Source organism: Oncorhynchus tshawytscha, linkage group LG16 (assembly GCF_018296145.1).
Source record: "Oncorhynchus tshawytscha isolate Ot180627B linkage group LG16, Otsh_v2.0, whole genome shotgun sequence".
In the NCBI taxonomy this organism is placed as follows: domain Eukaryota; kingdom Metazoa; phylum Chordata; class Actinopteri; order Salmoniformes; family Salmonidae; genus Oncorhynchus; species Oncorhynchus tshawytscha.
In genome coordinates, this window is record NC_056444.1 from 11,206,844 (window position 1) to 11,351,022 (window position 144,179).

The window sequence follows — 144,179 nt, forward strand, 5'->3', positions numbered from 1 at the left end:
CATAGAAATATAGATCATAGAACAGACATAACAATTTAAGTTGATATTCGATGGTGGGTGGACCAGCAGTCTTCTTTGTGGTAGTAATTAGAAGTAAAAATGTCAATTCAATAAAAAATGTAAATGGTATAGCAGCTAAATTGTAGTGGTCTGAAGAAATAAGTCCATTCTATGAATTATATTTCTATGATTGAAATGACACCCACCCTGTTTTCAAAAGTATGTTGTGTCAACTGATGGCAGACACAACACAAAAACCTCAGATGTAAAGTAAGGTCTAAGCCAAAGGCAAAATTGTGGTGTAGATATTGGGGTGGATGAACAGTAAATGCAGGGTCCGCCATCGCACATTTCTTTTACATTTTAAAACCTATTTCATGCAATTCCACACAGTCTGACATTACTTATCATACCCATGAGGGGTATATGAAGGGTCGTTTTGACATATTTTTGGAAATTAGCTTACTTCCTGCATTTCAACACAACACAGAAGAGAAAAATGTGCCGTTTTATAATGCTATTTTACACATTTAGTCATAAGTCAGAGAACATTTAGCAGATTTAAAGCTCATTTCTTGCTATTCTTCACATTTTGCCATGAGGATGAGAGAAAATGTTGCAATTTTAAAGTAATGGTACAGTGAAAATCGGACTTTTAAAAGTTAGTATTCTATTAACTGATACCAAATAATGCTGTTGACACATCCTATACTCGTATTTGTGGCAAAAGCATACATTTTAGGCGAAAAAACGGTATGGGTAACTGCATACTTGGAGTGTGTCTGAAAGTGGGCGTTGTAAAAGAGGTAGGTGGATCAACAGCGATAGGTGTAACATCAGTGGGTGGATCAACAGCGATAGGTGTAACATCAGTGGGTGGATCAACAGCGATAGGTGTAACATCAGTGGGTGGATCAACAGCGATAGGTGTAACATCAGTGGGTGGATCAACAGCAATAGGTGTAACATCAGTGGGTGGATCCACAGCGATGGCTGCAACATCAACAAATCTGCCCAATAGGCCTGCTGTGTCCCTCGGGCACTGCATCGTAGTGCTTGAGGCGTCACTACACACCCGGGTTCGATCCCAGGCTGTGACACAGCTAGCCGTGACATCCATGAGGCGGCACACAATTGGCCCAGCGTTGTCCGTGTTAGGGGAGGGTTTGGCCGGCCAGGATTTCCTTGTCCCATCGCACTCTAGCGACTCCTTGTGGCGTGCCTGCAAGCTGACTTCGGATGCCAGCTGGACAGTGCTTCCTCCTACACATTGGTGCAGCTGGCTTCCAGGTTAAGCGAGCAGTGTATCAAGAAGCAGTGCGGCTTGGCAGGGTCGTGTTTCGGAGGACGTATGGCTCACTCACTTAGCTGATTGGCTTTCCATACACCCACTTCTGTTGATCCTCACACCTTTTTTGGCACGGCTACTTTCAGATACACTCCATGTATGCATGCAGTTACCCATGACAAAAAAACAACTGAAAAACACTTAAAAAACACCACCTCAAACTTGTATTTTAGTTTCAAAAATGCTTTTTATTACCTCATAGAGGATGATGTCATCCTCCTAAGGAGGATGTGCTAGCCAATCAGCAGTCTACTCGTGTGAATATTTTTATGACAGGTGTAAGACCACAGCATTCCAACACTGCTTTTTAACATACCCTTAAAAATATATATATATACATTTCTGACACACTTAGTGACGTAGCAAGATTTCTCATTATTTATGTTTTCAGAAATCCAAGATGTTAGAGATTGTGTAGGCCTATTACTTATATGTTATTTAATGTCTTTTCATTTTGGAAATGCCAAGACCATTATGTCATCTCCAGCACAAACCCATCTGTATCGTCTCAGATCCAGTGAAACCAGTTATGCACTGGGTGCACAATGGAAGGATCAGTCGATTGAGACTCACCACCTCAAAAGTATCTGGTAGAATGCATTTCAATAGAGTTAACCCAGCTACATGTGTTTTCACCTAATTCTAACCCTAGGGGGGATATCTAGCCTATCATGTCTGATATCACTCTCTAAATCTCTCTCTCTTTACCACACATTGTAATCATCCAGTCCTTTCTTAAATCTTTATTACTAGCCAGCCATATATTTTTATTTATTTAGTTATTTCACCATTATTTAACCTTGTAAGCCAGTTGAAAACAAGTTCTCATTTACAACTGCAACCTGGCCAACATAAAGCAAAGCAGTGTGACACAAACAACACAGAGTTACACATGGAATAAACATACAGTCAATAACACAATAGAAAAAGTCTATATACAGTGTGTGACAAAACAGATGGCACTGTGATAGACTGCATCCAATTTGCTGAGTAGAGTGTTTGAGGCTATTTTGTAAATGACATCACCGAAGTCAAGGATCAGTAGGATAGTCAGTTTTACGAGGGTATGTTTGGCATGATGAGTGAAGGATGCTTTGTTGCGAAATAGGAAGCCAATTCTAGATTTAATTTTGGATTGGAGACACTTAATATGAGTCTGTCCACATATTCTAAGTCAGAACCGCCCAGGGTAGTGAGGCTAGACGGGCGGGCAGGTGCGGGCAGAAATCTGTTGAAGAGCATGCATTTAGTTGTACTTGCATTTAAGAGCAGTTGGAAGCCACGGAAGGAGAGTTGTATGGCATTGAAGCTCGTCTGGAGGTTTGTTAACACAGTGTCCAAAGAAGGGCCAGAAGTATACAGAATGGAGTCGTCTCCGTAGAGGTGGATCAGAGAATCACCAGCAGCAAGACTGACATCATTGACATATACAGAGAAAAGAGTCGGCCAGAGAATTGAACCCTGTGGTACCCCATAGAGGCTGCCAGAGGTCCGGACAGCAGGCCCTCCGATTTGACACACTGAACTCTGCCCCGACAGTCATTTGAGAAACCAAGGCTGTTGAGTCTGCCGATAAGAATGCAGTGATTGACAGAGTCGCATGCCTTGGCCAGGTCGTTGAAGATGGCTGGACAGTATTGTCTTTTATTGATGGCGGTTATGATATCGTTTAGGACCTTGAGTGTGGCTGAGGTGCACCCATGAACAGCTCGGAAACCTGATTGCATAGCGGAGAAGGTACGGTGGGATTCGAAATGGTCGGTTTGTTAACTTGGCTTTCGAAGACCTTAGAAAGGCAGGGTAGAATAGATATAGGTCTGTCACAGTTTGGGTCTAGAGTGTCTTCCCCTTTGAAGAAGGGGATGACCAAGGCAGCTTTCCAATCTTTGGGGATCTCAGACGATATGAAAGAGAGGTTGAACAGGCTAGTAATCGGGGTTTCAACAATTGCAGCGGATAATTTTAGAAAGAGAGGGTCCAGATTGTCTAGCCCAGCTGATTTGTCTGTGTCCAGATTATGCAGCTCTTTCAGAACATCGGCTATCTGGATTTGGGTGAAGGAGAAATGGGGGAGACTTGGGCAAGTTGCTGTGGGGGGTGCAGAGCTGTTGACCAGGGTAGGGTAGCCAGGTGGAAAGCATGGTCAGCCATAGAAAAATTGTAATTCTCGATTATCGTAGATTTATCGGTGGTGACAGTATTTCCTAGCCTCAGTGCAGTGGACAGCTGGGAGGAGGTGCTCTTATTCTCCATGGACTTTACAGTGTCCCAGAACTTTTTGGAGTTTGTGCTACAGGATGATTAGGATTATGGAGAGAAGAGTTTACAAGGGAGCTCTTTGAGAGACTTCACTTTGATCTTCAAGCATAGATTTAATGCAGTCTACATTTCGACACATTCGTGGTCGTGGATACAATTTTATCCATCGGGGATGGCGGTGACAGCACGTCTAGCAGTGGCTAGAGAGTCGTTTTGCGACTATCAATGTCATTCCAATCTGAAATAGAATCGTACATATCGAAGTTCAGTCAATAGCAAGGCAGTAGCCGCCTGCAGCACCGAGGTGGACAGTGGACACCGGGGTAACGGGACCGTACCAGAGAACTACACCTCACCAAAGCCATATAATAGGTTCTAATTTGCTGTCTCTTGGATGCCTGGCTCCTCGTTATAAACTGACAACCTCGGACAGTGACAAGTGCTGGCGGGAATGCATGGATGTTGCTGTAGAAGTTGCATGTAGAGCTGGTAAGGTAAGTCAAGTGTGACGTCCATCAATTCCACGTGGCCCTAAAACCAAGTATTTGTGGTAACCTACTCTAGTTGTAAATGTACATATGTAATTACAGTGAGTATTGTAATTGTAAGTATTGTAACACATTGTTACATATGACTCATAGCTGTGATACCTCTTGTAAAAAATGGGGACCAGTAAAGCTTGTTACATAGATTACAATCTTCAAAATAGGCCTATTAAAAAATATTGATACCTTAGAAACCAGGATTACCTCCTAATAACACACATGGAAAGCCCATGGATCAATGGCACAGACAGTCTTTCCTGATCCCCAGTCATGAATATTGGTGGCCTTGTGTTTTATCCTCCAGGGGTGTGCTATGTCACTTGGTCCCGCCCCCTCCAGGTAGTGCAGGAGGCGGTGGAACACGAGAAGAACGTGAGTACCAAGAGCACACCAATCTACCTGGTAAAGGAGGCCGACCAGTAGGTGGAGGACCTTATCTCCACCCTCAGGGACAAGTTCCTCTCGCACAGGTACGCAATGGTATCTTCCAAAGGTATCTCCTCAACACAGGAGTGGTTACATTTTAGCCCCCAGCTATCCCCTGCCCTATGCCACAGGTGTCAGTCATTCCACAGAGGGCCAACTGTCTGCAGGTTTTCACTCCTCCCTTGTACTTGCCTGATTAATTAAGGTCACTAATTAGTAAGGAACTCCTCCCACTTGGTTGTCTAGGGCTTAATTGAAAGGAAAAAACTAAAACCTGCAGACATTATGCCAGTGTTTCCCAACTCTGGCCTGTGTACCCCAAGGGGTTCATGTTTTGGTTAGGGCAAAAACCAAAACGTGCACCAGCTGGGGTCCCATGGATAGAGCATGGGAAACCCTGCACTAGACCTTCCATATAATGAGGTTGACACCTCTGCGCTAGGCCCTCTGTGTTTACATGTCTAAAAGAGCTCTTTAGGAATCTCATCATGACACTGCTGAGTGTTAGGGAATAGTGCATGCAAGGCACTCATACACTGTATGTTGTGAACTTGTGACAGGTTCATTGGAGAGGAGTCGTCTACAGCCGGGGAGAAATGCATCCTCACAGACAGCCCCTCCTGGTTCATTGGAGAGGAGTCGTCTACAGGGAGAAATGCATCCTCACAGACAGCCCCTCCTGGTTCATTGGAGAGGAGTCGTCTACAGGGAGAAATGCATCCTCACAGACAGCCCCTCCTGGTTCATTGGAGAGGAGTCGTCTACAGGGAGAAATGCATCCTCACAGACAGCCCCTCCTGGTTCATAGACCATATCGATGGCACCTGTAACTTTGTTCACAGGTACAATGACAAGTTTCCAACAGCAATATCTACAACAGCCATTTCGTCAGATTAGGGATTTGGAACTATACATGTTGAAATAAAGATGATACTACAACACATCTAATAAAGCAAGTAGTTATACTCTGTCATTGATGGAATAGTATCACCAAATATTTAGGCTATTGATGATGTACTTGATTTTTCTCAGTTTCTACATGGTTGCAGTTAGCATTGGTTTCGCTCTGAAGAAAGACTTAAGCATGAGAAGTATGGGGGAACAGAATATACCAAGTTAAAAAAACATTATAATTAAAAGGTTATCCATTTGTATTCTAATGTAGTTTGGAGGGATCTACCATTGCTTCGATGGAATGTTTTACACAGCAACAAAAGGCCAGGGGGGCATTTTGCATTGGTGTAAGGATCAACGTTTCAAAGGAAAAAAGGTAAGTCCACTTCTTACCGCTTTATGTGATGCACCCACATTTTCATAGTGGATTGTAATGCCATATGTTAAACCAGGGGTTAGCAAGCCTGTTATTGTAATGCCATATGTTAAACCAGGGGTTAGCAAGCCTGTTATTGTAATGCCATATGTTAAACCAGGGGTTAGCAAGCCTGTTATTGTAATGCCATATGTTAAACCAGGGGTTAGCAAGCCTGTTATTGTAATGCCATATGTTAAACCAGGGGTTAGCAAGCCTGTTATTGTAATGCCATATGTTAAACCAGGGGTTAGCAAGCCTGTTATTGTAATGCCATATGTTAAACCAGGGGTTAGCAAGCCTGTTATTGTAATGCCATATGTTAAACCAGGGGTTATTGTAATGCCAAGTTAAACCTGTTATTGTAATGCCATATGTTAAACCAGGGGTTAGCAAGCCTGTTATTGTAATGCCATATGTTAAACCAGGGGTTAGCAAGCCTGTTATTGTAATGCCATATGTTAAACCAGGGGTTAGCAAGCCTGTTATTGTAATGCCATATGTTAAACCAGGGGTTAGCAAGCCTGTTATTGTAATGCCATATGTTAAACCAGGGGTTAGCAAGCCTGTTATTGTAATGCCATATGTTAAACCAGGGGTTAGCAAGTCTGTTATTGTAATGCCATATGTTAAACCAGGGGTTAGCAAGCCTGTTATTGTAATGCCATATGTTAAACCAGGGGTTAGCAAGCCTGTTATTGTAATGCCATATGTTAAACCAGGGGTTAGCAAGCCTGTTATTGTAATGCCATATGTTAAACCAGGGGTTAGCAAGCCTGTTATTGTAATGCCATATGTTAAACCAGGGGTTAGCAAGCCTGTTATTGTAATGCCATATGTTAAACCAGGGGTTAGCAAGCCTGTTATTGTAATGCCATATGTTAAACCAGGGGTTAGCAAGCCTGTTATTGTAATGCCATATGTTAAACCAGGGGTTAGCCTGTTATTGTAATGCCATGTTAAACCAGGGGTTAGTTATTGTAATGCCAAAACCAGGGGTGCCCTGTTATTGTAATGTTAAACCAGGGGTTAGCAAGCCTGTTATTGTAATGCCATATGTTAAACCAGGGGTTAGCAAGCCTGTTATTGTAATGCCATATGTTAAACCAGGGGTTAGCAAGCCTGTTATTGTAATGCCATATGTTAAACCAGGGGTTAGCAAGCCTGTTATTGTAATGCCATAAACCAGGGGTGTTAAACCAGGGGGGGTTAGCAAGCCTGTTATTGTAATGCCATATGTTAAACCAGGGGTTAGCAAGCCTGTTATTGTAATGCCATATGTTAAACCAGGGGTTAGCAAGCCTGTTATTGTAATGCCATATGTTAAACCAGGGGTTAGCAAGCCTGTTATTGTAATGCCATATGTTAAACCAGGGGTTAGCAAGCCTGTTATTGTAATGCCATATGTTAAACCAGGGGTTAGCAAGCCTGTTATTGTAATGCCATATGTTAAACCAGGGGTTAGCAAGCCTGTAATGCCATATGTTAAACCAGGGGTTAGCAAGCCTGCCAGGGGTTATGTTAAATTGTAATGCCATATGTTAAACCAGGGGTTAGCAAGCCTGTTATTGTAATGCCATATGTTAAACCAGGGGTTAGCAAGCCTGTTATTGTAATGCCATATGTTAAACCAGGGGTTAAACCAGGGGTTAGCAAGCCTGTTATTGTAATGCCATATGTTAAACCAGGGGTTAGCAAGCCTGTTATTGTAATGCCATATGTTAAACCAGGGGTTAGCAAGCCTGTTATTGTAATGCCATATGTTAAACCAGGGGTTAGCAAGCCTGTTATTGTAATGCCATATGTTAAACCAGGGGTTAGTTAAACCAGGGGTTAGCAAGCCTGTTATTGTAATGCCATATGTTAAACCAGGGGTTAGCAAGCCTGTTATTGTAATGCCATATGTTAAACCAGGGGTTAGCAAGCCTGTTATTGTAATGCCATATGTTAAACCAGGGGTTAGCAAGCCTGTTATTGTAATGCCATATGTTAAACCAGGGGTTAGCAAGCAAGCCTGTTATTGTAATGCCATATGTTAAACCAGGGGTTAGCAAGCCTGTTATTGTAATGCCATATGTTAAACCAGGGGTTAGCAAGTCTGTTATTGTAATGCCATATGTTAAACCAGGGGTTTGTAATGCCAAGGGGTTAGCCTGTTATTGTAATGCCATATGTTAAACCAGGGGTTAGCAAGCCTGTTATTGTAATGCCATATGTTAAACCAGGGGTTAGCAAGCCTGTTATTGTAATGCCATATGTTAAACCAGGGGTTAGCAAGCCTGTTATTGTAATGCCATATGTTAAACCAGGGGTTAGCAAGCCTGTTATTGTAATGCCATATGTTAAACCAGGGGTTAGCAAGCCTGTTATTGTAATGCCATATGTTAAACCAGGGGTTAGCCTGTTATTGTAAGCCCAGGGGTTAGCAAGTGTTAACCAGGGGTTAGCAAGCCTGTTATTGTAATGCCATATGTTAAACCAGGGGTTAGCAAGCCTGTTATTGTAATGCCATATGTTAAACCAGGGGTTAGCAAGCCTGTTATTGTAATGCCATATGTTAAACCAGGGGTTAGCAAGCCTGTTATTGTAATGCCATATGTTAAACCAGGGGTTAGCAAGCCTGTTATTGTAATGCCATATGTTAAACCAGGGGTTAGCAAGCCTGTTAAGCCTGTTAAACCAGTAATGCCATATGTTAAACCAGGGGTTAGCAAGCCTGTTATTGTAATGCCATATGTTAAACCAGGGGTTAGCAAGCCTGTTATTGTAATGCCATATGTTAAACCAGGGGTTAGCAAGCCTGTTATTGTAATGCCATATGTTAAACCAGGGGTTAGCAAGCCTGTTATTGTAATGCCATATGTTAAACCAGGGGTTAGCAAGCCTGTTATTGTAATGCCTGTTATTGTAATGCCATATGTTAAACCAGGGGTTAGCAAGCCTGTTATTGTAATGCCATATGTTAAACCAGGGGTTAGCAAGCCTGTTATTGTAATGCCATATGTTAAACCAGGGGTTGTTATTGTAATGCCATATGTTAAACCAGGGGTTAGCAGCCTGTTATTGTAATGCCATATGTTAAACCAGGGGTTAGCAAGCCTGTTATTGTAATGCCATATGTTAAACCAGGGGTTAGCAAGCCTGTTATTGTAATGCCATATGTTAAACCAGGGGTTAGCAAGCCTGTTATTGTAATGCCATATGTTAAACCAGGGGTTAGCAAGCCTGTTATTGTAATGCCATATGTTAAACCAGGGGTTGTAATGCCATATGTTAAACCAGGGGTTAGCAAGCCTGTTATTGTAATGCCATATGTTAAACCAGGGGTTAGTAATGCCAAGTTAAACCTTAGTTATTGTAATGCCATATGTTAAACCAGGGGTTAGCAAGCCTGTTATTGTAATGCCATATGTTAAACCAGGGGTTAGCAAGCCTGTTATTGTAATGCCATATGTTAAACCAGGGGTTAGCAAGCCTGTTATTGTAATGCCATATGTTAAACCAGGGGTTAAGCAAGCCTGTTATTGTAATGCCATATGTTAAACCAGGGGTTAGCAAGCCTGTTATTGTAATGCCATATGTTAAACCAGGCCATATGTTAAACCAGGGGTTAGCAAGCCTGTTATTGTAATGCCATATGTTAAACCAGGGGTTAGCAAGCCTGTTATTGTAATGCCATATGTTAAACCAGGGGTTAGCAAGCCTGTTATTGTAATGCCATATGTTAAACCAGGGGTTAGCAAGCCTGTTATTGTAATGCCATATGTTAAACCAGGGGTTAGCAAGCCTGTTATTGTAATGCCATATGTTAAACCAGGGGTTAGCAAGCCTGTTAGCAAGCCTGTTATTGTAATGCCATATGTTAAACCAGGGGTTAGCAAGCCTGTTATTGTAATGCCATATGTTAAACCAGGGGTTAGCAAGCCTGTTATTGTAATGCCATATGTTAAACCAGGGGTTAGCAAGCCTGTTATTGTAATGCCATATGTTAAACCAGGGGTTAGCAAGCCTGTTATTGTAATGCCATATGTTAAACCAGGGGTTAGCAAGCCTGTTAAACCAGGGGTTGTAAATGCCATATGTTAAACCAGGGGTTAGCAAGCCTGTTATTGTAATGCCATATGTTAAACCAGGGGTTATGTTAAACCAAGCCTGTTATTGTAATGCCATATGTTAAACCAGGGGTTAGCAAGCCTGTTATTGTAATGCCATATGTTAAACCAGGGGTTAGCAAGCCTGTTATTGTAATGCCATATGTTAAACCAGGGGTTAGCAAGCCTGTTATTGTAATGCCATATGTTAAACCAGGGGTTAGCAAGCCTGTTATTGTAATGCCATATGTTAAACCAGGGGTTAGTGTTATTGTAATGCCATAGCCAGGGGTTATTGTAATGCCATATGTTAAACCAGGGGCCTGTTATTGTAATGCCAAGCCCTGTTATTGTAATGCCATATGTTAAACCAGGGGTTAGCAAGCCTGTTATTGTAATGCCATATGTTAAACCAGGGGTTAGCAAGCCTGTTATTGTAATGCCATATGTTAAACCAGGGGTTAGCAAGCCTGTTATTGTAATGCCATATGTTAAACCAGGGGTTAGCAAGCCTGTTATTGTAATGCCATATGTTAAACCAGGGGTTAGCAAGCCTGTTATTGTAATGCCATATGTTAAACCAGGGGTTAGCAAGCCTGTTATTGTAATGCCATATGTTAAACCAGGGGTTAGCAAGCCTGTTATTGTAATGCCATATGTTAAACCAGGGGTTAGCAAGCCTGTTATTGTAATGCCATATGTTAAACCAGGGGTTAGCAAGCCTGTTATTGTAATGCCATATGTTAAACCAGGGGTTAGCAAGCCTGTTATTGTAATGCCAAAACCAGGGGTTAGCCTGTTATTGTAATGCCATATGTTAAACCAGGGGTTAGCAAGCCTGTTATTGTAATGCCATGCCATATGTTAAACCAGGGGTTAGCAAGCCTGTTATTGTAATGCCATATGTTAAACCAGGGGTTAGCAAGCCTGTTATTGTAATGCCATATGTTAAACCAGGGGTTAGCAAGCCTGTTATTGTAATGCCATATGTTAAACCAGGGGTTAGCAAGCCTGTTATTGTAATGCCATATGTTAAACCAGGGGTTAGCAAGCCTGTTATTGTAATGCCATATGTTAAACCAGGGGTTAGCAAGCCTGTTATTGTAATGCCATATGTTAAACCAGGGGTTAGCAAGCCTGTTATTGTAATGCCATATGTTAAACCAGGGGTTAAGCAAGCCTGTTAAACCAGGGGTTGTAATGCCATATGTTAAACCAGGGGTTAGCAAGCCTGTTATTGTAATGCCATATGTTAAACCAGGGGTTAGCAAGCCTGTTATTGTAATGCCATATGTTAAACCAGGGGTTAGGCAAGCCTGTTATTGTAATGCCATATGTTAAACCAGGGGTTAGCAAGCCTGTTATTGTAATGCCATATGTTAAACCAGGGGTTGGCAAGCCTGTTATTGTAATGCCATATGTTAAACCAGGGGTTAGCAAGCCTGTTATTGTAATGCCATATGTTAAACCAGGGGTTAGCAAGCCTGTTATTGTAATGCCATATGTTAAACCAGGGGTTAGCAAGCCTGTTATTGTAATGCCATATGTTAAACCAGGGGTTAGCAAGCCTGTTATTGTAATGCCATATGTTAAACCAGGGGTTAGCAAGCCTGTTATTGTAATGCCATATGTTAAACCAGGGGTTAGCAAGCCTGTTATTGTAATGCCATATGTTAAACCAGGGGTTAGCAAGCCTGTTATTGTAATGCCATATGTTAAACCAGGGGTTAGCAAGCCTGTTATTGTAATGCCATATGTTAAACCAGGGGTTAGCAAGCCTGTTATTGTAATGCCATATGTTAAACCAGGGGTTAGTTAGCAAGCCTGTTATTGTAATGCCATATGTTAAACCAGGGGTTAGCAAGCCTGTTATTGTAATGCCATATGTTAAACCAGGGGTTAGCAAGCCTGTTATTGTAATGCCATATGTTAAACCAGGGGTTAGCAAGCCTGTTATTGTAATGCCATATGTTAAACCAGGGGTTAGCAAGCCTGTTATTGTAATGCCATATGTTAAACCAGGGTTAGCAAGCCTGTTATTGTAATGCCATATGTTAAACCAGGGGTTAGCAAGCCTGTTATTGTAATGCCATATGTTAAACCAGGGGTTAGCAAGCCTGTTATTGTAATGCCATATGTTAAACCAGGGGTTGGCAAGCCTGTTATTGTAATGCCATATGTTAAACCAGGGGTTAGTTAGCAAGCCTGTTATTGTAATGCCATATGTTAAACCAGGGGTTAGCAAGCCTGTTATTGTAATGTCATATGTTAAACCAGGGGTTAGCAAGCCTGTTATTGTAATGCCATATGTTAAACCAGGGGTTAGCAAGCCTGTTATTGTAATGCCATATGTTAAACCAGGGGTTAGCAAGCCTGTTATTGGAATGCCATATGTTAAACCAATTACATGGACATGGGGGGGGGGCAGGGCCTCCCGGGTGGCGCAGTGGTTAATGGCGCTGTACTGCTGTGCCACCAGAGACTCTGGGTTCGCGCCCAGGCTCTGTCGTAACCGGCCGCGACCAGGAGGTCTGTGGGGCGACGCACAATTGTCCTAGCGTCGTCCGGTTTAGGGAGGGTTTGGCCGGTAGGGAAATCCTTGTCTCATTGCGCACCAGCGACTCCAGTGGCGGGCCGGGCGCAGTGCGCGCTAACCAAGGTTGCCAGGTGCACTGTGTTTCCTCCGACACATTGGTGCGGATGGCTTCCGGGTTGGATGGCGCTGTGTTAAGAAGCAATGCAGCTTGGTTGGGTTGTGTATCGGAGGACGCATGACTTTCAACCTTCGTCTCTCCCGAGCCCGTACGGGAGTTGTAGCGATGAGACAAGATGGTAGCTATTAAACAATTGGATACCATGAAATTGGGGAGAAAAAGTGGTAATAAAATAAAAAACATGGACAAGGGGGACCTGACCCTAGATCAGTACTTACTCTGAGACAACGCTTGATACACACGGCTCTAGGCTACTCCTTGTGTTCCAGGGTGAGGATAATCGGCAGCTCAACCCTGGCCAACCCTGGCTCAACCCTGGCTCAACCCTGGCCAACCCCAACCCTGTGACTGATAGCCACGGGGGCGGCTGAGGCCTACTACCAGTATGGGCTGCACTGCTGGGACATCGCCGCCGCTACTGTTGTCATCCGAGAGGCCGGGGGAGTTGTAGAACCCCCACAGGTGGGGGTTCTAGAATAGAATACAATAGATTATTTGACTCCCTGTCAATGATGGGTGATAGGGATCGGTTTTTACAAACAGTTCATGTTTATTTCAATCAGGCTTATAATTTGTACTGTATGTCCCTGTATTCTGGTCTCAAACTGAGCTCTCATCTGAACGGTTGTCCTGGACGAGGCAGCAATGAGATGGGTATATTAGCTAGAGCTTTCACGTGAGCAAATAACTAATGAGGTCCCACAGAATGCAAAGAACTCATGCTGTTATTATGGAAAAGTCCCTAGGGTTTCATTAAATCAGTTCTTATTGGCTTTCACTTTTTTTGTGATAGACATGGTAACTTTTAAAAAGAGAATGTACAATTTGTTTTTTGATAGTATAGTTGCTATCTCTTGAGTGATGACGTATGGACTGTGCCCTTCCAAGCCTTTGTGAGGTTGAGCTTGATATCTGTCTGAAGAAGTGGCTGGCTGCCCGCGTTGTTCATCTCTTCTTCCCCAGGCCTGGGGTGTTGCACAAAAGGACCACTGTTGAGAGACGGAGGGACTGGGCGCGAGGTCGGGATCATGTGGTCAGCTGCCGTTCAGTCTCTGGCAGTCCAGAAGCTCAGCTATCAGCTCCTTCCCTGAAATGTAGGAGAAGACTCTATTCAACCTTTCAACCAGTTCCAAAAGTCTCTGGTAGTGGGCCGCAGTGGTGCCTGAATGGAAATTTGATTTAGATTTGTTTTGTTAGTGGGGAGGCTTTTGGTGGTGAGGTTTAGAACTGATTCATGTGTTTATTTATAGTTTCTTTATAGAATATGTGGTTATAAGTGTGTTTTGATGGATGTGGGAGTTATATAAAATGTGTGCTTATGTTCCAGGGGGTCTTCTCGACCTCATGTCCTGAAGTGGTTGCTGCAGGAACCCACAACATGGCCAGTTACATCGTCCAGCAACTGCTGCCAATCGGCTACGAGTGGGATGACAGTGACCCTGGTTTGCAAAAGTAAAAGTCGACCTCCATCTATCCAGTGGATTCTCCTCCGCCTTTCACCTCAAATCATGAAATACTGCTGCAGAGTATGCAAGCCTGCTCTTTTTTTAAAGGAGATTTAGCTCAAACGTAATGTTCCTCCTTTTACAGTTTTTTTCCAACTGCTTACACACGTTTTCAAAACACTGCACACATCAAATGTAAAATGCCTCACATCTCCTTCAAAGTGCCATAAACACATGTCAGAATGAAGCATTTGCATCAAATGGCAAACACTGCTTTCATAATAGTATATTTTTAGATATACCATATAAACACTGTTGTTGTAAATCTAAAGCTCTTTGGTCTTTCATAGGCTAAAATCTACATTTCAATACAATGTTCTACAGTGAAAGTAATCTGCTGAGAGGGGTAACAAGTACACTGTAAACACCAATGTAATGTAGAAACAGAAAATATTTATTAGGCCAAACATTACTGTTCTATACAGTAGCATACAACAAAACCATAAACATATGTAAACCAAAAGTATATTCTTTAGAATAGAGTAAAGAACACAATTGTGTGTGTGGGGTCCCGGGGGGTCAGTCCAGGAATTGGTGGGGGGGGGCAGTCACCAGTGCTAAGCTACGCTTCATCTCTTCTCCAGCCTGGGTCTGGCCACAATACTTCGTCCACATCACAAGATACGTTTTCTCTTGCCAAACATCGAGGGAAGTATCTCCTAGCATGGCGTATCCAACCTCTCTGTCCCCACATGGAGGGAAGTATCTCCTAGCATGGTGTATCCAACCTCTCTGTCCCCACATGGAGGGAAGTATCTCCTAGCATGGCGTATCCAACCTCTCTGTCCCCACATGGAGGGAAGTATCTCCTAGCATGGCGTATCCAACCTCTCTGTCCCCACATGGAGGGAAGTATCTCCTAGCATGGCGTATCCAACCTCTCTGTCCCCACATGGAGGGAAGTATCTCCTAGCATGGCGTATCCAACCTCTCTGTCCCCACATGGAGGGAAGTATCTCCTAGCATGGTGTATCCAACCTCTCTGTCCCCACATGAAGGGAAGTATCTCCTAGCATGGCGTATCCAACCTCTCTGTCCCCACATGGAGGGAAGTATCTCCTAGCATGGCGTATCCAACCTCTCTGTCCCCACATCGAGGGAAGTATCTCCTAGCATGGTGTATCCAACCTCTCTGTCCCCACATGGAGGGAAGTATCTCCTAGCATGGCGTATCCAACCTCTGTCCCCACATGGAGGGAAGTATCTCCTAGCATGGCGTGTCCAACCTCTCTGTCCCCACATGGAGGGAAGTATCTCCTAGCATGGCGTATCCAACCTCTCTGTCCCCACATGGAGGGAAGTATCTCCTAGCATGGCGTATCCAACCTCTCTGTCCCCACATGGAGGGAAGTATCTCCTAGCATGGCGTATCCAACCTCTCTGTCCCCACATGGAGGGAAGTATCTCCTAGCATGGCGTATCCAACCTCTCTGTCCCCACATGGAGGGAAGTATCTCCTAGCATGGCGTATCCAACCTCTCTGTCCCCACATGGAGGGAAGTATCTCCTAGCATGGCGTATCCAACCTTGGACAGAGGCAACCTCTATGTCCCCACATGGAGGGAAGTATCTCCTAGCATGGCGTATCCAACCCTGGACAGAGGCAACCTCTATGTCCCCACATGGAGGGAAGTATCTCCTAGCATGGTGTATCCAACCTTGGACAGAGGCAACCTCTATGTCCCCACATGGAGGGAAGTATCTCCTAGCATGGCGTATCCAACCTTGGACAGAGGCAACCTCTATGTCCCCACATGGAGGGAAGTATCTCCTAGCATGGCGTATCCAACCTTGGACAGAGGCAACCTCTATGTCCCCACATGGAGGGAAGTATCTCCTAGCATGGTGTATCCAACCTTGGACAGAGGCAACCTCTATGTCCCCACATGCGTCCTCCATTGCCTGGAGAAGCAGCATGCGGGCATAAGTTTGGCGATCACACACTTTCCAGCGCCAGGCTGAGAAGAATTCCTCTATGGGATTTAGAAAAGGTGAATATGGGGGTAGGTACAAAACTACAAATTGTGGATGGTTGGCAAACCAGTTTTGGACCAGAACAGCCCGGTGAAAACTAACATTGTCCCATAAAACCACAAATCTATCAGGCTCCTGATCTGGATCAGGGACAAGCATTGTGTAAATTGCATCCAGAAAAGTGAGCATATGGCCGGTGTTGTACGGACCCAGTGTGGCATTGTGATGGAGGACCCCGTTTTGAGTGATGGCAGCACACATAGTTATATTACCCCCACGCTGTCCAGGGACATTGGTAATTGCCCTCTGTCCTATTACATTTCTTCCGCGGCGCCTGGTTTTGGTGAGGTTGAAGCCAACCTCATCCACATAAATAAATTAATGGTGAATTACATGGGCATCCAGCTCCAATAATCTCTGTAACAGACAAAAGGATATACAGGTGAGTAAATATGGTATGTCTGAAGTACTGGAAGTAGTGTTGCATACATACCTCTACAAAGTCATGTCGCATATTCTTGACTGTCAGAGTTTCTCTCAAATGGCACCTTGTAAAGTTGTTTCATCGTCACTCGGTGCCGTTGGAGGATGCGTTGTATGGTCGACAGGCTTACAGCATTGATGTTGTTAAATATGGTGTCATTATTCAAGATATGCTCTCTTATCTCTCCAATCCTTATTGCATTGTTGGCCAAAACCATATTGATAATGGCAGTCTCTTGTTCATCTGTAAACAAGCGTCCTCGTCCTCCATGATGTCTTTGCCTTTCCACTCTGTACAGAATTCAAACACAGTATGTGTTCAGCATAGGAACTATAAACAATGTACAAAAAAATGTAGTACAGCATGATAACCAACCTCATTCGTTCAATGCAGTGCAGTAAATGGATGGCTTAAAGTTAAATGTTTATGCAATACTATGCAGTCATACGTATTTTACAGTACATTACTGTAATGCTAAAATTGTCATTAGATAGTTGCATACCTGTTCATTTCTGAAGGTTTGAATTATGGATGCCACTGTAAATCGACTCAAGTTGGGCTGGACTCTCAGTCCAGCCTCTCTCATGGTCAAACAGTGGTTGATCACATGATCAACAAGTGTTGCCCTAATCTCATCAGAGATGGCTCTCCTTCCTTCTCTTCTTTGCCCTCGTCCTCTTCTTCCTCTCCCTCCTACTCCTCTTGCTCTCTGTCCATTGTTGGTATCCATTGTTCAAAACAGGTAATGTGACCTTTGACCTATTTATAGGCCTATACTACAGTAAAGCAGTGATTGGTTAGTGATCAGTTAAGCTATTTGTGTTTGCGCACGTGAGGAGTGTGTGTGACCTGGTGAATAAGTGTAGCATTTTGATTGGTTGTGTTTGGAAAAGGAAAGCAAGTCACTTCCTGTTAGATTTTTTTGTTTTAGGTAGAGAATTGTGTGTAGTGTTTTGAAAAAAAGTGTTTAATGCAATTGACAACTGAGTCAAAGGCTGAGAAATAGCTTATGGTTTTGGATATTTGGTGTGTAGTTTTGCACTTTGAGTGAGAGGTTTCAAAAATCGTGTGACATGAAAAGATTTTGTGTGTAAGCAGTTGGAAAAAAACTGTAATATGGAAATCTTTTTACAGTTTATTGTAAGTATGCAATAATATACATGGCCAGATAATCATTTGTGACTACATTGACAGTAGTAATCACATAGACACTCCTTATCTCTTACAGTTGAAACACTGACTGAAGTTTGTCACCTTTAACTTGTTTTTTAAAACTTTTCTAAATAATGGATCCTCATACCAACAAAGGAAAATTGAATGTAGATGTGTTTTCAATGACGTAATGAAAATAGTTGGACTAGGTTTGTATGGTGCTAGAAGTTTGGTTTGTATTGATGGTTGTGGATGCTAAGACTTAAATCACTGCCAAAAATTATTTTCAGCACTGTTATTCACTATATTATATGAAAGAAATAAAACAATCCCAGTAAAATCTTATTTTCTTGTTGTTCTTGCCAGCTGTATCCCCCTGTTGTTGTTGGACTATACCTTTTCATTTGTTAGTGGTTTTTCCAGAAGTATTTTATGGCTATACAGGTAACAGCCAAAATAAAGGAACCAGAACTATAAAGTGTGTTAATAGGCCGTTGTGCCAGATTCTACAAGTATCTGAAACTCTATTGGAGGGACCTACCAGGTACAACCATAAATCTGTAACCATGGGCACCCTCTTAGATATCATCCTGACCAACTTGCCCTCTAAATACACTTGCTATCTTCAACCAGGATCTCAGCGATCACTCCCTCATTGCCTGTGTCCGTAATGGGTCAGCAGTCAAAAGACCACCCCTCATCACTGTCAAACGCTCTCTAAAACACTTCAGCGAGCAGGCCTTTCTAATCGACCTGGCCCCGGTATCTTGGAAGGATATTGACCTCATCCCGTCAGTATAGGATGCCTGGTTGCGCTTTAAAAGTGCTTTCCTCACCATCTTAAATAAGCATGCCCCATTCAAAAGATGTAGAACTGGTTCACCCCAGACTTAACTGCCTGTCACGCCCTGGTCTTAGTTATCTTTGATTTCTTTATTATTTTGGTTAGGTCAGGATGTGACATGGGGGATTTATGTGTCTTGTCTGGTCTAGGGTTTTTTGTATGTTTATGGGGCTGTTTCCTTTCTTGGTAGTTTGTAGGTCTATGGTTGCCTAGATTGGTTCTCAATTAGAGGCAGCTGTCTATCGTTGTCTCTGATTGGGAACCATATTTAGGCAGCCATATTCTGTGGGTATTTTGTGGATAATTGTCTTCTGCCTTTGTGTCATTGCACTAGATAGGACTGTTTTGGTTTTCACTTTTGTTGTTTTGTATTTTGTAGTGTTCTCATGTATGGTCTTGATTAAACATGTTGAACACTAACCACGCTGCATTTTGGTCCTCATCTCCTTCAGCAGAAAACTGTTACACTGCCCTTGACCAGCACAAAAACATCCTGTGGAATTCAGCATTAGTGTCGACTAGACCCTGCGATATGCAACTTTTCAGGGAAGTCGGGAACCAATACACACTACGTACAACTGGATTATCCTATATAGGCCTGCTGAAAAGATGGTATTCAATAAGTTGATGGTTTATATTTAGGTTAAAGTTTTTAGCTTTGGCATTCTATTAATTTAAAAATCATATTGTTTAATTATTTCATATTTTTCATGTGATAAGGCCACACAGAGGGACTATATGTCTTGTGAAAGATTACACAAACTCTGGTAGTTTACTGGTAAACTTTTCCAGTATATACCTTCTCTTTGCAACCCTATTCAACCAAGCCTTTCATGTTGCCCCACTCAAAGGCCGACAGATGTCGCTGTTGTATACATAATATTCATTGTATCCTATTCTGCTATAAAAGCAACTCGGGCCTGCTGCTGCACTAGTTGGTTTAGTTTGTGTAACAACAAAGCTAATGCGTTATAACAACCTATATCCACACTCTCCCTCAAACAAATCGTTGCACGAACTGTTTTGTAGCCTATGAATATGTCATAGGTTTCTGGTGCTAAGCAGCATTACGTTATGATGATGTATTGCTTGTAGGTGTAGCCTACACACGGCCTACATGTTTTATGTATTTGTGTACAATAAATCAAGGAGCCTACAAAATCATAACCATATTCATATAAGTTATTCATAATATAATCCTCAACTATTTTTACACAATTAGTGTAGGCTTAACAGTTAATTCACGAGAAAATACAATTGCTATGTTACAACCATATATAATATAACATGGTCTATCTCTATGGTTTTAACTATTATATGAGATGTAGCTCATAAACAAATAATAGAACAATAGCGAACTAGCCTACTCGTCCATAACCTGTCCCTGTGCAAGGCCCAAACCTTATTCCCCTTTTCCCGTTAGTCGCGTAAAATCGTCCCAGCTTGGAATCTGCAAGGGTTGGAGTTACCTGACCCAGAGGAGGGATTGGAATGCGGCCGCCACGCCTGCGGCTCTCACAGCTCTCAGGGGAGGAGCAACATAGACTAGGCTACACGCTCACAACCCTGCCCTGCGCCTAACTCCCGCTCCTCATTCGGGACCAGGCATCGTTCCCTAATTCTTGCCTGACTTCTCAATGGTGGAGTCATTTGTCAGTTACAGGGTGGTCTTGTGAAGTTTTCATTGAAGGATGAGAAAAGTATAATCATACGAGAGAGTAAAACATTCATGCTGTACGGGAGCTGGGGCGTGAGCGAAGACTGTTATGTAGGCTTTTCCATAGGAAAGCATAGTCACGCTTTTACGCACTTCCAGGTGTCTTCTCTTACCAAACTAAAAGTGAATAAAGAAACCTGACGCTTGACAAACTGTGCTCACTATCCAAGGCCGGGATTATGAATTTGCAACTTGTTGATTGTTTTTCATAATTGTTTTCTATCTTAAGCGCGGTGCTGGAGTTATTTATTTACTATTAGGCCTATGCGCGATCCATAATCAAGACAACCGTTATCAGCAGGTAGTCTAATGTGGATCAATTGCAATGTTGTTGATTTGCTGTTACAACCACACTTTTTTTCTGCAAGAAATTGTAGGCTGCTCCGCGTGACGAGTGTTATCCTACTGGTCCAGATGTTTGGGATATTGGATGTGGGGTGTTGAAACTAGGATAGAGGACGCTGCCGTGCCTAAACTTTACTCGGCTGTTGGCTATGGTTTATCAAAAGCGCTGTTTTGGACTTGGACTTCTAAAAATAATGTCGGAGACACCAACGGGACAATGCCCTCTCACCTGGACGTTGGAGAGAGCTGGACGGGTGCATTGAGATTCCCTTATGCCAGATAGCAGCGTATCATCATTAAATAGCTTTTCTGTTTATATTTCATAAATCCTAAGGAATGGTTTCCCAGGTGGTGTGCGGACTGGTCTTCAGGCTGCTGCTGCCAGTTTGTCTCGCTGCAGGTAAGTTCAAAGGGTTGCGCAATGCACATTTTATAGCCTGTAAACTGTTGCTAAAAATTGCAGCTGCATTGATATTCAACAACAACAAAAAATAGTAAATATCAAAACGTTTTTGGTTTGTTTATTTGGAATTGACTAGGCCTATCGAATTGTAAAGTTAATCAGTACAGACATAGTAGGCTATGTTTGATAATAGCATAACCACTTACAAAATAATATAATACCTATGATAATTATTATTGTTATTATTATTATTACTGATTTAACACGTTGTCCTTCATCAGATACTGTTATGCAATGTTGCTAAAACTAACAAACCACTTACAAAATAATAACCTACAATTTATGCAAGTCATAAAACAAAATCGTAACTTTGGATTACTCTGACCAATAAAACGTGCCAATACCAAACCGATTTGAAGTAATAAAAGTACATACATTGATGCGGATAAACCTGTGTAATTGTTAAGATTAACGTCATCGTTCAAATTAATTAAATATACTTTTTTTGCATTTTGAAATAACATGTTGGAAGCTGAATAGGGTGTTAAGAAGCCTAACGAAGAGCTAAAAAGCCATTGTAACAGAGATGTTCGAATCACTTCAGAGATAGAAAAGCTCTTATTGTCGTACATAATATGTATATAATATGTCATTTCTGAGCACCTGAGCGTTAAACAGTTTTTTCCAGTTTATTAGAACAGGTTTTATTTGCAGTTTATTAGAACAGGTTTTATGCTCAGACAATGAAAGATTTGTGTTAAAAAATTAAAATATATATTTTTTTTAAGGGATGTTGACTGACAAAGTTAGTTTGGTATAAGTTAGTTTGGTATAAGAATTTGTTCTTAACTGACTTGCCTAGTTAAATTAAGGTTAAAAAAATAAGTCGTTTTTTCAAAATAACTCCTAACTGTTTTTCAAAATATTTTATTTGACTAGGCAAGTCAGTTAAGAACCAATTCTTATTTACAATGACAGCCTAGGAGCAATGAGCAACTGCCTTGTTTAGGGGAAGAACAACAGATTTTTACCTTGTCAGCTCAGGGAGTCGATCTAGCAACTTTTCGGTTACTGATCCAATGCTCTAACCACTAGGCCACCCCTTTGACTGATTAAAACTTGGAAGGTTCTCTTGGCAGCTGTGGATGGGTTGGGTTTAGGGTTCGATGTTACTGTGAATGGTGTGCCCAGTAGTAGCAGGATACCGTTGTCCTGGTCTGTGTTCCACTTCCTACGGTCGCCACTGTCGATATCAGAATCAGAAACTCCCCAATTACACAACACAAAAATTACTCCTGTTCTTGAAGTATGAGGAATCATCTGGCTTTACAAACAAACCACAGGGAGCAAGCAAATGCCTGTTTTCATGCCTCAAATCACTAGTCAAATTCTATGTATGTTTTATAACACAATGTGATGTTAAGGATGTGTGGTGAAAATTCATATATACAAAATAAATCAATTTCTAAGGATCAGATTGGTGAGATATTGGACCATACACCCTTTACTGTAAATGATTGGTCACATTGTTTGGATCAACCTTACCGCACACTGCCTAGGGAATCAGTCTCAGAGTTGTGTTTGATATCATTCAACATACTTATTCAGCATCAACATCTTGTATTTATGTACTAAAGACTGTAATGGTATTCCTCCTTTATATAAGGCTCCTGAGTGGTGCAGCGGTTTAAGGCACTGCATTTCAGTGCTAGAGGTGTCACTACAGACACCCTGCTTCGAATCCAGGCTGTATCACAAACAGCAGTGATTGGGAATCCCATTGGGCGGTGCACAATTGGCCCAGCATTGTCCGGGTTTGGCTGGTGTAGGCCGTCATTGTAAATAATAATTTGTTCTTAACTGACTTGCCAAGTTAAATGAAAGTGTAAAAAAATAAAGACTGTATGGTTGGTTGGTATTCCTCCTTTATAAAGACTATATGGTTGGTTGGTTGGTATTCCTCCTTTATAAAGACTATATGGTTGGTTGGTATTCCTCCTTTATAAAGACTATATGGTTGGTATTCCTCCTTTATAAAACTATATGGTTGGTTGGTATTCCTCCTTTATAAAACTATATGGTTGGTATTCCTCCTTTATAAAGACTATATGGTTGGTTGGTATTCCTCCTTTATAAAGACTATATGGTTGGTTGGTATTCCTCCTTTATAAAGACTATATGGTTGGTATTCCTCCTTTATGAAGACAATATGGTTGGTATTCCTCCTTTATAAAGACTATATGGTTGGTATTCCTCCTTTATAAAGACTATATGTTTGGTTGGTATTCCTCCTTTATAAAGACTATATGGTTGGTTGGTATTCCTCCTTTATAAAGACTATATGGTTGGTTGTTATTCCTCCTTTATAAAGACTATATGGTTGGTTGGTATTCCTCCTTTATAAAGACTATATGGTTGGTTGGTATTCCTCCTTTATAAAACTATATGGTTGGTATTCCTCCTTTATAAAGACTATATGGTTGGTTGGTATTCCTCCTTTATAAAGACTATATGGTTGGTTGGTATTCCTCCTTTATAAAGACTATATGGTTGGTTGGTATTCCTCCTTTATAAAGACTGTATGGTTGGTTTGGTATTCCTCCTTTATAAAGACTATATGGTTGGTTGGTATTCCTCCTTTATAAAGACTATATGGTTGGTTGGTATTCCTCCTTTATAAAGACTATATGGTTGATATTCCTCCTTTCCATGACAGACTGACCAGGTGAATCCAGGTGAAAGCTATGATCCCTTATTGATGTTGCCTGTTAAATCCACTTCAATCAGTGTAGATGAAGGGGAGGAGACAGGCTAACAAAGGATTTTTAAGCCTTGAGACAATTGAGACATGGATTGTGTAGGTGTGTCATTCAGAGGGTGAATGGCACAATATTTAAGTGCCGTTGAACGGGATAAGATAGTAGGTTGCCAGGCGCACCAGTTTGAGTCAAGAACTGCAACTCTGCTGGGTTTTTCACAGTCAACGGTTTTCCATGTGTATCAAGAATGGTCCACCACTCAAAGGACTTCCAGCCAGCTTGACACAACTGTGGGAAGCATTGGAGTCAACATGAGCCAGCATCCCTGTGGAACGCTTTCGACACCTTGTAGAGTCCATGCCCCGACGAATTGAGGCTGTTTTGAGGGCAAAAGGGGGTGCAACTCAATATTAGGAAGGTGTTCTTAATGTTTTATCCAATGAGTGTATACGTTCTACTGTTTATTGAATGGCTAAATGGCTTCACCTCAAAGGAGAATGAGTGTATTGGTTCATGCTATGCCACCAACTCATTCCTTAAACTGTGGTTAGTATGGCAGTGGTGTAGTTCATTTGGCAGTGGTGTAGTCAGTTTAGCAGTGGTGTAATTCATTTGGCAGTGGTGTAGTTCATTTGGCCAGTGGTGTAGTTAATTGGGCAGTGGTGTAGTTAATTTGGCAGTGGTGTAGTCAGTTTGGCAGTGGTGTAGTCAGTTTAGCAGTGGTGTAGTTAATTTGGCAGTGGTGTAGTTAATTTGGCAGTGGTGTAGTTAGTTTGGCAGTCATGTTTCAGCACCTCCCAAACCAGATGAAAGATGTTATATCACTAGTCCTCCCTCTTCCTGAAAGATTATATATCACTAGTCCTTCCTCTTCCTGAAAGATGTTATATCACTAGTCCTCCCTCTTCCTGAAAGATTATATATCACTAGTCCTCCCTCTTCATGCTTGTTTCCCATCCTTTTTCAGTCCTGAGATACAGTGGCCTTTTATTTGACTCTGTGCAGTCTGTTTCATGAGACGCCCACAAGACGAGCAGGCATATAGAGTTTCAGAGTCCCCTGGTAATGTGATTGTCCAGCGACATGTCTATTCCATGACTTGTGGTTTATCTGAAAGACTTGTTTACACAGACCTATCAAATTTGGGCGACCAATGCCAATGCTGATTGAGATCTCTTGTTTTGGAGGAGTTCAGTCGTTTTGAAACTCCCCATGCCCATTACTCTCCATTGGCCAGATGATGAACATGTAGATGTCTATATTTCTGCAAGTGTCACCATGTGTGCTTTAAGTTTTCTGTCACAAATGATGTTGTATCAGTTATTCTCAAAGATGGGCTTTTGTGAAGTTGTGAGACTTCCATGGTAAATTAAATCCTCTTAACTAAATCACACACAAGAGCCCCATTTGGCATGGTGAGAGAAATTCAGCTGCATTGGCATTCACTGAAAGAGGAAATTGGGTCGGAAACCTACAAGAGGTTAACCAAACTATTTAGTTAATTCTGTTGATGTAGAGTATGATTACATTGGATTACTCATTTTGAAGGGTGTTTTTCAAAGTGCAGTTTGAGGAAGAGGGAGAGAGAAACAGAGAGAGAGAGCAGGAGATAGCAGGAGGGCGAGGGAGAGAGAAACAGAGAGAGAGAGCAGGAGATAGCAGGAGGGCGAGGGAGAGAGAAACAGAGAGAGAGAGCAGGAGATAGCAGGAAGGGCGAGGGAGAGAGAAACAGAGAGAGAGAGCAGGAGATAGCAGGAGGGCGAGGGAGAGAGAAACAGAGAGAGAGAGCAGGAGATAGCAGGAGGGCGAGGGAGAGAGAAACAGAGAGAGAGAGCAGGAGATAGCAGGAGGGCGAGGGAGAGAGAAACAGAGAGAGAGAGCAGGAGATAGCAGGAGGGCGAGGGAGAGAGAAACAGAGAGAGAGAGCAGGAGATAGCAGGAGGGCGAGGGAGAGAGAAACAGAGAGAGAGAGCAGGAGATAGCAGGAGGGCGAGGGAGAGAGAAACAGACAGAGAGAGCAGGAGATAGCAGGAGGGCGAGGGAGAGAGCGGATGGGAGCGGGAGAGAGTGGGAGGGAGAAGGACAGAGCTGGAAAGAGAGGAAGAGAGCTGGAGGGGGAGGGAGAGGGAGAGAGGGAGATGGAGAGAGCCGCAGTCTCTCTGTCTTCTGATGAAATAGCTTCTTGAAGGGTAGTTTGGATCATATCTGTCTCACTTGAAATGAGAGCGACTGTATCTGCCTCTCTTAACAAATGATAAGATATTAAACCTGTTAACATTCAGACCAACTAGAGTGATGACTGTTTCTAACTATGAATCTCAACCAGGGAGAGTTACAGTATGTGGAACAAAAGAAGCCATTCTACCTGATGGCTATTTGATGTCCCAGCCTACTGCCCCCCTCAGTGTCCCCTCACAGTGCACTGGTGACCCACAACCATTTATGTTGAGCTTTTACCTAGGCGTTACTTTATTTCTGTTTTATTATCGGAGAAACACGTTTTGTTTGTATGGGTCCCCAGGATGTATACAGAGACAGTAGAGTTTATACAGAGCCGGGCCAGTAAATGGGCTAAATGAAGCCGTGCATGGCTGGAAAGAAGGGGACCAGTGTTTGTAAATGTTTTTTATTATCTATTTAACCTTTATTTAACTAGGCAAGTCAGTTAAGAACAAATTCTTATTTACAATGAAGGCCTACCCAGGCCAAACCCTAACCCGGTCCACGCTCGGCCAATTGTGCGCCGCCCTATGGGACTGCCAATCACAGCTGGTTGTAATACAGCCTGGAATCATAACAGGGTCTGTGGCCTCTAGCACTGAGATGCAGTGTCTTAGAGAGCTGCTCCACTCGAGAGCCCTACATGTGGTGCCTCAAAGCTTTCAACTGGGAGTCTTCAAGTGGACAGGCCACCACTTAAACTGCCTATGAGCACTGAGTCTTAAAGTGGAAAGGCCATCACTTAAACTGCCTATGAGCACTGAGTCTTGAAGTGGAAAGGCCACCACTTAAACTGCCTATGAGCACTGAGTCTTGAAGTGGAAAGGCCACCACTTAAACTGCCTATGAGCATTGAGTCTTGAAGTGGAAAGGCCACCACTTAAACTGCCTATGAGCACTGAGTCTTGAAGTGGAAAGGCCACCACTTAAACTGCCTATGAGCACTGAGTCTTGAAGTGGAAAGGCCACCACTTAAACTGCCTATGAGCACTGAGTCTTGAAGTGGAAAGGCCACCACTTAAACTGCCTATGAGCACTGAGTCTTGAAGTGGAAAGGCCATCACTTAAACTGCCTAGGAGCACTGAGTCTTAAAGTGGAAAGGCCACCACTTAAACTGCCTATGAGCACTGAGTCTTGAAGTGGAAAGGCCACCACTTAAACTGCCTATGAGTTTCTCTCTCTCTCTTTCTCTTTCAGTCTCTCTCTCTCTTTCTCTCTATCTTTCTCTTTCAGTCTCTCTCTCCCTCTTTCAGTCTCTCTCTCTCTCTCTCTCTTCTTTCTCTCTCTCTTTCTCTCTCTTTTTCTCTCTCTCTCTTTCTCTTTCAGTCTCCCCCCTCTCTCTCTCTCTCTCTCTCTCTCTCTCTCTCTCTCTCTCTCTCCTTCAATCTCAATCTCTCTCTCTTTCTCTCTCTCTCTCTCTATTTCAGTCTCAATCTCTACTCTCTCTCTGTCTTTATTTCAGTCTCTCTCTCTCTCTCTCTCTCTCTCTCTCTCTCTCTCTCTCTATTTCAGTCTCAATCTCTCTCTCTCTCTCTCTCTCTCTCCCCCTCTCTCTCTCTCTCTTTCTTTCAGTCTCTCTCTCTCTCTCTCACTCTTTCTCTTTATCTCTCTCTCTCTCTCTTTGTCTCAATCTCTCTCTACTCTCTCTCTCTCTCTCCCTCTCTCTCTCTCTTTCTTTCAGTCTCTCTCTCTCAATTCAATTCAATTCAAGGGCTTTATTGGCATGGGAAACATGTGTTAACATTGCCAAAGCAAGTGAGGTAGATAATATATAAAGTGAATATATAAAGTGAAATAAACAATAAAAATTAACAGTAAACATTACACATACAGAAGTTTCAAAACAATAAAGACATTACAAATGTCATATTATATATATATATACAGTGTTTTAACAATGTACAAATGGTAAAGGACACAAGATAAAATAAATAAGCATAAATATGGGTTGTATTTACAATGGTGTGTGTTCTTCACTGGTTGCCCTTTTCTCGTGGCAACAGGTCACAAATCTTGCTGCTGTGATGGCACACTGTGGAATTTCACCCAGTAGATATGGGAGTTTTTCAAAATTGGATTTGTTTTCGAATTCTTTGTGGATCTGTGTAATCTGAGGGAAATATGTCTCTCTAATATGGTCATACATTGGGCAGGAGGTTAGGAAGTGCAGCTCAGTTTCCACCTCATTTTGTGGGCAGTGAGCACATAGCCTGTCTTCTCTTGAGAGCCATGTCTGCCTACGGCGGCTCTCTCTCTCTCTCTCTCTCTCTCTCTCTCCCCTTTGGCTTTATAGTCAGACTATTCATACAGTTTTATCTGAACGGTTTCCTTTCTATAATCTGACAACAGTGCCACTGAACTATACTGAGCCACCTGAAAGGACCTTTTGTGCGGACTCTCCCAACCACACAGAACTCAGAGCTCAGGGAGACTACTAGAAACAAGACAGTTGTATATCACAACTCAAAGTGTCTGGTTTTGAGAACATGTGTAAAATAATTGGCTAAAAGTAAAATAGACACATTCATAGGTGTCCACTGCCCAGGTTAGAAGGTTTGGTAATCTTACAGTGATAGTTGAATTAGATAGCCTTTGGTGTAAACCAATCATTGATTAAAGTTACTGAAATACAGGCAGCTTGTTTTGTTTGTCCGACCAACATGCAAATTGATGAGCTAGCAGACACCGACGCTTGACAATACAGACCTGTGTTAGCAACGGTCACACTGAAAGATGTGCTTAACAATACAGACCTGTGGGGTCTCCTGAGTGGCGCAGCGGTCTAAGGCACTGCACCGCAGTGCTAGCTGCGTTACTACAGATCCTGGATCGATACCGGGCGGTGTCACAGCCAGCCGTGACCGGGAGACCCATGAGGCGGCGCACAATTGGCCCAGCATCGTTAGGGTAGGGTTTGGCTGGCCGGTATGCCCTTGTCCCATTGCGCTCTAGTGACTCCTGTGGTGGGCCGGGCGCATGCACGCTGACACGCTCGCCAGGTGTACAGTGTTTCCTCCGACACATTGGTGCACCTGGCTTCCGGGTTAAGCGTGCATTGTGTAAAGAAGCAGTGCGGCTTGGCAGGGTTGTGTTTTGGAGGATGCACGGCTCTCAACTTTTGTCTCTCTCGAGTTTGTATGGGAGTTGCAGCGATTGGACAAGACTGTAACTACCAATTGGATATGATGAAATTGGAGAGGAGAAGGGGGTAAAAAAAAATAGCAATGGTAGCACTGAACAATGTGCTAGTCCTTTAGTCCAAAAGCTCCTACTTGCAGACAAACATTTGTGTTTGCTTTCTATCTTTTACCTCAGTTCTGCCTATGATAGAAATGAACACAATTGAATATTCTGGTAACACAACTTGTTGTCGTCAAAGTATCTGATGTCTCTGTAGTAGAGGGGGATTTAATTATTTTTGAACTGTCGCATTGGTGATGTACTCATGAGATTTAACCTTATGCAACAATGACTATGGATTTTCCCACTAATAACCCCATAATTAGCCTCCCATCTCTCTCATTCTGGTCTCTCATCATTACAATGTTGAGTCATTTCTGTTTAAATGGCCATTTAAATAGCTTCAACTAGGAGACAGCCGATGTAAAAACACAATGTGACATTTTTCACGTGATTTGTTCACGTGAAAAATGTACATATGAAAAATCCATGTGAAACTTCACACGTGTACAACAAACGTGTTTCTGACTTGTGAAAATCAATCATTTAATATTTTTTTTAATCTCCCTGTTCATACCATACATTGTGTCCGAAAACCATTATTTTTGTATGTGTTTTTTTGTTGTTGTAAGGGACAATCTAATATAGAAGTAAATCTCTCATGTTGATTCTTGCAAGGCATCTGTCCCCCTATATGGTTCTTAGAGATTAACTTGCTGGTGGAGGGTTGATTTGGGCTGGTAGTTTGTGAATTGACTCACCTTTGGGTTATGAGCAAGTATTCTCAACGTACATTGTATATCTGCATTTTACGTGCGAGCTTGCTTTGAAAAAGAGTGCAAAATGCATATTAATGTCTCATCTGTACTGAAAACTGTCATGTGCAGTTGTACCATCTGATTACCTGTCAGTAGTTTCATAACGGTACATTCCTGAGGACAAGCGGTGGTGGAACCTGCAGTGTGGTGGTATGGTAGCAGTGGTGCAGGATGGGGTATATGAAGTTACAAGCAGGGTATAGCTAGTTTTAGTCGTTTTTTGAGCAACGAGGCACACCAGAGTTAGTTCAGGCTCATTCATGAGGTTCAGCCATCTTCAGGTTTGGAAGTTCTAGTGTAAACAGAACCCAGTGAAATAACATATTGAGTTACCTGTGAAAACGGAAACATTTGGGATGGGGCCGGTGGCAGAATGGATCTTGGGTGACTCTTCCCGCCTACGGTCTCTGTCTTCTAAACCTCCCATAAATTCCAGCAGCATCAATGAACTGACATATTTACGCTTAATATTAATATTTAGCTCTGATATTTAAAAAAATAGACAATTTTGGGGGTATTTTTTTATATGTTTTGGATATATATTCGTCAACACTTGCTATTATTTTTTATGTCAACATCAATATTATTCAGTGTAGACAATGACTGTGCCAGGGACCTGGAGATTGTTCTTAGCCAAAACACTCGAACAGAAAATACTCACACTGAATAAACAAAACCGTCAGAAATGAACAGTCAATATTAAAACAACAACTATTCATAAATCTTTTGGCCAGATCTGATTATTAATCCTGAAAAACACAGAAAGTGGATTGGCATCAATGCACGATTTACTGTGAAAGTCTAAATTCCTCACCTATATCAACGAATTAGCAGCTGCTACTCTCTGTTTATTATCTATTATATAACCTCAATTGCCTTGACTAACTGGTGCCCCCCACACATTGATTCTGTACCGGTACCCCCTGTATATAGCCTTGTTACTGTTATTTTATTGTTGTTCTTGAATTATTTGCATTTTTTATTAATTTTTTTACTTCAGTTAACTTTAGTAAATACTTTCTGAACACTTATTTTTCTTCAAATGTATTATTGGTTAAAGGCTTGTAAGTCAGCCTTTCAATGTAAGGTCTAAACCTGTTGTATTAGGCGAATGTGACAAATAAAATGTCATTTGATACTGAATATCATCTATACTGAACAAAAATATAAAACGCAACATGTAAAGTGTTGGTCCCATGTTTCATGAGCTGAAATAAAAGATCACAGAAATATTCCATGCCCACAAAAATCTTATTTTGCTCAAACTTTTTGGGCACAAATTTGTTTACATCCCTCTTAGTGAGCATTTCTCCTTTGCCAAGATAATCCATCCACCTGACAGGTGTGGCATAGTTTTGAGGGAGCATGCAATAGGCATGCTGACTGCAGGAATGTCCACCAGAGCTGTTGCCAGAGATTTTAATGTTAATTTCTTTACCATAAGCTGCCTCCAACTTCGTTTTAGAGAATTTGGCAGTACTCACAGCCGGCCTCACAACCGCAGGCCACGTGTAACGACGCCAGTCCAGGACCTCCACATCCGGCTTCATCACCTGTGGGATCATCTGAGACCAGCTAATGAAACTGTGGGTTTGCACAACTGAAGAATTTCTGCACAAACTGTCAGAAACCTCAGGGAAGCTCATATGCGTGCTTGTCGTCCTCACCAGGGTCTTGACCTGACTGGAGTTTCGTAACCGACTTCAGTGGGCAAATACTCACCTTCAATGGCCACTGGCACGCTGGAGAAGTGTGCCGGTTTCAAGTGTACCGGGCAGATGGCAGACAGCGTGTGTGGCGAGCGGTTTGCTAATGCCAATGTTGTGAGTGCCCCATGGTGGCGGTGGGGTAGTTCCCACCAATACCCAACACCTTCGCACAGCCATTGATCAGGAGTGGGACAACATTCCACAGGCCACAATCAACAGCCTGATCAACTCTATGCAAAGGAGATGTGTCACGCTGCTATAGACAAATGGTGGTCACACCAGATGCTGACTGGTTTTCTGATCCACGCCTCTACATCTTTTGTAAGGTATCTGTGACCAACTGTATTCCCCAGTCATGTGAAATGCATAAATTAGGGCCTAATCTATTTATTTAAATTGACCGATGTCCTTATATGAACTGTAACTCAGTCAAATCTTTGTTGCATGTTGCGTTTATATTTTTTGTTCAGTGTATATTAAAGATATGTGATAAGCATACAAGTGATAGACAACAATACAGATAAAAACAAAATAAAGCAACAACAAAATGTTTACAGGTGTGTTTGGAAGCCAATGGGCTTATATGAAAACCCCACCGCAAAACAACAATATACAATACATACAGGAAGTACACAAATAAAATATGAAAACCACACCGCAAAACAACAATATACAATACATACAGTAAGTACACAAATAAAATATGAAAACCACACCGCAAAACAACAATATACAATACATACAGGAAGTACACAAATAAAATATGAAAACCACACCGCAAAACAACAATATACAATACATACAGTAAGTACACAAATAAAATATGAAAACCACACCGCAAAACAACAATATACAATACATACAGTAAGTACACAAATAAAATATGAAAACCACACCGCAAAACAACAATATACAATACATACAGTAAGTACACAAATAAAATATGAAAATCACACCGCAAAACAACAATATACAATACATACAGGAAGTACACAAATAAAAACGGTTTGTTAAAACAGAAAACAAAACCATAACATGTCTTGTATTTAATATGTGCAATATATCCTTGACGACCCATCCCTCACCCCCTGACTCCCCATCCCTCACCCCTGACTCCCCATCCCTCACCCCTGACTCCCCATCCCTCACCCCCTGACTCCCCATCCCTCACCCCTTGACTCCCCATCCCTCACCCCCTGACTGACTACCCATCCCTCACCCCCTGACTACCCATCCCTCACCCCTGACTCCCATCCCTCACCCCCTGACTCCCTATCCCTCACCCCTGACTCCCCATCCCTCACCCCTGACTCCCCATCCCTCACCCCCTGACTCCCCATCCCTCACCCCTTGACTCCCCATCCCTCACCCCCTGACTCCCCATCCCTCACCCCTTGACTCCCCATCCCTCACCCCTTGACTCCCCATCCCTCACCACCTGACTCCCCATCCCTCACCACTTGACTCCCCATCCCTCACCCCCTGACTCCCCATCCCTCACCACCTGACTCCCCATCCCTCACCACTTGACTCCCCATCCCTCACCCCCTGACTCCCCATCCCTCACCCCCTGACTCCCCATCCCTCACCACCTGACTCCCCATCCCTCACCACTTGACTCCCCATCCCTCACCCCCTGACTCCCCATCCCTCACCACCTGACTCCCCATCCCTCACCACTTGACTCCCCATCCCTCACCCCCTGACTCCCCATCCCTCACCCCCTGACTCCCCATCCCTCACCACCTGATTCCCCATCCCGCACCCCTTGACTCCCCATCCCTCACCCCTTGACTCCCCATCCCTCACCACCTGACTCCCCATCCCTCACCACTTGACTCCCCATCCCTCACCCCCTGACTCCCCATCCCACCACTCACCACCTGACTCCCCATCCCTCACCACTTGACTCCCCATCCCTCACCCCCTGACTCCCCATCCCTCACCCCCTGACTCCCCATCCCTCACCCCTCCCTGACTCCCCATCCCTCACCACTTGACTCCCCATCCCTCACCCCCTGACTCCCCCATCCCTCACCACCTGACTCCTCATCCCTCACCACTTGACTCCCCATCCCTCACCCCCTGACTCCCCATCCCTCACCCCCTGACTCCCCTTCCCTCACCACCTGACTCCCCATCCCTCACCCCCCCATCCCTCACCCCTGACTCCCCATCCCTCACCCCTTGACTCCCCCCTCCCCCTTGCACCCCCTGACTCCCCATCCCTCACCACTTGACTCCCCATCCCTCACCACTTGACTCCCCATCCCTCACCCCTTGACTCCCCATCCCTCACCCCTTGACTCCCCATCCCTCACCCCTTGACTCCCCATCCCTCACCACTTGACTCCCCATCCCTCACCCCCTGACTCCCCATCCCTCACCACTTGACTCCCCATACCTCACCCCTTTAATTTGGGTAGCCTTGTTCTCAAATTAGCTTTGTTAAAACCCCCAGCTACAATAAATGCAGCCTCAGGACACTTCTGCGAGTAGGCCTTTCTTATCGACCTGGCACGGGTATCCTGGAAGGATATTGACCTCATCCCGTCAGTCAAGGATGCCTGGTCATTCTTTAAAAGTAATTTCCTCACCATCTTAAATAGGCATGCCCCTTTCAAAAAATGTAGAACTAAGAACAGATATAGCCCTTGGTCCACTCCAGACCTGACTGCCCTTGACCAGCACAAAAACTTCCTGTGGCTGACTGCAATTGTATTGAATAGTCTCTGCGATATGCAACTGTTCAGGGAAGTCAGGAACCAATAAACGCAGTCAGTCAGGAAAGGAAAGGCTAGCTTTTTCAAACAAAGAATTCAAAAAGTTTTGGGACACTGTAAAGTCCATGGAGAACAAGAGCACCTCCCAGCTGCCCACTGCACTGAGGCTAGGTAACACGGTCACCACCGATAAATCCATGATAATTGAACATTTCAATAAGCATTTATTTACGGCTGGCCATGCTTTCCTCCTGGCTACCCAACCCCGGCCAACAGCTCCGCCATCCCACAGCTACTTTCCCGAGTCTCCCCAGCTTCTCCTTTACCCAAATCCAGATAGCAGATGTTCTGAAAGAGCTGCAAAACCTGGACCCGTACAAATCAGCTGGGCTAGACCAACTGGACCCTCTCTTTCTAAAACTATCCGCCGCCATTGTTGCAACCCCTATTGCCAGTCTGTTCAACCTCTCTTTCGTATCATCCGAGATCCCTAAAGATTGGAAAGCTGCCACGGGCATCCCCCTCTTCAAAAGGGGTGACATTCTAAACCCAAACTGTTATAGACCTATATCCATCCTGCCCTGCCTCTATAAAGTCTTCGAAAGCCAAGTTAATAAACAGATCACTGACCATTTCGAATCCCACCGTACCTTCTCCGCTCTGCAATCTGGTTTCCGAGCTGGTCACGGGTGCACCTCAACCACGCTCAAGGTCCTAAACGATATCATAACTGCCATATATCCATAATCACCATATCCTTATCGGCAGACTCAATAGCCTTGGTTTCTCAAATGACTGCCTCGCCTGTTTCACCAACTACTTCGCAGACAGAGTTCAGTAAGTCAAATCGGAGGGCCTGTTGTCCGGACTTCTGACAGTCTCTATGGGGGTGCCACAGGCCACGATAACAACACCCACCCGTAGCACGTGCTCCAGCAGATATATCTCACTGGTCATCCCCAAAGCCAACTCCTCCTTTGGCCGCCTTTCCTTCCAGTTCTCCACTGACAGGGCCTGGAACGAATTGCAAAAATCGCTGGAGCTGGAGACTTATGTTTCCCCCGCTAACTTTAAACATCAGCTATCTGAGCAGCTTACCGATCGCTGCATCTGTACATAGTCCATCTGTAAATAGCCCACCCAATATACCTACCTCATCCCCATATCGTTTTTATTTATTTTTCTGCTCTTTTTTCACACCAGTATCTCTACTTGCACATCATCATCTGCTCATTTATCACTCCAGTGTTAATCTGCTAAATTGTAATTACTTCGCTACTATGGCCTATTTATTGCCTACCTCCTCATGCCATTTGCACACACTGTGTATAGACTGTCTTTTTTCTATTGTGTTATTGACTGTACACTTGTTTATTCCATGTGTAACTCTGCGTTGTTTATTTGTGTCGCACTGCTTTGCTTTATCTTGGCCACATCGCAGTTGTAAATGAGAACTTGTTCTCAAATAGCCTACCTGGTTAAATAAAGGTGAAATAAAATATATATATATGGTTTCCAGTTTGAATAAAGTCCACTGAAGTTCCTTGACGGCTGGCTTGTTATCCGCTTGTAGGGGGATATACACGGCTGTGACGATAACTGAGGAGAGTTCTCTTGGGGGATAATACGGTGGGCATTTGATTGTTAGGAATTCTAGGTCAGGTGAACAAAAGGGCTTGAGTTCTTGTATGTTGTTCCAATTACACCATGAGTCGTTAATCATGAAACATACACCCCTTTCTTCTTACCAGACATACTCTGTTTCATGGAGACATGGCTAGCTGGGGACATGCTGTCGGAGTCCGTACAGCCAACCGGATTTTCCGTGCATCGCGCTGACAGGAATAAACATAACGTAATACAATACATTCATCAGATATGTTACATATTCATCTCATAATATTGAAGGCAGTGTGATGTCACAGCTGCTTATCTTTAGACATATAGCCAGTAGGCACCCAAACTAGGCCTATCTGAAGTATGAATATGACCAATCAAATCGTCAGGTAGCCTATTGTTCTGGCAGACATGAGTCAGTAGTAGATTGCTAAACTGTATTTTATATGGATGATAAATGTTGGATAAACGTTGCCAGGCAAGACTGGAAGAAAGGAATCTTCTGGTCACTAATCTGGATATGCGCGTCCACCTTTGCGCCCTAAACACATTTATACCAAAACATTAAAAACATTCTGGGGGAAGTTATACCACCACCGAATGGGCACTTTGGAGACTGGAAGGACAAAAAAAGGCATGTGTTCTGCACAGGTAGAGCCCTATCTGTGCACGTGCCTGCCACCCTGTGTGATTTAAAAGTACATTTTGCTATGATCCTTCATGATTTGCAAAACTTTCATTATATGCAGAAGATTCTGTAAATCTAGATTAATTTAACCCTGATGCCGATTTTGAAATAAGTAATTGAACAACTAAAATTCAAAGCTTAGTGTATAATTTTGGGAACTCTAGTGGTTCAGTTGGCCAGAAGTGGGAAGGTTGAGTTATGGAAGGATTAAAATATTTATTGTTCCTAAATTCTTTGTGGAGCAGTAATTGATATTTTTGATGTGCTTTAAAAAAAAAAAATCCACTGGGTTGCATAATTCAACTCCCGTAATTAACATTTTATGTTTACTAAAATTCTATATCTGTGCCCTACAGCTGCTAGAAAGGAAAATAGCTGAGTTCATCTGATTTAAGGACAAGACCACACGCTGTTTTGTGTCACAAGTCATTTTTATCAATGTGTTATTTTAACCCACACAGTTGTTTGTATCATTCAACTTTAGTATTCCTCGACGACTCCATGTTAATTAATGATGCTGGCATGCCGAATTTGCAACACTTTACTGTCTGTCTCCTTTTCTTTCTGTTAAGGGCTAGCAAGACGCTAGAGAGCAATACCACACCCTGACTGTGGTATACTATAACATCAGATAGAATTATCATACCAAAGCAAAGCCAAACTCTACGTCCTTCTCCATGACTGTCAGTTTAACTTAAGTCCTTTCTTTACTTGTTAAGCCTCAGTGTTCTCAAAAGCCAACGACTTATGATACATAAGCACACTTGGATGTTTGTTCACAATAAGCCATCAAATCAAATCAAATTTATTTATATAGCCCTTCGTACATCAGCTGATGTCTCAAAGTGCTGTACAGAAACCCAGCCTAAAACCCCAAACAGCAAGCAATGCAGTTGTAGAAGCACGGTGGCTAGGAAAAACTCCCTAGAAAGGCCAAAACCTAGGAAGAAACCTAGAGAGGAACCAGGCTATGTTCAAAATGTTCATAAATGACCAGCATGGTCGAATAATAATAAGGCAGAACAGTTGAAACTGGAGCAGCAGCATGGTCAGGTGGACTGGGGACAGCAAGGAGTGATCATGTCAGGTAGTCCTGGGGCATGGTCCTAGGGCTCAGGTCCTCCGAGAGAGAGAAAGAAAGAGAGAATTAGAGAGAGCATATGTGGGGTGGCCAGTCCTCTTCTGGCTGTGCCGGGTGGAGATTATAACAGAACATGGCCAAGATGTTCAAATGTTCATAAATGACCAGCATTGTCGAATAATAATAAGGCAGAACAGTTGAAACTGGAGCAGCAGCACGGCCAGGTGGACTGGGGACAGCAAGGAGTCATCATGTCAGGTAGTCCTGGGGCATGGTCCTAGGGCTCAGGTCCTCCGAGAGAGAGAGAGAGAGAGAGAGAGAGAGAAAGAGAGAATTAGAGAACGCACACTTAGATTCACACAGGACACCGAATAGGACAGGAGAGGTACTCCAGATATAACAAACTGACCCTAGCCCCCCGACACATTAACTACTGCAGCATAAATACTGGAGGCTGAGACAGGAGGGGTCAGGAGACACTGTGGCCCCATCCGAGGACACCCCCAGACAGGGCCAAACAGGAAGGATATAACCCCACCCACTTTGCCAAAGCACAGCCCCCACACCACTAGAGGGATATCTTCAACCACCAACTTACCATCCTGAGACAAGGCTGAGTATAGCCCACAAAGATCTCCGCCATGGCACAACCCAAGGGGGGGGCGCCAACCCAGACAGGATGACCACATCAGTGAATCAACCCACTCAGGTGACGCACCCCTTCCAGGGACGGCATGAGAGAGCCCCAGTAAGCCAGTGACTCAGCCCCTGTAATAGGGTTAGAGGCAGAGAATCCCAGTGGGAAGAGGGGAACCGGCCAGGCAGAGACAGCAAGGGCGGTTCGTTGCTCCAGAGCCTTTCCGTTCACCTTCCCACTCCTGGGCCAGACTACACTCAATCATATGACCCACTGAAGAGATAAGTCTTCAGTAAGGACTTAAAGGTTGAGACCGAGCTTGCGTCTCTGACATGGGCAGGCAGACAGTTCCATAAAAATGGAGCTCTATAGGAGAAAGCCCTGCCTCCAGCTGTTCGCTTAGAAATTCTAGGGACAATTAGGAGGCCTGCGTCTTGTGACCGTAGCGTACGTGTAGGTATGTACGGCAGGACCAAATCAGAGAGATAGGTAGGAGCAAGCCCATGTAATGCTTTGTAGGTTAGCAGTAAAACCTTGAAATCAGCCCTTGCTTTAACAGGAAGCCAGTGTAGAGAGGCTAGCACTGGAGTAATATGATCACATTTTTTGGTTCTAGTCAGGATTCTAGCAGCCGTATTTAGCACCAACTGAAGTTTATTTAGTGCTTTATCCGGGTAGCCGGAAAGTAGAGCATTGCAGTAGTCTAACCTAGAAGTGACAAAAGCATGGATGAATTTTTCTGCATCATTTTTGGACAGAAAGTTTCTGATTTTTGCAATGTTACGTAGATGGAAAAAAGCTGTCCTTGAAATGGTCTTGATACGTTCTTCAAAAGAGAGATCAGGGTCCAGAGTAACGCCGAGGTCCTTCACAGTTTTATTTGAGACGACTGTACAACCATTAAGATTAATTGTCAGATTCAACAGAAGATCTCTTTGTTTCTTGGGACCTAGAACAAGCATCTCTGTTTTGTCCGAGTTTAAAAGTAGAAAGTTTGCAGCCATCCACTTCCTTATGTCTGAAACACATGCTTCTAGCAAGGGCAATTTTGGGGCTTCACCATGTTTCATTGAAATGTACAGCTGTGTGTCATCCGCATAGCAGTGAAAGTTAACATTATGTTTTCGAATAACATCCCCAAGAGGTAAAATATATAGTGAAAACAATAGTGGTCCCAAAACGGAACCTTGAGGAACACCGAAATTTACAGTTGATTTGTCAGAGGACAAACCATTCACAGAGACAAACTGATATCTTTCCGACAGATAAGATCTAAACCAGGCCAGAACTTGTCCGTGTAGACCAATTTGGGTTTCCAATCTCTCCAAAAGAATGTGGTGATCGATGGTATCAAAAGCAGCACTAAGGTCTAGGAGCACGAGGACATATGCAGAGCCTCGGTCCGATGCCATTAAAATGTCATTTACCACCTTCACAAGTGCCGTCTCAGTGCTATGATGGGGTCTAAAACCAGACTGAAGCATTTCGTATACATTGTTTGTCTTCAGGAAGGCAGTAATTTGCTGCGCAACAGCCTTTTCTAAAATTTTTGAGAGGAATGGAAGATTCGATATAGGCCTATAGTTTTTTATATTTTCTGGGTCAAGGTTTGGCTTTTTCAAGAGAGGCTTTATTACTGCCACTTTTAGTGAGTTTGGTACACATCCGGTGGATAGAGAGCTGTTTATTATGTTCAACATAGGAGGGCCAAGCACAGGAAGCAGCTCTTTCAGTAGTTTAGTTGGAATAGGGTCCAGTATGCAGCTTGAAGGTTTAGAGGCCATGATTATTTTCATCATTGTGTCAAGAGATATAGTACTAAAACACTTGAGCGTCTCTCTTGATCCTAGGTCCTGGGAGAGTTGTGCAGACTCAGGACAACTGAGCTTTGAAGGAATACGCAGATTTAAAGAGGAGTCCGTAATTTGCTTTCTAATAATCATAATCTTTTCCTCAAAGAAGTTCATGAATTTATCACTGCTAAAGTGAAAGTCATCCTCTCTTGGGGAATGCTGCTTTTTAGTTAGCTTTGCGACAGTATCAAAAAGGAATTTCGGATTGTTCTTATTTTCCTCAATTAAGTTAGAAAACTAGGATGATCGAGCAGCAGTAAGGGCTCTACGGTACTGCACGGTACTGTCTTTCCAAGCTAGTCGGAAGACTTCCAGTTTGGTGTGGCGCCATTTCCGTTCCAATTTTCTGGAAGCTTGCTTCAGAGCTCGGGTATTTTCTGTGTACCAGGGAGCTAGTTTCTCATGACAAATGTTTTTAGTTTTAGGGGTGCAACTGCATCTAGGGTATTGCGCAAGGTTAAATTGAGTTCCTCAGTTAGGTGGTTAACTGATTGTTGTCCTCTGGCGTCCTTGGATAGGCAGAGGGAGTCTGGAAGGGCATCAAGGAATCTTTGTGTTGTCTGTGAATTTATAGCTCGACTTTTGATGTTCCTTGGTTGGGGTCTGAGCAGATTATTTGTTGCAATTGCAAACGTAATAAAATAGTGGTCCGATAGTCCAGGATTATGAGGAAAAACATTAAGATCCACAACATTTATTCCATGGGACAAAACTAGGTCCAGCGTATGACTGTGACAGTGAGTGGGTCCAGAGACATGTTGGATAAAACCCACTGAGTCGATGATGGCTCCGAAAGCCTTTTGGAGTGGGTCTGTGGACTTTTCCATGTGAATATTAAAGTTACCAAAGATTAGAATATTATCTGCTATGACTACAAGGTCCGATAGGAATTCAGGGAACTCAGTGAGGAACGCTGTATATGGCCCAGGAGGCCTGTAAACAGTAGCTATAAAACGTGATTGAGTAGGCTGCATAGATTTCATGACTAGAAGCTCAAAAGACGAAAACGTCATTTTTTTGTTTGTAAATTGAAATTTGCTATCGTAAATGTCAGCAACACCTCCGCCTTTGCGGGATGCACGGGGGATATGGTCACTAGTGTAGCCAGGAGGTGAGGCCTCATTTAACACAGTAAATTCATCAGGCTTAAGCCATGTTTCAGTCAGGCCAATCACATCAAGATTATGGTCAGTGATTAGTTCATTGACTATAATTGCCTTTGAAGTAAGGGATCTAACATTAAGTAGCCCTATTTTGAGATGTGAGGTATCATGATCTCTTTCAATAATGACAGGAATGGAGGTGGTCTTTATCCTAGTGAGATTGCTAAGGCGAACACCGCCATGTTTAGTTTTGCCCAACCTAGGTCGAGGCACAGACACGGTTTCAATGGTGATAGCTGAGCTGACTACACTGACTGTGCTAGTGGCAGACTCCACTATGCTGGCAGGCTGGCTAACAGCCTGCTGCCTGGCCTGCACCCTATTTCATTGTGGAGCTAGAGGAGTTAGAGCCCTGTCTATGTTGGTAGATAAGATGAGAGCACCCCTCCAGCTAGGATGGAGTCCGTCACTCCTCAGCAGGTCAGGCTTGGTCCTGTTTGTGGGTGAGTCCAAGAAAGAGGGCCAATTATCTACAAATTCTAACTTTTGGGAGGGGCAGAAAACAGTTTTCAACCAGCGATTGAGTTGTGAGACTCTGCTGTAGAGCTCATCACTCCCCCTAACTGGGAGGGGGCCAGAGACAATTACTCGATGCCGACACATCTTTCTAGCTGATTTACACGCAGAAGCTATGTTGCGCTTGGTGATCTCTGACTGTTTCATCCTAACATCGTTGGTGCCGACGTGGATAACAATATCTCTATACTCTCTACACTCGCCAGTTTTAGCTTTAGCCAGCACCATCTTCAGATTAGCCTTAACGTCGGTAGCCCTGCCCCCTGGTAAACAGTGTATGATCGCTGGATGATTCGTTTTAAGTCTAATACTGCGGGTAATGGAGTCGCCAATGACTAGAGTTTTCAATTTGTCAGAGCTAATGGTGGGAAGCTTCGGCGTCTCAGACCCCGTAACGAGAGGAGTAGAGACCAGAGAAGACTCGGCCTCTGACTCCAACTCGCTGCTTAATGGGGAAAACCGGTTGAAAGTTTCTGTCGGCTGAATGAGCGACACCGGTTGAGCGTTCCTACAGCATTTCCTTCCAGAAACCGTGAGAAAGTTGTCCGGCTGCGGGGACTGTGCCAGGGGATTTATACTACTATCTGTACTTACTGGTGGCACAGACGCTGTTCCATCCTTTCCTACACTGAAATTACCCTTGCCTAACGATTGCGTCTGAAGCTGGGCTTGTAGCACAGCTATCCTCACCGTAAGGCGAGTACAGCGACTGCAATTAGAAGGCATCATGTTAATGTTACTACTTAGCTTCGGCTGTTGGAGGTCCTGACGAATCGTGTCCAGATAAAGCGTCCGGAGTGAAAAAGTTGAGGAAAAAAAAATATATGTATATATATAAACGGTAATTAAAAAGTAAAAACCGTAAAGTTGTCAGGTAGCAAAATAGGTTGGCAACAAAACGCACAGCAACTCAAAAACAAGTCTGCAAGTTGTGTTACTATATGCCTGTAGTCACATTCCACAACATGCTATATACTTTGGACCGATTTCTGTCTCTGACAAGATATTCAAGCAGGCTTTCCAGCATTCTCTCACTGCAGAATAGAGACGTTTTGATTTGACCAAAGCAAACTAAGATTAGCCCCAAAGAACATTAAGTGCTGTTCATTTCTTGATTGTTTCAGCTTCTAGATGTAACTCAAACCCTGTCTTGTGTATATCCCCACTATATGTATTTCAGTTCAAGGAGTAATAGTTAATGGGGTGTCTACATCGTAGGTGGTGAAGTGCAAACTCTGCCTGACTTGGAGCTTGACGAGGAAGCAATGGAGCGTGGAAGTGTGCTGCTCTGCACCCACAAACACAGACATGGCCTCCCTTCCTCTCTCTGCCCGTATCCTACCCAACTACAATCATTATGGTCACTTAAACCCACAGCAGATATTATGAGAGTAATCATTTGCAGTGTTTGCAGCTCAGTAAGGAAAATAAACGGGGTGTGGACGTTTTGGGGCAGCACGGGGTGTCGTGTGTTGGCAGTGGCTCCGGTCACGACTCCTACTCCAAACAGTCAGGCTTGTCCTGAAGACCCAGCTGATTGAATCTGCTGCCTCAGTTGAGCCGTGTGCTGGCTGCCAATAGGAGGTCACCCGCTGGGGGGAAGTGTTAATGTACACCTAATCCCAATAACACTGCCAGAGACAGGGCTCACCAACCACACAGATCCAGAACCCTAACACACACGTGTAGCCGGTGTAAAATGGTTAGCTAAAATAGTTAGCTAGTTAGAGGTACACACTAGTAGCATTTCAACTGGTGACGTCACTCGTCTGAGACCTTGAAGTAGTTGTTTCCCTTGTCCCGCAAGGGCAGTGGCTTTTGTGGAGCGATAGGAAACGATGCTTCGAGGGAGGCCGTTGTTGATGTGTTCAGAGGGCCTCTGGTTGAAGCCCAGGTTGGAGCGAGGGGAGCAACGAATGCAACACTGTTACACACGCGCACACAGACACACACACAAATTAAGTGTACAGAGCACACTTCTGACAAAACAGAATTCAAGTTTTCTTCAATTTTCTTCAATGTTGGAAACTAGCATACGGAACAACTCTCTGCAAAATGTGTCCTTCCCGTTCGGAAAACAGTGACGAACATAACATGCAGCACCAATGGGCACGTGGGGGGAGGGTTCTTGAATTGCAACATCCAATCAAAATTCTCCAGACCTCCAAGGGAGGCGTGAAAGCGACGTGATTTTGGAGGCATACCTGTACATAAACGCCTCCGGTGTTAAATCACTGTTGAAAACGCCTAAATATTCTGCTCTCAGCAACGCAAATCAGAACCTTGTTGCTTCAAGTGATATTAATGAATTGACTTTGTTATTGTAATGGTGTACACTAACTTGAAACAAGTCTGCCTGCAACCCATGCACTGGGCCAACCTTTTAAGAGGCAGGCAGGCAGGCAGGCAGGCGTACACAGCTGCTTCTGTTGGACTATAATTCCAGACATTTTCAGTCCTCTGCCGATGAGGATCATGTTTGAAGAAGTGTCATAACACCTTTGATTGTCACACAGGGGAAAGGATGCAGATGTGGGTCACGGGTCCTCTTTATTTAGTGTACCAGTATAAATGTATAGCTGCGTATATATTGTTCATACTGAAATACAGTAGAAACAGGTGTGCAGTTACTATATGTTACAGTATTTAATCCATGACTCACTTAATAATGCCACGTAGTGTAAACTGGGATATCTCTCTACTCTCGCTGAATTTCCCTCCATATATTTTGTCATTTGCATATGTTTACCTCCATATATTCTGTAGTATTGGCCAATGTTGTGTGCTGAATTACTGTGTTAAGGTAGTGGACCTGGCAGGGTATTTAGTTGGTGTGGAACAGATGTTTAGAATACATTGGAGTGGGGGGGGCTTATATTCCTACTTATATTTCCTACTTTCCTACTTATATTCATACTTAATGGAAATGTGTTGTTTGCGTATCCTAACTCCTCCTGAGACACCCACAGGGAATGGGTTCACGGCTCGGGTCACCATTGTCCAGCACCCCTGGAGCAATTGGGGTTACCTGCCTTGCTCAAGGGCAAAGCAACAGAGTTTTCACCTTGTAGGCTCTGGGATTCAAACCAGCAACCTTTCGGTAACTGGCCCAATGCTCTAACCTCGAGGCTCTTTACATTCCGGAGGTTGTATTTACAAACATGTTAGAGAAAAATGCTGAAAATAATTTACAAAAATGAATTGTAAATTGTACTTGGCGGAGGAGTATTTCTGTCTGTAATAAAGCCCTTTTGTGGGGAAAAACTCATTCTGATTGGCTGGACCTGGCTCCCCAGTGGGTGTCCTCCCAGGTCCACCCATGGCTGCTCCCCTGCCCAGTCTTGTCTTGGTGCCTGTGCTCTAGCCAACAGCTTGCAGCTAAGTAGGCTAGTCTACATGATGACATTATAATGGATAAAGGCAAGAATAATTGCATTTGTCAAACGGCAGCCAAGCATCGATCATCATGTCATTCAGAATCATACCATCTATATTTATTGGAAAAGAGCATCAAGCTCATCACTGTGCAGTTTTACCACCCTGTGAAGTTCATCAGAAGTTATTTCATCTGTAGCCTAATAAACTGCATGGTTTCCCAAATCGTAGGTGGGAGGACCACACACCATATCATCACGTGACTCCAAGTTTACTTCGATATGATGGTTATTATGTCAATATTTGCACTTAAACACATTTCCACCACCATTATTTTGCATAATACATTTTACAGACACAAAAATTAACAAAAAATGATCTGTTGGTATTTATAAAATTGTACCGAATCTTCCTGTTTCTGTCATGCCCTGATCTGTTTCACCTGTTCCTGTGATTGTCTCCACCCCTACAGGTGTCGCTTATTTCCCCCAGTGTATTTATCCCTGTGTTTCCTGTCTTTCTGTGCCAGTTCGTCTTGTATGTTTAAGTCAAGTCAACCAGTGTGTTTTTCCCATACGCTATTCTAGTCTTCTTTTTCTAGTCCTCCCGGTTTTGACCCTTGCCTGTTTTCTGGACTCTGTATCCACCTGCCTGACCATTCTGCCTGCCCTGACCACGAGTCTGTCTGCCACTCTGTACCCGCCTGCCTGACCATTCTGCCTGCCTTGACCACGAGCCTGTCTGCCACTCTGTACCCGCCTGGACTCTGATCTGGTTTGGACCTTTTTGCCTGTCCACGACCATTCTCTTGCCTATCCCTTTGGATTAATAAACACTCCAACCATCTGCATCTGGGTCTCTCTCGCCTTGTGTCATGATAGTTTCCATCACAGCTGTCGTGATTTTTTTATTTATAAGGTATGACATAAAAACTGTGGATGGAAACAGGGAGTGGTTTGTGATGTAAAGTCTTTAAAAAAGCAGTGGAAAAGGTGGAAAAGTCTAAATGCTGAATAAAATTATATTTGAACTTGCTCTACTGGTTGTCTGTGAGGTTGGTCTTTCAGTGGGTCGAAATTTGAGACAAAATATCCACAGGAAATTATTATTTCCCCAACTTATTAGAAATATCTGTTTCTAACACCTGCCACATGCACAAAACCAGAAACACCTGCAAGACTTGGGTCAGTATGCATGCATTGAGTGCATGTACTTCCTTCTTGTGCATGTGCCTTTGTGCACGAGAAAACAAATCTTGTTTTCCACACAGAGTTGGGTTTAATAATACTTTCCTATGGATATTTTGTCTCAAAATTCGACCCACTGAATTTTATTCAACATTCGTGACAGACAAGCGAAGTTATGTGGGGTTTTTTCTATGTAAATGTGTGGGGTTATGCTGACGTCATCGCCACTATTGGAACTAGGCCTCCCTGTGAGTCACGGTCTCTTGTAGCGTCTGAACCTTTCAACCTGCAGTGTAAGCATTTTCAAATAGAATAAAGTGTAATTGTACTGGTTTGGTATTTGGGCTATTAACATGTTGGTGTTAGTCATATGATGGTCATTTGAATAATTCTGTAAATACTACTTGACATGACTTAATTCTGAAGTAAGTGCAGGCAATGTTTAATAAAGGCCCAATCCTTAATTTGAAAAACAACTTGGTGGTAAATGTCACAGGGGTTTCCACTTTAAACTGATGCGTCCCACTGGACTGAATTGGATCAATGGGGAGTGTTCCACTCAGGAAAAGCAAACAATGCTGTTCTAATGGCAAACAAAGGAATGAAGCAGAAGAGAGAAGAGATGAGTACAAGTACATTTCGAAACCTTAAAACTGTGAAATATAACCTATTCAAAATAGGAACAAATGCCACTGTGCTGTATCCAGGGAAATACACAAAGGAAAAAAGTGTGTCCATTGTTGTGCATAAAAATATAATAGTAATTTTGAATCTATGCTTTGTGTGTATTTCTAGGTTGTGAGCGATGGAGTCTTTATTTTACCATTAAGCAGGCTACCAACCTCTGTTACATGCAATAATAATTCATAGAGCTCCTTAGAAAACGACTCAAGTCCATCATTGTTCAGAGGAGTGGTCCATTTTGTTTGAAAGTCTGAAGAAATATGCTGCAAACATAATTAGTTTTGGCTGAATGCGCCGACGGACTCACAGGACTATTTAACACAAGCGCCATACATGACATTTTTCATAAACTTTGCGCCGGGTGAAAATTGAGCTGCATGTATGTTTTCCCAGATAGACTAATGGACAGATTGATACTCAGGCTAAAATGCTTGACTTAAATGGCATCAGCAACGGTTTATCTTTATGCAATCTGGACGTTTTTTGGCACGGTGTAGCCGTGGTAGATGTCGTTTTGCTCAGTTTTGGCATTCCGACAGAGATCTACCAAGTTTTCTCCAGTGCCAAACGCCTGTTGTCAAACACTGTTGGAATGTCGAGTGCAGTGCAGGCATCTATCAAACATTGTATGTCAAAAACGTTGAGGTTTATACATAGCCGCAGGAAGTAGGGGTGCTGAGGGTGCTGCAGCACCCCCTGACAAAATCGGAATCTAAAAAAATATATGAATAAAATATCAAATAAAAGTAATGCATGGGCATTTACAACTCCTGTATTGGTGAACCGATATAGCCGTCGCAGCACCCCCACCCCAACCATCTTCCTGCTGCTATGGCCTTACAGAGCTATCCCTTCCGTTCCCTGCACTCCCATCCACACTGTTCTTTACAGAGCTATCCCTTCCCTCCACTCCTATCGACACTGTTCTTTACAGAGCTATCCCTTCCCTCCACTCCCATTGACACTGTTCTTTACAGAGCTATCCCTTCCCTTCCCTCCACTCCCATTGACACTGTTCTTTACAGAGCTATCCCTTCCCTTCCCTCCACTCCCATCCACACTGTTCTTTACAGAGCTATCCCTTCCCTCCACTCCCATCCACACTGTTCTTTACAGAGTTATCCCTTCCCTCCCCTCCCATCGACACTGTTCTTTACAGAGCTATCCCTTCCCTCCACTCCCATCCACACTGTTCTTTACAGAGCTCCCTTCCCTCCATCCCATCCACTGTTCTTTACAGAGCTATCCCTTCCCTTCCCTCCACTCCCATCCACACTGTTCTTTACAGAGCTATCCCTTCCCTCCACTCCCATCCACACTGTTCTTTACAGAGCTATCCCTTCCCTCCACTCCCATCCACACTGTTCTTTACAGAGCTATCCCTTCCCTTCCCTCCACTCCCATCGACACTGTTCTTTACAGAGCTATCCCTTCCCTCCACTCCCATCCACACTGTTCTTTACAGAGCTATCCCTTCCCTTCCCTCCACTCCCATCCACACTGTTCTTTACAGAGCTATCCCTTCCCTCCACTCCCATCGACACTGTTCTTTACAGAGCTATCCCTTCCCTTCCCTTCCCTCCACCCACACTGTTCTTTACAGAGCTATCCCTTCCCTCCACTCCCATCGACACTGTTCTTTACAGAGCTATCCCTTCCCTCCACTCCCATCCAACTGCTTTACAGAGCTATCCCTTCCTTCCCTCCACTCCCATCCACACTGTTCTTTACAGAGCTATCCCTTCCCTTCCCTCCACTCCCATCCACACTTTGAGCTATCCCTTCCCTCCACTCCCATCGACACTGTTCTTTACAGAGCTTCCCTTCCCTTCCCTCCACTCCCATCCACACTGTTCTTTACAGAGCTATCCCTTCCCTCCACTCCCATCCACACTGTTCTTTACAGAGCTATCCCTTCCCTTCCCTCCACTCCCATCCACACTGTTCTTTACAGAGCTATCCCTTCCCTCCATCCCATCGACACTGTTCTTTCAGAGCTATCCTTTCCCTTCCCTCCACTCCCATCCACACTGTTCTTTACAGAGCTATCCCTTCCCTTCCCTCCACTCCCATCGATGGGTTTTACAGAGCTATCCCTTCCCTCCACTCCCATCCACACTGTTCTTTACAGAGCTATCCCTTCTCCACTCCCATCCACACTGTTCTTTACAGAGCTATCCCTTCCCTTCCCTCCCATCCACACTGTTCTTTACAGAGCTATCCCTTCCCTTCCCTCCACTCCCATCGACACTGTTCTTTACAGAGCTATCCCTTCCCTCCAGATGACACTGTTCTTTACAGAGCTATCCCTTCCCTCCACTCCCATCCACACTGTTCTTTCACAGAGCTTCCCTTCCCTTTCCATCCATCGACACTGTTATTTCAGAGCTATCCCTTCCCTCCATTATCGACACTGTTCACACCACTCTCCAAAGCTGCAATCATAACTGTTAGAGACACAGAACTTCTTCGTCCCTTTAATTTGAACCGTTGGTGCTGCTGCTCTGTTTTATTTTGGTTCCTTCTAATTAAGGTTACTAACTTCTGGGGGGGAGGGTTATCCATGGTGTTACGTCACAGATGGGTTCTGATTAATCCATGGAGTTATGTCACAGATGGGTTCTGATTTATCCACGGTGTTATGTCACAGATGGGTTCTGATTAATCCATGGTGTTACATCACAGATGGGTTCTGATTTATCCACGGTGTTATGTCACTGATGGGTTCTGATTAATCCATGGTGTTACATCACAGATGGGTTCTGATTTATCCACGGTGTTATGTCACTGATGGGTTCTGATTAATCCATGGTGTTATGTCACAGATGGGTTCTGATTTATCCACGATGTTATGTCACAGATGGGTTCTGATCTATCCATGGTATTATGTCACAGATGGGTTCTGATCCGATGTGTTACTTGCTGCCTTGTTGTTTTGCAGCTTGTCTGTTCCGGTACAATGGGTTCTCTTTTGTCTACCTCATCTACCTCCTGCTCATCCCACTGTTCCCAGAACCCACCAAAACGACAATGCAAGGTAAGAAACGTTTCCTCCATGATGAATTCCAGTGAACTTATTTAGTCAGGGTTGTTTCTTTCAGTGGATGTGTTCTTACTGTACAGCTCTCTTCCATCAGTGTAGGGGCCACATATGTTTTGGTATGAGGATGTGGCGATAACAGTTATCTGTCTGAGCGTCAACTGACACATACAGCACTTTTAGAGACTCTTAACTGGTAATTCCTTGAGCAAACAAATCAAATCAAACCAAACAATCCATTTTAATGAGCCAGAGGTTAAATAGCCTACATTATCAGGGTTTATGGATGGCTTCGGCCTAAACCTAGGATTTACAGCACTCAGTGAGAGAATGATTTCAGACTCCTCGGCGTCTGTGTCGGAGGAGACAGGGATGAGAAATGATGGTGCTGTGATTTGAAATTGCAATACACACACACACACGCACGCACACACACACACACACACACACACACACACACACACACACACACACCATATATGTCCTTAAAATACAGAGGAAACATTTTCCTGTACGGTTTTCCTTCATGTGCACCTCAATCTTTACCATCTGAGTTTGAATATGGCTTTCATTGTACACTGTAAGCCTTCCGTTAAATATAAGATACATCTCCTCTTAACACTACCTCCCAAAATGTGTGACAGCCAGGCAGGGATAACACCACTCAGGAAAAGGGAGGGAGGACAGAGTGAGATGAAAGAATGCAGCTTCTGCCTGTCTACACAGAGACACATGCACTCCTACTTCACTTTCCCCCTTGAGTGTCAGCTGGCCACAAGTTCAACCCAGCCGTTATCTGGTGAGAAATACGTTTTAGTCACTCCATCTGGTATTCTGGATTTACTACATACTTTTTGAAAATGTATATAAATTAATGATATATATAGCCATTGATTCTTGATTAATATAACTTATAAATGCCTCATGAGCTTAGTTCAACTGTCATACCTAATCATAACCCAAAATATAAACTTGTTTTAATCCAATATTTGTCAACAAAAGTAAATATTGAAAAAACACTATATAGCCTCAAAACATGATTAAAACTATTATTTTGATGTCATTGATGGTCAGTCCTTGCATCCATAGCTCTCTCTATGAATTTGAGAGTAGTTACATTCCTCCAGCCCCATCCCTTAGCTTTTTACCAAAACAGGGGTGGGTAGAATTCCAGACGTGTCAGAGCATGCAACACGTGCCTGTCAGTCATGTGTCTCTTGTTTCAGGAGATTCTCTTGCCTTGGGGTGACAAGGCTTGGCACTAAAATCTAAAGTTATCCCCCAAATAAAGTAGTCCACCAAAACGTTGAGGGGGTTGGTGACAGTGGGGGGGATCTCAGCCGGAAAATCTTGACCCAATATCTGCCCAATGACGCCGGTACATCACAAAGACAGGTTCTTGCTCAATATTTACTCACCAAAAACAATTTTATGACATCTATTGAGGTGAAGACATGACACTCATTCCACCTCGACACCTCCAGGGAAATTAAATGACCATTTGAATGGCGTTACAGTTTTGTGGTTCCCATGTTTTTTTTTTTGATGATGATGATGAAGCAGCTGAGGCAGCCGAATGGACAGAGACAAAAAACTGTGATAGAACAAGATCATATGCCGGTGATGGACAATCAAGAAGGGATAGTGGTCAGGGTTCAAAAGTAAAGACTTCTCTGGTCTTCTAGCAGCTGGCTGTAGAGTGGTGGACAGATTGAGACATCTTTCCTCTCCTTGTTATTCTCCTCCAGCTGTTTCCCTCCATCACAACTCCAGTGTAAGGCTTCAGTCTCATCTCCACTCTCCTGGAAAAAAATTGACATCAATTAGTTATTTTCCTCAAGTCATTTATAAACCAAAATGTTCTCTGATTTTACCCAGCTTTTCTAATAAAGCTTGAGTGACCGTCCATATGTCATCCTCTGCGACACCTGTTGAGGCCTTTGTGGTCAAGCAGCTAATTAAAGGTCATGTTTAGTCAAATTCAATAGGGCTCGATCCAATCATACCCGCATTCCGGCATTCACGCAGTTGGTGTTATTCCCACAGTCAAATCCAAACTGTGAGGAAGACAGCAAACATTACTATTGAAGACACACAAACAGTAAGTCCAACTTGTGCAGTGGTATAACTGTTTGGAGAAGCCAGTCAGAGTGTCATGGGCTGATGCACTTTATCAACCAACCAAAACCTTGATGTAAACAACCCAGGCCTCGCTAATTGACACAAAAGCCGTTTCCCCTGATGACTTGGGTTCTATATAAGTTTCCTCCGAGAAATCTCTGTAATACAATACAACACCACAATCCCAGCAAACTCCAGTACCCCACTACTCCGAGCCATCCTGAAAGGACGGTATACAAACAGACGTAATCTGTCCTTGGAGAGGGGGACGCAGGAGACAAGAGGGCTTCCTGAGGAAACAGAGCTCAATGGAGAAGTCGTCACCAGGGCACCCCAGGCCCACGCCTCCCTTAAACCCTCTGTCTCTTTTCCCCAGGAAGCCGATGAGTCACCAGCACCGTTCACAATGAGCTGCCTATCTGCCTGCCATCCCACCTTCCCCCTCTCTCTCTTTGAATCCTGCCTCAATGCAACCTGTCAACCAGGACCCTCTGGGTCCCCCTGTTAAGGCAAACTGACAGTGAGGCTTTGACTCATTGGATATTATATCATGTGGATTGTATTTGAACTTTTATTGATGTTTCATAACGTTTGATGGCCCAGTGCAGTCAAAATGTGATTTTCCTGTGTTTTATATATATTTCCACTCTATGAGGTTGTGAAATTGTAAAAATTATGATAATTCCCTTTTAGTGTAAGAGCTGTTTGAAAAGAACACCTGAAATCTCAGCTTGTTGTTGTGGCATGGCCTTTTGGCCTGCCTGGTGACATTAGTTAATATACCAATAAGAAAGAGAGTTCCAAACCTCTCTGTCAATAACAGCAGGTTTTCAGTTTTCCCCCCTCTACTCAGGCTACTCCCAGACAGTCCTAGCAAAGTTTTTGCTTGAAATTGCTCTTTGCTAAGAAGCTATTTTTGTACATTTTTGACCGTTTTAATTGAAAACAATCACAGTAAGGTACTTAATTGTTACTCAGAAATGTTTTGATATTGAGATAAAAATGGCTGCATTCAACCTTAACATTTTTGGACTGGTTGTTTGGAATAGAAATTGGATCAGTTGCTTGTTCAGCACTGAATTTAATAACAATAGTGCAAAATGTTAAGGGAGGCTGAAGAATGCAAGTTTCTGCATCACTGTCTGTTGACCAGTCAACTAGCTCTTTCTTTTGAGGTTGCATTCCAAGTGTAATACTGAATGCTGGCTTGAGCCGGCTCCTTGAACACTTCTTTGTTCATTGACAATATTCTTTGGCAGCCGATGAGGTCATGTCCCACACACAAACACACACACACACACACACACACACACACACACACACACACACACACACACACACACACACACACACACACACACACACACACACACACACACACACACACACACACACACACACACACACACACACACACACACACACACACTTACGAGCGCACGCACACACATGTACACACACACACGCGCGCACGAGCATGCACACACGCCTCTGACACATCAGAAAGTATAATTGGAGACTGGTTCACAATTTGTTTCCTTGATGGATTAAACATTTGTTAGCTTTTTTGTTAGCTGTAGCATTTGCTACATTTGCTACAGCTAACTCAAATTAAATCAAACTTTGTCATATGCGCCGAATTACAACCATGAAATGCAAGCCCTTAACCAAATGCAGTTCAAGAAGAATTAAGAAAATATTTACTAAATAAACTTAAGTAAAACATTACAAAAAGTAACACAATAAAATAACAATAACGAGGCTATATACAGGGGGTACCAATACCGAGTCAATGTGTGGGGGTACAGGTTAGTTGAGGGAATTTGTACATGTAGGTAGGGGTAAAGTGACTATGCATAGATAATATACAGCGATTAGCAGCAGTGGGGGGTTTCAATGTAAATAGTCCGGGTGGCCATGTGATTAATTGTTCAGTCTTATGGGTTGGGGATAGAAGCTGATAAGGAGCATTTTGGTCCAAGACTTGGCGCTCCGGTACCGCTTGCCGTGCGGGAGCAGAGAGAACAGTCTATGACTTGAGTGGCTGGAGTTTTTGACCATTTTTGGGGCTTTCCTCTGACACAGCCTACTATATAGGTGCTGGATGGCAGGAAGCTTGGCCCCAGTGATGTACTAGGCTGTATGCACTACCCTCTGTAGCGCCTTTCGGTCAGATGCCGAGCATTTGCCATACCAGGTGGTAATGCAAACGGTCAGAATGCCCTCGATCGTGCAGCTGTATAACTTTTTTAGGATCTGGGAACCCATGCCAAATCTTTTCAGTCTCCTGAGGGGGGAAAGGTGTTGTCATGCCCTCTTCACGTCTGTCTTTGTGTGTTTGGACCATGATAGTTTGTTGGTGATGTGTACACCAAGGAACTTGAAACTCTTGACCAGCTTCAATACGGACCACGTAGTCATGAGTGAACAGGGAGTACATGAGAGGACTAAGCACGCACCCCTGATGGGCCCCAGTGTTGAGGATCAGCATGGCAGACATGCTGTTGTCTACCCTTACCACCTGGTGGCAGCCCATCAGGAAGTCCAGGATCCAGTTGCAGAGGGAGGTGTTTAGTCCCAGGGTCCTTAGCTTAGTAATGTGCCTTTTGGGGACTATGGTGTTTGTCGTGACGTTGTATTAGTTAATGTGATGACTGTTGTTCATCGAATGATTAAAAGTTTCTAATTGCGTGATTAACTGAATCAAGCAATTATTAACTCATTAACCTGGGGCACCATGGGAAAACTAGTTTTTATTGAGTTTCTATTTCCCAAATTAACTCAAAGAATATCAGAATATCGATTTTACAACAGCCTCTAATTAACCAGTTACCTCTACAATCTCGTTCTGAACGTCGTATAGTCCGTAAATCTGCACGGACCTGGGTCTCACCAATGAGTTTGTACCACACCAATCTTAGTTGAATATTTATTTAATAGAAAGCTAAAATGATGACAAGAGATACACATAGAAAAAAAACACATTATAGGCTATTGATTAGAACTTAGTATAACGGGCCAACACACTATAGGGCGTTACCCAAAATGGGGATTTCAAAGAGAGAGGAAAAAGAAAGTACACGAGAGAAATATACATTTGGGTGAATTTGTCAGCTATGCTATTCTAACCCTAGCCTTGCCCCAAACTGCCGCTCTTATGGGTCAGAATATAATGATGTAATTACGTGGGGAAGACCTCCGAGGATTCTCTGCGTAGACCGTTCAGGCTGCTCGATGACGCACTTCTCCGGCGCACCTTTCTGATCGTCCTCCTGATGTCAGTGTCCTTTTCGCTTAGGAGTCTGTTTCCTCACCCTTGCTCTGGAAGGGGTCTTCTGAGGACAGACAGCTCTGTAGCTCAGAGCTCACAGCATTGGAATGAAACAGTGTAGATACCACGATTCGATGGGAGATGGAGGCTAGGTGGTTCGACTTGAATTCACCCGCTTAGACACAGTTACTCATCCGTAGCTTGGGTAGAAAAAGATTTCTTTGTCTTCAAACTTGCGTTGTGTTTTGGGTTCGTTGACTTTTTAGACCTTGGGTCACATAGTCTTCTCTGTAAATTCTTTACTCACAGGTTTTATACCCTCGTGTCAGAAGTGGGTGTAACCGCCTTTAAGGGCAATTCTCTGGGCGTACCAAATTAAGAGCAAGGTCTAGGTTTTTCTCAAATCCAATTTTAGACAACTAACTTAACATTTCATCTTTACCAAAACATTCCCTTTGATTTGGAAATTTTCCACACAACGTACAATGTATAAACATTGAACATATACTAGGAAAACTCTTCATGTTACAATATTTTTGTAATAACGTCATCTATTAACCTTCAATAACAAAACAAAAATGACATACATTTTCATATTCCATCTATCGTCATGACCACCATTGTGGCTGATGGAAACCATTGTTCCCTTTATAAATAAAGTCCCTTTATTTCATGTTTAATGTTTAGAGGCTGGTTCTCCATAGTAACAGGACAAAGGAATTTGTCTGTGGCCTGAGATTTACCAGGGGCGTGAGGGGTCATAAAACCCCCCACATCTTCAGACCCCTAGATCTCTCCTCCTCTGTTGGGGTTGAGAGATAATCTGTAGGGTTGTGGTCTCCTGTAACTGGACCTGATCAGGACAGTCATGACATGTTGAACACTGAGCTGTAGTCAATTAATAACAGCATTCTCACATAGGTGTTCCTTTTGTCCAGGTGGGAAAGGACAGTGTGTAGTACGATTGAGATTGCCTCATCTGGGGATCTATTGGGGCGGTATGCAAATTGGAGTGGATCTTAGGGATGAGGTTGTTGATGTGAGCCGAATACCAGCCTTTCAAAGCACTCCATGGCTACTGATGTGAGTGCTACGGGGCAGGTTACCTTCACTTCCTTAGGCACAGGGACTATGTTGGTCTGCTTGAAACATGTAGGTATTACAGACTCAGTCAGGTAGAGGGTCCACGCATGCTTTGAGTACACGTCCTGGTAATCCATCTGGACCGCGGCTTTGTGAATGATAACACTCTCAGTATCTGATGTGAACAAGACCTTTGAAGAGGTCAACACACAGTCGCCCGGAACAGCTGATGCTCTCTTTTATTCTTCAGTGTTGCTTGCCTCGAAGCGAACACAAAAGGCATTTAGCTCATCTGGTATGCTCGAGTCACTGGGCAGCTTGCAGCTGTGTTTCCCTTATTAGTCCGTAATAGTTTTCAAGCCCTGCCACATCCGACGAGCGTCAAAGCCAGTGTAGTAGGATTCAATCTTAATCCTGTATTGATGCTTTGCCTGTTTGATGGTTCGTCTGAGGGCGTAGCGGGATTTCTTATAAGCGTCCAGATTAGTGTCCCGCTCCTTGAAAGCGGCAGCTCTAGACTTTTGCTTGGTGTGGATGTTGCCTGTAATCCATGGCTTCTGGTTGGGAAATGTATGTACGGTCACTGTGGGGACGACGTCGTCGATACACTTATTGATGAAGCCGATGACTGAGATGGTATACTCCTCAATGCCATTACCTAGTAATATCACTGCACTCCTTTCCTCAGCATTCTAGGCCTAGTAGCATCACTCCACTCCTTTCCTCAGCATTCTAGTCCTAGTAATATCACTCCACTCCTTTCCTCAGCATTCTAGGCCTAGTAATATCACTCCACTCCTTTCCTCAGCATTCTAGGCCTAGTAATATCACTCCACTCCTTTCCTCAGCATTCTAGTCCTAGTAATATCACTCCACTCCTTTCCTCAGCATTCTAGGCATAGTAGTATCACTGCACTCCTTTCCTCAGCATTCTAGGCCTAGTAGCATCACTCCACTCCTTTCCTCAGCATTCTAGGCATAGTAGCATCACTCCACTCCTTTCCTCAGCATTCTAGTCCTAGTAATATCACTCCACTCCTTTCCTCAGCATTCTAGGCATAGTAGTATCACTCCACTCCTTTCCTCAGCATTCTAGTCCTAGTAATATCACCACTCCTTTCCTCAGCATTCTAGTCCTAGTAATATCACTCCACTCCTTTCCTCAGCATTCTAGGCCTAGTAGTATCATTCCACTCCTTTCCTCAGCATTCTAGGCCTAGTAGTATCACTCCACTCCTTTCCTCAGCATTCTAGGCCTAGTATATCACTCCACTCCTTTCCTCAGCATTCTAGGCCTAGTAGTATCACTCCACTCCTTTCCTCAGCATTCTAGGCATAGTAGTATCACTCCACTCCTTTCCTCAGCATTCTAGGCCTAGTAGTATCACTCCACTCCTTTCCTCAGCATTCTAGGCCTAGTAATATCACTCCACTCCTTTCCTCAGCATTCTAGTCCTAGTAATATCACTCCACTCCTTTCCTCAGCATTCTAGTCCTAGTAATATCACTCCACTCCTTTCCTCAGCATTCTAGGCATAGTAGTATCACTCCACTCCTTTCCTCAGCATTCTAGGCCTAGTAATATCACTCCACTCCTTTCCTCAGCATTCTAGGCCTAGTAATATCACTCCACTCCTTTCCTCAGCATTCTAGGCCTAGTAATATCACTCCACTCCTTTCCTCAGCATTCTAGTCCTAGTAATATCACTCCACTCCTTTCCTCAGCATTCTAGGCCTAGTAGTATCACTCCACTCCTTTCCTCAGCATTCTAGGCCTAGTAGTATCACTCCACTCCTTTCCTCAGCATTCTAGGCATAGTAGTATCACTCCACTCCTTTCCTCAGCATTCTAGGCCTAGTAGTATCACTCCACTTTAATCTAAATGCACAATTATACCTAATATGTATTTATTCACACCACAGTCTAATATGTCTTGGGACTTGCACACAAAGAATTCTCTCCAGGCTGGTTTAGACCTGTATTCATTCCTCGAGCAGCTTAAAGGGGATGTGGCATGTGAAGGTAACTGTGGCCTGGTAGCACAATTTAGATTTCTTGCTAGGCTGTAATTAAAGGGTAAGTGCTTTCCACTAGATTACTCCAGATGAAACAGATTACACATTGAGCGGGTATGTAACATAGTATTAACACAAAGCTCAATTTAACTTGGAAAAGTAAAGGGGCAAACAGGTGGTATATATGGCAGTATGTATTTACAGTATCCTGGTTTAGAAAATAGGATTACAATGTTTTAATGTTATAGTTTTCAACAACAAAATGTCAACAACTTAGATTTTGAGTCATTTTGAGTCAACATGCATTTTGAGTCATTTTGAGTCATTTTACATTCACAATAATTTTGAGTAACCAAAATTAACCTTAAAACATTGGGCCATATTTGATCAGAGCTAGTAATTTGTTTGGCTGATTAGGGATTTTACATCCCTTATGATTAGATGTAGTAAAATCATCCAAACACACTATTTGTACTGCTATTGACAATGGCTCCCATGACAAAGCTAATCAATGCCAATCAACTTTGTCAACTGAAATAGTGGTGTTTCAATTGACTAAACCAGTGTTTCCCAAGCTGTGGGGGGGTCAGTCTGCTGGGGTATTTTCAATAGGTGGCGCTATAAATTTTGGCCCGGCTCTGTCATATGTGTAAGTTGGCCTCTAAATGAGTTTGGGAACCAATAGACTACACTACTACATGCATGTACATTGTGTACATTTATTCTTGGTGAGGCAGGTAGCCTAGTGGTTAGAGCATTGGGCCAGGAACCGAAAGGTTGCTGGATCGCATCCCAGGGCTTACAAGGTAAAATTATTTATGTTTTTTATTTAACTAGGCAAGTCAGTTAAGAACAATTTCTTATTTTCAATGACAGCCTAGGAACAGTGGGTTAACTGCCTTGTTCAGGGGCAGAACGACAGAATTTTGCCTTGTCAACTCTGGGATTTCATCTTGCAACCTTTCGGTTACAAGTCTAACACTCTAACCACTAGGCTACCTGTCACCACAAATCTGTCGTTCTGCCCCTGAACAAGTTAGTTAACCCACTGTTCCCTGGTAGGCCGTCATTGCAAATAAGAATTTGTTCTTAACTGACACGTATAGTTAAATTTAAAAAATGATTCTCTCGGTCTGACAGTATGGACTCACAAATCTGCTGTTCTCTCTCTATTAGAACTGCAGGAAAGGGTCATAGATTAGAGTGCATTTTGTAATAATGTGATTTACTCCCGATCACTGATTTGTGATGGCCCATAAAGAGCTTTACTTTTGGGCAACAGGATTGGCAAGGAGCAGCTTTCAAAAAAATTAGATGTTATGATGGGCCAACGGAAGCCAAGTTGCAACTCAAGCATCGTTGGCCCCACGCAAGCCAGACCCGACCTAGGGGCCCTTTTCAATGAGCTAAGCAGCTCACTCCCAAGGCTTGGCAGCCTGCACTTCTCCCAGGGACAATCTTTAAATGCGATTAAGTTGATGAAATTTCAGAATTCAGATAACAGTCGTGGGAATTAAAAACATGTGGGGCTTGTGCCAAACACACACCATCCGCTCGCCAGTTTCCTTTCACTGGCATCCTGAGATCCAGATTCATACCAACCTTTAATCTCAACATTAATTCAAACACAGTGGTGAATGGAAGAGGAGAGAAAATGGAGGGAGAGAGAGAGAGAGAAATAGGGCTAAATCGCAAGTTTTTTTTGTTGCTGTTGTTGGAATATGCCAAGGCAACCTCTTTTCGAATTATTCTGTACACACACACACACACACACACACACACACACACACACACACACACACACACACACACACACACACACACACACACACACACACACACACACACACACACACACACACACACACACACACACACACACACACACACACACACACACACACACACACACACACACACACACACACACACACACACACACACACACACACACACACACAACACATCTGGTCCATATTTGAGTTTACTGTGTGAGTATCGCCTTTCTCTCAGTGGTGTTTTTGAGAATTTCCTGGTACTTCTAATGGTTTCAATACATGCTATAACGTCTATCAGAAGCCATTGTGAACATTCATGCTGAATCAATACGAGATTGAATATGATCCCTTATTGATGTCAACTGTTAAATCCACTTCAATCAGTGTAGATGAAGGGGAGGAGACAGGTTAAAGAAGGATTTTTAAGCCTTGAGACAATTGAGAAATGGATTGTGAATGTGTGCCATTCTGAGTGTGAATGAGCAAGACAAAAGATTTAAGAACCGAGTATGGTACTAGGTGCCAGTCACACCGGTTTGTGTCAAGAACTGTAGTGCTGCTGGGTTTTTCCATGCTCAATAGTTTCCTGTGTGTATCAAGAACAGTCCACCACCCAAAGGACATCCAGCCAACTTGACACAACTGTGGGAAGCATTGGAGTCAACATTGGCCAGCATCCCTGTGGAACGCTTTCGACACCTTATAGAGTTCAAGCCCCAACGAATTGAGGCTGCTCTGAGAGCAAAAGTGTGTGTGTGTGTGTGTGTGTGTGTGTGGGGGGGTATATACTCAGTGTATATACTCAGTGTATATACTACTCTCCTTCTTCGACTGTCCCCATAGGATAACCCTTTTTGGTTCCAGGTAGAACCATTTTGGGTTCCATGTAGAAACCTCAAAATGGTTCTAATTGGAATCAAAAGCTTTTTCCCTGGAACCAACCAGGGTTATTCAAAGGGTTCTCCTATGTGGATAGTCAAATTACCCTTTTAGGTTCTAGATAGCACCTTTTTTTTCTAACAGTGTACATGAATAGGTTCATTGATGTCTTTTCCACAACAGTATCTCATTGTAATGTACATACCAGGTTGCCACTCCAACTCATTTCCATATCTCTTGCAAGACAATAAAAAAAATGATAACCAGTAGGTGTTTATGATGTAACGTGTCCTCTGTTTGATGTGTGGAGCCTCATGAAAAGTGTGTAGTGGCTCCCTCTCTTTCTCATACATATAGCCTGTTATGGAAGAGAACCACAATAGATGGGGATGTAGGGGTGTGTGAAAGTTACCCTGCAGCCATGTTGGGTTGGAATAATACATCTCAAATGTCTAATCTAAAACAAACTATAATTGGATGCTCAACACCATTCACTGAAAACCCCTTTATTGGCTGCAATTGCGGCAAATGCAATGTTAATACACCACAGATTTGACATTTGACTTTAATTGTAGCCCCAGTGTTTTACAGGAAGTTCAATCCAATGTTAGACGTACACCTGAAGTTTGGCTCTAAGTTGATCAACCTGCGGATATCGCCATATGTGAGCACAATATTTGATTCATAACATAATTAAATGAGGGAGTCACACTTTCTACGTGACAGAGATAGCTGAGTGTCCCTACTATAGGACAGTGTCCATATCAGGATAGCATCACGTTTCTATGGAAGTCTGAGTCACAAGGCATTGGTGTCAGAAGTGGGATCATTAATCCTTAAAGAGAGATGGAAGTGTCTCTTCGGGAGTTTACAGGAGTGTTCCCCTGCTCAGTGTCAGGCTCCTTACACAGTTAGTGGCTGACACACGCCTATGGAGCTCTCTCTCACACGTTTTGAGCTAGTGTCAGCATCTCACTGAGTTAAATGGAAGGTGCCAATTTGTTAGCTGAATTTGATACCTTGCTTAGAGTTATGGATCCATAGTTAGGAATAATACACGTACTTGTTTGTTTTGATGAAAACCTGCCAACATCTTGTTTGGATCTGCCATGAACTGAGTGGGCTTTTCTGCTTCCTGGTTAGATGTTACACGTTTGAAGGTAAGACCCAGGTGCAGACAATGTTGAAGTAACAAAAGTTTATTAATTTGAACACTGGCAGGCAAAGGTACAGGACGGCAGGCAGGGTCAGGGTCAGGGTCATGGTCAGGGCAGGCAGAGGTCGGTAATCCAGAGTAGTGGGGCAAAGGTACCGGACGGCAGGCAGGCTCAGGGTCATGGTCAGGGCAGGCAGAGGTTGATAATCCAGAGTAGAGGGCAAAGGTACAGGATGGCAGGCAGGGTCAGGGTCATGGTCAGGGCAGGCAGAGGTCGGTAATCCAGAGTAGAGGGCAAAGGTACAGGATGGCAGGCAGAGTCAGGGTCATGGTCAGGGCAGGCAGAGGTCGGTAATCCAGAGTAGAGGGCAAAGGTACAGGATGGCAGGCAGGGTCAGGGTCATGGTCAGGGCAGGCAGAGGTCGGTAATCCAGAGTAGAGGGCAAAGGTACAGGATGGCAGGCAGGGTCAGGGTCATGGTCAGGGCAGGCAGAGGTCGGTAATCCAGAGTAGAGGGCAAAGGTACAGGATGGCAGGCAGGGTCAGGGTCATGGTCAGGGCAGGCAGAGGTCGGTAATCCAGAGTAGAGGGCAAAGGTACAGGATGGCAGGCAGGGTCAGGGTCATGGTCAGGGCAGGCAGAGGTCGGTAATCCAGAGTAGAGGGCAAAGGTACAGGATGGCAGGCAGGGTCAGGGTCATGGTCAGGGCAGGCAGAGGTCGGTAATCCAGAGTAGAGGGCAAAGGTACAGGATGGCAGGCAGGGTCAGGGTCATGGTCAGGGCAGGCAGAGGTCGGTAATCCAGAGTAGAGGGCAAAGGTACAGGATGGCAGGCAGGGTCAGGGTCATGGTCAGGGCAGGCAGAGGTCGGTAATCCAGAGTAGAAGGCAAGGTACAGGATGGCAGGCAGGGTCAGGGCCAGGGCAGGCAGAGGTCGGTAATCCAGAGTAGAGGGCAAAGGTACAGGATGGCAGGCAGGGTCAGGGTCATGGTCAGGGCAGGCAGAGTTCGGTAATCCAGAGTAGAGGGCAAAGGTACAGGATGGCAGGCAGGGTCAGGGTCATGGTCAGGGCAGGCAGAGGTCGGTAATCCAGAGTAGAGGGCAAAGGTACAGGGTGGCAGGCAGGGTCAGGGCCAGGGCCAGGGCAGGCAGAGGTCGGTAATCCAGAGTAGAGGGCAAAGGTACAGGATGGCAGGCAGGGTCAGGGCCAGGGTCAGGCCCAGGGTCAGGGCCAGGGTCAGGGCCAGGGTCAGGGCCAGGGCCAGGGCAGGCAGAGGTCGGTAATCCAGAGTAGAGGGCAAAGGTACAGGATGGCAGGCAGGGTCAGGGCCAGGGTCAGGGTCAGGGCAGGCAGAGGTCGGTAATCCAGAGTAGTGGGGCAAAGGTACCGGAGGCAGGCAGGCTGGGTCATGGTCAGGGCAGGCAGAGGTTGATAATCCAGAGGAGGGCAAAGGTACAGGATGGCAGGCAGGGTCAGGGTCATGGTCAGGGCAGGCAGAGGTCGGTAATCCAGAGTAGAGGGCAAAGGTACAGGATGGCAGGCAGAGTCAGGGTCATGGTCAGGGCAGGCAGAGGTCGGTAATCCAGAGTAGAGGGCAAAGGTACAGGATGGCAGGCAGAGTCAGGGTCATGGTCAGGGCAGGCAGAGGTCGGTAATCCAGAGTAGAGGGCAAAGGTACAGGATGGCAGGCAGGGTCAGGGTCATGGTCAGGGCAGGCAGAGGTCGGTAATCCAGAGTAGAGGGCAAAGGTACAGGATGGCAGGCAGGGTCAGGGTCATGGTCAGGGCAGGCAGAGGTCGGTAATCCAGAGTAGAGGGCAAAGGTACAGGATGGCAGGCAGGGTCAGGGTCATGGTCAGGGCAGGCAGAGGTCGGTAATCCAGAGTAGAGGGCAAAGGTACAGGATGGCAGGCAGGGTCAGGGTCATGGTCAGGGCAGGCAGAGGTCGGTAATCCAGAGTAGAAGGCAAAGGTACAGGATGGCAGGCAGGGTCAGGGCCAGGGCAGGCAGAGGTCGGTAATCCAGAGTAGAGGGCAAAGGTACAGGATGGCAGGCAGGGTCAGGGCCAGGGCCAGGGCAGGCAGAGGTCGGTAATCCAGAGTAGAGGGCAAAGGTACAGGATGGCAGGCAGGGTCAGGGCCAGGGTCAGGGCCAGGGTCAGGGTCAGGGTCAGGGCCAGGGCCAGGGTCAGGGCCAGGGTCAGGGTCAGGGTCAGGGCCAGGGTCAGGGCCAGGGCAAGGGCCAGGGTCAGGGCCAGGATGGCAGGCCAGGGTCAGGGTCAGGGCCAGGGTCAGGGCCAGGGTCAGGGCCAGGGCCAGGGCAGGCAGAGGTCAGGAGTCAAAGGCCAGGGGGTCAGGGCCAGGGCCAGGGCCAGGGCAGGGCCAGGGTCAGGGCCAGGGTCAGGGTCAGGGCCAGGGCAGGCAAAAAGACAAAACTGGGAAAACAAGAAAATAGACAAGGCAGGAGCAAGGGGAAAAACTCTGGTAGGTTTGAAGAACAAAACGAACAGGCAACAGACAAATAGATAACACAGGTATAAATGCACAGGGGATAATGGGGAAGATGGGCAACACCTGGAGGAGGGTGGAGACAATCACAAAGACAGGAGAAACAGATCAGGGTGTGACAGTTGTACTAATCGACTGAACCAGCTGAAGCATTTCCATTCAGGGGTTTGTTCTTGTTCACTTCCCACTGTTTTATCATACTTTTTCCCTGCAAGACATCCAGACACCTCTGCTCTGCATCGTCCCCTAATCCCTCCTATCAACATCTCTAAGCAAACCGTCCAATCAGCCATCAACCAGACAGTCGGCCAATCATCACTAGTTGTTGAGCTCTGTTTTATCCATCACATTTGACTTTAGAGGTCACCATGTGTTTAGGTTGGTCCAAACATGGATGGCCACCGGCCTGCCAAAACTATCACTGGGATATTACTGTCCCTGGTCAGCAGGGAAACCTGTAATACAGTACTGTATTAGGATTAATGGAGGTGGATTACTCTATCCTGGCCTATTAGGATGGGACCAGACAGGTTAAGCTATGTGAACTGGAAACCATATAACTGGGCTGTGAGGTTTCCACTCTGTCAATGACAAGTATCTAATGTTACCCTACAGTCGGTGGAGTATTGTGCGATGAATAGTTAGTTGCGAGTGTTTTTTTAGCTCTGTCATGCATCGAATATGATTTGGTAAAATGCATTGTGTTTTTAAAGTATGGCCTTACTAATGACATGAGACCAGTTATGAAATTATTAAAATACAAATGTTTATTTGTCCTAATAAAGTGAACATTTGTCTCATAGTCTTATTACTCTTTCATCACGAGGAAAATCTGAACCATAACTAGGAAGTAGTTACACTACTACTATTTGACTTGACAGACCCTCTAATGTTGTGTAAGCTATTCAATCTGAATTATGCACTGGACCTCAGTATCCGAGAAACCTTAGAGGATCATTTCTCTCTCTTTCAGGTCACACAGGGTGCCTGGTTAAGTCCCTGTGCTTCACCAGTATGGCTTTCCTGCTGCTGCACATCATCTACCAGGTTACCATCAACAGTCTGCTAGCAGGAGACAACATAGAACCCAACTTCAACTGTGAGTACCAATCTTCTCTACTACACTCCCATTAAAGTGTGATGTCAAAAAATATATAATAATAAAAAATTAAAAAATATATAAACGCAATATGTAAAGTGTTGGTCCCATGTTTCATGAGCTGAACTATAGTATCCCAGATATTTTTTACCTTGTGCTGGGGACAATAAAAGGGTTGAAGTCTGTAGAGGGAGCATCGACCCCAGTAAGTGGGACATGGGCCGGCTGAGGCTGCAGGGTGGGGGTGAGCGGAGGTTACAACCCAGTCCACGCCTAGATCGGGTTACCCACTGGCCCGACACCAGGTTTTTCAGACCAGAACCTGAGCCCTGGTCTGCGTCGCGGCCCAACACAGGCCCCGCTGTTGCTGCTGCAAACCACTGGCACAAATCTCTCCGAGTAGCAATATAAGCCACAACATCTGCACTCAAGATGGGGATAAACATAATGAAAATAAAAAACTCCCTCACTCATGCTGCCCTGACAGAAGTGCATTCAAACCCCGACCGAAAATTTAGAGCGAAGGTGGTCTGTCTCAGATGTAGAGTACAATCATAAAATGTTTTAAATTATGTGCGGGGTCTTCAAGTTGCATAAGAACCCTTGAAACACCCGTCTGACCCTAGTGTTAGCATGCACGGTGTTACGTCAAAAGACTTATCGAAAACAATCGATCAAAGAACTTCAGCGATTCACCAAGTTTTGAAAAACCAAGTGTAACTTTGTGTGCGATGTATAAATAGTTTATTGGGTTAAAAAGTTGGAATTATGTATCACCTGTAAGCCTCTGTCTAGACGCTGTTCTCTTGTAAACAGCTGAGTTAACAGACTTTTTTCTCTCAAATACCCCGGGAATTCCAGAATACTGATGAAAATAGCCTGCCAAACATAATACAGTGGGAAGTTACGGCAGTCCTGAAGTCAGTTGCAGTCAGAATGCAATGAACAGATAATATAAGCAGAAATAATATTGGACACTACAGAGGGTGCTCTTGGGTAGTGTACACCATAGACGGTGCTCTTGGGTAGTGTACACCATAGACGGTGCTCTTGGGTAGTGTACACCATAGACGGTGCTCTTGGGTAGTGTACACCATAGACGGTGCTCTTGGGTAGTGTACACCATAGACGGTGCTCTTGGGTAGTGTACACCATAGACAGTGCTCTTGGTTGTGTACACCATAGACGGTGCTCTTGGGTAGTGTACACCATAGACGGTGCTCTTGGGTAGTGTACACCATAGACGGTGCTCTTGGGTAGTGTACACCATAGACGGTGCTCTTGGGTAGTGTACACCATAGACGCTGCTCTTGGGTAGTGTACACCATAGACGCTGCTCTTGGGTAGTGTACACCATAGACGGTGCTCTTGGGTAGTGTACACCATAGACGCTGCTCTTGGGTAGTGTACACCATAGACGGTGTTCTTGGGTAAATAATAGTGTTCACTATAGACAGTGCTCTTGGGTAGTGTACACCATAGATGGTGCTCGTGGGTAAATAATAGTGTTCACTATAGATGGTGCTCTTGGGTAAATCATAGTGGACACTATAGACGGTGCTCTTTGGTAAATAACAGTGGACACTATAGACAATGCTCTTGGCTAAAAAATTTAGGACACTATAGTTACAATCCATGACTGCAAAGCTACATGGCTCGTTAGCTATAGCTACACTGTAAGCTAGCTTGACGTACTAGAAAGTAATATAAACATGTTGAGAAAAAAGTTACTAAAAGAAACGTGTTTTATTATCTTCTGAATCAATTTGGTTGTCCTGTCTTGATTATAGAAGTTCTATTTTGCTATCTCACCAAATTAAAGAGATCTCTTTGACGCGACATTTAGTCAGTGAATCAGGCCTTCTCCATGGTAGTCAGAGACTCTTTCTGCCATACATGTCTTCAAACTACCGTAAAACCCCCTAAGTAGGCCCTTACCTAAGGACATTTTTGAGTGGCTAAATGCTATGCCCTTAAACAATTCCCAATTCCGGACTGGGCACCGTCGCTGCAGGCTCCGGACTGGGCACCGTCGCCTCTGGAGGCTCTGGACTGGGCACTGTCGCCTCTGGAGGCTCCGGACTGGGCACCGTCGCTGCAGGCTCCGGACTGGGCACCGTCGCCGCTGCAGGCTCCGGACTGGGCACTGTCGCCTCTGGAGGCTCCGGACTGGGCACTGTCGCCTCTGGAGGCTCCGGACCGGAGAACGTCGCTGCTGGAGGCTCCGGACTGGAGAATGTCTCTGGAGGCTCCGGACAGGAGAACATCTCTGGAGGCTCCGGACAGGAGAACATCTCTGGAGGCTCCGGACCGGAGACCGTCACTGGAGGCTCCGGACTGGAGACCTTCGCTGGAGGCTCCGCATTGGAGGACGTCGTTGGATGCTTCCTGCCATGACTCCTCACTGGAGGCTTTGGCCATGACTACTCACTGGAGGCTTCGTGCCACGGATCATCACTGGAGGCTTCGTGCCATGGATCATCACTGGAGGCTTCGTGCCATGGATCATCACTGGAGGCTTCGTGCCATGGATCATCACTGGAGGCTTCGTGCCATGGATCATCACTGGAGGCTTTGTGCCATGGATCATCACTGGAGGCTTCGTGCCATGGATCATCACTGGAGGCTTTGTGCCATGGATCATCACTGGAGGCTTCGTGCCATGGATCATCACTGGAGGCTTCGTGCCATTGATCATCACTGGAGGCTTCGTGCCATGGATCATCACTGGAGGCTTCGTGCCATGGTTCATAGAGAATAAAACCCTCTCTATGGCCAGGGCGTGACACTTCCCTTCCATCCCCTATGTACTGGGCTCGGTTCCATAAAACATCTTAAGTTAATTTCCACCTTATCTCTTTACTTAAAGTTTCCTTAACTTTAAGTCAGTTGCACAAAACATTTTAAGGCTAATTTCCCCCTTAAAATAAGTGAAAAAGCTAAGGGTGCCCATGAGGTCCCTTAAGTGCTTCCTTCAGTATGAATATCAATGTAAACAACATTTGTGGAAGTGAATTTTGCTTTCCTCTGCCCTGGTTTCAAAAGGAAAACATCCACCAGCTAGCTAGCTAGGTAGCTAAATAGTGTGCACAATCCATGGCTACAAAGCCAGCTGACCAGCTAGCTACCTACTCAGTAAGTTAGCTTGATGTGCTAGAAACTAATAGAAACAAGTTGAGATAAAAGTAACAAAAAGAAATGTCTTCAAACTAACATGTCTAACATGTCTTCAAACTACTGTAAAACCACAAATAGAACAATGACATTATGCCCTTACCTACAGAAATGTTTGAGTGGCTTTATGTAACGCCCTTAAATAATTCCCTTAGGTAAGGGACAATTATTCCTGAAGGTAAACACTTAAGATGTTTTGTGCAACCAGGCCCTGGCCCTTCCATTCCTTATGTAGTGGCCCTTCTCTTCCATTCCTTATGTAGTGGCCCTGCCCTTCCATTCCTTATGTACTTGCCCTTCCATCTGTTATGTACTGGCCCTTCTCTTCCTTCCCTTATGTACTGGCCCTTCCATCCCTTATGTACTGGCCCTTCCATCCCTTATGTAGTGGCCCTTCTCTTCCATCCCTTATGTACTGGCCCTTCCATCTGTTATGTACTGGCCCTTCCATCCCTTATGTACTGGCCCTTCCATCTATTATGTACTGGCCCTTCCATCTGTTATGTATTGGCCCTTCCATCCCTTATGTACTGGCCCTTCCATCTGTTATGTACTGGCCCTTCCATCTGTTATGTAATGGCCCTTCCATCCCTTACGTACTGGCCCTTCCATCCCATCCTTTATGTACTGGCCCTTCCATCTGTTATGTACTGGCCCTTCCATCCCTTATGTACTGGCCCTTCCATCTGTTATGTACTGGCCCTTCCATCCCTTACGTACTGGCCCTTCCATCTGTTATGTACTGGCCCTTCCATCTGTTATGTACCCCTTCCATCTGGCCCTTCCATCCCTTACGTACTGGCCCTTCCATCCTATCCTTTATGTACTGGCCCTTCCATCAGTTATGTACTGGCCTTTCCATCCCTCCATCCCTTATGTACTGGCTCTTCCATTTGTTATGTACTGGCCCTTCCATCCCTTATTTCCATCTGTTATGTACTGGCCCTTCCATCTTTATGTACTGGCCCTTCCATCCCTTATGTACTGGCCCTTCCATCTGTTATGTACTGGCCCTTCCATCTGTTATGTATCCCTTCCATCCCTTACGTACTGGCCCTTCCATCCCATCCTTTATGTACTGGCCCTTCCATCTGTTATGTACTGGCCCTTCCATCCCTTATGTACTGGCCCTTCCATCTGTTATGTACTGGCCCTCCTCCATCCCTTACGTACTGGCCCTTCCATCTGTTATGTACTGGCTCTTCCATCTGTTATGTACTGGCCCTTCCATCTGTTATGTACTGGCCCTTCCATCCCTTACGTATGGCCCTTCCATCCTATCCTTTATGTACTGGCCCTTCCATCAGTTATGTACTGGCCTTTCCATCCCTTATGTACTGGCCCTTCTCCATCCTCTTCCATTTGTTATGTACTATCCCTTATGTACTGGCTCTTCCATCTGTTATGTACTGGCCCTTCCATCCTTTATGTACTGGCCCTTCCATCCCTTATGTACTGGCCCTTCCATCTGTTATGTACTGGCCCTTCCATCTGTTATGTACTGGCCCTTCCATCCCTTATGTACTGGCCCTTCCATCCCATCCTTTATGTACTGGCCCTTCCATCTGTTATGTACTGGCCCTTCCATCTGTTATGTACTGGCCCTTCCATCCTTTATGTACTGGCCCTTCCATCCTTTATGTACTGGCCCTTCCATCCTTTATGTACTGGCCCTTCCATCTGTCATGTACTGGCCCTTCCATCCTTTATGTATTGGCCCTTCCATCTGTTATGTACTGGCCCTTCCATCCTTTATGTACTGGCCCTTCCATCTGTTATGTACTGGCCCTTCCATCTGTTATGTACTGGCCCTTCCATCCCATCCTTTATGTACAGGCCCTTCCATCTGTTATGTACTGGCCCTTCCATCCCATCCTTTATGTACAGGCCCTTCCATCTGTTATGTACTGCCCCTTCCATCCCATCCTTTATGTAGTGGCCCTTCCATCTGTTATGTACTGGCCCTTCCATCTGTTATGTACTGGCTCTTCCATCTGTTATGTACTGGCCCTTCCATCCCATCCTTTATGTACAGGCCCTTCCATCCCCAACTAGTTCTCACAGTCTCATGTCACTATTAGACGCTTATCCATGTTTCTTAGACATCAAATTAACTCCAAATGTTTAAGGTTAGGGTTAAATGTATGCATTAACTCAGAAATCTTAAGGTTAGACATTAACTCAGAATGGTTAAGGTTTGGGATAGGCTTAAAACAAAAAACTCAAAAACACCTTTCCATTGCTGGATTTGAATTTGCAACCTTTGTAATCAGAGACAGATGCTTACATCCATCCATCTTTCCCGTCAACTATGAACTAGCAAAACCAAAACCTACTTGAAGGTTTCAGTGCTCACTGTTGCCCCTAGTTGCCGGTTTCCACATCAAATACTGACTTGTATCACGGATGACCTGGCTGTCCATCCCTTATCTACCGTTCCTTCCAACACAGAACATGACTGAATCCTTATATGATTGGATGATTTGGATTCCATCTGGATTCATGTCAGCTTACAGCTTTCTCTTATTCTTTTACTTAGAGCTAATGGACATGACCACATTGGTCCTCCGTGACAGGGCGGGTGTTGTACTGTGGTTGGCGTTGTAAGATGGACAGCTGGGGAAGTGAACGTGAGTCTCTACGCCCCCAGACATGGCGGCTGTCTCCCAGGGTCCTCAGCATGGCTCTCAAAGGTCAAAGTTTGGGGCCCCAGGGGAACCAATGAGAACCCAGCAGAGCATGGTGTGCTGGTGGTAGGCCCAGGCACACGTCAGACAGATGTGGGAGGTTGTTTGTGTGTCACTCTGCTTTGCCTCACTACATCAGTCCACCTCTGTTCCAGATCACCCTTTTATACTCTTATTTCACTCTCTGTCATTCCTGTTGATGTCTCATTCCTCCATGCTAGCGTTCTTTCTCATGTAGGCTACTTCCTCAAAATGCCCTCCTGAAACCCCCCCTCAATCAAGTTCCTTCAGTTCCTTTGCGTTGTGACACGTTGTCGCCAAAGGTGTAAAGGTTAAGCTCGAGCATAGCTCCTGTCTCCTCTCTACTATACAGTAGTATGAAGAGCAAGTTATTCTCTACCTCAGTGGATCCCAAACTGTGGGGGTACTATACTATAATATACTACTGTATAGTATATTATATTATAACTATATTATTATTATTGTCCCCCAATGCTGGAAGGGGGCCCTGAGTGAAAACATTTCAGAACCCCTGCTCTAACTAACCTCTGTTGAATTTTGCTGTTACTCTTAGGTCATACTATTTACTCCCTGTTACAGTATACACTGAGTGTACCAAAGATTAGGAATGCCATCCTAACATTGAGTTGAACCCCTTTTTGCCCTCAGAACAGCCTCAATTCGACAGGGCATGGACTCGATAAGGTGTTGAGAGCGTTCCACAGGGATGCTGGCCCATGTTGACTCCAACGCTTCCCACAGTTGTGTCAAGTCGACTGGATGTCCTTTGAGTGGTGGACCATTCTTGATACACACGGGAAACTGTTGAGCGTTAAAAACCCAGCAGAGTTGCAGTTTTAGACACAAACCGGTGCACCTGGCACCTACTACCATACCCCGTTCAAAGGCACTTCAGTCTTTTGTCTTACACATTCCCCCTCTGAATAGCACACATACACAATCCATGTCTCAATTGTCTTAAAAATCTGTCTTTTGGAGGCCTACCGAGTGGTGCAGACCTGGGTTCGATCCCAGGCTATATCACAACTGGCCGTCATCAGGGGTTCCTTAGGGCGGCACACAATTGGCCCAGCGTCATTAGGGGAGCGTTGTTAGGGGAAGGTTTGGCTGGGGGGGCTTCACTTGGCTCATTGTGCTCTTGACCTTGGTCATCATTTGAATGGTGTTTCCTCTGACAGATTGGTGCGGTTGGATGTTAAGAAGTGTGGTTTGACGGGTCATGTTTCATAGGATGCTTGACCTTTGCCCTCCCAAGCCCATTGAGTTGCAGCAATGAGACAATATCTACTGATTAAATTGGATTTAACTTTCACCTGGATTCACCTGGTCAGTCACTGTTATGGAAAGAGCAGGTGTTCTCAATGTTTTGTACACTCAGTGAATATAAGGATAATATCATTGGAAACACTCATTACAATCCTTACAGAAAAAACATGATTTCAGATGTGGAAAAAATGTGAAAACATTTGCAACACTTCACAGGTGATCACATGTATTCACATATGTAGTTTCATGTTAGCACATGTTGCTTTACATGTTGTCACATGTTATCACATTAACTTCACATAAGATCAAGATCATGTGTTTTTGGAACACTGTGTGTGTGTTTTTCTGTAAGGGAATCCTCCACAGTAGCTGGTTGGACTCGATTTCTTAACCAGAATCATGATGATTGATATGGCCTCTAATCTGTAGCTACATTAACACAACACACTTACTATTAACTCACCTCTACTTCTAAAAGTTAGACATGTTGACAGTTTCCAATTATGGTACTGGTAAACTGACTTTATATTAAGTTGCAGGCGTTCGTTATTGTTTTTCCTCACGCTAGTGACAGTTCTGTTCCATTTTCAGGGAAATGCTGCGCTTGGCTTGGTGTGCATCTTCAGGGAGGACTTTCAGCATGATATAACCTACAACAGACTGTAGAACTGTGGTAATAACGTAGTGTCCCTGAAGAACACTGTGTTCAAACAAGCTATGGATTGATACTTTGGAGTCATTCTTTGGCCTTGCTGAAACGTCAGGGACCTGAACATCTGTTCTAGTAATAGCCTCGTTCTAATTATATGCACACTCTTAGAACAAAAGGGTTCCAAAACCATTCATCGGCTCTCCCCATAGGAAAACCCTTTTGGGTTCCACGTAGAACCCTTTTGGGTTCCACATAGAACCCGTTGGAACTGAACTGAAATGAACTGACACCAAGTGATGTTATAGAGAACATTGCCAACATCTATTTTCTACTGTCTCTAGATAGTGATGTCATATGGGGCTTTAAAACAAAAGTTTAGGTGGTTTTATCATGGGAATCAGTATTCCTACTTTTATTGCTTTCTGACTTTCTATTCATAGCAGTAGACTAGAGTCTACTATCTCAAAGTGTGTCACGGAATCTCACATCTGTTTACTGCTGACAGGCCCTTCCATCCCATCCTTTATGTACAGGCCCTTCCATCTGTTATGTACTGGCCCTTCCATCCCATCCTTTATGTACTGGCCCTTCCATCTGTTATGTAGTGGCCCTTCCATCTGTTATGTACTGGCCCTTCCATCTGTTATGTACTGGCTCTTCCATCTGTTATGTACTGGCCCTTCCATCCCATCCTTTATGTACAGGCCCTGCCATCCCCAACTAGTTCTCACAGTCTCATGTCACTATTAGACGCTTATCCATGTTTCTTAGACATCAAATTAACAATACAATAACAGTACAATAAACCTGATTGGTTGGGGATGTTCTGCGCTGTGTTGAGTTGCAAGGGAGGCAGAATCCATCAAATTCACACTTTACTAATCTTGCACTACGGAAAGAGGAGTTTAATTAGATCTTGTCAAAATGATTACATAATTTGTGGGCTTTTGTTTGGCTCTGCAATATATGTTATTGCAATCCAAGTTTACCAAAGTGCGGGCTAGGTTGAATTCCAGCCTAGGATTTCAATTGAGCAAACAGATGTGAACTATGCCCATATGAACTTTCACTTCTGACAGCATTTGATGCACTGCATTATGTTGAGGATCCCTGTTAGCAGTGTTCAACAGTGAGCGGTTCATTGCGGTGCACTTCGTTGACCAGCAGCTATGACATCACAGCGCTAGCTAAGGGGGAAGCCAAGCCCAAACAAGAAGCACTCCTTCACACAGGGAAGGTTATCTGATTGTCCAACAGTCAACACCATTTCCTTTGTTTTTATATTTCCTCCAGGTCCAAGTGGCCTTTGAGTATGTTATGGTGGTGTGTGTACTGCACTGTACTGTATGGGCTTGAAGGGGGAGGGGTGGCTAGTCAACATGGCCTTAACAACAAGATACTAATAGAACTTTAGGAAAACTTCACGAGGCGCACGCTCACTTATCGCCCTCGCCACTGTATCCTCACTGCACCCCGACGCGAGCTCGGTGTATTTCCTGGTCTTGCACAAAAATGGCATCTCCCTGCCTCTGTCTCTGTTGGCAGGGAATACGTCTCCACTGTATAGAATATTCCGGGGAGGGTGCAGGCAGCCCTCAGAACGCAGAGTGAAGTGAAGGAGCGAGAGAGGGAGCAAAAACAAGTAGCCCTTCTGTGGAGGCAACACTAGGTGAAGTCAGAGATGAAAGGTGGATTAAAAATGTGCCTGGCTGCTATAAGAGAGTGTTGTGGCGAGAGTAAAGGGCTGCTATGTGAAGAGAGACTGGGACATCTGAGATAGTGTAGACTACAGTTGAACTGCCCTTGTAATGTGAGGTAAGTCAAAAGTGCGGGTTTAGTCTCCCGAGTGGCACAGCGGTCTAAGGCACTGCATGTCAGTGCTAGAGGCGTCACTACAGACCCTGATTCGATTCCAGGCTGTATCACAACCGGCCGTGATTGGGAGTCCCATCGGGCAGTGCACAATTGTCGTTAGGGTTTGGCCGGGGTAGGCCGTCATTGTAAATAAGAATTTGTTCTTAATTAAGTGGCTTACCTAATTAAATAAAGGTTAAATAAATACAAAAATACATTTACAAAAAGTGGACCTATACCAAAATGTACCTTGAGAAAAGCCACAGATAAAATGTGGTGTCGGTTAAATTGATATTAAGAAGTGAATTTTTGAAACACTCCAGAAACCTACTTTTTGTATGTGCATCTTACTTCGTAAACTTTACTAGTAAAAATGACTAGTAGAAATAGTAATAGAGATTCATTGGAGTGTAGTAGGAAGTGTGTGTACGAGCTCTGTTGGGTTGTCAGGACACCAGCAACAAGACTGTTTCACCTATCACCACATTCAAGAGCAAAAATGACAAAACGTCCAAAAGGTGACTCCTGTTTTTGTCATTAATAGCTCTGAGTGTCCTGCTATAAGAATCCTCTTCCCCAGGATGTGCAGCCCAATTCACAACAAAAACAATCCATCACACCATGGAACTATGAGCCACGTTTCACAGGGATGCAGGCAGCACGGACCAAGGAGAGGATGGGTCCTGACAACTTTCAGTTTCCACTAGCCACGTTATTGGTCAGAACTAATGTAAACAAAATGTCAAACCCAATAATAACGTTGTAGATGTGTCCCACAGTAGGCTGTGTGGAGGTGGGAGGCGAAAAGCATCTGTGCCAGAGCTTCAGTCATATCTTCTCCCTCTGGATTGGACCCCTTGTCCCGACTAATAACAGTGAAGAATAGTGAAATCTAGCAAAAAGATCTTGTTTCAAATCATCGATTTAGCGGCCTTGCCTTGAGTGGGCCCCTCGATTTGGCCCTCTACTGACTTGGCCTCGGATGTGTGCTTGGTCAGTCAGCGAGGGAGCTGCAGCCATGTTTACCAGGTGTACGTCCGTCCGTTTGTCTGTCCGTCTGTTTCCAATTGAATTGGAGAAGTAGAGGTTAAGATGAGGTCATCATTAAGAGACTTCCAGGAAGGAACAGGTCTTTATGTCTTATGTCCTCCTCTATCGCCATAACTACACAAAAACTCAATGTCTGTAAGCCCAACCAAAAACGCAATTAGCTCTCAGTACTGAAGCTTAACAATCCACAGAGGACCTCGGTCTTTGATATCCCCCCCAAAAATTACATGACTGCAATTGAATCCCAAAATGCACATAAACTGAAAGTATTTCCCTGTTTTCTTTTTAAGGAATTTCTATGGTAGTTTGCAGGTTTTTTACAAGATGTCTCAACCACAATTTGTTTACATTGTCGAAGCATTGACTTGTAGGAGTCTGGTTTGGTAGATTCCCATGTTGTTCAGAAAGACTTCAGGGGTGTTTTAGGCCTTGTTTTCCCAGAACAACCATCATCTGTACAATAACCCATTTTCAGCCATATGAAAACATTGTGCTCCGCAGCACAGACAGCCTCTAAAATGGCTCACTCTCAGCAGAAGGAAACCACTGTTGTTTTTCTGCTGGGGGATTGTTTTTAGACTGTCGAGACCACAGGTGTTTCTGAATTGCTCATTGTTGTTTTGGAAAAAATTAACTGTTACAAGCTGTCTAGAATGAACACGAGAAATAGAAACTCAAAGAAAACTATTTGAGGGTCCTTTTGTTCTTCCTCGTGTCCTTCCTACCTTCCTAACAGCTTGCTCTCTCTCCTTTTCATGTGCTGTCTGTTTGTATGGACACGCTGGAGGCCTCACTCTCGTCGTTTTATTGGCCACCTCCTTTGAGTTATGACCTAATGCCCAGATGATTTCCACCATTCCTGTGACCATGACATCATAGAGTGATAAAGAGAGAAAGACTAAGGGAAGTAGCAGTAAATCTGCACTAAATTCACTACGTACAGCAATCGGTGTTGGGCTAACCCAGGTATGTAGCATGATCTAGGCAAGGGAGTTGTATCCGTCTTGACAGACAAATGTTATAATTAGGACTTCTGAGGCTTTGTTGATCCACCAGATCTACCAGATCACTGTCCCGGGGTACAGTGTATACAGGGATACTGTACTGCATTACCCCTGGACAGTGGTCTGGTACTGGTATTCCCTGTATATACTGTACCCGTGGACAGTGATCTGGTAGTCCCTGTATATACTGTACCCCTGGACAGTGATCTGGTACTGGTAGTCCCTGTATATACTGTACCCCTGGACAGTGATCTGGTAGTCCCTGTATATACTGTACCCCTGGACAGTGATCTGGTAGTCCCTGTATATACTGTACCCCTGGACAGTGATCTGGTACTGGTACTCCCTGTATATACTGTACCCCTGGACAGTGATCTGGTAGTCCCTGTATATACTGTACCCCTGGACAGTGATCTGGTACTGGTAGTCCCTGTATATACTGTACCCGTGGACAGTGATCTGGTAGTTCCTGTATATACTGTACCCCTGGACAGTGATCTGGTACTGGTACTCCCTGTATATACTGTACCCCTGGACAGTGATCTGGTAGTCCCTGTATATACTGTACCCCTGGACAGTGATCTGGTACTGGTAGTCCCTGTATATACTGTATCCCTGGACAGTGATCTGGTAGTCCCTGTATATACTGTACCCCTGGACAGTGATCTGGTACTGGTAGTCCCTGTATATACTGTACCCCTGGACAGTGATCTGGTATTCTCTGTACATACTGTCTCCCTGGACTGTGATCTCAAATCAGATCAAATGGATTTATAAAGCCCTTCTTACATCAGCTGATATCTCAAAGTGCTGTACAGAAACCCACTCAAGTGACGCATCCCTCCTAGGGAACAGCAAGCAATGCAGGTGTAGAAGCACGGTCACTCTGAAAAATTCCCTAGAAAGGCCAGAACCTGGGAAGAAACCTAGAGAGGAAACAGGCTATGAGGGGTGGCCAGTCCTCTTCTGGCTGTGCCGGGTGGAGATTAAAACAGAACATGGCCAAGATGTTCAAATGTTCATAAATGACCAGCATGGTCAAATAATAATAATCACAGTAGTTGTCGAGGGTGCAACAGGTCAGCACCTCAGGAGTAAATGTCAGTTGGCTTTTCATAGCCGATCATTCAGAGTATCTCTACCATTCCTGTTTTCTCTAGAGAGTTGAAAACAGCAGGTCTGGGACAGGTAGCACGTCCGGTGAACAGGTCAGGGTTCCATTGCCGCAGGCAGAACAGTTTAAACTGGAGCAGCAGCACGGCCAGGTGGACTGGGGACAGCAAGGAGTCATCAGGCCAGGTAGTCCTGAAGCATGGTCCTAGGGCTCAGGTCCTCTGAGAGAGAGAAAGAAAGAAAGAAAGAACGAAAGAGAGCGAAAGAGAGAGAGAAAGAGAGAATTAGAGAAAGCATACTTAAAATCACACAGGACACCAGATACGACAGGAGAAATACTCCAGATATAACAGACTGACCCTAGCCCCACGACACATAAACTACTGCAGCATAAATACTGGAGGCTGAAACAGGAGGGGTAGGGAGACACTGTGGCCCCATCCAACAATAACCCCGGACAGGGCCAAACAGGCAGGATATAACCCCACCCACTTTGCAAAAACACAGCCCCCACACCACTAGAGGGATATCTTCAACCACCAACTTACCATCCTGAGACAAGGCCGAGTATAGCCCACAAAGATCTCCACCACGGCACAACCCATCTGGTACTGGTAGTCCCTGTATATACTGTACCCCTGGACAGTGATCTGGTACTGGTATTCCCTGTATATACTGTCTCCCTGGACAGTAATCTGGTACTCCCTTTATATACTGTACCCCTGGACAGTGATCTGGTACTGATAGTCCCTGTATATACTGTATCCCTGGACAGTGATCTGGTACTGGTAGTCCCTGTATATACTGTACCTCTGGACAGTGATCTGGTACTAGTATTCCCTGTATTTATTGTACACCTGGACAGTGATCTGGTACTAGTATTCCCTGTATTTATTGTACCCCTGGACAGTGATCTGGTACTGGTAGTCCCTGTATTTATTGTACCCCTGGACAGTGATCTGGTACTGGTAGTCCCTGTATTTATTGTACCCCTGGACAGTGATCTGGTACTAGTATTCCCTGTATTTATTGTACCCCTGGACAGTGATCTGGTACTAGTATTCCCTGTATTTATTGTACCCCTGGACAGGGATCTGGTACTAGTATTCCCTGTATTTATTGTACCCCTGGACAGTGATCTGGTACTAGTATTCCCTGTATTTATTGTACCCCTGGACAGGGATCTGGTACTAGTATTCCCTGTATTTACTGTACCCCTGGACAGTGATCTGGTACTAGTATTCCCTGTATTTATTGTACCCCTGGACAGTGATCTGGTACTAGTATTCCCTGTATTTATTGTACCCCTGGACAGGGATCTGGTACTAGTATTCCCTGTATTTACTGTACCCCTGGACAGTGATCTGGTACTAGTATTCCCTGTATTTACTGTACCCCTGGACAGGGATCTGGTACTAGTATTCCCTGTATTTACTGTACCCCTGGACAGTGATCTGGTACTAGTATTCCCTGTATTTACTGTACCCCTGGACAGTGATCTGGTACTAGTATTCCCTGTATTTATTGTACCCCTGGACAGGGATCTGGTACTAGTATTCCCTGTATTTACTGTACCCCTGGACAGTGATCTGGTACTAGTATTCCCTGTATTTACTGTACCCCTGGACAGGGATCTGGTACTAGTATTCCCTGTATTTACTGTACCCCTGGACAGTGATCTGGTACTAGTATTCCCTGTATTTACTGTACCCCTGGACAGGGATCTGGTACTAGTATTCCCTGTATTTACTGTACCCCTGGACAGTGATCTGGTACTAGTATTCCCTGTATTTACTGTACCCCTGGACAGGGATCTGGTACTAGCATTCCCTGTATTTACTGTACCCCTGGACAGGGATCTGGTACTAGTATTCCCTGTATTTACTGTACCCCTGGACAGCCCTGGATGTTATTACACCACTGCGTTATTATGTGCCACCACATTATTGCGCTCCCTGCACCCTGCACCCATTAGCAGGGAGCTGCTAAACAGCTGTTGTAGTCACAACTATGCTCCACAAAACCTCTCTCTCTCCCTTCCCTTCTCTCACACTTCTCCTCTCTTTCCCTCTTTCTCTTTCTCACTTTGTCCCTTCTCTTTGACACTCTCTCTCTCTCTCACTTTGTCCCTTCTCTTTGACACTCTCTCTCTCTTTCTCACTTTGTCCCTTCTCTTTGACACTCTCTCTCTCTCTCTCTCTCTCTCACACTTTGTCCCCTCTCTCTCTCACTTTGTCCCCTCTCTCTCTCACTTTGTCCCCTCTCTCTCTCTCACTTTGTCCCCTCTCTCTCTCTCTCTCTCTCTCTCAATTTGTCCCCTCTCTCTCTCTCTCTCTCTCTCTCTCTCTCAATTTGTCCTCTCTCTCTCTCTCTCTCTCTCTCTCTCTCTCTCTCTCTCCTCTTCACTTTGGCCCCACTCTGACACTCTCTTTCTCTCATGTAATATGTATACTGTAGCTGCTAACTAAAGATAATGCAAAATAACACCTGTTGGTTTTTGAGGCCTTTGAATAACAAGGGATAGGTTAGTCTGTCACTGAAAATAACTAACTACTGTCATCCTGCATTCTGCCCATAGGCTTTTTCATTGTGGAGATAGAGGGACTAAAATTCTACTTATCTTTTCAGAGACAAACATTTTTAGCCAAATGTAGAGTTTATTTTTACCAGAGCATTGTAAGTAACTTTTTAAAATGATTTTATATTGTAAATCCAAAGTTGGCCTACTTCCATCAGCCCAGTTTTTACACTTAACAGTACGCGCTTTCACTGTTACGCTCTGAGACATTCTTCTGCATGGGGTCATTTACCACTTTAATGGACAAATACATTATTCTGTCAGGCCTGAATCAATTTACTGAACCTACTATAAGCATCCAGAAATATAAACACACAAATCTAAAGCAACGCGAGGCGCCACCACTCTACACCACTCCTGTGACAGATGGACTTTTTCAGACGTCGAAAACCTGGACTCTTTACATCAGCTGAGTCAGAAAACCTCCATGCACCTTAGTTAGAAAACAGCTCATCAAACACGCATGACATTTTCCCATGTGCCCCGGCATAAATCTGGGTCCATAATATTGTATTAATGAGAGAATAAATTCACATGGATGTATGATCTTGGTTTGGCAGCACTTCATCATTGGAGTACGTTGTGGTTGTAGCCTTCCCTCATAGACAATGTCCAGGCTGTATTATAACCATAACATTTTGGGGTGGCGGAGAGTGAAGGAGGAGGGGGGTGGGGGGGTGCCATGATGTAAGCGAGAAACTGACGTAAACAAACGCCCCCTCCTCTTTATTGGCTTAGCCATGGGAACAATATAATGGGGATTCATTAAAGGAACCTTGCATAGTTCGCTGTCTTGCAGCCAATAGCAACACATACAGTACATTAATCGTAGTATACTTTGCCAATCGCCATAGCACAGGTGATGTATCCATCAGAGAGAAACGTATACTGAACAAAAATATTAATTATTTTAATTAGCTATAGTTCATATAAGGAAATCAGTCAATTTAAATAAATTCATTAGTTCCTAATCTATGGATTTCACATGACTGGACAGGCCCACCCACTTGGGAGCCAGGCCCAGCCAATCAGAATGAGTTTTCCACCATTACAGACATAAATACTCCTTAGTTTCACCAGCTGTTCGGGTGGCTGGTCTCAGACAATCCCACAAGTGAAGAAACCGGATGTGGAGGTCCTGGGCCGGCATGGTTACACCTGGTCTGCGGTTTGGAGGCCAGTTAGATGTACTGCCAAATGTTCTAAAAGAATGTTGGAGGCGGCTAATGGTAGAGAAATTAACATTTAATTATCTGGCAACAAGTCTGGTGGACACTCCTGCAGTCAGCAAATCAACTGTATTGTGTGACAAAACTGCACATTTTACAGTGGCCTTTTATTGTTCAAAAGGTGCACGTGTGTAATGATCATGCTGTTTAATCAGCTTCTTGATATGCCACACCTGTCAGGTGGATGAATTATTTTGGCAAAGGAGAAATGCTCACTAACAGGGATGTAAACAAATGTGTACACAAAATTTGAGAGAAATAAGATTTTTGTGCATATGGAACATTTCTGAGATCTTTTATTTCAGCTCATGAGACATGGGACCAACACTTTACATATTGCGTTTATATTTTTGTTCATTATTCTTGCTGGTAGCCGGCATCAAAACAGCTGAGCCAGAGAGGTTCATTTTGAGAATAGTGACTAGAATGTTAACTAATCCCTCATAGAAATAGCTCAACTCAATTACAAAGCGGTTAATATGTAACTACAGTACGTGTTAATGCAGGGTCCTTACTACAGTTATTACTGTGTAGTTACATAAGTATAAGGGCAACTTAAAGTAAGGTGTTACCGATAAATATATTGTTGATAAAGTTGAATGAATTTAACTTAAGTACAGAAATGACTTCCTCAGCATGTAGTACTGTAACTATTGCAGTTAAATTCATTTTTTAAACAGGACGTTTTCATCATCAGCCATCTCAGTCGAGAACATGTCTTCTCATCCGTGGAGGGCCTATAGCCAGGCAATTAATGAGCTGACGACAGAGCTAATTAGCACTGACTCATTGATCTGTCGTTAGAGTAACTATCCTCAGATCAGATGGGAGGATAGGGGTGCGGGGGCAGTGAGTTGGGAGTTCGCACTTAGCTGTAAGACAGCTGCAAATCCCAACTCTCTCACCCGGAGGGGGCCTTTCGCATACATGGAAATGTCCCTGGAAACAAAAAGCCCATCAGCCCAAAGACTTTCAAGAAAATAAAAAGGTAGTTTGATTTGCCCCGCGTCATTAAATCAATGTACAGCAGAGTTGCATGTCATAAACACACTCGGTCTGAAGTATGTTCAAACAAGAGGGAGGAGAAGGGAAGAGAGGAGAGCGAGAAGGAATCGTCTGCTAATTGCATGAGTCGTGTGAGTCACAGAGGATGACAGCTTACTGTGAGGCGGAGTGTGTTCCAAGAGGCTGTCGAGGTGCATGGCCGCCCCCGTGTGAGTGTGTGTTTGTGCGGTTCACCTTCACTAACATTTGGTTTAGACCTGTGTTACTGTCATAATGAGGGTCAGTGTGCATGTGAAACCACTGGATTCAAGATTCAATTCTTCATGTATGTAATCTGTGAATCATTTGAAAAGATGAAGTGTGTTTGCACCCCGGTGTGTCCATAGAAAGTGTATCCAGTCCAAAAATAGATAGCATGCACTTTTTTCAGTGTATGCTAATGTTGCTCAGGTCTTCAACGCTCATTGCTGAATAATAGGGAGGCTCTGCAGGATAACAGAAAGTGCTTCAGGAAGGCATGCCATTTGGGCAGTCACCATCTTGAATCCATCTCAAGAGTTTTGAATAATGGTCCACTCTGTTGAATGAAGATTTAGACGTCTATGTTTTGTCTTTTTTGCAGGTTCAACATGGGAGAAGTCGGTGCGACAGCTGGGCTTGGAAAGGTAAGAGACCAATGCTTTTACATTTAATCAAACTAGTCTACTAGTGTATATAGCACAGTTTAATTTGTATACAGTGCATTCGGAAAGTATTCAGATCCCTTGACCCTAACCCTTTATCCTAACTCCTAACCCTAACCCTTTATCCTAACTCCTAACCCTAACCCTTTATCCTAACTCCTAACCCTAACCCTTTATCCTAACTCCTAACCCTAACCCTTTATCCTAACTCCTAACCCTAACCCTTTATCCTAACTCCTAACCCTAACCCTTTATCCTAACTCCTAACCCTAACCCTTTATCCTAACTCCTAACCTTAACCCTTTATCCTAACTCCTAACCCTAACCCTTTATCCTAACTCCTAACCCTAACCCTTTATCCTAACCCTAACCCTTTATCCTAACTCCTAACCTTAACCCTTTATCCTAACTCCTAACCCTAACCCTTTATCCTAACTCCTAACCTTAACCCTGCGCCTAGCCTAGCTAACGTTAGCTATCATTAGCCACAACAAATTAGAATTTGTAATATATCATACATTTTGCTAATTTGCAATACACTGTATATATATTCACGGCGCAGGGGTCTAAGGCACTGCATCTCAGTGTTTACAGACACCCTGGTTCAATTTCATGATTGGGAGTCCCATAGGGCGGCGGACAATTGGCCCAGTGTCGTCCGGGTTTGGCCGGTGTTGGCCGTCAATGTAAATAAGAATTTGTTCTTAACTGACTTGTCTAGTTTAATATATATATTTTTTGTTTTTGTGTGGGTAAGGGGTGAGTATCCTCCCACCCCTTACATAGGACAAGAAAGTTGACGTATTCTAATGTACATCACAACTATGCATTCTAAGGCATAGTGTCACAGTAATGAAGATGTTCAATTGAGCTCAACTGAATGATTACGTTTAAGTTTACATGCAAATACACAAGTTCAAAAACAGTGGCTGAACACAAACAGTCCAGGTTCCATTCTCATCACTCTGGTGGGGCTTAATCGCAGCACACAGACGAGTGTGTTTTCCCAAGTGAGTCATCCATAGGCCCTGCTGCTCAGCAATGGTTCTGTCAGGACCGTGACTTTAGCTATGTTTCCATTCACTTTTTTTCCAGAGATTTTTTTGTTGACATTTAGAAAGTGTGCATTGAAAATAGATGCAACAATTGCCTGCTATGGTGGGTTTTCAGTGGATCGATAAAAACAACTGGACGTAATGACGTCACACAAACATGTGACATTTATCTGTTTCACATCTCAGGTAGCCCGCAAAAGCCACTGTCTTGATACACTATATATACAAAAGTATGTGGACACCTCTTAAAATTAGAGGATTCGGCTATTTCAGCCACAACCATTGCTGACAGGTGTATAAAATCGAGCACACAGCCATCAAATCTCAATAGACTAACAGTGTAGCCTAGTGGTTAGAGCATTGGACTAGTAACCAAAAGGTTACAAGATCGAGTCCTTGAGCTGACAAGGTAAAAATCTGTTGTTCTGGCCCTGAACAAGGCAGTTAACCCACTGTTCCTAGGCCGTCATTGAAAATAAGAATGTGTTCTTAACTGACTTGCCTAGTTAAATAAAGATAAAATATATATGTTTTAAAAAAATCCGTTAGTCAAATTTCTACCCTGCTAGAGCTTCTGTAACTGGTCAACTGTAACTGCTGTTACTGTGAAGTGGAAAAGTCTAGGAGCAACAACGGCTCAGGCGGGAAGTGTTTGGCCGCACAAGGACACAGAATGCGACCCACCGAGTGCTAAATCGTGTAGCGCGTAAACATCATCTGTCCTCGGTTGCAACACTCACTATCGAGTTCCAAACTGTCTCTGGAAGCAACGTCAGCACAAGAACTGTTTGTCGGGAGCTTCATAAAATGGGTTTCCATGGCCGAGCAGCCTCACACAAGCCTAAGATCACCATGCGCAATGCCAAGCATCGATTGAAGTGGTGTAAAGCTTGGACTCTGGAGCAGTGGAAATGCGTGGAAATGCGTTCCCTGGAGTGATGAATCACACTTCACCATCTGGCAGTCTGACGATTTAATCTGTGTTTGCCAGATGCCAGGAGAACGCTACCTGCCTGAATGTATAATGCCAACTGTAAAGTTTGGTGGAGGAGGAATAATGGTTTGGGGCTGTTTTTCATGGTTCAGGCTAGGCCCCTTAGTTCCAATGAAGGGAAATCGTAATGCTACGGCATACAATGACATTCTAGACGGTTCTGTGTTTCCAACTTTGTGGCAACAATTTGGGTAAGGCCCTTACCTGATTTTGCATGACAATGTCCCCGGTGTGGAAGAACTTGACTGGCCTGCACAGAGCCCTGACCTCAACCTCATCGAACACCTTTGGGATGACTTGGAACGCTGACTGTGAGCCAGGCCTAATCGCCCAACATCAGTGCCCGACCTGAATGGAAGCAAGTCCCCACAGCAATGTTCCAACATTTAGTGGAAAGCCTTCGCAGAAGAGCGTAGGCTGTTATAGCAGCAAAGGGGAGACCAATTCCATATGAATGCCTGCATGATTTTGGACTGAGATGTTCGATGAGCAGGTGTCCACATACTTTTGGTCATGTAGTGTATTTCAATGGGTTTATATGATTCATTGAAATGACCATTTAACAGCAGGAAATATCCCAGACTTTACCTTTAATGTGGATTTGTGATGCTGCTTTCTGTGAACATAGACAGATACATTTTGATCGACATAACATCAACAGACAGACATCGGGACCACAACAGACAGACATATTGTGACCACAGCATCTGCCATTCTCCCAAATATAACATATAAAAAAATCTAAATGTCAAATATAATCCCATGTCTAAATACGGACATCCAAACAAAGTATTGACAGATGTCAGTCCATTTTCTCCCTTCCAGGCATATTATGGTTAGAAAACAGACGTCTCATTCACTACGAGGGTTAAGTCATGATTACACACTGTCCAAGGCTTTATTGATGCATTCGTATGCGTGAAAGCGAGATATGTGCCTCATCCCAAGCTGTGTTTAGCTGGAACGGCCAGCCGTAAAATAGTAGACTCAGCCAAAGCAGAGGTTTGGTGTTTTCTCAAGTCTGCACCCAAACTACATTGTGTCATGACGATTGTAGTGGGCGTTTATTTTCCCAGCATCGGCTGTTATTATGGTTGGTGCGGCCGCCGGGTTCACAGACATTACGATTGTTTAACTGTCGCTCATATCCTTATGCCACATGTGGTGTAAAAATAGTAAATCGTCCCAGTCTTCCGCGCTGTGCCGCGAGGCTAATTAGCACGACCATTACAGGGTTTCCAAGGTGATCCGTAGCCACAGGTGCTGTGATGTCACCTGCCCAGTATTGAAAGTGTTACTGCTCACTTGGTTAAAGCAACAGCTGAAGGGGCAAGGGCCAACCTTAATGCTTAGAGTCATATTGCCGCCATGAGGGAAGCTACTGGCATTCCTCAGGGGATAATTATTATTTTGTCTGGTGGGGGTGGGGTGGGGGGGGTAACTATGACAGCCGTTCCCATGGCTCCCTGTCTGTCTGTCTGTCTGTCTGTCTGTCTGTCTGTCTGTCTGTCTGTCTGTCTGTCTGTCTGTCTGTCTGTCTGTCTGTCTGTCTGTCTGTCTGTCTGTCTGTCTGTCTGTCTGTCTGTCTGTCTGTCTGTCTGTCTGTCTCTGTCTGTTTGGGAAATTAGCAGGACTGAATCTTGATTACCTCTGTTGACATATGGGCTTAGCCTAATGGCCTTGTTGATATCTTTTCACACACTCTATAACAGGTGTATCAAACATAAGGGCCATGAGGATGTCTAATCTGGTCCGTGGGGGCTTTGAGTTGAAACATTTATTTGTACTTATTTATTGTATTTCTTTGGTGGTGGGAGCAAAGTCAATAGCGAAGTCAATATGCTTTAAACTGTGTAGAAATTATAATAGACCTACTACATTCATACAGTTTCTTGATCGTTTCCAGCTAATCTCAGAAATTAAAGATAGAGAATCGGGGAGCATTGGAAATTCCCAAAAATATGGATAAACATTTTGACGCCGTGGAAATACAATACATTTTCAGCTCTGGCCCTCCAGACCTTGTTGAAAACCATATGTGTTCCCTGGGGCAAAGTGAGTTTGACATCCCTGCTCTATAGAATTCCTACACGGATATTTGCAACCTGCGATGCCACACTGTAAACAAAATTATCACAGGTGTGAGAGACGAAAACTAGAGAATGAAGGCGATGACAGACATTAGAACACGTCATTGGATCATGTCTGGTATGTCAGCGTGCGGTCCCTCAGGTGTCTACTGCTGCTGCCACGGCACCTCTCCTCCTATTGCATTGTGTGAGTCTGGGAGGCAGGTGAGTGACGCTGATGAATGTGTACCAGACAGGAACCTGTGGAGCCCACTGAGTGATTGGAGTGGCCTGGCCTTAGAATGAAGCTCCGGGTTTCACATTACTGTACATACAACACTGGAAAGCAAGACTGAGAGCGACTGTACCAAGGGAGGACCATTACGGGCTAAAGAGGCTTCAAATGAATATGACAATTTGTTTTATATTGGGAAACCAGAATGTCTATGTTATTGTGATGAAAGGTCACAATCTCAGATGTACGAGGCCAGTTGTACATTTCTACATTTCTCTTAACAAATCACTGGTTACTGGCCTAGCCCTCATTGACTATTAGTTTGACATATTATTTTACGGTGAAGAAGTATGTGTCATCTACAGTACTTTTCTTTTAAACAGCCTCCCCGTCTGATGTTGTGTCTCAGTCAGACACCTGTAATTTAACCTGGCTGGGAAGAGGGTGTGTGTGTGTGTGTGTGTGTGTGTGTGTGTGGTGTGTGTGGTGTGTGTGTGCGTGTCTGGCGTGTGTCTGCGGCTCCTGTTTGTAACTGGCTGGAGGTTACAGCTAAGCAGAAGCAGTAGCAGTTGACGTAATATGACTGACTGTCTGTGCTGTGTTATAATCTCCATATGTTTGTGTTAGGCAGACAGTCACTGACCCAGACTATGAAGGCTCTCTATCATCCACATTTCTAGCTTTAAATCCAGAACAACCTTTCCTATCAAATTTAAAACCTCAACTGTAAGTTAGACTTTGATGTATTTACTGTAGCGCACATGTGCTGTTGTGTTCCCCTCAGTAGAGTGAAATGAATTGGCTTGGATTTTGGAAGCCTTTGTTGTAAGAGCTGGGTCCTCTTGATCGATGGTCAGAAAAGAGTTGGCCACTACCATCCAAGTGATTGTTCTTGAGGGAATTACCCCTGCCCTCCACTTGCAATTAAAACTGATACATTCATATCTTACACTGCTCACTGCTAAAGTGGATACCTACTCAACTGAAGTGTAAAGTTTGGAGACAGCGGCCGATGTGACAGATGGGCAAATCCATGACCTGGAATCAGCCCGAACTAAAGCTAGAAGGGGAAATCAATCTCCTAAAAAAGATAATAGAATCACTCGGAAATTATTCAGAATACAACACATAGGTTTTCCACTGCCAAGGAGGCTCAAGGCTTCTTGGAGAAGCACATCAAGCCCAACACACAAGGGGAGGAACCGACAGATCTAGGCTAACCCCAATTTGACTGGCTCAATATTATGCTATCCACGCACAATCAGTCATGCAGTTTCGCCTGTGGCTGTGATGCTGCTCTCAGCATAAGTCAATGATGAGGAAACCCCCTCAATTGAGTAAAATGAACACTATTATTATTATTATTATTATTATTAATGCTGAACATTGGACTTCATTATAATTATATTGCCTATGGTACAGGACATTTAGACAACGATGGCTTCTCTGCAATTAATGAACAATGCTTCCTTGTGGGGCTACAGCACATTGAATCCCTATGGGTTAAATTGTTTAGGCTAGATCATTAGGCTATAACTAGGACTGCAAATGGCTCTGAGATATGAATAATATTACTACACAGATCATACACGTAACATTAGCTAGCGAGCTAGACAACTAACGTTAGCTAGTTATAGTAGCTAACAGTACGCTTTAACATGATTTAAAACGACTTTCTGACAAAATTAGAAACGTATAATATCTGAAAATGTAGCTGCAGTAGCTAGACTCTCTTACCCAAATACATGGAAGAATGATTCTCCTTATCTGTCACAGTTGCCATGGTTGTCCTTAGTTTGAAGATGTAATCCGGAGACAGGTGTGTTCTCTTTTTGACTCCCTCTGCATATTTGAATTTTCTCCATCTCACTAGCTGTCATACTCTACTTCCACCGGGCATTCCACCGATTTCAAAACTCGCTCCTCCAGAAAGTGGAGAGCAGTAGCAACAATTTTGCAGTTCTTCATGATATCTTTCAAAAAAACCTTGTTAGAAAGCATTACCTACACATACTGAGCAGCTCATGTTATAGACAGACGGGTGCTACATGACAGACGAATCCGAACTCATCTCTTGGCATGTCCATTATCTCAGCCAATAAAGGCTGGCGGAAAGGTTCTTGTCTTTCTCTGTGGCTAAACCAACTAGGCTCATAATATAACAATTGTATTTTTATTTACAGATGACACACAAGTTTGTTATTAAGGCACATGAACGTTCACATGTCCCAGAAGGCATTTCTGCCCCCCCCCCCAAAAAAAGAAAACTTTGAAATGCTTCTCCTGTGATGTAGTGACGCGCAACATTTGCTTAGTTTCCTGAAACGAGTCAGATATACCAATGCTCCAAGAAACACACCTGTTCCAAAAGGACTCAGAATAGAATAGAGAACCAATTGGACAAAATGGCACCTTTTTTATTAGCCCCATGCAAAAATGAAGGTGTAACCATACTGTAAGAAACTCAAAATTACGATCATGGGTAAAGGCGAAGACCAAGAAGGTAGAATGACTTTTCTCAAATGTATACACTCCCAATTCTTATGATCCTACGTTTTATTGTTGGGATTAACTGAATTTTGTCTGGTTATTGGGACAGACAGGAATTCCATTTTGGACATTTAATAAGACCAACTACAATCCACACGCAACCAAGACTCTCCAGCATGTACTTTGTGTTTACAACCTCATTGATGTCTGGCGAGTACACAATTCTAAAGTAAAATAGTATATTTTCTACTCAAATTAGATTCTCATGAATCGATTTCATACTATTATCTACTATATTAAACTATATTAAAATATATCTCTATTTTGTTTCATTAAAAAAATAGAAATTCGACATATGAGCTTGTCTGACCACCAGATTTACTACTGCCAACTTCATATTTCAGAATCTCCTAAAAGAGCCACAAGATGGCGTTTCAGTGTTTCATTATTACAAAATCCTACATTGTTTAAAATTTAACTAAAATAATTTATAATGATCAATAAAACTGTAGTCAATGGGATGCCACTAAAAATGTTATAAAAAATAATGCAACTGCATTTGCATCTGGGTTGAATAAATCACAATTAAAGAAGATATCTGATTTTGAAATGATGTTAACTGTTAGAGCGTTCTCAACAATCACTCTTTTTAGACCAGGTAGCTATTACTCTTTCCAGAGTCAAAACATAACTTAATTTATTGATAAGACAGAGAGCAGAATTTGCCATCCATCAAGTAAGATTCAACAATTACTTCCACGGTAATCGTCCCAGTCATTTACTAGCCAACAACCTACGCAGTAATGATCATTTAGCTATCCCTCTTCTATAAAGAACTGTACACCTCTGATTGTAAATCCACACCAAACCAGACCAAGTACTTTCAAAAATAATTAAGAACCCCTCTTCTCTCAAAAGAGGAAGCCACCTTTCTGGGAGCCCAAAACTCTCTCAATGAACTTAAAAGGGCATTGGATAGCATGAATAAAGGGCATTGGATAGCATGAATAAAGGCACTGGGACGGTATTCCTCCTCAAGTCCATTTAAAATCAATTTGGTCTGCTATTACTCCATATGATTAATACAGCCATTTACAGAGGTTGATCTGTGAGAGATGTGAATACAGCCCTAATTTAGCTTTTATTAAAAGCTCAATTTCGCCTTTGCTAGTTTTATTATCCACAGAACCTCTGGCCAAGGAAATTCGTCAGTCTAAGGAAATAACACCAATTTCCCCAAAATCTACTGATCACTTCATCTCATTTTACACAGACGATATTTCATTATTTTACTATCTAGACAATGTATCTCAATTGCTCCCAAACTAATTGAAGATCATAGATAAATTCAGCTTCATCTCAAGCTATAAATGTATCTAACTAAATCAGCCCTACATCTCCAATTATGGAATCCCAATTGTTTTCCATTTTAAAAATTTGGGAGAAGATATACAGTATTTCCTTCCTTAGATAAAACCATTGCCTTCAACTTTAACAGAATGCTCAAATCAATTCCATCCGACCTCAGAAGATGGAATAATGTCTCAGTTGCTTTAACCGGAAGAAAATCTGTTGTAAAAATGAATATATTGCCTCGGCTGAATTTCTGTAGTTCAATGCTTCTCATGGCTCCACCTTCTGGCTTCTGGGATAAAATTGATAGTGCGGTTTTAAAATGTATATGGCAAGGTACACAATCCCGGATAAAATGAATACATTTACAAAGAGGGAAATAATGTAGGAGGACTATCCGTACCAAACTTTAAATTGGCACTAACATTTCATCCCATCCTGAATTGCTTCAGACATGATTCTTCCGCCCCCTGGCTGAGTATATAGAGAAATATGGTGTCTCCTATTGCTCGGGAAGAGGTGGTCTTCACTGATATATCCCTTAAGCAATGTTATTGTAAAGTCTGATTCCAACTCACACCCTCAAACACCTAGATCCCCTGAACGCAGCTCACTCTCCAGATCCCAATCACCTGAATTCTAATCACCTGTTCATACACCTGTATGTCATTATCACACACTATTTAGTTCAGTTCTTTGCACACCGTCACTGTGAGGTATTGTTTGTTTTGTGACACATGGCTTTCAGAGCGCTGGTTTTCCCATGAGTTACTCCTCCCGTGTATGATGGTTTTTGCCTATTCCCTGCCTGTACTTTAGCCTATCGGATATCCTGTTCTACCTATTGCCTGATCTCCCAGATTATGTTACTAGCCTTTTCCCTGCCTGTACTGTTCCCCTTTTGGACCCCCTGTGTATGACCTTCTACCTGCCCCTGGACCCAGCTACCTGCCTCCTCCTGTATATGTCCTTCTGCCTGCCCCTGGACCCAGCTACCTGCCTCCTCCTGTGTATGACCTTCTGCCTGCCCCTGGACCCAGCTACCTGCCTCCTCCTGTGTATGACCTTCTGCCTGCCCCTGGACCCAGCTACCTGCCTCCTCCTGTGGTCCTTTACAATAAACACCTGCTGCGCCCTGCTCTTGAAACCAGCTCTCTGTCTACCCTCATGTTCATTACAGTAATATGGTGTCTCCTATTGCTCAGGAAGAGGTATATACCTGATATATACCTTAAACAATATAAACTACGCTTATGTCCTATTAATGCTCACACAAGTTCTATTTGGTGCGAAATTGAAAATAAGATGTAACTGGGAATGAAAATGCCATATCCCTACTCCAATATTTCAAAATAGTTCCTTGCGATCTGAAGGGTGGCCATTTGCAAATGTGGAATCCGTACCCTTACCGATATCATGGACAGTAATAGTTTGAGAACATTTCAAGATACATGCACATTACCAGGCAAATAATGTTTTCTGTATTTACAACTTAGGTCATCTATGCTGGTCTGGAGTCCCTTGGGAAACCCAACTACCGAACCATCCAATGATGGGATTTATAAATAAATCATCTGGACTCCCGAAAGGACTGATCTCTATTTTATACAAATATCTTTTGGAAAGCTCATATTCTGAGATAGCCATTAAAAAATGGTGGTTCACAGATGTAATTGAATCTGAACAACCATTTTAATAGGAACAGAATATGGAAAAATATGACCTTGGCATCCCATAATCCGAACCAGCAATTTATACATTTTAAGTTTGTTCACAGACTGTATTTAACACCAAGAATATGTTTTACAATGAAATTGGCCCCAACTGCCAACTGTTCATTGTGTCCAATAAAGCAGGTAGACACATCCCTTCATATGATGTGAGAGTGCCCTGCAGTTAAATGCCTCTGGGACAAAGTTAACCATTTGTTTTTGTAGTGTTTGAATTTAAATATCCAATGCTTTGCATCTGTTATGTTACTTACCGATGATAGCCCCTTGAATCTCTCAATCAATCAGAGAAGATTACTGCTGTCAGGTAGCACTGTTGTGAAACAAAATGTTGGCAACCACCTCACCCTCTCCCATTTAACTAGTGGATACAGTTACTATTAGAAGTTATAACAGAATTATCGTCAGTGAGAATGAATGGTACTAGTCAAGAAGCAATTGAGGCCTGGTGGGGGTTTGTGGGGAGAGACTCGCGGGTTGGATGGGTGGAATTGGGACTGATGGGAAACCTTGGTGGGATGGGTGGGAGGCATGCTTTCCTCGGGGAGGTGGGGGGCTAAGCGGAGTGGGAGCCATGGTTTTCGGGCGGGTTCGAGGTGGACTTAGGGGGGGGTTGGGTTGGGGTAATTTTGGGGTTATTTTTGTATGCATTTCTTTTAGTGTTTATTTGTACCTGTAACCCCTCCCTCAAAAAAGTAAACGACTAAATAATAAACTATGGGTATTCAAGCTGAACTGTGTTTCCCATAGGAAATATGTTGCCCCTAGAATAAGGATGCCTGATGAAGAACGAAGGGTTAAAACATCGTTATAAATAATTATCACCTGGGAGCATGAGCAGCATATCACGTGTTAAGGTATGCCCCAGGTGCAGACAGTGCAGAAGAAACAGAAGTTTATTCATTAAATAGGGGCAGGCAAACGACAGGTCAAGGCAGGCAAACGACAGGTCAAGGCAGGCAGAGGTCAGTAATCCAGAGAGGGTGGAAGGCACCGGAACAGCATGTGGGCTCAAGGTCAGGTCAGGCAGAGGTCACTAATCCAGAGTAGAGACAAAGGTACAGGACGGCAGGAAGGGTCAGGGCAGGCAGGCAGGTAAGGTCAGGGCAGGCAGGCAGGTAAGGTCAGGGCAGGCAGGCAGGTAAGGTCAGGGCAGGCAGGCAGGTAAGGTCAGGGCAAGCAGGCAGGTAAGGTCAGGGCAGGCAGGCAGGTAAGGTCAGGGCAGGCAGGCAGGCAGGTAAGGTCAGGGCAGGCAGGCAGGTAAGGTCAGGGCAGGCAGGCAGGCAGGTAAGGTCAGGGCAGGCAGGCAGGCATGTAAGGTCAGGGCAGGGCAGGCAGGCAGGCAGGCAGGCAGGCAGGCAGGCATGTAAGGTCAGGGCAGGGCAGGGCAGGGCAGGGCAGGGCAGGGCAGGGCAGGGCAGGGCAGGGCAGGGCAGGGCAGGGCACGCAGGCAGGCAGGTAAGGTCAGGGCAGGCAGGCAGGAAGGGTCAGGGCAGGCAGGCAGATAAGGTCAGGGCAGGGCAGGCAGGCAGGTAAGGTCAGGCAGGCTGGCAGGCAGGTAAGGTCAGGGCAGGCAGGCAGGCAGGAAGGGTCAGGGCAGGCAGGCAGGTAAGGTCAGGGCAGGCAGGCAGGTAAGGTCAAAACCGCGAAGCTACAAAACAGGGACTATAGCAAAGACGAGCAAGGGAAACCGCTGGTAGGTTTGAACAACTAAACGAACTCGCACAGACAGACAGAAAACACAGGTATACACAGGTACCCAGGGGGTAATGGGGAAGATAAGGCAGGTAAGGTCAGGGCAGGCAGGCAGGTAAGGTCAGGGCAGGTAGGCAGGCAGGTAAGGTCAGGGCAGGCAGGCAGGCATGGGTCAGGGCAGGGCAGGCAGGCAGGCAGGCAGGCATGTAAGGTCAGGGCAGGGCAGGGCAGGGCAGGGCAGGCAGGGCAGGCAGGTAAGGTCAGGGCAGGCAGGCAGGAAGGGTCAGGGCAGGCAGGCAGATAAGGTCAGGGCAGGGCAGGCAGGTAAGGTCAGAGCAGGCTGGCAGGCAGGTAAGGTCAGGGCAGGCAGGCAGGAAGGGTCAGGGCAGGCAGGCAGGTAAGGTCAGGGCAGGCAGGCAGGTAAGGTCAAAACCGCGAAGCTACAAAACAGGGACTATAGCAAAGACGAGCAAGGGAAACCGCTGGTAGGTTTGAACGAACTAAACGAACTCGCACAGACAGACAGAAAACACAGGTATAAGTACCCAGGGGGTAATGGGGAAGATGGGCGACACCTGCAGTGGGTGGATATAAGCACAAGGACAGGTGAAACACATCAGGGTGTGACACAGCAGTGTGCAGCCTTTTCCTTTCTGTTTTCCACGAATTTGCCTACAACTCCAGGACCTGCGGAAAGTACCTGGATGTGCGTATGTTCTTCAGCTTTCACCCCTAGAATAAGCACATGAGAATGGAGGTTTGTTGTGAGGGATGTACGTGTAAAGGAAGCTACATCAGCTTTGTGATCTCCGGCGTGGCTTCTGGGCAGCAATTATGTCCTCTCTTCCTCTTTGAGAGTGTCGAGGTAAAATGATCTTTCGTTTCCTTTCACATGGAGATAATCTTAGGATCATGCTCGCAATCTGATCTTTGTGCATGCAACATGCTCAAGTCAAACTGGGCTTTTGTGTCATCTACTCTTGTTTCATTGTCTACTGTACTGTAAGGCCCGCCTCCGATTTCCTCTTCATCATATCGACATCCCCTCACGATTGTTCAAAGGGCAGCTGACTATTGTGTGAAATTCCTGGATAGAATCCTATTCCTGTATAGAATCAAATTTAGAAGGAAGTCTCTGACCCATATCTTCAGATTTGGTTTGATTCTGTAACAGCTACTGTTTAGTCTGTGAATGAAACATGATGTTTTATGTGGTGAATCCTGGCTCACTAGTGTCTGCTTTCTGTTCCTCTAAATAGTACACCATCCAACAGTTCACATACTCTATGATGGTGCTTTGAACTTTGGCATTTCTATACTAGGTTCACTTGAAAGGCCGCTCAGCAAGGAAGAAGCCACTGCTCCAAAACCGCCATAAAAAAAGCCAGACTACGGTTTACAACTGTACATGGGGACAAATATCGTACTTTTTGGAGAACTGTCCTCTGGTGGCAGCTTCATGTTGTGGGGGTGCTTTGCTGCAGGAGGGACTGGTGCACATCGAAAAATAGATGGCATCACGAGGGAGGAAAATTATTTGGATATATTGAAGCAACATCTCAAGACATCAGTCAGGAAGGAGGCCTACAAACCTGACTCAGTTACACCAGCTCTGTCAGGAGGAGTTGCCAAAATTCACCCAAATTATTGTGGGAAGCATGTGGAAGGCTACCTGAAACGTTTGACCAAAGTTAAACAATTTAAAGGCAATGCTACCAAATACTAATTGAGTGTATGTAAACTTCTGACCAACTGGGAATGTGATGAAAGAAATAAAAGCTGAAATAAATAATTCTCTCTACTATTATTCTGACATTTCACATTCTTAAAATAAAGTGGTGATCCTAACTGACCTAAGACATGGGATTTTTACTAGGATAAAAAGTCAGGAATTGTGAAAAACGGAGTTTAAATGTATTTGGCTAAGGTGTATGTAAGCTCCCGACTTTAATGATTGTGATAATATCGTATCGTGAGGTCCTTGGCATATCCCAGCCCTAATGTCCATATCCTTACCAGTGGATTGATTAATCTCAGCTACACTAAAGCTGTCTTGGTTGGAGCAGGTGGACCACTTCAGAAGTGTGACTTCTTCCTCGTTCCTCACTGAAGTCTACTCAGTGAGTGCAGCCAACATCTAATTGCCATTACACACCTGCTGCTCCACAAACACAATAGTCTATTCATTACACATATATTTCTGTTAAACAAGGTGTCACAAAACATTTTCTCCCGCTAATGTATAATTCTCAAATCAGTAGTTAAACTCCAGGACTTCAACAACGTCGGGCTGGATACTGCCGGCAGGCCAGGTGCTGGAATATAGGCCAGTGATATGAGGCCTGAATTGTGCCACTGTGCTACCCTGTTTCTCTTGGCTCAGCGGGGTGCCAGACTCTCTGTGGTACTCTGTGTGCGCTGCCTGCTTAGCCCCAACCGCACCAGGACCACGCTGTACCTTGAGGGCTGCCCAGGGGCGACATGCCAAATGTCCTCTGTTTAATGTACAAACAATGAAAGTGTAATTGCTGTCTAGTGACAGACTGGAGCATACTGGCCAACGTGTAACAGTCGAGTTAAAGAGATTTCCAGGGGATTAAAGCTGAAGTGTGGAGGAAGTGTTAAATGTCCTGAGAGATATCTGGAAACCAGATAAACAGGATGTTGTCATCTGGGAACAAGATGTTCCCTAGAACAGATCGGTAGGAACACCTGTGGTAATTGAATATGAGCATGTTTGCATCACCTGTTACAACCATGGTCATATGTTATTACTTTCCTTCAATAGCTATATTTAATATTTTTGTATTCGAATAACAAATTAGCTAAACATGTTCCTCAAGGCTTACACCAAAAGTGTTTACACTAGCAATGGACCGAGGTATGAAAAGTAGGGGAAAACGGGTCCTACTGTATTATCTGGTTATTCGTGACTGGATGCTTGTTGACGTGCAGAAATGTGTTTCTCCCTCCCTTCCCCCTGCTCGCTGACTCAGAGCAAACAGTGGAGCTAAATGAATCCAACTCAAGACCTGTTCTCCATTTGGTGAGGAAGTAGTTTGAGTAAACAGAATCAGACCTGTACCCTACTTAACCCCCGGAGGTACAGTCTTCTTTTAATACGGTGGACGTGATTGGTTGAGTTCCATCATTAGGCCATGTGTTGGCCAATGGCTTATGTCCAGTGTTGTGACCCTCTGGATTGGGCCAAAGTGCTGTCTCCGTTCCGGTTCACACTCCACCCTGACCAAGGCAGAACAAAGAAGAGCTATACTCCATTGGCCAAGACTCTGCCGCCTCGCCATCCCAGACAGAATTATTGGTTTATTTATTGGTCAGTCGTGTTCCACTTTTTCCCATTCTTGAACTACTCAGGGGAAGCTGGAAATGTTTTGAAAATGTATACACTTGTATCTGACATTTGAGTCATACTCTGTGCTGCTGGAGGGAAATTCCGTCGTTTCAGCGCCAATGTTCATCAATATTGGAATGCTTTCCCGGAAATAGGAGGCGTCACAGACAATAGTGGAAAACATCGTTCTTTCTATGTATCACGACTGAATAGGACCCTTTGAGTGTGTGATTTAGGACTGGGTACCATTGTGGCCATATAACATTGACCTTAACACAATGGGTTTCAGTGGAGAACTATCTCGGCCATTCTGTGTGTCACTCTGTGAACAGCTCAACCTTCCCACAACCTTCTCGAGGCCTTCACGGCTGTAAGTCGACAATCGCAGTCTGTCTGTCAGCTTCTTAATCATCCTGTTAGCCTTGGTTTCCCAAATCACAGTAACTGTTGATCGGGGTCTCGGCTAGGGCTGTGACGGTCATGGAATTTTGGATGACGGTAATAGGCCAGCCAAATGACCACGGTCTCCGTGATCCCCGTTTGAATAGTAAAGGAGACACAATATCTCCTCTCCTCCAAGTTTCAACTTTCAGGAGTCGTATATACGGGATACGCATGGTCGGCCGGATTAACAAATCATAGGCCCGGGGCTTTGTTTTTGTATAGGCAGTGCCCTCCAGTTACCCACGTGGACTGCCTACCTCCCCTCCTCTCCCCTTCTGATGATTAGCAGATCGGCAGCAGCAGGCTGTCTACACTCATTGAGAGCGGACTCCTCAGTCTTCCTGTTGTCAGTTGCATTACTATGGGACAGCTGGAGATCGAATTTGAATATTGAAACAATGTTGCAAATGTCAGAGAAAAACAGCAACATTTATACAAATCTCTACTGTTGAAAACTAAATGTTATTCTAAAAGAAATGTGAGAATGTCTAGATGCTTTTTATAGTGGAGATCAAGTTTATAAATTGCCTCGCTGGGCTGATGAGACAGTGGATTGCGCAGTCTGATGGAACAGAGTAAATAGCCGGTGGCAACTTGTGGAATAGAAACCAGCTGGAATGCGGTTTTAACCAATCAGCATTCAGGATTTGACCCACCCATTGTATAATTTACAACAGAAACTGACTCAATCACACGAATTCCCAGCTTTCCAGTCTACAGTTAGATGTTAGTTCTATTTTTTTTAAACGGTTATGAAGGTTATTTTGTTTTCATGATGGTTTTAATCCATAGCTGTCGGCTTTCAGACATTCAAAGGTTTTTCTATGCTACATGAGACGAGGGTAATTCAACCATTTACCATTTACCCTCCCTTGTTATGATCATTCATGTCGAGAAGCTTTAGGATTAGTTGAATTACATTTGAACCGTTTTAGGCGTTTGTCGTTCAGTCTGACAACGATATTAATGCACGTCAAATTTGGATTACTAAATGACAGTGGCAGATTGTCTAGGGGAGTCAATGGTCCAGGAACAGTTTATCCTTGCCTTTTGAGAGCTGTAATTGGCATCCCTGCTTTGTGTGCATTTGTTTGTGTTCATGTGTGTTGACGTGTTGTCGTGTGGCATGACGTTGGCGGAGGTACCAGTGCCATAGGATGGGCTGCTCCAGAAGCTCAAACTAAAGAGAGAACACCGCGCACCCTGGCACTCATAAAAAAAGCTTTGCTTATGTTAATGTACCATCTCCAGAAATCTATTTATGTTTGGATTCTGTGAATAGTATGGATTTTCCATCTGTATTCTGATAGTCTGTAGAGCATCTACATGGGACTATCAACAAACAATCTGTTGATAAGCAACTGTTTTCTAAGGTTACCGTTAGGGTTAGGACAAGGGTTAAGGTAAGGGTTAAGTTTAGGGTGAAGGTAAGGGTTAGGGTTAAGTTTAAGGTAAAGGTAAGGGTTAGGGTTAAGTTTAGTGTTAGTGTTAGGGTAAGGGTTAAGTTTAGGGTTAGGATAATGGTTAGGGTTAAGTTTTGGGTTAGGATAATGGTTAGGGTTAGGGTTAAGTTTAAGTTTAGGGTTAGTGTTAGGGTAAGGGTTAAGTTTAGGGTAAAGGTAAGGGTTACGGTTAAGTTTAGGGTTAGGGTAAGGGTTAAGTTTAGGGTTTGGATAAGGGTTAGGATTAGGGTAAGGGTTAAGATAAGGGTTAGGGTAAGGGTTAAGTTTAGGGTTAGGATAAGGGTTAGGGTTAAGTTTAGGGTTAGGATAAGGGTTAGGGTTACATTTTGGGTTAGGATAATGGTTAGGGTTAAGTTTAAGTTTAGGGTAAGGGTTAAGTTTAGGGTAAAGGTAAGGGTTACGGTTAAGTTTAGGGTAAAGGTAAGGGTTACGGTTAAGTTTAGGGTTAGGGTAAGGGTTAAGTTTAGGGTTTGGATAAGGGTTAGGGTAAGGGTTAAGTTTAGGGTGAAGGTAAGGGTTAGGGTTAAGTTTAAGGTAAAGGTAAGGGTTAGGGTTAAGTTTAGTGTTAGTGTTAGGGTAAGGGTTAAGTTTAGGGTTAGGATAATGGTTAGGGTTAAGTTTTGGGTTAGGATAATGGTTAGGGTTAGGGTTAAGTTTAAGTTTAGGGTTAGTGTTAGGGTAAGGGTTAAGTTTAGGGTAAAGGTAAGGGTTACGGTTAAGTTTAGGGTTAGGGTAAGGGTTAAGTTTAGGGTTTGGATAAGGGTTAGGATTAGGGTAAGGGTTAAGATAAGGGTTAGGGTAAGGGTTAAGTTTAGGGTTAGGATAAGGGTTAGGGTTAAGTTTAGGGTTAGGATAAGGGTTAGGGTTACATTTTGGGTTAGGATAATGGTTAGGGTTAAGTTTAAGTTTAGGGTAAGGGTTAAGTTTAGGGTAAAGGTAAGGGTTACGGTTAAGTTTAGGGTAAAGGTAAGGGTTACGGTTAAGTTTAGGGTTAGGGTAAGGGTTAAATTTAGGGTTTGGATAAGGGTTAGGATTAGGGTAAGGGTTAAGTTTAGGGTTAGGATAAGGGTTAGGGTAAGGGTTAAGTTTTGGGTTAGGATAAGGGTTAGGGTAAGGGTTAAGTTTAGGGTTAGGATAAGGGTTAGGGTAAGGGTTAAGTTTTGGGTTAGGATAATGGTTAGGGTTAGGGTTAAGTTTAAGTTTAGGGTTAGTGTTAGGGTAAGGGTTAAGTTTAGGGTAAAGGTAAGGGTTACGGTTAAGTTTAGGGTTAGGGTAAGGGTTAAGTTTAGGGTTTGGATAAGGGTTATGATTAGGGTAAGGGTTAAGTTTAGGGTAAAGGTAAGGGTTACGGTTAAGTTTAGGGTAAAGGTAAGGGTTACGGTTAAGTTTAGGGTTAGGGAAAGGGTTAAGTTTAGGGTTTGGATAAGGGTTAGGATTAGGGTAAGGGTTAAGTTTAGGGTTAGGATAAGGGTTAGGGTAAGGGTTAAGTTTAGGGTTAGGATAAGGGTTAGGGTAAGGGTTAAGTTTAGGTTTAGAACAAGGGTTAAGCTAGGGGTAGTGTTAGTAGATAGTTAGTTGAAATGTTACTGATATTATGTAGACGAGCAGCTGTAGATGCCCCACAGACTATCCAAATAAAGTGTTACCAAACCACATTTTGTCTGTGTGTGTGTGGTCCCCGTGATATTCATGATATTTTGGATTTGCTGAGAGATACTTGCTGATGATTATGTTATTAATGTTAAACAGTCTGCTGAAGCCGCAGGGCTAAAGGTTTGGATCAGAATCACATGCTGATCATGCACAAATCCATAGCTTACAGACAATCCTTTCAAAGTATAGGTATCAAAGCTCTTAAACCAGGTTTCTTCATCTCATTAAGTAAACCCACCCCAGCCACATTACACCTGGGCTACAGTACCCAAATAGACTGTGAGCCTTATGTTTCATGTTAAGATCACTGATTAGCACGCAATCATTGAATTTGATCTGCGTTCACATTTCCTCCATGTCCTTAGATGAACGACACACTCTCTCAGCTCTGATGGACCTTGACGCAAAGATGGTAGAAGCCCGTGGTAATTAATTAGGAATTCGCACGAGAGATGTGATTGGATTACAGGATGACCAGATATCCCACTAGATGGTTGAGATGTGTTCAGTCGGGAATTGAAAGCTATTCACTCAGACGTCCTCCTGTCATTGATCTTAGTGTTCTGTCATTATTAGGTCATGGACTCCCATATTATTTCTCTCATGGGGTGGTCTGGTAGCGAAATGACTGAATGAATGAGCTTCCTTTTTGGAAGATTGTATTCATTGAATTTTACAGCGTCTTCGTTAACATGTGCATTAATTTACACGTTACATGTGCCCGATGCAAGTTGTTGAATGATTGAGTTGTAGCAGAGTGTGATTGAAAGAGTGGAGAAGGCAGATCGTGTCTTTGTGGAATGTGAATTAAATGCATTTGGAATGTCGCGTGAAATGTGTCTACATGCCCATGTAGAATGTTTTAATTAGCCTTAATGGGAAAGTAATCTCCTATGCGGTGAGGATGTGCAGATACAGATACACAGGACAATCATCATATCCAGCAGCTCTCAACGTACCATAGATAGAACAAGCATTGACAGGATACTGGATGGGCCTTTGGAGGTGTAGAGCAAACAACAGGTACAGTAATGAAAGTAGGTGAAAGCAAAGTCCTGCAAGGTCTTTTTGGATCTTCTAAGCTAATTTAACAATACATTTGAAAAAAACACTAAGAGAAAAATGATTCACGTCAAAATCCCTGATGATTTCTAAGTTTGTCATCATGATTGCAGTCATTTTCTTCAAATCAGAATGTTATTAGGTCTTTATTAATTGAAGCTTTCAGTTCTGATGTGTCTTGTTTTTACATCGTAAATACTGTATGCCATTTTTAGAGAAAATAATGACTGTTATTTTTGAAATGGTTACTGTAAATGCAAATGATCTGGGTTGAAGACTGTTTAGGATTCAGGTTGAAATCCATATCACATGTTTATCAAAGCCCCCTTTTGCTATTTTGGTGTGTTTGTTTGAACAACCTTGTCTTTGCCATACTCGGAGCTGCCTATTCCTTCTCTGTGTGTTGTAGCCCTGCCGGGGACCCTGCCAGGGACCCTGGAGAGACACGGTGTCACAGTCTACTCCTAATGATAGATATGCCAGTGTGCCCTCAAGGCCTAAAGTCCAGTGCCAGCTAATGTCTCATAACAGCTCAATTGAGTTAGCTCACTAGCTAGTGCAGAATTTTGTTATGGCTTCCGAAATGAACTGCCAGTTCACTGTTGACTCTCGGTAAAAACTTTTCTCTGTATCCACCAACCAGGTAAATTGTCAATGCTATACAAGCTATCTTTCCAGAAATGAGACTGACAAGCCAAATCTGTACAGTTAATTGAGCCACTTTGATCACCTCCCCTTTAAGGCTCTTTCCCAGTTCCAGATGAATGCCATATGCAGGCGTTTATGTTGCCAGCTCACAGCTCCACAGCTCTGTCTTTATGAGCAGGACTGAGATGAAAGACCCTTTAAATGCTGAGAGGGAAGCAAACCGTGTAGACGCAGAGGCTTCATTAAAGAGCTTGTGTTTCCTCCACCATACGGGGCACCCAGTTTCTGCATGTGTTTTTCTAGCGTGTTAACTAGCGCCGTCTGTCACTTACTAAATTTTTACGAAGGCAAACATCACTCGGTTCAAAGCGTCTGTGTCTGTACCCTCCCCTGGCCGCTCGCTTTTGAATGTCAGATCTCATGCTGAGCGAGCGCCATGGGATTCCAAACATTTGCTTAGAGTTTTATGCAACCCAACATTAAGCAAAACAAGCCTGTGAAAACTCAAATATCCACCCACTGCTCGTGGCAGCATATCCTGTCTGAGGAGATTATACAGCCGTTTCTTCAAGTACCATCACAGGGACCCAACTGCCATGGGTCTCTAGAGGAGACGTTTCTGTTCAATTGGCTACCTACTCTTTCAAAAGTGCTTTCCTTGACACCTTCAAACTGATAACAGAATCCAGTTCACTACGTCAGACTTTTTTCCCTTCCTTCAGACTCTGTCATCCCTTCTAAACTAATTTACGTTATCACCTTGTGATCTCCCAAGTGTACCTGGCTGTGAGTCCAGGGATGTCTAGGTCTCACCCCGACCACACAGTCTCCCACCCCAGAGATGTCTAGGTCTCACCCCGACCACACAGTCTCCCACCCCAGAGATGTCTAGGTCTCACCCTGACCACAAGGTCTCTCACCCCAGAGATGTCTAGGTCCCACCCACAGTCTCCCACCACAAGGTCTCCCACCCCAGAGATGTCTAGGTTCCACCACGACCACAAGGTCTCCCACCCCAGAGATGTCTAGGTCCCACCCCGACCACAAGATCTCCCACCCCAGGGATGTCTAGGTCCCACCCCAGACCACAAGGTCTCCCACCCCAGAGATGTCTAGGTCCCACCCCGACCACAAGGTCTCCCACCCCAGAGATGTCTAGGTCCCACCCCGACCACAAGGTCTCCCACCCCAGAGATGTCTAGGTCCCACCCCGACCACAAGGTCTCCCACCCCAGAGATGTCTAGGTCCCACCCCGACCACAAGGTCTCCCACCCCAGGGATGTCTAGGTCCCACCCTGACCAAAAGGTCTCCCACCCCAAAGATGTCTAGGTCCCACCCGACCACAAGGTCACCCACCCCAGAGATGTCTAGGTTCCACCACGACCACAAGGTCTCCCACCCCAGAGATGTCTAGGTCCCACCCCGACCACAAGATCGCCCACCCCAGGGATGTCTAGGTCCCACCCCGACCAAAAGGTCTCCCACCCCAAAGATGTCTAGGTCCCACTCCGACCACAAGGTCACCCACCCCAGAGATGTCTAGGTCCCACCCCGACCACGAGGTCTCCCACCCCAGAGATGTCTAGGTCCCACCCCAACCACACAGTCTCCCGGTGCACTATGACTCACCAGAAATACCAGGCTCCTGAGCCGTCCTCTGATTCATAGAGGGTGTACTGTGCTGTGTACTCCCACCAGGACCTCTTATGAAAGCGTCCTGCCAACCATAGGCCAGCACTGCGCTCCTACTCCCAATTCACAAATAGAAAATGTATCCCTAAAGCTTCCTCTGAAAAGTTAACTTCAGGTCTACTGGACCGAGACATTTCCTTTCAAGGTCTGAAACAGAAGGGTTTTTCTTTTTCTTCTCTCTATCACATCTGCAAGTGTTGCTGCACACTGCTTTGAACCCAAAGAAATATGAAAGTTTAGAAGTTGAGTTACGCTTTTCAAGGGAAATTGGGGTTGGGGGGCACATTTATGGTCAAGCGAAGGGGACCAGAGAGCCCACTGCAACAGCCACAGCATACCTTTCCAGAGCTAGTCAGACCAGCGCTGTAACAGAGAGGACAGTGGGAATATCCCACACTTTTACAATGGAACAAAATATTTTCTGTGTATTTTAAGAAGCTAGCACAGTACACTGCTCAGCTAAGGGTTAAATGCTATTTTTTAATGATAATGCTTATATATTTAATACGGGCCGTGCTTTAATTGGCATGGATGGAGAAAGGCCTGTAAAATGTGTTTTATAGAACACCATGTATAGAACACAATGTATAGAACACAATGTATAGCACACCGTTTATAGAACACCATGTATATAGCACAATCTATAGAACACAAACAATAGAACACCATTTATAGAACACCATTTATAGAACACCATGAATAGAAAACCATGTATAGAACACAATCTATAGAACACCATTTATAGAACACAATGTATAGCACACCGTTTATAGAACACCATGTATAGAACACAATCTATATAACACAATCTATTGAACACCATTTATAGAACACCATGAATAGAACACCATGTATTAAACACAATGTATAGAACACAATCTATATAACACAATCTATTGAACACCATTTATAGAACACCATGAATAGAACACCATGTATTAAACACAATGTATAGAACACAATGTATAGCACACCGTTTATAGAACACCATGTATATAACACAATCTATAGAACACAATCTATATAACACAATCTATTGAACACCATTTATAGAACACCATGAATAGAACACCATGAATAGAACACCATGTATTAAACACAATGTATAGAACACAATGTATAGCACACCGTTTATAGAACACCATGTATATAACACAATCTATAGAACACAATCTATAGAACACCATTTATAGAACACCATGAATAGAACACCATGAATAGAACTCCATGTATAGAACACAATCTATAGAACACCATTTATAGAACACCATGAATAGAACACCATGTATAGAACACAATGTATGGACCCTTTGTACTTTGACCTACTTCCGGTGCCGACAGAGATGGCCGCCTCGCTTCGCGTTCCTAGGAACGTGTTACGTGTTATTTCTTACATTGGTACCCCAGGTAATCTTGGGTTTCATTACATACAGTCGGGAGGAACTACCGAATATAAGAGCAACGTCAACTCACCATCATTACGACCAGGAATATGACTTTCCCGAAGCGGATCCTGTGTTTTGCCTTCCACCCAGGACAATGGATCGGATCCCAGCCGGCGACCCAAAACAACGACGCCGTAAAAGGGGCAAACGAAGCGGTCTTCTGGTCAGGCTCCGGAGACGGGCACATCGCACACCACTCCCTAGCATACTACTCGCCAATGTCCAGTCTCTTGACAACAAGGTTGATGAAATCCGTGCAAGGGTAGCATTCCAGAGAGACATCAGAGACTGTAACGTTCTTTGCTTCACGGAAACATGGCTCAATCGAGAGACGCTATCGGAGTCGGTGCAGCCAGCTGGTTTCTTCACGCATCGCGCCGACAGAAACAAGCATCTTTCTGGTAAGAAGAAGGGCGGGGGTGTATGCCTTATGATTAACGAGACGTGGTGTGATCATAACAACATACAGGAACTCAAGTCCTTCGTGTTTACCTGACTTAGAATTCCTCACAATCAAATCGACCGCATTATCTACCAAGGGAATTCTCTTTGATTATAATCACAGCCGTATGTATTCCCCCCCAAGCAGACACATCGATGGCCCTGAACTAACTTTATTTGACTCTATGTAAACTGGAAACCACATATCCTGAGGCTGCATTCATGTAGCTGGGGATTTTAACAAGGCTAATCTGAAAACAAGACTCCCTAAATTCTATCAGCATATCGATTGCGCAACCAGGGCTGGTAAAACCCTGGATCATTGTTAGTCTAACTTCCGCGATGCATATAAGGCCCTCCCCCGGCCTCCTTTCGGAAAAGCTGACCACAACTCCATTTTGTTGCTTCCAGCCTACAGACAGAGACTAAAACAAGAACCTCCCGCGCTCAGGCCTGTTCAATGCTGGTCCGACCAATCTGATTCCATGCTTCAAGACTGCTTCGATCACGTGGATTGGGATGTGGATTGGGATATGTTCCGCATTGCGTCCAACAACAACATTGACAAATATGCTGATTGGGTGAGCGAGTTCATTAGAAAGTGCATTGGCGATGTTATACCCACAGCAACGATTAAAACATTCCCAAACCAGAAACTGCAGATTGATGGCAGCATTCGCGCGAACCACTGCTTTCAACCAGGGCAAGGTGACCGGAAACATGACCGAATACAAACAGTGTAGCTATTCCCTCCGCAAGGCAATCAAACAAGCTAAGCGTCAGTATAGAGACAAAGTAGAGTCGCAATTCAATGGCTCAGACACAAGAGGTATGTGGCAGGGTCTACAGTCAATCACGGATTACAAAAACCAAACCAGCACCGTCGCGGACCAGGATGTCTTGCTCCCAGACAGACTAAATACATTTTTTGCTCGCTTTGAGGACAATACAGTGCCACTGACACGGCCCTCGGCCCTCGACCCCGCCCTGTGCAACTGGGTACTGGACTTCCTGACGGGCCGCCCCTAGGTGGTGAGGGTTGGTAACAACATCTTCACCCTGCTGATCCTCAACACTGGGGACAAGGGTGCGTTCTGAGCCCTCTCCTGTACTCCCTGTTCACCCACGACTGCGTGGTTTGCGGACGGCACTACAGTGGTAGGCTTGATTACCAACAACAACAAGTGTGGTGACAAGAAAACAACCTCACACTCAATGTCAACAAAACTAAGGAGATGATCGTGGACTTCAGGAAACAGCAGAGGGAGCACCCCCTATCCACGTCGACCGGACAGTAGTGGAGAGGGCAGTAAGTTTTAAGTTCCTCGGTGTACCAATCACGGACAAACTGAATTGGTCCACCCACACAGACAGCGTTGTGAAGAAGGCGCAGCAGCACCTCTTCAACCCCAGGAGGCTGAAGAAATTCGGCTTGTCACCAAAAGCACTCACAGATGCACAATCGAGAGCATCCTGTCGGACTGTATCACCGCCTGGTACGGCAACTGCTCCACCTACAACCGTAAGGCTCTCCAGAGGGAAGTGAGGTCTGCACAACGCATCACCGGGGGCAAACTACCTGCCCTCCAGGACACCTACACCACCCGATGTCACAGGAAGGCCATAAAGATCATCAAGGACAACAACCACCCGAGCCACTGCCTGTTCACCCCGTTATCACCCAGAAGGCGAGGTCAGTACAGGTGCATCAAGGCAGGGACTGAGAGACTGAAAAACAGCTTCTATCTCAAGGACAGCCTGTTAAACAGCCACCACTAACATTGAGTGGCTGCTGCCAACATACTGACTCAACTCCAGCCACTTTGGAAGCCATAATGGAAATTGATGGGAATTGATGTAAGAAATGTATCACTCGTGTAACGGCAGATCTCCTTTTCGTCTGAAGAGGAGTAAGGATCGGACCAAGATGCAGCATGGTAAGTGTTCATGATGATTACTTTAATAAATAAACTGAACACTATGAAATACAAAACAATAAATGTGAACATGAACGAAACCGAAACAGTACCGTGTGGCGACAAACAGTCACATGGAAACAAACACCCCCAAACCAACAGTGAAACCCAGGCTACCTAAGTATGATTCTCAATCAGAGACAACTAACGACACCTGCCTCTGATTGAGAACCTTACTAGGCCGAAACAGAAACCAAACATAGGAAAACAAACATAGACTGCCCACCCCAACTCCCGCCATGACCATACTAAATAAAGACAAAACAAAGGAAATAAAGGTCAGAACGTGACAACTAGCCACTTTAAACAATGCCACTTAATATAGTGTTTACATACCCTACATTATTCATCTCATATGTATATGTACAGTGGGGCAAAAAATTATTTAGTCAGCCACCAATTGAGCAAGTTCTCCCACTTAAAAAGATGAGAGAGGCCTGTAATTATCATCATAGGTACACTTCAATTATGACAGACAAAATGAGAAAAAAAAAATCCAGAAAATCACATTGTAGGATTTTTTATGAATTTATTTGCAAATTATGGTGGAAAATAAGTATTTGGTCAATAACGAAAGTTTATCTCAATACTTTGTTACATACCCTTTGTTGGCAATGACAACATACACTGTTGCTGGTATTTTGGCCCATTCCTCCATGCAGATCTCCTCTAGAGCAGTGATGTTTTGGGGCTGTAGCTGGGCAACACGGACTTTCAACTCCCTCCAAAGATTTTCTATGGGGTTGAGATCTGGAGACTGGCTAGGCCACTCCAGGACCTTGAAATGCTTCTTACGAAGCCACTCCTTCGTTGCCCGGGCGGTGTGTTTGGGATCATTGTCATGCTGAAAGACCCAGCCACGTTTCATCTTCAATGCCCTTGCTGATGGAAGGAGGTTTTCACTCAAAATCTCACGATACATGGCCCCATTCATTCTTTCCTTTACACGGATCAATCGTCCTGGTCCCTTTGCAGAAAAACAGCCCCAAAGCATGATGTTTCCACCCCCATGCTTCACAGTAGGTATGGTGTTCTTTGGATGCAACTCAGCATTCTTTGTCCTCCAAACACGACGAGTTGAGTTTTTACCAAAAAGTTATATTTTGGTTTCATCTGACCATATGACATTCTCCCAATCTTCTTCTGGATCATCCAAATGCTCTCTAGCAAACTTCAGATGGGCCTGGACATGTACTGGCTTAAGCAGGGGGACACGTCTGGCACTGCAGGATTTGAGTCCCTGGCGGCGTAGTGTGTTACTGATGGTACGCTTTGTTACTTTGGTCCCAGCTCTCTGCAGGTCATTCACTAGGTCCCCCCGTGTGGTTCTGGGATTTTTGCTCACCGTTCTTGTGATCATTTTGACCCCACAGGGTGAGATCTTGCGTGGAGCCCCAGATCGTGGGAGATTATCAGTGGTCTTGTATGTCTTCCATTTCCTAATAATTGCTCCCACAGTTGATTTCTTCAAACCAAGCTGCTTACCTATTGCAGATTTAGTCTTCCCAGCCTGGTGCAGGTCTACAATTTTGTTTCTGGTGTCCTTTGACAGCTCTTTGGTCTTGGCCATAGTGGAGTCTGGAGTGTGACTGTTTGAGGTTGTGGACAGGTGTCTTTTATACTGATAACAAGTTCAAACAGGTGCCATTAATACAGGTAACGAGTGGAGGACAGAGGAGCCTCTTAAAGAAGAAGTTACAGGTCTGTGAGAGCCAGTCTTGCTTGTTTGTAGGTGACCAAATACTTATTTTCCACCATCATTTGCAAATAAATTCATTAAAAATCCTACAATGTGATTTTCTGGATTTTTTTTCTCATTTTGTCTGTCATAGTTGAAGTGTACCTATGATGAAAATTACAGGCTTCTCTCATCTTTTTAAGTGGGAGAACTTGCACAATTGGTGGCTGACTAAATACTTTTTTGCCCCACTGTATATACTGTACTCGATACCATCTACTGCATCTTGCCTATGCCGTTCTGTACCATCACTCATTCATATATCTTTATGTACATATTCTTTGTCCCGTTACACTTGTGTGTATAAGGTAGTAGTTGTGGAATTGTTAGGTTAGATTACTCGTGGGTTATTACTGCATTGTCAGAACTAGAAGCACAAGCATTTCGCTACACTAGCATTAACCTCTGCTAACCATGTGTATGTGACCAATAACATCTGCTAACCATGTGTATGTGACAATTAACATCTGCTAACCATGTGTATGTGACCATTAACATCTGCTAACCATGTGTATGTGACCATTAACATCTGCTAACCATGTGTATGTGACCATTAACATCTGCTAACCACGTGTATGTGACCATTAACATCTGCTAACCATGTGTATGTGACCAATAACATCTGCTAACCATGTGTATGTGACCATTAACATCTGATAACCATGTGTATGTGACCATTAACATCTGATAACCATGTGTATGTGACCAATAACATCTGCTAACCATGTGTATGTGACCATTAACATCTGATAACCATGTGTATGTGACCAATAACATCTGCTAACCATGTGTATGTGACCAATAACATCTGATTTGATTTGATTAGTGTCCTGAAGACTTCTTTGTTTACCTTTTCATTTTTAATTTCCTCATTTCACCCTCTGATTACTTCCTTTACTCAATATTTACCCAACAAATCCACACTGTTTTGTGTGAGAAAACAAATCCTGTAAACAATATCGGAATATGAACGAAGGTGATTTGGTCATAAGTTGAGTACCAATTAGCTATAAGTGAGAAACACACCCACATATTTATAGAGGAGGAACTCAGACTGTAAACTATTTAAGATTACTCTACCTTGTTATGAGCCCTAAAACTCATGTTTTGAATTATATATAAACTAGCTGTTAGGGATTTTAAGTGTATAGTTTAAATATAACAGTTATCATTTGATCTGCTGGCATCAAGTATCATCACTGAGCTGACAGGAATCCTCATGATGCAGTACAGTGTTGGCTACTGCATCTGAAAACTGTAAACATAATAGTACCCAAATTGTTTACCTTTTCTTATCTGTCGTTGTTGGCTAACCATTTTTTCCCTGTTTCTATCTCTCCCTGCAGCGTCCGGGGTGCCGATGCAGGAAATGGAATCCGTGTGTTCATGCCAGACATCGGCATGTTCGTGGCGGGCCTGGTCACGTGGCTGCTGTGTCTGAGTCTGGAGGAGAAGCCGCAGGTGAAAGACAAATCACAGCAGCATGACGTCGAATGCGAGTCAGACAGTCAGGTGAGCTCATCATCTCTCTACAGACAAACTTCTGCCCCTGGCGTAACTGGATTTACAGGGGAACCCCACACTCCCAACACCTATACACACCCATACACCCTACCCTCGTAAATGTTGTACTCAATACAGGCCAGGAACTCACGAAAGAGTAGTGACAAGACTAACAGAGCCCAAAGAAAGGAAATACTTTTAACGTTCATATATAAATACATTATATATACAAAAGTATGTGGACACCCCTTCAAATTAGTTGATTTTAATATTTCAGCCACATCAGTTAGTCAAATGTATGCCCTGCTAGAGCTGTCAATTGTGAATGCTGTTATTGTGAAGTGGAAATGTCTAGGAGCAACAACGGCCCAGCCCGCAAAGTACTAGGCCACACAAGCTCACGGAATGGGACCGCCGAGTGCTGAATCACGTAGCACGTAGAAATCTGCTGTCCTTGGTTACAACACTCACTACTGAGTTCCAGACTGCCTTTGGAAGCAATGTCAGAACAAGATCTGTTAGTCGGGAGCTTGATGAAATGGGTTTCCATGGCCGAGCAGCCTAACACAAGCCTAAGATCAACATGCGCAATGCCAAGTGTCGGCTGGAGTGTGGAAAGCTCGTCGCCATTGGACTCTTCACCATCTGGCAGACAGCCTGAATGCATAGTGCAAACTGTAAAGTTTGGTGGAGGAGGAATAATGCTCTGGGGCTGTTTTTCATGGTTCGGGCTAGGCCCCTTAGTTCCAGTGAAGGGAAATCTTAACACAACAGCTTAAACTGATATTCTAGACGATTCTGTGCTTTCAACTTTTTGGCAACCTTGTGGGCAAGGCCCTTTCCTTTCTCAGCATGACAACGCCCCCATGCAGAAAGCGAGGTCCATACAGAAATGGTTTGTACAGATCAGTGTTGAAGAACTTGACTGGCCTGCACAGAGCCCTGACCTTAACCCCATCAAACACCTTTGGGATGAATTGGAATGCCGACTGCGAGCCAGGCCTAATCGCCCAACATCAGTACCCGACCTCACTAATGCTCTTTTAGCTGAATGGAAGCAAGTCCACACAGTAATATTCCAACATCTAGTGGAAAGCCTTCCCAAAAGAGTGGAGGCTGTTTTAGCAGGGGAGACCAACTTCATATTAATTCCATTGATTTTGGAATGAGATATTCGACGAGCAGGTGTCCATATACTTTTGATCATGTTGTGTAGATGAATAAACCTACTCCAAAATCTCTGTTGTCCTCCATCTGTCCTTTTCTGATAAAACATGATTTAATCAGTCCTGGGCCAGTTTGGTTACCACAACAGTAATGGGCGCTGGGCAAAAAGGTTCAATATAAGGGATTATCTTTATCTATATATTTCCGGGTATATCTGACATTTTATTAGATCTTATTTCTTATACAGAGCTACTATAGGATATTCTTTGTATTGGGACACTTTCTAAGGATATCTAGTGAGTCAATATCCAGACATACCATGTATGATATACAGAGGGAATCCAAAAACAATATGTAAATGAAAAAAATATATGTAGAGTTTATATTTGTTAATTTATCGAGCATGTGCTGAAAACTCAGAAATACATCTGAAATTGTCCTTATTTTCAGCATATGAAAAAACATATCAAGATCCGGATATGGACCTCAGCCAGAAGATGCATATCTGGACTCAATATAGCTTCCTATCTTGGAATGTGCTGAGAAAACACAGATATGCGATGAATACAGTCAGTATTTGTCAGCACGAAGAGAGAAAATAGGACGTCACATATTCTCAGGATATTGAATGAGTCCACATCCGGCCATGTCCATGCATGGTATTCGGAGTGATCCCATTATCAGATACAGTATGTCTAAAAGACACATCTGTATTCAGAATTTATCATGGTACATGTAGAATATCAAAAGTGTGTCATGTCAAGATATCCCCTGGTACCTTCATTTTATTCCCAGTGGGGTGTGATCATAGGCAAGCAAGGCAATCTCCTTTACATGTTAATCCCCAGGAATCCACCCAGAATCCACCCAGAATCCACCCAGAATCCACCCAGAGACTTCAGCACACACAGTCTCCATTGCGATGGTCTCTCAGAGCATGGAGAGCTGCAGTCCTCTTTTCAAGTATCACGTTTTATTAGTCATATGCACATGGCATTTATTTGAATGACCTTTATTTAGCAAGGCAAGAACAAATTCTTATTTTCAATGACGGCCTAGGAACAGTGGGTTAACTGGCCTAGGAACAGTGGGTTAACTGGCCTAGGAACAGTGGGTTAACTGGCCTAGGAACAGTGGGTTAACTGGCCTAGGAACTGTGGGTTAACTTGCCTAGGAACAGCGGGTTAACTGGTCTAGGAACAGTGGGTTAACTGGCCTAGGAACAGTGGGTTAACTGGCCTAGGAACAGTGGGTTAACTGGTCTAGGAACAGTGGGTTAACTGGCCTAGGAACAGTGGGTTAACTGGTCTAGGAACAGTGGGTTAACTGGCCTAGGAACAGTGGGTAACTGGCCTAGGAACAGTGGGTTAACTGGCCTAGGAACAGTGGGTTAACTGGTCTAGGAACAGTGGGTTAACTGGCCTAGGAACAGTGGGCTAACTGGCCTAGGAACAGTGGGTTAACTGACCTAGGAACAGGGTTAACTGGCCTAGGAACAGTGGTTTAACTGGCCTAGGAACAGTGGTTTAACTGGCCTAGGAACAGTGGGCTAACTGGCCTAGGAACAGTGGGTTAACTGGCCTAGGAACAGTGGGTTAACTGCCTTGTTCAGGGGCAGAACATCAGATTTTTACCTTGTCAGCTCGAAGGATTCGATCTTGCAACCTTTCGGTTACTAGTCCAACGCTCCAACCACTAGGCTACCTGCCACCCCTACATGGCATTCACTGTCCAATGAAATGCTTACTTGCAGGTTCCTTCCTGACAATGCAACAACATAAGCAATAATAAAAGATAAGAATATGGACATAAAGTAAATGGCTCAGTAGAATCAAATCTACATTTTAGCATAAGTATAAAACAGGAAGACACAGTTGATGTTTGCACATCTATCAGAGAAGGATTGATTGGGGGGCAAGTGTTTAAGTTGTGCAGTATTAGCAATAGTAAATAATAGTCTGGTAGCAGCTGTTTTGATGTGTGTGTAGCATGGAGGGCCTTGTGGTTGGGGAAGGAGCAGGTCCCGTACCAGGCCGTGATGCAACTGGTCAGGACGCTCTCGATGGTGCAGCGGTAGTATTTGGAGACGACCCGGGATGCCATGCTGAATTTCTTCACCCGCTATAGGAAGTAGAGACGCTGTTGCACTCTCTTGACAACAGTGGTGGTGGTGTTCGTCCATTTCAAGTAATCTGTGATGTCGACGATCAGGAACTTCAAACTCGTGACTCTCTCTGCTGCAGTCCTGTTGATGTGGATCGGGGCGTGTTCCCTCCTCTGCTTCCTGGAGTCAACCCCCCCCCCCATAGGCTGACTCGTCATTGTTGGTGATCGTCAGCAAACTTGATGATGGGAGTTGGTGTCTTGCAAAGCCACGCAGCTGTGGGTGAACAGGGGGGACAGGCTGAGGACACACCCCTGTGTTCAGTGTGAGAGTCAGTGTGGAGGAGGGGGCTATAGCTCCTATGGCTGCTCTGCTCCTGTATTCCACTTGCCGATGAAGTAGACCCCACAGTTTAGGGAGTGTAATAAGTGGAACACATTACTGTCTGGATGAACACCAAACAGCCATCATTTGTGTGCGTGTTTGTGTTTGTGTGTGTGTGTTTGTGCGCCCTTGTGTGCATGCGTGCGTTTGCATGTCCGAGTGTGTGTGCGTGTGTGTTTGTGCGTGTGTGTTTGTGTTTGTGCGTGTGTGTTTGTGCGTGTGTGTGTGTGTTTGTGCGCCCGTGTGCGTGTGTGTGTGAGTGTGTGTGTGATTGTGTGTGTGTGTGAGTGTGTGTTTGTGTGTGTGTGTGTGTGTGTGAGTGTGTGTTTGTGTGTGTGTGTGTGTGTGTGTGAGTGTGTGTTTGTGTGTGTGTGTGTGTGTTTCTGAATGTGTGTGTGTGTGTGTGTGTTTGTGCGCCCGTGTGCGTGCGTTTGCATGTGCGAGTGTGTGTGTGTGTGTGAGTGTGTGTTTGTGTGTGCAAGTGTGTGTGTGAGTGTGTGTTTGTGTGTGTGTGTTTGTGCGCCCATGTGTGTGCGTTTGCATGTGCGAGTGTGTGTGTGTGTGTGTGTGTGTGTGTGTGTGTGTGTGTGTGTGTGTGTGTGTGTGTGTGAGTGTGTGTTTGTGTGTGTGTGTGAGTGTGTGTGTGTGTGTGTGTGTGTGTGTGTGTGTGTGTGTGTGTGTGTGTGTGTGTGTGTGTGTGTGTGTGTGTGTGTGTGTGTGTGAGTGTGTGTTTGTGTGTGTGTTTGTGTGTGTGAGTGTGTGTGAGTGTGTGTGTGTGTGTTTGTGTGCCCGTGTGCGTGCGTTTGCATGTGCGTGTGTGATTTTTCCCAGGACTGTGATTCCCTCTCTCTTTCCCTCTCTGTCAAATCAAATCAAATTGTATTTGTCACAATACAACAGGTGTAGGTAGACCTTACAGTGAAATGCTTACTTTACAAGCGCTTAACCAACAATGCTTTAAGAAGTTTTAAGAAAAAAAATAAAAATAAGTGTTAAGTAAAAAATAGAAAATAGAAAATAAAAGTAACAAATAATTCAACAGCAGCAGTAAAATAACAATAACAAGGCTATATACAGGGGGTACCGGTACAGAGTCAATGTGCAGGGGCATCGTTTAGTCAAGGTAATTGAGGTAATACGTACATGTAGGTAGAGTTAAAGTGACTATGCATAGATTATAAACAGAGAGTAGCGTCAGCGTGAAATAGGTGTCTGGGTAGGCCTTTGACTAGCTGTTCAGGAGTCTTATGGCTTATCTCATCGTTGTCAGTGATCAGGCCTACCACTGTTGTGTCATCGGCAAACTTGATGATGGTGTTGGAGTCGTGAACGGCCGTGCAGTCATGAGTGACCAGGGAGTACAGGTGGGGACTGAGCATGCACCCCCAAGGGACCCCCGTGTCGAGGATCAGCGTGACATATGTGTTGTTACCGACCGTTACCACCTGGGGGGGTGGCCCGTCAGGAAGTCCAGGATCCAGTTGCAGAGGGAGGTGTTTAGTCCCAGGATCCTTAGCTTAGTGATGAGCTTTGAGGGCACTATGGTGTTGATGTTGAATGCTGAGCTGTAGTCAATGAACATTATTCTCACGTAGGTCTTCCTTTTGTCCAGGTGGGAGAGGGCAGTGAGGAGTGCAATAGAGATTGTCATCATCTGTGGATCTATTGGGGCGGTATGCAAATTGGAGTGGGTCTAGGGTTTCAGGGATAATGCTGTTGATATGAGCCATGACCAGCCTTTCAAAGCACTTCATGGCTACAGACGTGAGTGCTACGGGTCGGTAGTCATTTAGGCAGGTTACTTAGTTCTTGGGCATAGGGACTATGGTGGTTTGCTTGAAACATGTTGGTCAGTGAAGACACTTGTCAGCATGCTCGGAGTACACATCCTGGTAATCCGTTTGGCCCTGTGGCCTTGTGAATGTTGACATGTTTAAAGGTCTTTAAGAGTGTGAAAGAGTGTTAAAGAGTGTGATCACGCAGTCGTCCGGAACAGCTGCCCTGATGGTAATTCTGCTATGACCTTGGTGTTATTACCTGGATAGCTCCTAATCCACTGGGTTTGGTCAGCCTCCCTCTATGCTGGAGAGCTTCTCTCCCTCGGGAGCCGCTCTGGAAGCAAATCTGGCAACCGCTTCTCTGCAGACCTGGTAACCCACAGGTTACAATGCATATGTAGGCCTTGAAGAAATGCCTCAGAGACGAGATAGCCGTTAGGGAGAGCAAACGAGAAACGAGGGGATGGGGATTTGTTAGGGTCAGCTTTCTTGAAAGGGGTTTAGGTTGGGGCTCTAGACAGGTTGTATAGAAATTTCATTTGGCAGCCGAACAGGAAATTGTCAGGCTTGGTCATATTACCCAAAGCGATTGTGCGGATGACTGGATTTGATGCAGGATCATTCCAACTTTAGTTACCATATAATTGGGTCATTCCAACTTAGGTTACCGTACAAATGGGTCATTCCAACTTGAGTTACCGTATAAAAGCACCTGGCACCTACTACCATACTACATTCAAAGGCACTTAAATATTTTGTCTTACATTCACCCTCTAAATGGAACACTTACACAATCCATGTCTCTGTTGTCTCAAGGCTTAAACATCCTTCTTTAACCCGTCTCCTCCCCTTCATCTACAATGATTGAAGTGGATTTAACAAGTGACATCAATAAGGGATCATCGCTTTCACCTGGATTCACCTGGTCAGTCTATGTCATGGAAAGAGCAGCTGTTCTCTAATGACTTGTACACTCAGTGTTGACTGTGGTTATGACTTGTACACTCAGTGTTGACTGTGGTTATGACTTGTACACTCAGTGTTGACTGTGGTTATGACTTGTACACTCAGTGTTGACTGTGGTTATGACTTGTACACTCAGTATTGACTGATGATGTGGTTTGATGTGGTTCCTGATCAGTCTGAAGGAATCCTTCTGCAGGGGATGTTGTACCATCCCATTAGATTTGATATACCCAACTATTAATGCAGTCAAAATTAAAAGTGTGTAATCCTCTCGTTTCTATCAAAATAACGACATGCTTATTCGTTCCCTTATTCCCTCTTGAATTAACAACAGGTATGACATCAGTTTAAAACGCTTGGTGAAAGTTGGAAAGCAATATGTAAAAACATTTGCAGTGCGAAGGAAACCGTGAGTTAAAAACTTTATTTGTCAAAACAAAAAATGTTGATCTCCACCGAGCGGTTCTCCACGCTTGTGTGACTCTGTTCCGCTCGTTGGCTTTAACTTGAGTACCGCCTTCCACAATGCCTGGATTGATCCCACTCCCACAGCTCCCAGACCCCTTCGCTTGACCTTCGCCCCATTCCCTGCAACTCTTCAGTTTTCCTTCTGCCCACGTGTGCATCCTGTTCCAAGGTGGCGCTGTTTATTCAGCCATGTGGCTCAGACCAGCTTTTGCAAAAGAACTCTCGTTTTTCTTTCTCCCTCTCTGTTTCATAGACCCGGTCTAGTTTTCTCCCCTCTGTTTCATAGACCCGGTCTAGTTTTCTCCCCTCTCTGTTCCATAGACCCGGTCTAGTTTTCTCCCCTCTCTGTTTCATAGACCCGGTCTAGTTTTCTCCCCTCTGTTTCATAGACCCGGTCTAGTTTTTTCCTCTCTGTTTCATAGACCCGGTCTAGTTTTCTCCCCTCTCTGTTTCATAGACCCGGTCTAGTTTTCTCCCCTCTCTGTTTCATAGACCCGGTCTAGTTTTCTCCCCTCTGTTTCATAGACCCGGTCTAGTTTTTTCTGTTTCTCTCTGTTTCATAGACCCAGTCTAGTTTTCTCCCTCTGTTTCATAGACCCGGTCTAGTTTTCTCCTCTCTGTTCCATAGACCCAGTCTAGTTTTCTCCCCTCTGTTCCATAGACCCGGTCTAGTTTTCTCCTCTCTGTTTCATAGACCCGGTCTAGTTTTCTCCTCTCTGTTCCATAGACCCAGTCTAGTTTTCTCCTCTCTGTTTCATAGACCCGGTCTAGTTTTCTCCCCTCTGTTTCATAGACCCGGTCTAGTTTTCTCCCCTCTGTTTCAGAGACCCGGTCTAGTTTTCTCCCTCCAATTCATAGACCTGGTCTAGTTTTCTCCTCTCTGTTTCATAGACCCGGTCTAGTTTTCTCCCCTCTGTTTCATAGACCCAGTCTAGTTTTCTCCCTCTCTGTTTCATAGACCCGGTCTTATTTTCTCCCCTCTCTGTTCCATAGACCCGGTCTAGTTTTCTCCCCTCTCTGTTCCATAGACCCGGTCTAGTTTTCTCCCCTCTCTGTTCCATAGACCCGGTCTAGTTTTCTCCCCTCTCTGTTCCATAGACCCGGTCTAGTTTTCTCCCCTCCAATTCATAGACCCGGTCTTGTTTTCTCCTCTCTGTTTCATAGACCCGGTCTAGTTTTCTCCCCTCCAATTTATAGACCCGGTCTAGTTTTCTCCTCTCTGTTCCATAGACCCGTTCTAGTTTTCTCCCTCTCTCTTTATGTAGTGTTGTAGTGTCTCTCTGTATGTAGTGTTGTAGTGTCTCTCTGTATGTAGTGTTGTAGTGTCTCTCTATGTAGTGTTCTAGTTTTCTAGTAGTGTCCCTCTTTATGTAGTGTTGTAGTGTCCCTCTTTATGTAGTGTTGTAGTGTCTCTTTATGTAGTGTTGTAGTGTCTCTCTTTATGTAGTGTTGTAGTGTCCCTCTTTATGTAGTGTTGTAGTGTCTCTGTATGTAGTGTTGTAGTGTCCTCTTTATGTAGTGTTGTAGTGTCTCTCTTTATGTAGTGTTGTAGTGTCTCTCTATGTAGTGTTGTAGTGTCTCTTTATGTAGTGTTGTAGTGTCTCTTTATGTAGTGTTGTAGTGTCTCTTTATGTAGTGTTGTAGTGTCTCTCTTTATGTAGTGTTGTAGTGTCCCTCTTTATGTAGTGTTGTAGTGTCTCTTTATGTAGTGTTGTAGTGTCCCTCTTTATGTAGTGTTGTAGTGTCTCTCTTTATGTAGTGTTGTGGTGTCTCTCTTTATGTAGTGTTGTAGTGTCTCTCTTTATGTAGTGTTGTGGTGTCTCTCTTTATGTAGTGTTGTGGTGTCTCTCTTTATGTAGTGTTGTAGTGTCTCTCTGTATGTAGTGTTGTGGTGTCTCTTTATGTAGTGTTGTAGTGTCTCTCTGTATGTAGTGTTGTAGTGTCTCTGTATGTAGTGTTGTAGTGTCTCTTTATGTAGTGTTGTGGTGTCTCTCTTTATGTAGTGTTGTAGTGTCTCTCTTTATGTAGTGTTGTAGTGTCTCTCTTTATGTAGTGTTGTAGTGTCTCTCTTTATGTAGTGTTGTGGTGTCTCTCTTTATGTAGTGTTGTGGTGTCTCTCTTTATGTAGTGTCTCTTTATGTAGTGTTGTGGTGTCTCTCTTTATGTAGTGTTGTAGTGTCTCTCTTTATGTAGTGTTGTGGTGTCTCTCTTTATGTAGTGTTGTAGTGTCTCTCTGTATGTAGTGTTGTCTCTCTGTATGTAGTGTTGTAGTGTCTCTCTTTATGTAGTGTTGTGGTGTCTCTCTTTATGTAGTGTCTCTTTATGTAGTGTTGTGGTGTCTCTCTTTATGTAGTGTTGTAGTGTCTCTCTTTATGTAGTGTTGTGGTGTCTCTCTTTATGTAGTGTTGTAGTGTCTCTCTGTATGTAGTGTTGTAGTGTCTCTCTTTATGTAGTGTCTCTCTGTATGTAGTGTTGTAGTGTCTCTCTGTATGTAGTGTTGTAGTGTCTCTCTGTATGTAGTGTTGTAGTGTCTCTCTTTATGTAGTGTTGTGGTGTCTCTCTGTATGTAGTGTTGTAGTGTCTCTCTGTATGTAGTGTTGTCTCTCTTTATGTCTGTTGTGGTGTCTCTCTGTATGTAGTGTTGTGGTGTCTCTCTGTATGTAGTGTTGTGGTGTCTTGTTCATGTAGTGTTGTGGTGTCTCTCTTCATGTAGTGTTGTGGTGTCTCTCTTCATGTAGTGTTGTGGTGTCTCTTTATGTAGTGTTGTGGTGTCTCTCTTTATGTAGTGTTGTAGTGTCTCTCTTCATGTAGTGTTGTGGTGTCTCTCTTCATGTAGTGTTGTGGTGTCTCTTTATGTAGTGTTGTGGTGTCTCTCTTTATGTAGTGTTGTCTCTCTGTATGTAGTGTTGTAGTGTCTCTCTGTATGTAGTGTTGTCTCTCTGTATGTAGTGTTGTAGTGTCTCTCTTTATGTAGTGTTGTGGTGTCTCTCTGTATGTAGTCTTGTAGTGTCTCTCTGTATGTAGTGTTGTAGTGTCTCTCTTTATGTAGTGTTGTAGTGTCTCTCTTCATGTAGTGTTGTTGTCACACCCTGACCATAGTTTGCTTTGTATGTTCTATGTTTTGTTTGGTCAGGGTGTGATCTGAGTGGGCATTCTATGTTGTGTGTCTAGTTTGTCTGTTTCTGTGTTTGGCCTGATATGGTTCTCAATCAGAGGCAGGTGTTAGTCATTGTCTCTGATTGGGAACCATATTTAGGTAGCCTGTTTTGTGTTGGGTTTTGTGGGTGATTGTTCCTGTCTTTGTGTTTGTTACACCAGATAGGGCTGTTTTCGTTTTTTCACATTTCTTGTTTTTGTATATTGTTCTATTTTCATCTTTATTAAAGATGTATCACAATAACCACGCTGAGTTTTGGTCCGCCTGTCCTTCAACAGAAGAAAACCGTGACAGTTGTGTTGTCTCTCTTTATGTAGTGTTGTAGTGTCTCTTTATGTAGTGTCTCTTTATGTAGTGTTGTAGTGTCTCTTTATGTAGTGTTGTAGTATCTCTTTATGTAGTGTCTCTTTATGTAGTGTTGTAGTATCTCTTTATGTAGTGTCTCTTTATGTAGTGTTGTCTCTCTTTATGTAGTGTTGTAGTATCTCTTTATGTAGTGTTGTAGTATCTCTTTATGTAGTGTCTCTTTATGTAGTGTTGTAGTGTCTCTTTATGTAGTGTTGTAGTATCTCTTTATGTAGTGTCTCTTTATGTAGTGTTGTAGTGTCTCTTTATGTAGTGTCTCTTTATGTAGTGTCTCTTTATGTAGTGTCTCTTTATGTAGTGTTGTAGTGTCTCTTTATGTAGTGTTGTAGTGTCTCTTTATGTAGTGTCTCTTTATGTAGTGTTGTCTCTCTTTATGTAGTGTTGTAGTGTCTCTTTATGTAGTGTTGTAGTGTCTCTTTATGTAGTGTTGTAGTGTCTCTCTTTTGCTGATGTGTGTTTTGTCCTATATTTATTGTATTTGTTTGTTTTTATCCCAGCTACCGTCCCTGCAGGAGTCCTTTTTGCCTTGGGGTAGGCCGTCATTTTAAAGAATTTGTTCTTAACTGACTTACCTAGTTAAATAAAGAAATGTTTACCTTTTGTAGAGTGCGGTCTGGGTAGAGTGCGGTCTGGGTAGAGTGCGGTCTGGGTAGAGTGCGGTCTGGGTAGAGTGCGGTCTGGGTAGAGTGCGGTCTGGGTAGTACATGTCAATGCAATAGAACCCTACTCTGATGCTTTCTGCCTTCAACAAAATATCTTGCTTAGTTCATTTTGTTTCTCTTTGTTGCATTGAAATGGGATAATATTGTGTTGATCACATTTGCCACAGTAAAGGGAAACGTTTATAGTGTTAACAGAGAACACTAGAACAGTGGTCACCAACCTTTTAGAGTCAAGATCACTTTCTGAGTCAAGATCACTTTCTGAGTCAAGATCACTTTCTGAGTCAAAATACAAGTAGAGATAAACTGCTCAGATTACTCCCATGAACAGAGAAAGTAAAATGTTTTTTGATATAAAAAAAATACCTAAGCCGCTAATAATAACACAAAGCCTACAGAGACACGCTCCTACTAATTCATTACTGCTGCAGTGCTTGTTGTAGTGCTGAGTGGAAATAGGAAGAACGTGAATTTTATTGCTTATAAAACTGTTGAAAACAAAGTATTGACAATGCTGAGTAAGAACTTAAACAGCAGCTCTTTGCTGTATTCGTTCAGTCTCTCTAGTCATGGTTATAAACGTTTTAAAATGTCACAGTATCAACTTTGCTGTAGCTTTTGTTTGTGCCTGCTAGTTACTGCAGAAATGGTCATCTGAGCCGTCCGATTGGCCAGCGTTAGACCTTCATACACATGAAATGGTACAAAAATGCAACCGTGTGCCTACCCAGCATGCAGGGCAGCTGAATCAGGTGCATCTACCTCCAACAGCCCAAGACTAAAATAAATAAAATAGGAACACAAGGCTTAATCATTGGGTTTTTTACAAACATGTTTGTCTTATCGACTAGGAATACCTTGGAGATTGAGTTGGTGACCACTGCTCTCGAAAACTGAGTGAGGTTCTCGTGCTTCTCTCTGCGGGCGTGTATTTCTTCTGCGCAGCTGTCCCAGGGAGCTGTGCGGCAGTCTCAGGGGGAACATTGGTCAGAACCCCAACTAGCCAGGTGTCGGGTAGTAACCGAAAGGTCGCTGGTTCGAATCCCTTAGCCGACTAGGTGAAAAATCTGCCGATGTGCACTTGAGCAATGCACTTAATTGCCTAATTGCTCCTGTAAGTCGCACTGATTAAGAGTGCCTGCTAACTTACTAAAATGTCAGAAATGTAAATGACTCGAGCAGGCCTAGAACCACAAGAACACAATCTTATGTAAACCTGCACAAATCCTCACCCATGCAACATTAATCTTAAACTCAGTATTTGTGTTGCTGTGGGATGCCTGTTTTGCTCCCATTAACAATGCATTTGCATTCCAGCGCCGGAGAGACATCTGGTCATCATTAGTGTTTTCTGTGGTAGCGGCCGTGCTAGAGTTACCAGTCTCTCGTATGTTTCCCTCTCTCTCTCTCTCTCTCCTCTCTCTCTCTCTCTCTCCTCTCTCTCCCCTCTCTCTATCTCTCTCCCCCCGCTCTCTCCTCTCTCTCTTCTCTATCTATCCTCTCTCTCTCCCTATCTCTCTTCTCTCTCTCCTCTTTCTCTCCTCTTTCTTCTCCCTCTTTCTCTCTCTTTCTCTCTCTCTCTCTCTCCTCTCTCCCCGTCTCTCTCCACTCTCTCATCCCCCTCTCTCTCCCCTTTCTCTCCTCTCTTTTCTCTCTCTCTCCCCCTCTCTCTCCACTCTCGCATCCCCCTCTCTCTCCACTCTCTCATCCCCCTCTCTCTCCCCTTTCTCTCCTCTCTTTCTCTCCTCTCTTTCTCTCCTCTCTTTCTCTCCTATCTTTCTCTCTGTCTCTCTCCTCTCCTCTCTCCTCTCTTACTCTCTCCTCTCTCTTTTCTCTCTTCTCTCTCTCTCTCCTCCCTTCTCTCTTCTCTCTCCTCCCTTCTCTTTCTCCTCTCTTCTCTCTCCTCTCTTCTCTCTCCTCTCTCTCTTACTCTCTCTCTCACTCTCTCTCTCTCTCTCTCTTCCTGCATGTATTTTCCTCTCCTCCTCTCATGTTCTGTTCTATCCTTTCCTAATTCCATGCCTCTAGGCTTCTACGCTGGATAAGCCAAACATTAGCAACACTCATATTGAGTTGCACCCCCTTTCCCCTCATGGACTCTACAAGGTGTTGAAAATGTTCCACAGGGATGCTGGCTCATGTTGACTCCAATGCTTCCTACAGTTGTCAAGTTGGCTGGATGTCCTTTGGGTGGCGGACCATTCTTGATACACACAGGAAACACAGCAGGTTTGCAGTACTTAACACAAACTGGTGCACCTGCCACCTACTTCCATACCCTGTTTAAAGGCATTTAAATCTGTTGTCTTTCCCATTCGCCCTCTGAATGGCACACATACACAATCCATGTCTCAGTTGTCTCAAGGCTTAGAAACCAGTCTCCTCCCCTTCATCTACACTGATTGAAGTGGATTTAACAAGTGACATCAATAACATATCATAGCTTTCACCTGATTTCACCTGGTCAGTCTACATCATGGAAAGAGTAATGTTTTGTATACTCAGTGTATAGTCTCCCCTTATCTCCCATGTACGTCTCAACTCCTCTGTCTCCTCTCTCCCCTGCTCTCCTCTCTCCCCTCCTCTCCTCTGTCTACTCTCCTCTCTCCCCTCCCCTCCTCTCCTCTGTCTACTCTCCTATGTCCTCTCCTTTCCTCTGTCTATTCTGCTCTCTCCTCTACTCTTCTCTCCTCTGTCTCATCTCCCATCTCCTCTCTCCCCTTCTTTCCTCTGTCTATTCTGCTCTCTCCTTTGCTCTTCTCTTCTCTCCTCTCCTCTCCTCTCCTCTCCTCTCCTCTCCTCTCCTCTCCTCTCCTCTCCTCTCCTCTCCTCTCCTCTCTCCTCTCCTCTGGTCTCCTCTCCTCTGGTCTCCTCTCTCCTCTCCTCTGGTCTCCTCTCTCCTCTCCTCTGGTCTCCTCTGTCTACTCTCTCCTCTCCTCTCCTCTCCTCTCCTCTCTCCTCTCTCTCCTCTCCTCTCCTCTCCTCCTCTCCTCTCTCTCCTCTCCTCTCTCCTCTCCTCTCCTCTCCTCTCCTCTCCCCTTCCCTCTGTCTATCTCCTCTCCTCTCTCTCCTCTCTCTCTCCTCTCTCTCTCCTCTGTCTCATCTCCCATCTCCTCTCTCCCCTTCTTTCCTCTGTCTATTCTGCTCTCTCATTTGCTCTTCTCTCCTCTCTCCTCTCCTCTGGTCTCCTCTCTCCTCTCCTCTGGTCTCCTCTGTCTACTCTCTCCTCTCCTCTCCTCTCCTCTCCTCTCCTCTCCTCTCCTCTCCTCTCCTCTCCTCTGTCTCATCTCCTCTCCTCTCTCCCTCCTCTCCTCTGTCTCATCTCCTCTGTCTCATCTCCTCTGTCCTCTCCTCTCCTCTCCTCTCTCCTCTCCTCTCCTCTCCTCTCCTCTCCTCTCCTCTCCCCTCTCCTCTCCTCCTCTCTCTCTCTCCTCTCTCCTCTGTCTCATCTCCCCTCTCCTCTCTCCCCTCCTCTCTCTGTCTCATCTCCCCTCTCCTCTCTCCCCTCCTCCCCTCCTCTGTCTCATCTCCCCTCTCCTCTCCTCTGTCTCATCTCCCCTCTCCTCTCTCTCCTCTCCTCTGTCTCATCTCCCCTCCTCTCCTCTCCTCTGTCTCATCTCCCCCTCTCTCCCCTCCCCTCCTCTCATCTGTCTACTCTACTCTTCTCTCCTCTGTCTCATCTCCCCTCTCTCCCCTCCCCTCCTCTCATCTGTCTACTCTACTCTCCTCTCCTCTCCTCTGTCTCATCTCCCCTCTCTCCCTCCCTCTCTCCTCTCATCTGTCTACTCTACTCTCCTCTCCTCTCCTCTGTCTCATCTCCCCTCTCTCCTCTCCTCTCCTCTCCTCTGTCTCATCTCCCCTCCTCTCCTCTCCTCTCCTCTCCTCTCCTCTCCTCTCCCTCTCTCCTCTCCCTCTCCTCTCCTCTCCTCTGTCTCATCTCCCCTCTCCTCTCCCCTCCCCCCCTCCTCTCCTCTGTCTCATCTCCCCTCTCCTCTCTCCCCTCCTCTCCTCTGTCTCATCTCCCCTCTCCTCTCTCCCCTCCTCTCCTCTCCTCTGTCTCATCTCCCCTCTCCTCTCCTCTGTCTCATCTCCCCTCTCCTCTCTCTCCTCTCCTCTGTCTCATCTCCCCTCCTCTCCTCTCCTCTGTCTCATCTCCCCTCTCCCCCCCCTCCTCTCATCTGTCAACTCTACTCTTCTCTCCTCTCCTCTGTCTCATCTCCCCTCTCTCCCCTCCCCTCCTCTCATCTGTCTACTCTACTCTCCTCTCCTCTCCTCTGTCTCATCTCCCCTCTCTCCCCTCCCCTCCTCTCATCTGTCTACTCTACTCTCCTCTCCTCTCCTCTCCTCTGTCTCATCTCCCCTCTCTCCTCTCCTCTCCTCTCCTCTGTCTCATCTCCCCTCTCTCCCCTCCCCTCCTCATCTGTCTACTCTACTCTCCTCTCCTCTGTCTCATCTCCCCTCTCTCCCCTCCCCTCCTCATCTGTCTACTCTACTCTCCTCTCCTCTCCTCTGTCTCATCTCCCCTCTCTCCCCTCCCCTCCTCTCATCTGTCTACTCTACTCTCCTCTCCTCTCCTCCGTCTCATCTCCTCTGTCTACTCTCCCCTCTCCTCTCTCCCCTCCTCTCCTCTCCTCTGTCTCATCTCCTCTCCTCTGTCTCATCTCCTCTCCTCTCCTCTCCTCTGTCTCCTCTCCTCTCCTCCTCTGTCTCATCTCCCCTCCTCTCCTCTCCTCTGTCTCCTCTCCTCTGTCTCATCTCCCCTCCTCTCCTCTCCTCTCCTCTCCTCTCCTCTGTCTCATCTCCTCTCCTCTGTCTCCTCTCCTCTCCTCTCCTCTCCTCTCCTCTCCTCTCCTCTCCTCTCCTCTCCTCTCCTCTCCTCTCCTCTCCTCTCCTCTCCTCTCCTCTCCTCTCCCTCTCCTCTCCTCTCCTCTCCTCTCCTCTCCTCTGTCTCATCTCCCCTCCTCTCCTCTCCTCTGTCTCATCTCCTCTCTCCCCTCCTCTCCTCTCCCCTCCTCTCATCTGTCTACTCTACTCTCCTCTCCTCTCCTCTGTCTCATCTCCCCTCTCTCCTCTCCTCTCCTCTGTCTCATCTCCCCTCTCTCCCCTCCCCTCCTCTCATCTGTCTACTCTACTCTCCTCTCCTCTCCTCCGTCTCATCTCCCCTTCCCTCCTCTCATCTGTATACTCTACTCTCCTCTCCTCTCCTCCGTCCCCTCCTCTGTCTCTCCTCTCCTTTCCTCTGTCTACTCTCCTCCATCATCTTTTGTTCTCACCGCTCCTCATCTGGTGCCAGAGACTCTCAGATCCAGGACAGGGCTCCTGATCCAAACTTGCCCCCTCTTTCTCTCTCCCTCTCTCTTTCTCTCTGCTGTCTCTCCCTCCCTCTCCGCCTCTCTCGCTTCTGTCGCCCTCCCGCTCTGTCTCTCTCTCCCCCTACTCACTCTTCCCTAATAAAAGCAGTGTGGGGACGTGCTTTCTCCAAGTGTGCAGCGTGTTGTGGAGCGGTAATTAGTTGGAATGTGCCCCTCCCCCTCCCCTGGCATGGCCCTTTACAGTTATATGACTTAAGGGCTGATTAGAACCACACTACCATACTTCTCTGATCAATGGCTGACTCTCTCTCACAGCTCCACAGCCCAGCTATCACCATTGTTTTGTAACATTTGCCAATGTACAGGCTCACTGTGATGCTATAGCTATTCCATGGAGCAATCATTAGCTGTGTTAGTGAACTAGTTACAACTGTAGATAGCTGATACTAGCTAGAAGCTACTGTAGGAGGGGGACGAGATAATGGTGACCGCTACTGATGCCTGCCGAAACCCACAACTCTGATCAGACCACATGCACTACTAAACTTCACCCTTGAAACCCTCACCCTTCACACCCTTACCCCCTATTGTTCACCCTGCCTTAAATCTAGAGCACCTCTTAGTGTTGTAACGATCTGAGTGTAGTGGGTGAGGAGTCAAGCGCAGGAAGCAGAGTTCAGGTGAGTGCTATTTTAATGCACCGACAAACGGCGAACATAAGCCAACCCTCACGAACACACAGGGCGTAATGAACAAACAAATGCCCCCAAACAGGGGGACTTAAAACGGTCCAGGGAAAACCCTCAAAATGGGAAAAACCGAAACCCATAGACGTGCACACAAGTACACTAAACAGATGGTCACAATAATTAATCCCGCACAAGGAACTCTGCGGGCCGACTGACTAATAAAGCCTACTACCTAATTCAAAACAGGTGCACTCAATCAACACATAAGGAGGGGGAGGAAAATAATCAGTAGCAGCTAGTAGGCCGGCGACGACGAGCGCCACCCGAACGGAAAGGGGAGTGTCCTTCGGTCGGAGTCGTGACAGTACCCCCCCCCCTGACGCGCGGCCCCCGCAGCGCGCCGACACCGGCCTCGAGGTCGACCCGGAGGACGAGGCGCAGGGCAATCCGGATGGAGGCGATGGAAATCCCTCAACATTGACGGATCCAAAATGTCCCTGGTGGGTACCCAGCACCTCTCCTCCCGGACCGTACCCCTCCCAGTCCACGAGGTACTGCAGGCCCCTCACCCGGCGCCTCGAGTCCAGAATGGCCCGTATCGTATACGCCGGGGACCCCTCGATGTCCAGAGGGGGAGGAGGGACCTCCAGTACCTCACCGTCCTGTAGGGGACCAGCTACCACCGGCCTGAGGAGAGACACATGAAACGAGGGGTTAATACGATAATAGGAAGGGAGTTGTAATCGATAACACACCTCGTTTATTCTCCTCAGGACTTTGAACGGCCCTACACACTGCGGCCCAAGCTTCCGGCAGGGCACGCGGAGGGGTAGGTTTCGGGTCGAGAGCCAGACCCTGTCCCCTGGTACAAACACGGGGGCCTCACTGCGGTGGCGGTCAGCACTCCTTTTCTGCCGTCCACTAGCCTGTTGAAGGGATTCCTGGACGGCCCTCCAGGTCTCTTTGGAGCGCTGCACCCATTCCTCCACCGCAGGACCCTCGGTCTGGCTCGGATGCCATGGTGCCAGGACCGGCTGGTACCCCAACACACACTGAAAGGGTGACACATTAGTAGAGGAGTGGCGTAGTGAGTTCTGGGCCATTTCAGCCCAGGGGATGTATCTCGCCCACTCCCCTGGCAGGTCCTAGCAGTACGACCGCAGAAACCTACCCACCTCCTGGTTTACTCTCTCCACCTGCCCATTACTTTCGGGGTGATAACCGGAGGTCAGGCTGACCGAGACCCCCAGACGCTCCATGACCGCCCTCCATACTCGGGACGTGAACTGGGGGCCCCGATCAGAAACGATGTCCTCCGGCACCCCGTAGTGCCGGAAGACGTGGGTGAATAATGCCTCCGCAGTCTGTAGGGCCGTTGGGATACCGGGCAACGGGAGGAGACGGCAGGACTTAGAGAACCGATCCACAAACACCAGAACCGTGGTGTTGCCCTGAGACAGGGAAGGTCGGTCAGGAAATCTACGGATAGATGTGACCATGGCCGTTGTGGAACGGGGAGGGGTTGTAACTTCCCTCTGGGAAGGTGCCTAGGAGCCTTACTCTGGGCGCATACCGAACAGGAGGAGACATAAACCTTAACGTCCCCTAGCCAAGGTAGGCCACCAATACCTCCCCCGAAGGCTCCCCACTGTCCTCCTCACCCCAGGGTGACCCGAGGAGGGTAGGACGTGAGCCCACCGAATCAGTTGGTCCCGAACACCAAGCGGCACGTACCTCCGCCCCGCCGGACACTGAGGAGGCGCGGGTTCAGCCCGTAACGCCCGCTCGATGTCCGAGTCCACCTCCCATACCACCGGTGCCATCAGCTTTGAGGCCGGAAGGATGGGAGTAGGTTCGGCGGACCTATCCTCCGTGTCGTAAAGGCGGGACAGTGCGTCCGCCTTCACGTTCTGGGAGCCCGGTCTATATGATAAAGTGAACCGGAATCGAGTGAAAAACATGGCCCACATTGCCTGCCGCGGGTTCAGTCTCCTAGCTGCCCGAATATACTCCAGATTTTGGTGGTCGGTCCAGATGAGAAAGGGGTGCTTAGCCCCCTCAAGCCAGTGTCTCCACACCTTCAGAGCCCTGACCACTGCTAACAACTCCCGGTCCCCCACATCATAGTTACGCTCCGCTGGGCTGAGCTTACTCGAGAAGAAAGCGCAGGGGCAGAGTTTTGGTGGCGTACCCGAGCGCTGTGATAGCACGGCACCCACCCCAGCCTCGGACGCATCCACCTCCACTATGAATGCTAGAGAGGGGTCCGGATGCGCCAACACGGGTGCATCCGTGAACAGTGCCCTCAACCTATTGAAAGCTCTGTCCGCCTCTGCTGACCATCGCAACCGCACCGGGCCCCCCTTTAGCAGTGAGGTAATTGGAGCCGCTACCTGGCCAAAACCCCGGATAAACCTCCGGTAGTAGTTGGCAAAACCCAAAAACCGCTGCACCTCCTTTACCGTGGTTGGAGTCGGCCAATTACGCACGGCCTTACTGCAGTCACCCTCCATCTCCACCGCCGAGGTGGAAATGCGATAACCCAGAAAGGAGACGGCTCGTTTGGAGAACACACACTTCTCAGCCTTGACGTATAGGTCATGCTCCAGCAGTCTACCAAGCACCTTGCGTACCAGAGACACATGCGCGGCGTGAGTGGCTGAGTAGATCAGAATGTCATCGATATAAACAACCACTCCCTGCCCGTGCAGGTCCCTGAGAATATCGTCTACAAAGGATTGAAAAATGGCTGGAGCATTTTTTAACCCATACAGCATGACGCAGTACTCATAGTGGCCCGATGTGGTACTAAATGCGGTTTTCCACTTGTCTCCCTTCCGAATACGCACCAGGCTATACGCGCTCCTGAGATCCAATTTTGTGATGAACTGCGCTCCCTGAAAGGATTCCACTGCCGTAGCAATGAGAGGTTGTGGGTAGCTGAACCCCACTGTGATGGCATTTAGACCTCTATAATCAATACACGGACGCAATCCTCCCTCCTTCTTCTTCACAAAAAAGAAACTCGAGGAGACGGGTGAAATGGAGGACCGAATGTACCCCTGTCCCAGAGACTCCGTGATATATGTCTCCATAGCCAACGTCTCCTCTTGGGACAATGGGTACACGTGACTCTTGGGAAGCGCAGCGTTACCCTGGAGATCTATCGCACAATCCCTTCCTGGTCGATGTGGTGGTAATTTAGTCGCCTTCTTTTTACTAAAAGCGATTGCCAAATCGGCATGCTCGGGGGGAATGCACACTGTGGGACCCTGGTCTGGACTTTCCACCGAGGTGGCACCGACGGAAACTCCCAGGCACCTTCCAGAACACTCCTCTGACCACCCCTGGAGAACCCCCTGTTTCCACAAAATTTTAGGATTGTGCCAGGATTGGCCAGCCAGGGAATCCCTAACACCACTGGAAACGCAGGCGAATCAATAATATAGAGACTGATACGCTCCCTATGATTCCCCTGCGTTACCATGTCCAGTGGGATCGTGGTCTCCCTGACCACCCCTGACCCTAATGGCCGGCTATCTAGGGAGTGCACGGGAAAGGGAGAATCTATCGGCACAAGCGGAACACCTAATTTAATAGCAAGTCCGCGATCCATAAAGTTCCCAGCTGCGCCTGAATCGACTAGCGCCCTATGCTGGGAAGAGGGAAAAAATTTAAGGAAAAAAATCAAGACAAACATGTGACCAACAGGGGGTTCTGGGTGAGTTTGGTGCTGACTCACCTGGGGTGATCGAGAAATGTTCCGCCTGCCATCTCGACTCCCAGACGGACCCCCCCAGCACCGATCGGCCGTGTGTCCTCTCCGACCACAGTTGGTGCAGAGGGAGCCTCCTCCTCCGGTACCCCTCGGCAAAGCCCCTCCCAACTCCATCGGAACAGGAGTGGAGGTGCTGGGTGGTGGAACACACAGGACCCTCTCCGAACGCCCGCGGGCAGCCAGCAGATTGTCCAGTCGGATGGACATGTCAATTAGCTCATCCAAGGAAAGAGCGGTGTCCCGACACGCTAGCTCCCTGCAGACGTCCTCCCGGAGACTACACCTGTAGTGGTTGATAAGGGCCCTGTCGTTCCACCCGGATCCTGCTGCCAAGGTACGGAACTCCAACGCGTAATCCTGGGCGCTCCTCTTCTTCTGCCGGAGATGGAATAGTCGTTCTCCCGCCGCTCGGCCATCTGGAGGATGGTCAAACACGGCACGGAAGCGGCGAGAAAACTCGGGGTAGTGCTCCTTAACTGAGTCTGGGCCATTCCAAACTGCATTTGCCCACTCCAGAGCACGACCCGTGAGGCAGGAGATGAGGACATTCACCCTCTCCGCTCCCGAGGGAGTAGGTCTGACGGTGGCCAGGTACAGTTCTAACTGGAGTAAGAACCCCTGGCACCCTGCTGCCGCTCCATCATAGACCCTCGGGAGCGTAAGACGGAGGGTGCTGGAGTCGGGAGATGGGGAGCCGAAGGTGGAGAGGGGAGACCGCTTCTCTCCCATCGGTCCATTCTCTCCATCACCAGATCCATCGCCGTTCCGATCCGATGGAGAACGGTGGTGTGATGTAGAACCCTCTCTTCCATGATGGGAGGGGAGTGGCTGTTGCTCCTGCTGACTCCATTCCTCAGTGGTGTGGGATTCTGTAACGATCTGAGTGTAGTGGGTGAGGAGTCAAGCGCAGGAAGCAGAGAGTTCAGGTGAGTGCTATTTTAATGCACCGACAAACGGCGAACATAAGCCAACCCTCACGAACACACAGGGCGTAATGAACAAACAAATGCCCCCAAACAGGGGGACTTAAAACGGTCCAGGGAAAACCCTCAAAATGGGAAAAACACAAAACCCATAGACGTGCACACAAGTACACTAAACAGATGGTCACAATAACTAATCCCGCACAAGGAACTCTGCGGGCCGACTGACTAATAAAGCCTACTACCTAATTCAAAACAGGTGCACTCAATCAACACATAAGGAGGGGGAGGAAAATAATCAGTAGCAGCTAGTAGGCCGGCGACGACGACCGCCGAGCGCCACCCGAACGGGAAGGGGAGTGTCCTTCGGTCGGAGTCGTGACAAGTGTGATGTCTTTAGGCTGGCATGTTAATAATCTACCATGTTCATGATCTCATATTTAACAAGGCCTTTACTTTAGATAAGATAAAAAATCAACCTTATTTTACCCGAGAGGAAATATTGATGGGCGTACGGCCCTGCTCCCACATACAATACACAACACATCATCACATCAAGTTATACACAGCGGTGAACTGCATCAAAATCTCTGAGATATATTAAGCTATGATTTCAGCTCGCATGCCAACATTCTTATGCAGCTCATATATGCCGACCCTGGCTTAGTTCCAACTACCAGCCTGTACCCTGTACCCAGGTACACACACCCCTGTGGGTGGCAGAGTGAGAGACTGTGTTAAGATGTATTCACACATGCCATCATTCATTCAGATATAGCTCCGCTTGTCAGTGTATCAGCCCTAACTCAATGAGGAATTGGATGAACTGTCAATGAGGAAGCCAGAGCAACTGGTTTTCCATGTGTTGACACCAAAGCTGTTTATCACTAGCAAGCCTGATGCTGTCAGCACAGCTCTCCTCGTTAGTTCCTCTCTGTCTGCAGCTGCAGGGGGATATGAATGGATTGGCTGTTATTGAGCTTGATAGATTAGTTGGCAGTCTTCCAGTTTTTTTGTCTTCTAACATAGACCACTTAGCAGATGCATCTGTAGAAAGCCACTTGCATACATTTTCAATATGTGTATGTGTTCCCTGTGGGAATTGAACCCATGACCTTGGTGTCACTAGCACCACAGTCTTACCAACTGAGTCAAGCAGGACCACCAGATGTTGTTTTTCAGAGGTTCCTTAGAAGCCTTTAAGTTTGACCTGGGTATTTGTGACTTTAATAATAAACTCATTTACATGGAACATGTTTCCCTCTCTCCTCCCTTTCTCTCTCTCTCTCTCTCTCTCTCTCTCTCCCCCCTCTCTCTCCTCTCTCTCTCTCCACTCTCTCCTCCCTTTCTCTCTCTCTCTCTCTCCCCTCTCTCTCCACTCTCTCCTCTTTCTCTCTCTCTCTCTCTCCACTCTCTCCCTCCCTCTCTCTCTCTCTCTCTCTCTCTCCCCCTCTCCCTCCACTCTCTCCTCCCTCTCTCTCCTCTCTTTCTCTCTCTCCTCTCTTTCTCTCTCTCTCTCTCTCTCTCTCTCTCTCTCTCTCTCCACTCTCTCCTCCCTCTCCCCCCTCTCTTTACATTTACATGGCTGAGCAGCTGATTGGCTCCCGAATGCTTTTTGCGTGGCATTTCCATTGGGGTTTATATGTGTCATTTCTAAGGTACAAAACTGAGGCTTGTGGTTGTGGATATAGAATTGGACCCAGCCTTTGTGACCTCACTCGAGACGCCGGCACTCTACCTGCAATATCCCTAAAGATTTTCACATCCTGAAAGTAACATTTTATTAAAGGTTTTTAGGGACAGAAAATACCCTGTAATGGAAATGTTATACATGTGCCTTTCTTATAACACATTTCTGTGTTCTATTCATGTGCTGTTCTATAAACCAATTTCTGTGTTCTTGCAAGTGGCTGACTGTACAAATCCTCACTATCAGTAGCTGCAATTTGGCAGTATGCCACATTGTTTTGAGAACAAATGAAATATATCTTAGTTTCAAGGTCTCAGCGTAGAGCCTTGTGAGGTGTTGGTCTGTCGCATGTTATGAACCAGTATTGGTCTGTCACATGATTGAAACAAAATGGTAATGATGAATTAATTATGCTAAATCATGCAAATATAACTTGTCTGTGTATAGCCATATATACGATAACTGCTGGGACAGCCCCAGGCAGAGCTCCTGATTGATATGTGTACTATGGTGCATTGAGTTGGTTGGAACCTCTCCAGATCGCCTACAATAAACAATCATTCATTTAAGATTGACTTCGAGTACTAGGATTATCACCTCTTCATGTTGAAAAATTTAAATCATGAATTGCAAAGTAGTTTGCATGAATGTAGACGGACAATATTCTTGGTCCGTTGAAAACGGAAGTTGACCAATCAACAACCAGGTATCCAACTAGTCATGCTACTGTACAGACTAGACTGACTCCAACCCCATTCAGCCTCTTACGGTGTGTAGTGATGTAACAGTGGGTGTGGCCTGTGGACAGACTGAGAGCCCGTTTGTGAGAGCCAGGAGGAAGAGGTGGAAACAGATCCCTCCGGAGGTTCATAAGAGAGCGGTTGGTTCGTTCGCTGCCTCCTCTGTTGAACATTGCGGTTTGAATCCCGCAGCTGCACGCTGCATGGGAGCAGTCGCCTCAGTTAAATAAACAGGGCTTCGTCAAACGCAACTTGTTCGATCATTTACGATACGCCGCTGACGATAGTGAGGAGATTACTGACTTTGGTGTTTTCCCCAGCGAGAAAGACTTGTTTGTTTTGCCCAGTGGAGATTTCACGATAGGGCGGTGAATGATCGCACAGAGCGCTCATTCATTGTGGCAGTGTGATACATATAGGGAAAATATGTAGCTAGGCAGATTTCACTTTTACCATGCAGGCCCATTTCAAATAAACAACTGATTCGGCTGCTCTAAAATGATTTGTATTTTAGTTGTGTAATTGCTGACTCCAGTATAGATATTAAAACTGAGATTGCCTTGCTGTGGAGAGGATTTTAGATCGGTTGAACCACAGTTGAGTTTGAGGTTCCAACCACAGCTAACAAACCCCCCAAGACTCTTTGATCTCATGTTGGACTATTATAAAGATGTCGGATCTTAATTTGATCACCCTGTTGCCGGAGAACGTTCTTGCAATGCAGGACATTTTAAATGTGTTGTGTATTTGAGGTTTAAAAAAGCTTCTTTAGTTTGTCATTTCCACTTGGAAATTTCAGACTTGATTTTCCCTTACGGAAAATGGATCAACCCTTACAAAAATGTTTCTTAATTATAATCGACACAATTCACATTTGCTGTTGCTGCAGGATTATTTTCCTGCTGTAGAAAATTGGCTCAAATTAAGATCCTACATGTGTGCCAATATGTGCCATGAGAGACTAATGTTTTGAGGAAATTATACCAATTACTCTCAGATGACCACATGTGCCTACATGACAAAACTATTTTGAATAGTTTCGTTTTATAGCAATAATTTGCTTTTCCTGTATTCATAAATTGGTGATTTTACATCTAATTAGTTGTAAAATCACCAGATGGTGTAAAATCACCATCTAATTAGCCGTTTCTCTCACAAAATGTTTGTAGTTTTTCCCTCAAATTGTATTTATTATGATGAATATCAAACATTCCAGTATTCCAATACAGGGCCATTGAATTTCCTTTTTTGAGGTGTCTTACCCTTGGCGGCTATTTTTCCCAACCAGAAATAACATGTCTATGTGATGTAGCCTTCATATTGCTTTTGTTTCCCTGCCTGATGGGTTGAATTAGATTTCTTCAGAGTTACCCACATTAAAAAAACTACAGTTTACTATAGAATACTACAGCACTTACTATAGAATTATTTAGTAAACTGTAGTATACTGTAGAATACTATACTACACACTATAGTATACGTTGATCATGTGTAGTACTCACTATAGAATGTTGTAGTATATTTTAAAATGCTATAGTAAATACTACAGTATACTGCAGACCACAAAAACACTACAGTAAATACTACAGTAATGTCCGGAAAAACACTACAGTAATTACTAAAGTATATACTACAGTATTTAATTTGCATTTACTCTGCCCATTCCCCTCCACTTTAGTCCCAATTTGTGCCACATATAAGTGAGAAACCTACAGGCCAAGTGTAGACCATATATTGTGTTCCCTAAAGGTTTTTAAAAAGAGCAGTCGTTTTAGAACTGTCCTTTTAGACCTAAGTCAGGTTATGGAAAATTAGCATTTTGAGTATTTTGTCCAGTAGGTTTCGTCAAGAACAAAGCCCCTACTGCTATGTCAAAGATAATAAAACAATAACACTATAGTAATTAATAAAGTAATGTCCGCAAAAACACTGCAGTAAATAACACTATAGTATATATTACAGTTTTTTCTTACAACAGTATTTATACTATAGTAATAAAAAATATATAATTTAATTTTACCTTTATTTAAACAAAGTCTTACTTACAATGACACAAATATACTTTTTTTAAATCTTGCTATGTTAAGGATTTTTGCAAAGTATGTAGAAGCACGGGTGCGTTTAATTTGAATTTCCAGGTCATTTTCATTTGATACTACTCTTGAGTTTTACAGGTTTGTAAAATATTGTTTTTTTGTCACATAAATGGGATCCTTTTGTCCCCTGTCTCTTACCTTGTGGTCATTTCTAGTGTTGAAAAATAAAAATTGCCTAAAACCTATGTATTTAAATAAGTAGGCTAGTCGTAATTACAGTGTAAATTCATATTGTTACAAAGTCACAAACAGGAAGGCTGTCACGATTTACTAGGAGTGGTGGGTGGAATCAGGCGCAGAGAGCAGGGTTCAGTAGATTGTCAATGTATTCTCCGGCGCACAAAAACGGTCACGCCAACACACAGGGCGCATACAATTGTGACGACCGCCGAGCACCGCCCGAACAGGCAGGGGAGCCAACTTCGGCGGAAGTCGTGACAAAGGTCTATATATAAGTTGTTATTATTACTCGTCATTAATATTCACTGGGTGTTTATTTATATATATTCACTACGGGTCAAAGGTTTTAGAACACCTACTCATTCAGGGTTTTTCTTTATTTTTTAAACTTTTTTCTACGTTGTAGAATAATAGTGAAGACATTGAATGAGTACGTGTTCTAAAACTTTGGACCGGTAGTGTGTGTGTATATATATATTTTTGTTAAATCTTTAACTCTTCATTGTTGAAAAAGCACCCGTAAGTAAAGCATTTCACTGGTCGTCTTCAGCTGTTGCTAACAAAGCAGTTGATAAATAACATTTGATTTGATTTGAACTCCTTTTTCTGAAAACAAAGCAGTTGATAAATAACATTTGATTTGATTTAAAAAAATATATATATATATTTTACCTTTATTTAACCAGGTAGGCAAGTTGAGAACAAGTTCTCATTTACAATTGCGACCTGGCCAAGATAAAGCAAAGCAGTTCGACAGATACAACGACACAGAGTTACACATGGAGTAAAACAAACATACAGTCAATAATACAGTATAAACAAGTCTATATACAATGTGAGCAAATGAGGTGAGAAGGGAGGTAAAGGCAAAAAAGGCCATGGTGGCAAAGTAAATACAATATAGCAAGTAAAACACTGGAATGGTAGTTTTGCAATGGAAGAATGTGCAAAGTAGAAATAAAAATAATGGGGTGCAAAGGAGCAAAATAAATAAATAAATAAAAATTAAATACAGTTGGGAAAGAGGTAGTTGTTTGGGCTAAATTATAGGTGGGCTATGTACAGGTGCAGTAATCTGTGAGCTGCTCTGACAGTTGGTGCTTAAAGCTAGTGAGGGAGATAAGTGTTTCCAGTTTCAGAGATTTTTGTAGTTCGTTCCAGTCATTGGCAGCAGAGAACTGGAAGGAGAGGCGGCCAAAGAAAGAATTGGTTTTGGGGGTGACTAGAGAGATATACCTGCTGGAGCGTGTGCTACAGGTGGGAGATGCTATGGTGACCAGCGAGCTGAGATAAGGGGGACTTTACCTAGCAGGGTCTTGTAGATGACATGGAGCCAGTGGGTTTGGCGACGAGTATGAAGCGAGGGCCAGCCAACGAGAGCGTACAGGTCGCAATGGTGGGTAGTATATGGGGCTTTGGTGATAAAACGGATTGCACTGTGATAGACTGCATCCAATTTGTTGAGTAGGGTATTGGAGGCTATTTTGTAAATGACATCGCCAAAGTCGAGGACTGGTAGGATGGTCAGTTTTACAAGGGTATGTTTGGCAGCATGAGTGAAGGATGCTTTGTTGCGAAATAGGAAGCCAATTCTAGATTTAACTTTGGATTGGAGATGTTTGATATGGGTCTGGAAGGAGAGTTTACAGTCTAACCAGACACCTAAGTATTTGTAGTTGTCCACGTATTCTAAGTCAGAGCCGTCCAGAGTAGTGATGTTGGACAGGCTGGTAGGTGCAGGTAGCGATCGGTTGAAGAGCATGCATTTAGTTTTACTTGTATTTAAGAGCAATTGGAGGCCACGGAAGGAGAGTTGTATGGCATTGAAGCTTGCCTGGAGGGTTGTTAACACAGTGTCCAAAGAAGGGCCGGAAGTATACAGAATGGTGTCGTCTGCGTAGAGGTGGATCAGGGACTCACCAGCAGCAAGAGCGACCTCATTGATGTATACAGAGAAGAGAGTCGGTCCAAGAATTGAACCCTGTGGCACCCCCATAGAGTCTGCCAGAGGTCCGGACAGCAGACCCTCCGATTTGACACACTGAACTCTATCAGAGAAGTAGTTGGTGAACCAGGCGAGGCAATTATTTGAGAAACCAAGGCTGTCGAGTCTGCCGATGAGGATGTGGTGATTGACAGAGTCGAAAGCCTTGGCCAGATCAATGAATACGGCTGCACAGTAATGTTTCTTATCGATAGCGGTTAAGATATCGTTTAGGACCTTGAGCGTGGCTGAGGTGCACCCATGACCAGCTCTGAAACCAGATTGCATAGCAGAGAAGGTATGGTGAGATTCGAAATGGTCGGTAATCTGTTTGTTGACTTGGCTTTCGAAGACCTTAGAAAGGCACGGTAGGATAGATATAGGTCTGTAGCAGTTTGGGTCAAGAGTGTCCCCCTTTGAAGAGGGGGATGACCGCAGCTGCTTTCCAATCTTTGGGAATCTCAGACGACACGAAAGAGAGGTTGAACAGGCTAGTAATAGGGGTGGCAACAATTTCGGCAGATAATTTTAGAAAGAAAGGGTCCAGATTGTCTAGCCCGGCTGATTTGTAGGGGTCCAGATTTTGCAGCTCTTTCAGAACATCAGCTGAATGGATTTGGGAGAAGGGGAAATGGGGAAGGCTTGGGTGAGTTGCTGTTGGGGGTGCAGTGCTGTTGTCCGGGGTAGGAGTAGCCAGGTGGAAAGCATGGCCAGCCGTAGAAAAATGCTTATTGAAATTCTCAATTATGGTGGATTTATCATTGGTGACAGTGTTTCCTATCTTCAGTGCAGTGGGCAGCTGGGAGGAGGTGTTCTTATTCTCCATGGACTTTACAGTGTCCCAGAACTTTTTGAGTTAGTGTTGCAGGAAGCAAATTTCTGCTTGAAAAAGCTAGCCTTGGCTTTTCTAACTGCCTGTGTATAATGGTTTCTAGCTTCCCTGAACAGCTGCATATCACGGGGCTGTTCGATGCTAATGCAGAACGCCATAGGATGTTTTTGTGTTGGTTAAGGGCAGTCAGGTCTGGGGAGAACCAAGGGCTATATCTGTTCCTGGTTCTAAATTTCTTGAATGGGGCATGTTTATTTAAGATGGTTAGGAAGGCATTTAAAAAAAATATCCAGGCATCCTCTACTGACGGGATGAGATCAATATCCTTCCAGGATACCCCGGCCAGGTCGATTAGAAAGGCCTGCTCGCAGAAGTGTTTCAGGGAGCGTTTTACAGTGATGAGTGGAGGTCGTTTGACCGCTGACCCATTACGGATGCAGGCAATGAGGCAGTGATCGCTGAGATCTTGGTTGAAGACAGCAGAGGTGTATTTAGAGGGGAAGTTGGTTAGGATGATATCTATGAGGGTGCCCGTGTTTAAGGCTTTGGGGAGGTACCTGGTAGGTTCATTGATAATTTGTGTGAGATTGAGGGCATCAAGTTTAGATTGTAGGATGGCTGGGGTGTTAAGCATGTTCCAGTTTAGGTCACCTAGCAGCACAAACTCTGAAGATAGATGGGGGGCAATCAGTTCACATATGGTGTCCAGAGCACAGCATTTGAACTCCTTTTTCTGTAAACAAAGCAGTTGATAAATAACATTTGTTTTGATTTGAACTCCTTTTTCTGAAGTTGGTTTCTAAATGTCCTTCTGTATTGACATTTGAAGTACTTACGATACGATAAGAACGTGTAAACTGATGCATCTACCACAGTTTTGAGTCAGCTAATCTGCTTAGTGCTTTTGAAGTGAAGCCCACATTCTGTCTCGTCTCCAGCGTCCCACACCTAATCTCATTTCTCTTAATGCTCATCCATCCTGTTCTGTCCCAGGATATTCATTTATGTTCCCCTAACCTCGTTAGGAGAGTCTGTCGCCTAACGCATGTCACTTTATCATCTAATGCACAGACAAACAGGCTAATAATTAGTCTTTATGTGCATTTGAAATGCAGCTGTTCACATCAGGTATTGTTTGTGAATGGGAGAAGGATAACAACATGTACAGTATACTGTATATAGTACACAGACTGGATATGTACAGGAAGTATTCACATCCCTTGACTTTTTTCACATTTTGTTGTGTTACAGCATGAATTTAAAATGGATC

At 44.6% G+C, this 144,179-nt stretch overlaps 2 protein-coding genes across 2 annotated transcripts; both read left to right on the forward strand.

Annotated features, from left to right (window-relative positions):
- Positions 1–4,269: 4,269 nt before the first annotated feature.
- LOC121839571 (inositol monophosphatase 1-like) lies at positions 4,270–14,148 on the forward strand. Its single transcript, XM_042298633.1, has 5 exons — positions 4,270–4,279; positions 4,457–4,571; positions 5,139–5,404; positions 13,048–13,154; positions 14,020–14,148. Exons 1-5 carry the CDS (start codon positions 4,270–4,272, stop codon positions 14,146–14,148), a joined length of 627 nt encoding a protein of 208 aa, XP_042154567.1.
- A 6,113-nt stretch (positions 14,149–20,261) lies between these two features.
- Positions 20,262–114,143, forward strand: LOC112215315 (piezo-type mechanosensitive ion channel component 2). The gene is made up of 5 exons (XM_024374243.2): positions 20,262–21,113; positions 50,269–50,364; positions 66,152–66,277; positions 84,533–84,575; positions 113,477–114,143. Exons 1-5 carry the CDS (start codon positions 21,050–21,052, stop codon positions 113,751–113,753), a joined length of 606 nt encoding a protein of 201 aa, XP_024230011.2. The 5' UTR covers positions 20,262–21,049; the 3' UTR covers positions 113,754–114,143.
- The last annotated feature ends 30,036 nt before the right edge of the window (positions 114,144–144,179 follow it).

Bases quoted from the DNA above. Each gene is read 5' to 3' on its own strand.
- LOC121839571 (XM_042298633.1), top strand. The intron at 4,572-5,138 runs GTAGGTGGAGGA...AACTTGTGACAG, and splicing joins CTGGTAAAGGAGGCCGACCA to GTTCATTGGAGAGGAGTCGT. The intron at 13,155-14,019 runs GTGGGGGTTCTA...CTTATGTTCCAG, and splicing joins GAGTTGTAGAACCCCCACAG to GGGGTCTTCTCGACCTCATG.
- LOC112215315 (XM_024374243.2), top strand. From the start codon at position 21,050: ATGGTTTCCCAGGTGGTGTGCGGACTGGTCTTCAGGCTGCTGCTGCCA. The intron at 50,365-66,151 runs GTAAGAAACGTT...TCTCTCTTTCAG, and splicing joins CACCAAAACGACAATGCAAG to GTCACACAGGGTGCCTGGTT. The intron at 84,576-113,476 runs GTAAGAGACCAA...CTCTCCCTGCAG, and splicing joins CGACAGCTGGGCTTGGAAAG to CGTCCGGGGTGCCGATGCAG.